This window comes from Myxine glutinosa, chromosome 5 (genome assembly GCF_964187855.1).
Source record: "Myxine glutinosa chromosome 5, kmMyxGlut1.1, whole genome shotgun sequence".
NCBI classification, from domain to species: Eukaryota; Metazoa; Chordata; class Myxini; order Myxiniformes; family Myxinidae; genus Myxine; species Myxine glutinosa.
The window spans coordinates 82045372-82189550 of NC_136265.1; the positions used below are offsets into that span (position 1 = coordinate 82045372).

General features: G+C 44.8%; 2 protein-coding genes across 2 annotated transcripts; both read right to left on the minus strand.

Annotated features, from left to right (window-relative positions):
- Positions 1-10683: 10683 nt before the first annotated feature.
- Positions 10684-76175, minus strand: LOC144892139 (uncharacterized). Its single transcript, XM_078777364.1, has 6 exons — positions 76025-76175; positions 73928-74068; positions 72131-73000; positions 17300-17892; positions 11011-11085; positions 10684-10794 (listed from the first exon to the last, which is right to left on the minus strand). The coding sequence occupies exons 1-6, from the start codon at positions 76173-76175 to the stop codon at positions 10684-10686; spliced, it is 1941 nt and encodes a 646-aa protein (XP_078633490.1).
- Positions 76176-109548: 33373 nt separating this feature from the next.
- Positions 109549-115308, minus strand: LOC144892041 (uncharacterized). Its single transcript, XM_078777191.1, has 4 exons — positions 115076-115308; positions 114186-114326; positions 111128-111190; positions 109549-111029 (listed from the first exon to the last, which is right to left on the minus strand). Exons 1-4 carry the CDS (start codon positions 115224-115226, stop codon positions 110785-110787), a joined length of 600 nt encoding a protein of 199 aa, XP_078633317.1. The 5' UTR covers positions 115227-115308; the 3' UTR covers positions 109549-110784.
- Positions 115309-144179: the final 28871 nt, after the last annotated feature.

Genomic DNA, 144179 nt, shown 5'->3' on the forward strand with positions numbered 1-144179 from the left:
ATAGATGATAGCTGAAGTTTGACTGTCTATTTAAAAATAGACATTGTTATATGTTTATAGCAGTATTATAACATTAGTCCTTGAAAGAAAAAGAAGAATCGAATAAAGAAAGATAAAGGTGGAATCATAGGTGAATAGGAGTATATCAGTAAAGACGCAAAGCGAATTAAGGTGTAGTCTCTTGAAATGTTCTAAGTGTGAAAACTAGTATATTCTCGGGGCCCGCACCGCGGACTGCGGTGGTAATGTGCAACGAGTTAGAGTATGATTATAATTTCTAGCAATTGGGGCTGCGACGCATGGAGCAGCGTCCGGAGCTATGAACTAAACCCTAAAAAAAGAAACCAATAACCTAAAATTATAAGTGGATAGAATTTTGAAAAATAGTATACCTGAACCCCGAAAGGGGTTATAGGGGGGGGCCGAATGGTCTTTTTGGACCTTTATTCTTTAAAAAAAAGTATTAATTAATAATCAGTTGAGAAAAAAGTGGGGGTTAATTTACAGGGGTTGTAAAATGTATAAAGTATAAAAATAAAAAATAATATATAAAAATAAAAAATAATATATAAAAATAAAAAAGAATATATAAAAATAAAAAAGAATATATAGAAATAAAGTATTTTGGGGTGCGGTTAGGAAGCATGGCAGGGTAATTTTTTACCAAATGTTTTAAAACATAAAGTTTGTTTTAAAACAACATATTAGTATGTGGATAGTAGTAGTGTTAATATATATGTCCTAGAAAAAGAAAGAAGTCAAATGAATAATAGGGGGTGAGGAATAACTATATGGATGAGGTGAGTCGAAAGGAGCGCGGAGCTGGAGTATAACCCTAAAAGTAATGTACCTAAGGGGAAGGAAGGAGTAATAGGATCTAAACGCGGAGCGTACGAGGGTGAATACCACTGATATGTAAGGTTAATTGACACAATGTTACCGTGGAATAAGACTTGAAAGAAGAAGAGATGAAGCACGCATAATATGGGAAAGCGGGGCATGAATGTTACCAAGAACAAGGGGATGGGCACTAGGGCTGAGTTAGTGAAAGGGAAAGTATAAATGAATGTTATTACATTTGGGGGGGGTCCCCCACCAGACCCCCCCAAACAAGAAAAAAAGAGCAACAGTGTGTTCACCGAGTTCTTCTATGTTTTCGTTAATTTAAGTAAATCCTTGACCCCGGGGGGGGGGGTTTGGGGGGGGGGGGTTTAAAAGATTTTAGAGTTTTTAAAATCCTTAATATGTTCAAGTGCCGATGATGTGTGAGGCTCAAATCGTAGGTTAATTTACAGGGGCTAATAAGAATTTAGGTAGTTGTTGTGGGAATGTTGAGGTTTAGGGTTATGGGGAGCATTGTGTTTGGTCTTGGGGGAAGTGGGGGTAGTATGGGGGGAGTCTAAACGGGCCCCGTTTAGCCATTTAGTCGACAAAGACAGGTGGAAGCTCATGAATATGGGAGTGATAAGAGGTTATGATGGGATAATATAGTTATGGGTAATGCCCCTCTCTCCCTCAGAAAAGGAGGGGGAGGGGGGTTAGTATAAGGGGAGTCTAAACGGGGGGCCCCGTTCAGCCATTTAGTAGGCAGAGACAGGTGGAAGCTCATAAATATGGGAGTGATAAGGAGTTATGATGGGATAATATAGTTATGGGTAATGCCCCTCCCACCCTCAGAAAGGTGGGAGGGGTAGTATAAGGGGAGTCTAAACGGGAGGCCCCGTTTAGCCATTTAGCGATCAGGAAAGTGTTGAAGTGCATGATATGGGGGTGATAAGGGGTATGATGGGATATTATAGTTATGGGTTAGTATAACATCAACAATGGTGACACCAACAAAGTTGTCAAAAATAAACTTCTTTCAAAATAGCACAAGCTTAATCCAAGAAGTACATATGAGAGTTGGATGGTTTATCCTTTCAGAGAAGTACTGTAAGTGTTTTGGTCTTCCTGGGGTAAAACTCATGCTTCAGGTGTGGGAGCATTTTTGATCTTCTGCAGGTTATCTGTGAGAGATGTAACCACCGTTTTTCATGCAATGGGCTAAAGTGTTTTCTGAGGTACCTGAAATTTTTGGGCTGAGGCTGAGGTACGTGAAATGCTAAGAAAGGTTTCCAGAGAAAATCAAAACAGCAATCAGGAATGGAATCTAGAATGCAGTCAAAGCACAAACTAGTGTCCAATAGGAGAGACAGAAATGGTGAGATGAGATTGAGCATGAATGGTGTGATGCACAACTCAAGCTTAGCTGGGAGAGGCTACCAATGATTCAAAATATGTTCCAGGTTTATCGTTCCGGGAAAAGTTCCAGGTTTATCACATTGTGGTGAAGGAAACATCAGATAGTAGATGTTTTAAGATAGTTATGGAACTGATTTGGAGAACGCACTTCCACAGCAAGTTATCCAAACACGGTGCAGGTGAGTGCAACATTGTGGACCTCGATCAGAGGATTTTGAATTATTTTTGGGCAATTGATACGGAGTGATGCTCCAAGTCCCACATGGAAATACGCCTCTCGTTTCACATGTTTAGATAGTCACAAACTTGTCGTTCAAACCTTTCAAGTCCCAGTCATGTCACTCGATTTATTTCCAATGCTATTTCAAAGATGTACATTAATAAAGCAGAGACTCTTCAAACTTGGCTTAATTTGTCCGATCAATCCTGAGCAAAGGCCAGAAATACAAATTGCATTAAAATTCCTCGGTATTTAACACAACTAATATTCCTGTATAAATCTGGGTATTTTATAAGCAACTGATATCCATGTCCAGTGAATATAAACAAGCTCACTTGGTTGACCACAATTTAATGGATCTGTTATTCTAGAGTTTGGAACAAAAAGGTTTCATCATTGAAAAAGAACAAACAAACAAGTAAAAACCATGTGATGTGTTCATTATGACGTTTGGCTTACCCTCAAGCAGCTGAACAGCTTTGCTGGACTCCATGGGAAGAGAATCACGTGGTTCCTCCTTCACATGTTCATTGCTCAAAGCATCTTGAGAAGTCTCGAAATAACTTTGGAAAGTTTCCATCTCCCCCACAAGCGCTTTATCTGCAAAACATTTGACAATGTATTGCTTTCCCAGGAAGGCATGTGTTAGAACCATCACTGAAGATAATTATTTTTGTTAATATTGTTGTTCTCCACACCTTTGACAAGCGAGGGGTAATCGTCAATGAACTCGGACTCCACCTTTACTTCCACAATAAAATCTGAAAATAAAAACACCTCATTCAAACTCGACTTTAAATAGTACTTCCAAATTCATGAAAATTCCCAATGTAGTTCTGGACAGCAAGTGTTTAGTTTTGGAGAAATGGACAGAATTCAGGAAATAGGTGACTGGAAACGAAAAACCAAATCTGACACAGAAATAAAAATCAGAACGAGGCAACTCACAGAAAAAAGGAAAAAATAAAGTATGCACTAAATTGTCTGATTTATTGATTGTAAACACCATGTCAAATAGAAAAAGTCCCATGTGGAATAGAAAGAATCCCACGTGGCAAAGAGACAAGTCCCACGTGGCAAAGAGGCAAGTCCCACGCGGCAAAGAGGCAAGTCCCACGTGGCAAAGAGGCAAGTCCCACGCGGCAAAGAGGCAAGTCCCACGTGGCAAAGAGAAAAGTCCCACTTGGCAAAGAGAAAAGTCCCACGTGGCAAAGAGAAAAGTCCCACGTGGCAAAGAGACAAGACCCACGTGGCAAAGAGACAAGACCCATGTGGCAAAGAGAAAAGTCCCACATAGCAAAGAGAAACGTCCCACGTGGCAATGAGAAAAGACCCACTTGGCAAAGAGAAAAGTCCCACATGGCAAAGATACAAGTCCCACGTGGCAAAGAGACAAGACCCACGTGGCAAAGAGAAAAGTCCCACGTGGCAAAGAGAAAAGTCCCACTTGGCAAAGAGAAAAGTCCCACATGGCAAAGATACAAGTCCCACGTGGCAAAGAGAAAAGTCCCACTTGGCAAAGAGAAAAGTCCCACTTGGCAAAGAGAAAAGTCCCACGTGGCAAAGATACAAGTCCCACGTGGCAAAGGGACAATTCTTACGTGGCAAAGGGACAATTCTTACGTGGCAAAGGGACAATTCTTACGTGGCAAAGGGACAATTCTTTCGTGGCAAAGAGGCATGTCCCACACAGCAAAGGGACAATTCTTACATGGCAAATAAGCAATTCTCACGTGGCAAAGAGACAAGTGCCACATGGCAAAGAGTCAAATCTCAAGTGGCAAAGAGAAGACGGTGTCCATGACAAGAACTTCACATCCATGAAATGAAATGGGATGTTTTTGTGATTTTATTTTTTCCAAACCTCAGGAATTTTTCAAGATATCAGATTGAAACTTGCACATCATATTTGTACACATGTGTAGTATTTGTGGATGAGATCTTGTCAAAATTAGTCAAAGGTCAGGGTAATTGCCATTCAAAACATGTAAAACACCTATTAGGCATCAATTTGAAAATTTAACAGCCAAATTTGTGATGACATTCTGACATGTAAATACTAACGAACATGTAACATTCTATCATGTAACATGCCAAATTTCCCAAATTACAAAAATTGCCGTTTCCATGGCAACATGCTTATTTGGATTTTGCAAGTATTGTGCTCTGGAAAATATCTTTTTACTTGGCAAAATAAATTAATTTTTTGACAAGTATGTTGATCACTCTGCTTTGTGTGTGTGTGTGTGTGTGTGTGTGTGTGTGTGCGTGTTTGTTTGTGTGTTTGTTTGTGTGTTTGTTTGTTTCTTTATTTGTGTGTTTGTTTATTTGTGTGTTTGTTTGTTTGTGTGTTTGTTTGTGTGTTTGTTTGTGTGTTTGTTTGTTCGCTCACTGATACTTGCCGACATGTCACAATTTTAAACCGATCTTCACGAAACTTCACCAAATGCTAGAGCTGGTGGTTCGACAAAATCATATTTATTTTTGAGGTCAAAAGGTCAACATGGGCCAAAAGGTCAACCACTTTTTTCGAACTTCTAAAATCCTCAATTTTCATCCGTTTGACTTGAGATTTGAATAGGATTTTCATATCAGCTTACTGAAACCAACCACCAACTATTTGTGAGGTGAAAATGATGCTCTCCCGAGTGTCATTCTACTTTATTCTCTTTTGCCAAGTGTCGCTCTTTGAGTGATTTTTCAGTTATTTGTTTGTCGGTCTGTGAACAGGATATCTTCATGTTGTGGACGGATTCGGACAAAATTTGGTGGACAGGTTGGTTGTGTGACAAAGAAGAAGTGATTACATTTTGCTGAATATTTGAATCCGGATCAGGGAATTATTAGTGATTCTTCATCATTGAGTGATAGGGCCAAAATGATATATAGCCTGATGTTTCAAAACGTTGTGGACGACTTATGACAAAACCAGGTGGATGAGTTGATTGGACAACAAGAACAGGCCGATTCATTTTGGTTCAGGTCCAAATCCAGATCTGGCGCATAAGATTTGACAAAAGGTAAAACGTTAGCCTGGCAGAGGTATATGCTCCACCAAGGGCCGTTCTCGTTTCACATGTTTAGATCGTCACAAACTTTTCTTTCAAACCTGTCAAGTCCCAGTAATTTCACTTGATTTGATATTTCCAATGCTATTTCCAAAGTGGATTTTAGTGAAACAAAGACTTTTGAAACGCTGTCTTTATGTGTCTGATCAATCTGGAATAAAGGCCAGAAATATATCTGGGTAAATTATAAGAAACTACTATCCATGTCGAGTGAAGATAAACAAGCCCACTTGGTTGGCCACAATTTCATGGATCTGTTATTCCACAGAGTTTGGAATGAAATTATTTAATCATCAACAAGAACAAAACAAAAAACAGGTTATAAAAAACATTGTGATGTGTTTTCTATGAAGATTGGCTTACCGTGGAGCAGGTAAGCAGCTTTGCTGGACTCCATGGGAGGAAAACCACGTGGTTCCTGCTTTACCTGCTCATTGCTGAAAGTATCACGGGACATCTGAAAATAACTTTGGAATGTTTCCATCGTCCTGGGATGAGCTTCACCTGGAAAGCATTTGACAATTTGTTTCTTAATCAGAGGCATTTGTGTGATTAAAACTATCATTATTATTTTTATAACTATTGTTGTTCTTCGCATCTTTTACAAGTGAGGTGCAATCGTCAATGAACTCGGACTCCACCTCCACCTCCACTTTCACAATAAAATCTGAAAATAAAAACATCCAATTCACACTCAACTTTAAATAGTTTTATAAAGAACAGTAAATGTATTTAAACAGTCCTCACCTGCATCGAAAAACCTCTACCACCCCCATCAGTCTGTCATTACGTGGTGCTGACGTTCACAAGCAACAAAAAATAAATAAATACACTCTCAGCACCAAAACTGAGAAAAGGTGTCGAGGTGCTGATAACAAAGATAAAGGAGGGAGTCGTTTTGTAGAATCTGAGGGAAGAGGAGGAAACAATCGAACGTCTCTCAAAATCATCCATTAACGAATCTGCGCTCAGGAATCGAAATCACCGGCTCAGGAGATCGACACCATCTTGTACGAGTGAACCCTCCCCGTACATGGTGTGATTCCCCATGTGAATGTATTTAAACAGTAAACATCACGTACCGTGTCCGGACTTGTACTCCTCAGGTCGAGCGATCCTGAACCTGCAGTCCGAGTAAGAATCTTCAGGACCGACCAAGTTCCTTCCATCGGAGAAACTCGAGGATCCCGGATGGTTCAACCTGTTCGTGTTATCCTCACCGGAGAGATCTCCATTCATGGCGAACAGTACAGTGAAGTAAAGAGTAGTGTGGTACAATCCCTCACAATACACACAACAATGTGAGTAAAGACAGTGAGTTCACTCAACCGATACCGGAAAATAAATTAATCCATCGATTCAAATCCGCTGATTCGTCAGAAATATTCGGGTGTTGTTTAATTCCAATCCGTAGATTCACCACAGATGGAGGATTTCGTTACAAATATTCGGGTTTTGGTTTGAAAAACTAACAAAAATTCCTGATCGAACCCCAACCGAGGAAACAGCTCGTATTTGAATCTTGAACTTTAAAATTGGACAATAATAGATTTCCGACTGTTCTCCATCAAAATGTTTTCTGCAGCGATTCATTCATTTTAATCTCACCTGGCATGGAGTGCAGGGGTGCTTCTGGGATGACGCGTCTTCCGTCAGTCAGTTACGCCATCATAACGTGCATCAGTCAGTCAGTTACGCCATAATAACGTACATCAGTCACTCCGCGTTCATCACTCCGTCAGTCAGTCGTCAGTCAGTGAGTCACTCCATCAATCAATCTGCATCAGTCAGTCACTCAGTCAGTTGCCCTGTCAATCCCACCGTCCATCAGTCAATGCGTGTCAATCAGTCACAGTCAGTATGTGTCAGGCAGACAGTCACCACGCATCAGTCCGTCTGCGTCAATCACTCAGTCAGTCCGTTGACATTTCCAACTTCTCCAAAACTGCTGACGAGATTGTGATCAAACTTGGCCAAACTGATATTTTGTATCTTGGAACTTCCATTTGTTCACGACATTTTTTTTTCGAGGCTCGTGAAAGAGCTAATATTAATCACAAACAAAAAAATTCGAACAAACACCGAAAACATATAATAAGGGGAGCCATAGACAAGAAGGGGGAGAGAGGGGGAAGCACACAAGCACAACATTTGAGCGCAGGGACATCGGGAGATCTGTGGGAGGGTGGGGGCTTGGGGGGAGGAAGCATGGGAAGGGGGGGAGGAGGTGGGAGGAGGACGCGTGGGCAGGGAGGAGGAGGCATGGGAAGGGGAGGTGGGAGGAGGTGTGGGAAGGGGGAGGGTGGAAGGAGGCGAGGGAAGGGTGGGGGGGGGGGGTGGGAGAAGTATAAAACACGTGGAGACTGCGAGGACTTCCAGGAGAGAAGTTGGTATTTCAAAAAAGTGGCTCCACAGTGAATTGACGGGGGTAGAAAAGATCAATGTTTTGGATGAGGGATTATAAGAGATGGTGGTGAACAGCTGTTTCAAAGACCTGGAGGGATGAGTGGGATTGAAGAGAGTGAGGGAGTTTGTTCCAGAGGTGTGAGAAAAGAGGAATGAAAGAGTGAAAGTGAGCAGAGAGTCCTGATTTTGGCAGTTTAACCATAAAAGGGTTGCTGGCAGATCTTGTGCGACCTGTAGGAATATTTGGGGGACAGAGCCTAGAAAGAGCTGGGGGAGCAAGGCCGGAGAGCAGTCGGTAGAAGACAGAAAGACCACCAACCTGCCTGCAGTGAGTGAGTGAAAGGCCCTCGGAGTTAGCTTCATCGCAGAAGATTCCAATGATTCTGAAAGCTTTGGTTTCAACAGTGTGAAGACGAGCTAGGTGTGAGGCAGGAGCACAGGCCCAGAGGGGAGAACAGTATTCCATTGAGCTGCGGATGAAAGCCTTGTATGTGGTGAGGAGCTCAGGTGTGCTAAGAAAGGACTTCGCACGATGGAGGTTGCCCAGTCGGCGACTGCCTTTTGAGGCCAGCTTGAAAATGTGGTTTTCCCAGGAAAGATCATGGCAGATAGTGAGACCCAAAAGCTTGAGTGACAGAACTTCTTGGAGAGGATTGTTGAGAAAGTAGATGGGAGGGTTGTCCAGTCGGTCTTTTCGGAGAGACATAGTAAGTGTGAGATTTGTCAGGATTGAAAGACATGTTCCACTTGTTTGACCAGTCTGTCATTTTGTCCAGGTCTGCAGAGAGTGAGGAGGCTGCAGACTGCCAATCCGACGGTTGAGATATGGAGCTTGATGAAGACCAGAAAAAGCACAGGGCCCAGAACACTGCCTTTGGGAACTCCATCCTGAACAGGAAAGGGAGATGAGAGAAACCCATTCAGGGCCACACGTTGACTACGACCAGAGAGGAAGTCCGCAAGCCATGCGTGGAGATTTCCATGGATACCATAGGAGTAGAGTTTGGTGAGCAGAGCTGGGTGCCAGACCGTATCGAAGGCACGTGATATGTCAAGGGAGACAGCTCTGATTTCTTGTTTGGCATTGATGACCTCCATCCATTGTTGAGACAGCAGAAGCAGCATGTCCAGAGTAGAATGACCTGGTCTGAATCCAAATTGATGATCAGAGATCAAGCCATTGGAGAAGAGGAAGGATTTGATATCCAAAGCAATGATGGATTCCACGACTTTGCTGATAATTGGGAGCAGGCTGATCGGTCTGTCGTTGCAAGGATCTGTTGTTGCACCTTTTTTCTGCAAAGCGGTAATGTTTGCTGATTTCCAAGATGCTGGCAGTGACCATGAGCAAAAGAGAGGGTGAAGAGAACAGAGAGAGGGTGAGATAGAGCAGCAGAGCAGGACTTTTGGACCCGTGGGCTGATGCTGTCTGGTCCATTTGCAGAATCAGAGTTGAGGTGTGAAAAAACTTCTCCACCTTGTCAGGAGAGAAGGACCCAGAGTCCAGGATCAGCTGGGTATGACTGGGTAAGGTGTATACAGAGAGAAATTGGTTTGGGACACAAGACTTTGAGGCAAACACAGAGTTGAGGCATTCGGCTTTGTCCCGTGTGGTGTCAACTGTGTAGCCATTTGAGGTAAGGGAGGAGATGGAGGGGGAACAAACACCAGAAACAGATTTGACCAGACGCCACCAGGATTTGGAGGAAGGAGACAGGTTTGAGAGTTCATTCTTGAGTGTGGAGAGATAGTGCTTCCTGGCACACCTGAGGACACACACACACTTGTTCCGAGCTTGGTGGAAGGAACTGAGATTGCCTTCAGTTGGATTTGCCTTCCAAGAGGCAAAGGCAAGTTGTTTCAGGGCAAGTGCCTCACCACATGATTCAGTGTACAATGGACGGGAGTAAGGGTATGACAACTGAAGACGAGATGGGATAAATCTGTGCATGAGAGAGAGCAATTTACTTTGGAAGAATTCCCAGGAAGAGTTGATGTCAGAGGCAGTAGAGATGGGAGACCAGGAAGAGATATTAAGGAATCAGAGACATCTTGAAGGAGGAAAGTTTCTGTTAAGCAGATCAAGTCTGGACTGTCAGAAGCAACCTGAATGGAGAGATCAATCAGGTTTGAGCGAAGGCCCCAGATATTTGAGGTCCATACCATTAATGAAGATGGAGGGGGAGCATCGGATGCAGGACAAGGGAGGGGAGGGGTGGGGTCAGATGAAGGATGAGAGGGGGAGGTAGGGAGAGCTGTTGATAGTGTGTCAGAGATTGCAAAAGAGTGACAAGAAAGGGAAGGATGAAGAGGACAAAAGGTTTGATGGTGACGGGATGAGGCACAGTGAGGGGTTGTTAGAGGAGGGGCAGAGGAAAGTAGAAGGATGGAGGAGGTGGAGGTATGAGATAGAAGTGAGACAAAGTGGGGAGAAGACAGCTTTGAGGGGAAGGGGGAAGAATTGGAGAAAGATGGTCGGGTGGGGGGGGGGGCGGAGATTTTAAGGGGAGAGGTTGGGGGAGGAGTTTTTAAGGGGAGGGGCGAGGGGGAGTTTTGTAAAGTAAAGTATGAAACACTGCATTGCTGGGACATGACAAAAAAATGGTAAACCAGAACAGTATTTGTTCATGTGTCTGATGGGAGTAAACTGACAATGCCAGGCTTAACGGAAAGACGACATCACTAGATAGATTCTTCTCAGACGCTTGGGGATTATTCTGGCCCATTGGTTGACACATGTGCAACTGCTCATCCATCAAGAACATAGTCATCCAAGTGTTTGGAGAGTGAACGCAGATGTCCTGATCTCCTGATAGGAGGTGACCTGGTTGCCGTGCTTTCATCACCATGGCGTTGAACCTGGGAATCACAGGGGTGATCAAACATAGAGGGCAGAACAGCTGGAGAGGGACGTGGCGGCAGAACACGTTCAGCTGGAGTTGAGAGAATGGAAGGTCCATGAGTTGGATCGGGGAGAGCGATAGGTCGCCCCTCCGAGTTGCCTTCATCACAGAGAGAATCATCACAGGAACCTTTGTGAGGATGTGTGATGGCAGGTGTGGTCCACGTGGGTACCTTGTAACACTCAGATTTTCGTACATGGTACATTGAGCGTCGAATTCGAGAGCCAGCAAACTTGCGGATATCACACTAGTTCCAATCCACAGATACAACGAGGTAAGGATCCCATGCGCGAGACTTGGATCCATCTGAGTGCAAGTACACCAGGTCTCCAGCATGAACTGTCAGAGTGGCAGAACCGTTTGCTGATGGGAACTAAGACTTCTCCACATAAGTATGGTTCTTGGAACGTTGGGCAGGCTGCTCTCGGATAAGGTTCTGATCCAAGATCAGAATCTGATGGTTGGTGAGCTGGTCACATTGAGTCCACATTTCCCATGCAGACAAATCGCGAGACATGATATGCGAGTTTAATTGGGCAGTAGCCATGGAAATCTGCCAAGGAGAAACTGGACCTCCAAACGGGTCGTGATGGAGTAATTCAGTTTCCAATTCCTGAATGGATTTCTCAGAGACAGGGTTTTTGTTGGGGTTTTTGGCATGCCCAAGCTCAAGGGAGATGCGGTAATCTTGTAGGAGCTTGTCATTAGTGAGAGACCTGAATGCGGAGGCTTGATCAATCCGGGTGATAGCCAGCGGCCCATGGATCGGATGAGGTTAAACAGACGCACTATGTCCGACTGCAATGTCTCCACTTGATGGGATCATCTTGTCATGTGTGAGCACAATGTGTTCATTTTCAAGATGGAATTTGGTTCGTTTCCATGATTGTTCTGGGACCGGAATGTTGAAATGTTTACAGATGTCCCAGTGGATGACTGCAGACAACATCATGTCTTTATGTGTACAACTGTTCCGACATGAGTTTTTTTACATACCGAAAGGAGGTGACTCGTATTTTGTGTTTGTACTCCACAAAACATTCATTTGTCCGATTGGCTCAACCCCGCAATTTTCTTAAAGCCATTAGTATAGTGTCCCGTGCACAAATATCATTCGATAGTCTTTTCAGAGCTTTTCACATACTCCGCTAGTCCAACACACAATGTTCTGTGCACTTGATTCAGTTCCATCAGACCGCCTCCTCCTCGTCTCGGCAAGTAAAACCTCGGAATGCATTGGTTTTTGAGGAATAGTTGATGAATAGTTCAAAGTTTCCTTGTTTTGGTGTCGAAGTTGTTGTTTTCCAATTGTGGCCAGTTGATAATTGCACACCTGTACTGGAATACCAGGTACTGTGAGTTGGTTTACAGCTTTGATTTTGTTTATTGGAGAGCGGTCTGATTTCAGAATTAGTCTTATGCTACGTAGGCACTCTTTGCTGATTACGTTTATGCATTTTTTTGTGTTTCACCTGGGGGGGTCTTCTTTTCTGAGGTATTTGTAGGATGCTTCCTTTTCTAGTTCCTGTATTGTTGTAATATCATTGATGGAGATATTATGTGTTCTCTTTGTTTTACCAGATAGAAATGAGCATTTGGTGCCTTTGTCAAGACCAAATTCCATTGGAATGTCCTACAAGTACAACTTAACTAGTGTGAGTTGTTCTGCTGATTTGTTATCATTCGGTGTAAACAGTTTAGGTCATCCATGCACAGTAGATGCTTCACCTTTGTAAGTTCTTTGGTCATTTTTATTTTGGACGTTAGATTGTATCCGTGTCCTTGTTCATTGATAAGTTTACTCAGTGGGTCCAGAGCCAGACAAAACAGGAGGGGGGAAAGGCTGTCTGTCACCTTGTAAGATATCACGTCGTATCTTCACCCCTGGGATCCCAATTTTTCCTTCCAAGTGAGGTATTATCAGTGTTTTATTCCATGGCGTCATTGCTTTCTCTATCAGGGTGACTATTTGGGGGTTAACTTTGTATACTTGCATGTATTTTTTAATCCATGAATGTGGGAGACTATCAAACGTTTTTTGTAATCTATCCAGGTTGTGGATAAGTTGGTTTGTCGAAGCTTGCAGTTTTCGAGTCTGGTCTTGTTAAATAATCTATCTGTCGTTCCACAAATGGTCTGCCGTTCCATAGCATTCTCTCTTACATCCTTTCTGTTCTGGCTCTAAAGATCCTTGCTGAGTGAGGTGTTCGTACCTTGCTGAGTGAGGTGTTCATAAATTTCATCGGTAATTAATCCCGTTAAAAGTTTGTCTGCTGTTGTTAAGCATGTTATTGGTCTATACTTGTGGGGTAGATGGGCTTCATTACATTTTGGGATGAGAACACTGTTGCCTTCTGTGAACCATTGATCCGTTAGCTGTTCCCCTTTGATGAGTTTGTTAAATACTTGAGTGTAGCGAGGGTGGAGAGCCTACAGTTGTTTTAACCAAAAGTTTGTTATCCCATGTGGCCCAGGGATTTTGAAGTTTGCCATCTTTGCAAATTGTTGTCAAACATTTCTGCATTAATTATTAGTTGGGGCATTTCCTCGAGATGTTGTTTCTTCTCTTCCAGGTTTCGGATCCATCGTGCTTCCTTGCAGTGTTCTCTCTCGTCTTCATATATCCCATTCCAGAAGTTTTCAAGATCCTCTTTTTTAGGGGACTTGCTACGTTTTGTTTCTGTTTCCCTAGTTCTCTGTAGAACTTTTTCCGGTTGTTTTCAAACTGTTCATTTTGCTTTCGTCTGTTGTTGGCCTCATCATAGTTTCCCCCCCCCCCCACCCCCCCCCCCCTGCTATCTGTTGTATTTGGAGCTTATTATGGGCAGCTAATGGTTCTGACACATTGTTTTTGATGTTGTATTTATTTTTTATTTGTCTGATTCGTTTATTGAGCTTTGGACTTCTGTTTCCCTTCTTGAATTGTTCTATTTGTCCCGTTTCATTCCTCAGTCGGTCTCTCTGCTTCTCCAGTTTTTGTTTCCATCGTGGTGTTTTGTTTCTGTTCAGATTATCAGATCTATCCTTTTTGCGTTGTTTGCCAGTTATTTTCTCTTGCACAAACAGTGCTGCTGAATTGGCTGATTTGGGGAGATTACGTGACTACTTTGTGTATTCTCCTCACTTGTATCTTCAATTGCTTGTTGTTTTTTATTCGGTGGAGTTGCCGTGTTTGCCTGGGTGATATTAGTCTGATTTCCTCTATTTTATTACCAACTCCTCTTCAAGCCTGTGCTGTTTGTTGTCAACCTCCTTTTCCTCTTCTTCACTCTGATGTTGTCCATTATTGTCCTCCTCATTGTGACCTATCCTTGTTGCTCTTATTTGTTCCCCTCGCCAGAGGAGAGGGTTTTGCATTCGAGTCGGTTTGTCTATTTGTTTGTTTGTCCGCACAGAATAAATATTATTTCCTCTGCAACCGCTGGTCCGATTGACAGAAAATTTTCACGATAGGTGCACCTCCTCCTGTAGAACTTTCAAAATGTTAATTATGACGTCATAAGTCACGTGGTGCGGGCGCCATCTTGGAAAAAAACGAAAAACTTTGCACCTCGATATCTTTGAAAGTGCTGCATTATTGATACATGGCTCATTGTAAGGAGCTCTCCGTGGGAAATAACATGTTAATGATGATGTCATAGTTTCCTCCATTATGATGTCATAATTCAACAAGTACAAAACTTCATCCGATCAAGATTAAATTTCTTGAGTGTCATCAAGGAATAAATTTGTGGAGAAAAAAAATAATGACATCGTCATAACCTCCACCACCAAAGATGGATGGAGGTTATGTTTTCACCCCTGTCTGTCTGATTGTCTCTCCGTTTGTGAACAAAATATCTCAAAAAGTGGTGGACAGATTTGGACAAAATTTGGCAGAGACGTAGCATATGTGATACCGACGAAATGATTAGATTTTGGTGAAGATCCGGATTCGGATCCGGCTACTAGAATATTTGAAGTGATTCTTCACCATTGGGAGATAGGGCCAAAAACGATCCATCGCGGTATATCTCAAAAAGTTGTGGACAGATTTGGACAAAATTTGGCAGAGATGTAGCGTATGTGACACCGACGAAATGATTAGATTTTGCGTAAGATCTGGATTCGGATCCGGCTACTAGAATATTTGAAGTGATTCTTCACCATTGGGAGATAGGGCCAAAAACGATCCATCGCGGTATATCTCAAAAAGTTATGGATGGATTTTGACGAAACTTGGTGGACAGGTTGTGTGTGTGACAAGGAAGAATCGATTCAATTTTGGTGAAGATCCAGATCCAGCTAGTAGAATGTTTGAAGTGATTCTTCACCATTGAGTGATATGGTCAACCAGGTGAAGGTATGGTCTCCACTGAGTGCCGTTCTACTTGGTCATGTGGTTTGGCCGCTGTATTTGTTTCAACACAAGAGCCTTAAAAACCACTAAAAACACGTCCTGGCAAGGGTCTGCAATCTCTGATTGCTCTTTCTTGTTTTGTTTGCAAAGGTGCTATTTGAGCTGAGGAAGTAACCTAGAGTTATTCTTCCTCTAGGTGTTGCTGCAACATTTGCTATTGTCAATCTTTGATCCTATTGTGGAGATTCCAATTTTGTTTCCTGATTCAATTCGCCAATCTGTTGCCCAATCACTGTCTCTGTTATTATAACCAAATTTGAAATTCCATCTGCTTCAGCTCTCCTCTCTCTCTGTTCTATTTCCTGCTCAACACCAGTATTTTTTATTTTTTATTTTTAAAGTTCTGACGGTTGCTCCCTTTCTTTTGGAGTTCGCACTCTGGAAATCTCATCCCATATGTATGTCCCCTCATTCCATTTTGGTGTTGGTGGTAGTTTGCCATATATAGGTGACCATTTATTTCTTATTGCCTTGTCAGTTTGTTCATCTCTTATCTTGAGTTCCTCCTCTGTCAATATTTTCTGATGAATGAAATTGTTTATCTTGAATTTAGTGTTGCCCGATTATAATTAACTTTATCAGGGTACATTCTTCGAAATAGCTGTTCCTGGGTGTTCACACATTCCTTTCTCACTACTTTTCGTTCTCACGACCTTAGGTAGTAGGTTGTAGGCAGCAACCGCCCAGGGTAGTACTACCGTCCTGACTTAGGAGCGTTAAAATGGTGCCCGGAACCATCTTACACTCTCCGTGTCAGGTTGCTGGTCTTACTTTCTGTCTCACTCAAACTATAGCAACCGGCCTAGCTTCAATCTCTCTTTCTCACAAACAAACATCACACACTTTTTTTTCTCTTTTATTTAATGCCTGGCCTTGATGAGGGCTATCTAGTCCATACATGGAACCTACAACATTAAAAAAAAAATTGGCCAAAATTTTTATTTTTTTTGTATACAAGATCGAGGCTCGTGAAAGAGCGAACATTAATCACACAAAAAGTCAAACCGACACATCAAACACAAAATAAGGGGAGCGGTAGACAAGTTGGGGAGAGAGAGGGGGAAGGACACAAACACAACATTTGAGAGCAGGGACATCGAGAGAACTGTGGGAGGGAGAGGGCTTAGGGGGAGGTGGGAGAGGTATAAAACATATGGACACTGAAGGACTTCCAGGAAAGAAGTTGGAATTTCGAAAAAGTGTATCTGGGGTGAATTAGCGGGGGTAGAAAAGATCAAGGTTTTGGATGGGGGAAGATAAGAGATGGTGGTGAACAGCTGATTTAAAGACCTGGAGGGAGGAGTGCGATTGAAGGGAGTGGGGGAGTTTGTTCCAGAGGTGGGAGAAAAGGGGAATGAAAGATTGAAAGTGAGCAGAGAGCCTAGATATTGGCAGTTTAACCATAAGAGGGTTGCTGGCAGATCTTGTGCGACCTGTAGGAATATTTGGGGGACAGAGCACAGATCTATTTTAAGATCTATTTTCTTCTTTTGTCCAGTTTTTCATCTACATTTAAATTCTCTCTTCTTCGGTCATCCGATTGATGTCTTCAAATGCTTGCAGTCTTGCTTTGTTTGTTATTTCCTTTATTCTTTCCTGAGTGAAATATTTTTTCTTAATTTGTGCTACTGCATTGAATTTCACGATTAGAATCTTTCCACCTTGGCTTCCAGCTTTGTTTGTTTCAACTGGTTCAGGAATCCTTCTCCTTCAGCGTTATTACCCCATGTTTCATGAAAGTCACCCTGGAGGGCGACTCCCTTCTCCTCTGAGCTCCAGCTCTGTTCATTTAATCTTCTTCAATTTGTCTGGAACCTAATAGTTGTTGGTTGTGGAACTGATGACACCTTTTTAGCTTCTCGCTTTGGTGCAGAGTTAATGGCAATGTTTTTGGAATGGCCACTCCCAAGTGTTTGCATTTGCAATTTTATGCCCTTTCCTGTAACTTTATGGCCTTTCCTTCTCAGCTGTGTGAATTTCTCCACCTCTTTTCATTGATGAGGAATTTGCTGAATGTGTTGTGCATAACTTGCAGAACATTTACTTTTGAGGCCCCTCTCACCTCTCCAGCGTGTACTTTTTCATGTTTATATAAATTTGATGAGCAAGCATACGCATGGCCACAAACAGAACACTTGTACGGTTTCTCACCTGTATGAATTCTTTCATGCAATTTCAATGATGAGGAAGTTATAAAATCCTTATTGCACACAGAACACTTGTGAGGTCTCTGTCCCGTGTGTATTTTTTTATGTTTACGTAAATATGATGCACAAGTAAACGCTTTATCACACACAGGACACTTGTATGGCTTCTCGTCCGTGTGAATACTTTCATGTCTTTTCATTGATGAGTACATTCGAAAATCCTTGCAACACACAGAACACTTGTAAGGCTTCTTACCTTTGTGAATTCCTTCATGTCTTTTCATTGATGAGGAAGTTATAAAATCCTTGTTGCAAACAGAGCACCTATGCGGTCTTCTTCCACTGTGTATTTTTTTATGTTCATATAAATGTGCGGATTGACCAAAAACCTTGCCACAAATAAAACACTTGTACGGCTTCTCACCTGTGTGAATTCTTTCATGTACTTTCATTGACGAGTAAACTTGAAAAACCTTGCTGCATCCAGAACACTTGTACGGCTTCTCACCTCTGTGAATTCTTTCATGTATATTCAATGATGAAGATGTTGGAAAATCCTGACTGCAAACAAAGCACTCGTGGAATTTAACACGTTTGTCATTTTCTCCACTTTCTGGTTTCAGGATAAGGGAGGAAGTTCTCCCAGAACTCAAAATCTCCACCTCCTTTTTCGGTGCAACATCATTATTCAGGGGATTTTCACCTGTGTGAATTCTTTGATGAAGATTTAAAGATGACGAAAGAGTAAATGATTCGTCGCACACAAAACACTTGTATGATGTCCCACTTCCTTTGATATTGTTGAATGTCTCTGCACAACTTTTGCAACTGCGGTTGTAAGACACGATGCCAACTTTGTCAGTTTCATCACAAATGGTCCGAGTCATGTGTGGATTGAAAACTTCTGGGTGAAACAACTTGGAACAGTTGGAACAAGAAACCAGTTTCATTTGTTTCTCTGTAAACACAAATCACAAAAAGCATAAAAATTCAAATCATCTTTGAAAATTATGGGATAATTGACAAATATTTCATGCAAATTACACTTGAGGAAACACAAACTACATTATCAAACATTATTCTGGAAAATTTATTCAATCAAAAGTGTGGCTCCATCCAACAAAGGGTTAACACTCGAAACGTCAGCTCCTTGCTTTTCACGGCAGTTACCAAACTTCAATGAACATTCTGTTGAATTCAGAATGCTTCGTTCTACCCGTCTGCGGACAAGGATTGATTGTCTCTCTCAGTAGAGCTCCAGCTTCTCCAATTTCCAGAGAAGAGGGATGAAACAACTTAAACAACCAACTCTCGAGGGAGAATAAGAATTCACAGTGCTCTGGAAAAGGTTTTTTTAACAGCGAGAAGAAGTAAGGGAAGACAAGCCTGATGTAGAATTTATTGTATCGTTGCACTTACCTTTGGAAGCTAACATGGAAAATTAACCCTTTCATGGAGACACCATCGGGAATGGTGATACCTACAAAGTTGTCAAAAATAAACTTCTTTCAAAATACCACAAGCTTAATCCAAGAAGTACATATGAGAGTTGGTTGGTTTATCCTTTCAGAGAAGTACTGTAAGTGTTTTGGACTACCTGGGGTAAAACTCAAGCTTCAGGTGTGGGAGCATTTTTTGATCTTAAGTAGGTTAACTTTTCGAGATGTAATCACCGTTTTTCATGCAATGAGCTGAAGTGTTTTCTGAGGTACCTGAAATTTTTGGGCTGAGGCTGAGGTACGTGAAATGCTAAGAAAGGTTTCCAGAGAAAATCAAAACAGCAATCAGGAATGGAATCTAGAATGTGGTCATAGCGCAAACCAGTGTCCAATAGGAGAGACAGAAATGGTGAGATGAGATTGAACATGAATGGTGTGATGTCCAACTCAAGCTTAGCTGGGAGAGGCTACCAATGATTCAAAATATGTTCCAGGTTTATTGTTCTGGGAAATGTTCCAGGTTTATCACATTGTGGTGAAGGAAACACCAGGTAGTAGATGTTTTAAGATTGTTATGGAACCGATTTGGAGAACGTACTTCCACAGCAAGTTATCCAAACACGGTGCAAGTGAGTGCAACATTGTGGACCTCGATCAGAGGATTTTGAATTATTTTTGAGCAATTGATACGGAGTGATGCTACAAGTCCCAAGTGGCAAGACACCTGTCGTTTCACATGTTTAGATAGTCACAAACTTGTCGTTCAAACCTTGAAAGTCCAAGTCATGTCACTCAATTTGTTATTTCCAATGCTATTTCAAAGATGTACATTAATAAAGCAGAGACTCTTCAAACTTGGCGTAATTTGTCCGATCAATCCTGAGCAAAGGCCAGAAATACAAATTGCATTAAAATTCCTCTGTATTTAACACAACTAATATTCCTGTCTAAATCTGGGTATTTTATAAGCAACTGATATCCATTTCCAGTGAATATAAACAAGCTCACTTGGTTGACCACAATTTAATGGATCTGTTATTCTAGAGTTTGGAACAAAATGGTTTAATCATTGAAAAAGAACAAACAACAAGTAAAAACCATGTGATGTGTTCATCATGAAGTTTGGCTTACCCTCAAGCAGCTGAACAGCTTTGCTGGACTCCATGGGAAGAGATTCACGTGGTTCCTCCTTCACATGTTCGTTGCTCAAAGCATCTTGGGAAGTCTCAAAATAACTTTGGAAAGTTTCCATCTCCCCCAAAAGCGCTTTATCTGCAAAACATTTGACAATTTATTGCTTTCCGAGGAAGGCATGTATTAGAACCATCACTGAAGAAAATTAATTTTTGTTATTATTGTTGTTCTCCACACCTTTGACAAGCGAGGGGTAATCGTCAATGAACTCGGACTCCACCTTTACTTCCACAATAAAATCTGAAAATAAAAACACCCCATTCAAACTCGACTTTAAACAGTACTTCCACATTCACGAAAATTCCCAATGCAGTTCTGGACAGCAAGTGTTTAGTTTTTGAGGAAATGGACAGAATTCAGGAAATCGGTGACTGGAAACGAAAAAGGAAATCTGGCACAGAAATAAAAATCAGAACGAGGCAACTCACAGAAAAAAGGAAAAAAGAAAGTATGCCCTAAATTGTCTGATTTATTGATTGTAAACACCATATCAAATAGAAAAAGTCCCACGTGGAATAGAAAGAATCCCACGTGGCAAAGAGACAAGTCCCATGCGGCAAAAAGGCAAGTCCCACATGGCGAAAATTCCCAATGCAGTTCTAGACAGCAAGTGTTTAGTTTTTGAGGAAATGGACAGAATTCAGGAAATCGGTGACTGGAAACGAAAAAGGAAATCTGGCACAGAAATAAAAATCAGAACGAGGCAACTCGCAGAAAAAAGGAAAAAAGAAAGTATGCACTAAATTGTCTGATTTATTGATTGTAAACACCATATCAAATAGAAAAAGTCCCTCGTGGAATAGAAAGAATCCCACGTGGCAAAGAGACAAGTCCCATGCGGCAAAAAGGCAAGTCCCACGTGGCAAAGAGAAAAGTCCCACGTCGCAAAGAGAAAAGTCCCACGTCGCAAAGAGAAAAGTCCCACGTGGCAAAGAGACAAGTCCCACGTGGCAAAGAGGCAAGTCCCACATGGCAAAGAGGCAAGTCCCACGTGGCAAAGAGGCAAGTCCCACGTGGCAAAGATAAATGTCCCACGTGGAAAAGATACAAGTCCCAAGTGGCAAACAGAAAAGTCCCACGTGGCAAAGAGACAAGTCCCACGTGGCAAAGAGAAAAGTCCCACGTCGCAAAGAGAAAAGTCCCACGTTGCAAAGAGAAAAGTCCCACGTGGCAAAGAGACAAGTCCCACATGGCAAAGAGGCAAGTCCCACATGGCAAAGAGAAATGTCCCACGTGGAAAAGATACAAGTCCCAAGTGGCAAACAGAAAAGTCCCACGTGGCAAAGAGACAATTCTTACGTGGCAAAGGTACAATTCTTACGTGGCAAAGGGACAATTCTTACGTGGCAAAGAGGCAAGTCCCACGTGGCAAAGGGACAATTTTTACATGGCAAATAAACAATTCCCACGTGGCAAAGAGAAAACGGTGTCCATGACAAGAACCATGTAAACACCATATCAAATAGAAAAAGTCCCATGTGGAATAGAAAGAATCCCACGTGGCAAAGAGACAAGTCCCATGCGGCAAAAAGGCAAGATTGGAAGATCTCGGCGAGGTCACGTCTTTTCGAAGCTGTTCCATGCGCTCATGCTTTCGAAGCTGAGTTATCCTTCTCAATTGTGTTTTTGTCGAGACTGTATCTATCTTTCGGTGTATGTACCTATAGCGTATCTTTTGGAAAATTTTCGGTGCTAATTTTTCGTACATGTATACACAATCGTCGGTTAATGCGTATCGAGTATTCTGAGGCCTAGTACTCGTAGGCTTGGCTACCGTACCGTCTCCGACCTTGTGGTTTTGTTTTTCTCTCAGCGATTCGTCGAATGCGCTGCATTTATTTTCGTTCTCTGTTTCGTCCCAGTCGTTCACCCCATACCTCCTTGTTTAATATCTCTACTCAAAAAAAAAACAACCCCAAAAAGATATTTCCTTCCCAGGTCTTATTCGTTTATTTGTTGTTCTTTTTTGTTCATTCGTTCTTCGTTTGCGATCACGTGGTTAGAAATGTATAATCTCTCCCCTGAACAACTATTTTCTCTCATATATTATAACACCCTTTTCTTCTTTTCCTACAAAAGGATGCTTTCGTCTTGCTCACCAAATCTATTCATTCCAAAAAATATATATAATACCATCTCTGACAGTTCCTCCTTTCTACATTCCCTAAACTATCCAGAACTCCACCCCTCCTTCAGTGTCCTCAAACGTATTTTTGACTCGAAGGTCTCAAACTCATTTTGCAAAAAATGTTCGTTTCCCATGAATCGTACACTTTTCAAAATCCAATCTCACCCCTCCCCTCCAAATCCTCCCCATCACCCATCCCTTTCAAATCTCCCCCCTTGCCCCTTCCCTCCCCCTTTTTTTTGTATACAAGATCGAGGCTCGTGAAAGAGCGAACATTAATCACACAGAAAGACAAACAGACACACAAAACAAATAACATCGGGAGCGGTAGACAAGATGGGGAGAGAGGGGGAAGGACACAAACACAACATTTGAGAGCAGGGACCGAGAGACATGGAGACATCGAGAGAACTGTGGGAGGGAGAGGGCTTTGGGGGGAGGGCATGGGAAGGGGGGGGGGGGGTGGGAGAGGTATAAAACACATGGACACTGCCAAGACTTCCAGGAAAGAAGTTGGAATTTCAAACAAGGTGGATCTGGGGTGAATTAGTGGGGGTAGAAAAGATCAAGGTTTTGGATGGGGGAAGATAAGAGATGGTGGTGAACAGCTGTTTTGAAGACCTGGAGGGAGGAGTGTGATTGAAGTGAGTGTGGGAGTTTGTTCCAGAGGCGGGAGAAAAGAGGAATGAAAGAGTGAAGGTGAGCAGAGAGCCGAGATTTCGGCAGTTTAACCATCAGAGGGTGGCTGGCAGATCTTGTGCGACCTGTAGGAATATTTGGGGGACAGAGCACAGAGAGAGCTGGGGGAGCAAGGCCGGAGAGGAGTCGGTAGAAGACAGAAAGACCACCTACCTGCCTGCGGTGAGTGAGTGAAAGGCCCTCAGAGATAGCTTCATCGCGGGAGATTCCAATGATTCTGAAATCTTTGGATTCAACAGCGTGAAGCCGAGCCAGGTGTGAGGCAGGAGCACCAGCCCATAGGGGAGAACAGTATTCCATTGAGCTGCGGATGAAAGCCTTGTATGTGGTGAGGAGCTCAGGTGTGCCGAGGAAGGACTTCGCACGACGGAGGATGCCCAGTCGGCGACTGGCTTTGGAGGCCAGCTTGGAAATGTGGTTTTCCCAAGAAAGATCATGGCAGATGGTGAGACCCAAAAGCTTGAGCGACAGAACTTCTTGGAGAGGATTGTTGAGAAAGTAGATGGGAGGGTTGTCCAGTCGATCTTTTCGGAGAGACATAGTAAGAGTGTGAGATTTGTCAGGATTGAAAGACATGTTCCACATGTTTGACCAGTCTGTGATTTTGTCCAGGTCTTCAGAGAGTGAGGAGGCTGCAGACTGCCGATCTGAGGGAAGAGGAATGGAGCGGCAGAGAGTGGAGTCATCAGCAAAGAGATACAGAGGATTTTCCAGAGAGTCGGAGAGATCATTGATAAAGACCAGAAAAAGCACAGGGCCCAGCACACTGCCTTGGGGAACTCCAGCCTGAACGGGAAGGGGAGATGAGAGAAATCCATTCAGGGCCACACGTTGACTACGACCATTCAGGGCCCTCCCTCCTAAACTCCCCCCACACCCCTCCCCTCCGAGACTCTCCCTCGCTCCTCCCCTCCTAGACTCCCCTCTAACCCCTCCTCCTCAAAGCATCCTCCCTGCTTCTTCCCCCTTCCAACTTTCACCTTCATCTCCCCCAACCTTCTGCCTCGCTCTTCCCCCTCCTCAAATAACACCTCACTGTGCCTCACCCAATCTCCATCAAACCTTTTGTCCACCCCATTCTTTCCTTTCTCCAAGCTATTCTGAAATCTCTGAAATCTCTGACACACCTTCAACAGCTCTCCCTTCCTCTTCCTCCTCTTCCACATCTTACCCTACCCCTCCCCCACCCTGTTCTGGACCCGATGCTCCCCCTTCCTCTTCATTAACGGTATGGACCTCAAACATCCGGGGCCTTCGCTCAAACTTGACTGATCTCTCCATACAGGTTGCTTCTGACAAACCAGATGTGATCTGCTTAACAGAAACTTTCCTCCTTCATGATGTCTCTGATGCCTTGGTATCTCTCCCAGGTTACTCCCTCCTCCGGTATGATAGACCTGAGCCTCGTCCTGGAGGTGGGGTTGCTATCTTTATAAAAAACTCTCTTCCTCACTCGCCCTCCACTGCCCTCTCTCCACCTCACCCCCAGGAATACCTTTGGCTACGGCTTCCCCTTCGCTCCCACCTTTTGTTCATATGTGTGTTGTACCGTCCACCAAACAGCGATGACTCCATCTACATCTCGCTGTCTGATAATATGGACCAACTTCTATCTACCCATCCCAACTCTCTCTTCCTCATATGTGGTGATTTCAATTGTCACCATGCCAGTTGGCTGGGTGTGGGTACCTCTCTCACCAGCCATGGCTCTTCAGCAAAGGACTTCTGCAACTCACTGGGACTGACACAATCTGTCAATTTCCCGACCCGGATCTCAGTCAACGGAGCATCTTCTCTTCTGGATTTGGTTATGACAAACTTCCCTGAAAATGTCTGCTGCTCTTCTTCTGCTCCAATCGGCTCATCTGATCATGTGCCTGTCAAAGTGGACATCTCTCTGACCATTCTCAGAGAGCCTCCTCAGCGTCGACGAGTCTGGCATTTCACTCAGGCCAACTGGCACGGTCTTCAAGCAGCCATCAATCATCTGGACTGGTCTCCCATCTCTACCGCCTCTGACATCAACTCATCCTGGGAATTCTTTCAAAGTAAATTGCTTTCTCTCTCATGCACAGATTTATCCAATCTCGTCTTCAGTTGTCATACCCTTCCTCCCGTCCATGGTACAAGGAATCTTGTGGTGAGGCTGTTGCCCTGAAACAACTTGCTTTCGTCTCCTGGAAAGCAAATCCAACGGAAGGAAATCTCATTTCCTTTCACAAAGCCCGAAACAAGTGTGTGTCCACCCTCAGGAGAGCCAGGAAACAATATCTCACCGTTCTCAAGACCGAACTCTCTTATCTGTCTCCCTCTTCCAAATCCTGGTGGCATCTGGTAAAATCTGTTTCTGGTGTTTGTTCCCCCTCCATTCCCTCCCTCACCTCAAACGGCTTAACGGCTGACTCCGCACGTGAAAAAGCTGAATGCCTCAACTCTGTGTTTGCCTCTAAATCTTGTGTCCCAAACCCATCCCTCCCTGTACCCACCGTACCCAGTCGTACCCAGCTGCTCCTGGACTCTGTGTCCTTTCCTCCTGACAAGGTGGAAAAGTTTCTGTCAACCCTCGACTCTGATTCTGCAACTGGTCCTGACGGCATCAGCCCACGGGTCCTAAAATCATGTGCTTCCGCTCTTTCACTCCCTCTTTTTGTTCTCTTCACCCTCTCTTTTGCTCAAGGTCATCTGCCATCTGCTTGGAAATCAGCCAACATCACCGCTTTGCACAAAAAAGGTGCAAAAACAGATCCCAGCAACTACAGACCAATCAGCCTTCTCCCAATTATCAGCAAAGTCATGGAATCCATCATTGCTTCAGATATGAAATCTTTCCTCTTCTCCAATGGCTTGATCTCTGATCATCAATTTGGTTTCAGACCTGGTCACTCTACTCTGGACATGCTGCTTCTGCTTTCTCAACAATGGGTGGAGGTCCTCAATGCCAAACAGGAAATTAGAGCCGTCTCCCTTGACATTTCACGTGCCTCCGATACGGTCTGGCACCCTGCCCTGCTCACCAAACTCTCCTCCTTTCGTATCCATGGAAATCTCCACGCATGGCTGGCGGACTTCCTCTCTGGTCGTAGTCAACGTGTGGCCCTGAATGGGTTTCTCTCATCTCCTCTACCTGTTCAGGCTGGAGTTCCCCAAGGTAGTGTTCTGGGCCCTGTGCTTTTTCTGGTCTTCATCAATGATCTCTCTGACTCTCTTGAAAATCCTCTCTATCTCTTTGCTGACGACTCTACTCTCTGTCGCTCCATTCCTCATCCCTCAGATCGGCAGTCTGCAGCCTCCTCACTCTCTGCAGACCTGGACAAAATCACAGACTGGGGAAACAAATGGAACATGTCTTTCAATCCTGATAAATCTCACACTCTTACGATGTCTCTCCGAAAAGACCGACTGGAAAACCCTCCCATCCACTTTCTGAATAATCCTCTCCAAGAAGTTCTGTCACTCAAGCTTTTGGGTCTCACTATTTGCCATGATCTTTCCTGGGAAAACTACATTTCAAATCTGGCCTCCAAAGCCAGTCGCCGACTGGGCATCCTCTTTCGTGCGAAGTCCTTCCTTGGCACACCTGAGCTCCTCACCACATACAAGGCTTTCATCCGCAGCTCTATGGAATACTGCTCTCCCCTCTGGTCTGGTGTTCCTGCCTCACACCTAGCCCGTCTTCACGCTGTTGAAACCAAAGCGTTCAGAATCATTGGAATCTCCCGCGATGAAGCTAACTCCAAGGGCCTTTCACTCACTCACCGCAGGCAGGTTGGTGGTCTTTCCGTCTTCTACTGACTCCTCTCTGGCCTTGCCCCCCCCAGCCCTCTCTGGGCTCTGTCCCCCAAATATTCCTACAGGTCACACAAGATCTGCCTGCAACCCTCTTATGGTTAAACTGCCAAAATCAAGACTTTCTGCTCACCTTCACTCCTTCATTCCTCTTTTCTCCCACCTCCGGAACAAACTCCCTCACTCTCTTCAATCCCACTCCACCCTCCAGGTCTTTAAAACAGCTGTTCACCACCATCTCTTATCCTCCCCCATCCAAAACCTTGATCTTTTCTACCCCCGCTAATTTCGGTCCCCTTGTGTTTTATACTTCTCCCACCCCCCCCCTCCCCCCTTCCCACGCCTCCTGCCCCCAAGCCCTCTCCCTCTCACACTTCTCCCTGCTCTCAAATGTTGTGGTTGTGTGCTTCCCCTTCTCTCACCATCTTGTCTTCCGCTCCCTCTTTTTGTATATTTTGTTTGTCTCGTTGATTTGTTTGTGAAGTAAATGTTAGCTCTTTCACGAGCCTCGATTCAGTATACAAAAAAACAAACAAACAAAAAAAAAAAACCTCACATCCATGAAATGAAATGGGATATTTTTCTGATTTTATTTTTTCCAAACCTCAGGAATTTTTCAAGATATCAGATTGAAACTTGCACATCATATTTGTACACATGTGTAGTATTTATGGATGAGATCTTGTCAAAATTAGTCAAAGGTCAGGGTAATTGCCATTCAAAACATGTAAAACAGCTATTCGGCATCAATTTGAAAATTTAACAACCAAATTTGTGATGACATTCTAACATGTAAATACTAACTCACATGTAACATTCTAGCATGTAACATGCCAAATTTCCCAAATTACCAAATTGTTGTTTCCATGGCAACTAATGCTTATTTGGATTTTGCAAGTATTGTGCTCTGGAAAATATCTTTTTACTTGGCAAAATAAAATAATTTTTTGACAAGTATGTTGATCACTCCGGTTTGTGCGTGTGTGTTTGTGTGTCTGTTTGTGTGTGTCTGTTTGTGTGTGTGTGTGTTTATGTGTGTGTGTTTGTGTGTGTGTCTGTTTGTGTGTGTGTGTGTGTGTGTGTGTGTGTGTGTGTGTGTTTGTGTGTGTGTGTCTGTTTGTGTGTGTGTGTCTGTTTGTGTGTGTGTGTCTGTTTGTGTGTGTGTGTGTGTGTGTGTGTCTGTTTGTGTGTGTCTGTTTGTGTGTGTGTGTGTGTGTGTGTCTGTTTGTGTGTGTGTCTGTTTTTGTGTGTGTGTGTCTGTGTTTGTGTGTGTGTCTGTTTGTGTGTGTGTCTGTTTGTGTGTGTGTGTCTGTTTGTGTGTGTGTGTGTGTGTGTATGTTTGTGTGCGTGTGTCTGTTTGTGTGTGTGTCTGTTTATGTGTGTCTGTCTGTTTGTGTGTGTGTGTCTGTTTGTGTGTGTGTGTCTGTTTGTGTGTGTGTGTGTGTGTGTGTCTGTTTGTGTGTGTTTGTCTGTTTGTGTGTGTGTCTGTTTGTGTGTGTGTCTGTTTGTGTGTGTGTCTGTTTGTGTGTGTGTCTGTTTGTGTGTGTGTGTGTGTCTGTTTGTGTGTGTGTCTGTTTGTGTGTGTGTCTCTTTGTGTGTGTGTGTCTGTTAGTGTGTGTGTCTGTTTGTGTGTGTGTGTGTGTGTGTGTCTGTTTGTGTGTGTGTGTGTGTGTCTGTTTGTGTGTGTGTCTGTTTGTGTGTGTGTCTGTTTGTGTGTGTGTCTGTTTGTGTGTGTGTCTGTTTGTGTGTGTGTCTGTTTGTGTGTGTGTCTGTTTGTGTGTGTGTCTGTTTGTGTGTGTGTCTGTTCGTGTGTGTGTCTGCATGTGTTTGTGTTTGCGTGTGTTTGTGTTTGCGTGTGTTTGTTTTTGTGTGTTTGTTTTTGTGTGTTTGTTTTTGTGTGTTTGTTTGTGTTTGTTTGTGTTTGTGTTTGTTTGTTTTTGTGTGTGTTTGTTTTTGTGTGTGTTTGTTTGTGTTTGTTTTTGTGTGTGTTTGTTTTTGTGTGTGTTTGTTTTTGTGGGTGTTTGTTTTTGTGTGTGTTTGTTTTTTGTGTGTGTTTGTTTTTGTGTGTGTGTTTGTTTTTGTGTGTTTGTTTTTGTGTGTGTTTGTTTTTGTGGGTGTGTTTGTTTTTGTGTGCGTGTTTGTTTTTGTGTGTGTGTTTGTTTTTGTGTGTGTTTGTTTTTGTGTGTGTGTTTGTTTTTGTGTGTGTGTTTGTTTTTGTGTGTGTGTTTGTTTTTGTGTGTGTGTTTGTTTTTGTGTGTGTGTTTGTTTTTGTGTGTTTGTTTTGTGTGTGTTTGTTTTTGTGTGGGTGTTTGTGTGTCTGTGTCTGTTTGTGCGTGTGTTTGCCTGTGTGTTTGTGTGTGTTTGTTTTTGTGTGTTTTTGTGTGTGTGTTTGTATGTGTTTGTTTGTGTGTGTTTGTTCGCTCACTTATACTTGCCGACATGTCACAATTTTAAACCGATCTTCACGAAATTTCACCAAATGCTAGAGCTGGTGGTCCGACAAAATCACATTTATTTTTTAGGTCAAAAGGTCAACATAGACCAAAAGGTCAACCACTTTTTTAGAATTTCTAAAATCCTCAATTTTCATCCGATTGACTTGAAATTTGAATAGGATTTTCATATCAGCTTACTGAAACCAACCACCAACTATTTGTGAGGTGAAAATGATGCTCTACTGAGTGTCATTCGACTTTATTCTCTTTTGCCAAGTGTCGTTCTATGAGTGATTTTTCAGTTATTTGTTTGTCGGTCTGAGAACAGGATATCTTAATGTTGTGGACGGATTCGGACAAAATTTGGTGGGCAGGTTGGTTGTGTGACAAGGAAGAAGTGATTACATTTTGCTGAATACTTGAATACGGATCAGGGAATTTTTAGTGAATCTTCATCATTGAGTGAAAGGACCAAAATGATATGTAGCCTGATATTTCAAAAAGTTGTGGATGACTTATGACAAAACCAGGTGGATGAGTTGATTGGACAACAAGAACAGGCCGATTACATTTTGGTTCAGGTCCAAATCCAGATCTGGCACATAAGATTTGACAAAAGGTCAAATGTTAGCCTGGCAGAGGTATGTGCTCCACATAGTGCCGTTCTCGTTTCACATGTTTAGATCGTCACAAACTTTTCTTTCAAACCTGTCAAGTCCCAGTAATTTCACTTGATTTGATATTTCCAATGCTATTTCCAATGTGGATTTTAGTGAAACAAAGACTTTTGAAACGCTGTCTTTATGTGTCTGATCAATCCGGAATAAAGGCCAGAATAAAGGCTGCTTACCGTGGAGCAGGTAAGCAGCTTTGCTGGACTCCATGGGAGGAAAACCACGTGGTTCCTGCTTTACCTGCTCATTGCTGAAAGTATCACGGGACATCTGAAAATAACTTTGGAATGTTTCCATCGTCCTGGGATGAGCTTCACCTGGAAAGCATTCGACAATTTGTTTCTTAATCAGAGGCATTTGTGTTATTAAAACGATCATTATTATTTTTATAACTATTGTTATTCTTCGGATCTTTGACAAGTGAGGTGTAATCATCGATGAATTTGGACTCCACTTTCACAATAAAATCTGAAAATAAAAACATCCAATTCACACTCAACTTAAAATAGTTTTTATAAAGAACAGTATGTAGCGGTTACCGCTGGATGTACATAATCGCCTTGCACCGGCCAGAACACGGCCAGACGCGCCTCTCCCGGGCATGCCCGGACTCACTGTTCCCGGGCACGCCCGAACCTCCCGGGCACGCCCGGTCTCGTCTTTCCCGGGCATGCCCGCTCTCGCCTTTCCAGGGCTCGCCCAGAGCATCTGGGCATGCCCGCTATCGCCTTTCCAGGGCTCGCCCAGAGCGTCCGGGCATGCCCGCTATCGCCTTCCCAGGGCTCGCCCAGAGCGTCCGGGCATGCCCGCTATCACCTTTCCAGTGCTCGCCCAGAGCGCCCGGGCACGCCCAGCCTCGACTTGCCAGGCCGCAGCCAAACACGCCCGGGCAGGTCCAGACTCGCCTTTCCAAGGCTCGCCCTTGATACCCGGGCATGCCCGGTATAGCTTTTGCCGGGCAAACTTCCCGACATAAATGTGTATATATATTGTTGCCCGAAAAACGGGCTTGTTAGAATACCTGAGCTGTTTTGTTTCAATAAAGCAACTCGGACGAATTCCGTCTTTGGTCGCGTCAATTCTTTCGACTCGCGTTGGAGCGCAGTTCCTTCATTGGTGACCTACCGACATGGATACGGCAGTGACGCTTAAACTGCCTACCTTCTGGGAGGCTCACGTGGCTGTTTGGTTCGCCCAGGCGGACTCCCAGTTCGCTCTGCGAGGCATCACCGCGGACGACACCCGCTTCCACCATGTTGTGGCGGCGCTCGGTTCCGCCACCGCAGCCCGCGCCTTGAGCCTCCTCCAGCACCCGCCGGCTGCTGACAAATACGACGCGCTGAAGACGCTCCTCCTCGGCGCCTTCGCCCTCTCACCGGCAGCACGTGCACGGCGCCTGCTTGACCTGCCCGAGCTCGGCGACACGCGCCCGTCCGAGCGCATGGACTATATGCTCTCGTTGCTCGGCGAGCACTCTCCGGCATTCCTGTTCCGGGAGCTGTTCCTCCGTCAGCTACCTAACCCGGTACGCCTCGCCCTGGCTGGCACGTTGATCACGGATTCCCGCGCCCTCGCCAGGGAAGCCGATAAGGTCTCCTCGGCGGGCCAGCACATCGGCGCGGTTACCTGGAGCCCGCCGCCATCCGAGGCGACGCCCACGACGCCCGAGCGCCCTGCGCGGTTGGAGGCCGAACTGCCGGTGCAACTGGCGGCTGCCACACCGCACCGCCCGCTGCCGACACGACGGCCGGGGCCTCCACCTGACCGGGCGTGGTGTTATTACCACGCCAGGTTCGGACACAAGGCTCGGACGTGCCGGCCCCCGTGCACTTTCGGCAGGTCGGGAAACGGCCGGGCCGGCGTTCATTCCCAGCCATGAGCGCCGGCCACTCGGGCAACTTGCTGTTTATTCGGGACAAAGCGTCTGGACGGCGTTTCCTGTGCGACACCGGCGCCCAACTGAGCGTCATACCTGCCTCCGAGCAGGACAGGCTGGACGCAGTTTGCGGCCCCTCTTTGGTCGCTGCTAATGGCTCGGCCATACGCACTTTCGGCCCACGCGTCGTCACCCTCTGCTTCGGCAGCCTGCGCTTTCAATGGACTTTTGTTACCGCCAGCGTCCCCGTGGCTTTGCTGGGCGCCGACTTCCTCTGCGCGCACGGGCTGCTGGTCGACGTCAAACGACGTCACCTTGTCCACGCCGAGACCTTCAGCTCCCTGGCATGCACAATGAGCAGCTCCGCGCCGACCGAACTGGCGTGCGCCCTCCCGGCAACGAACGAGTTCGCTCGCCTGCTCGTGGAATTCCCGGCCCTCACGCGGCCGACGTTTTCGGCCGTCGCGGTGCGGCACGGGATCGAGCACCACATACCCACTACGGGCCCGCCGGTCTACGCCAGGGCCCGCCGCCTCGACCCAGCCAAGCTCGCCGTGGCAAAGGCCGAATTCGACGCGTTGGAGCACCTCGGCATCGTGCGGCGCTCCGATAGCGCGTGGGCCTCGCCACTGCACATCGTGCCAAAGCCGGGGGGTGGATGGCGCCCGTGTGGCGACTACCGCCGTCTCAATGATGCTACCACCCCCGACAGGTACCCGATCCCGCATATTCAGGACTTTTCCGCCCGTTTGGCGGGACGGGTCATCTTTTCGAAAATTGACCTGATACGGGGCTACCACCAGGTACCTGTCCGGGCGGCCGACGTCCCGAAGACGGCCGTCATCACGCCGTTCGGCCTGTTCGAATTTTTGCGGATGCCGTTTGGCCTCAAGAACGCGGCCCAGGCGTTCCAGCGCTTGATGGACGGCGTGCTGCGCGACCTGCCGTTTCTTTTCGTCTATCTGGACGACATCCTCGTCGCCAGCACGTCCCGCGCCGAGCACCTCCTCCACCTCCGAACATTGTTCGGTCGCCTCAGCGAGCACGGCTTAATTGTCAACCCGGTCAAATGCCACTTCGGCGCGACGACCATTGACTTTTTGGGCCACCGCATCACCAAGACCGGGGCCGTGCTGCTGCCGACCAAGGTCGAGGCCATCACCACGTTCCCGCGTCCCCGTTCCATCAAGGCCCTCCAAGAGTTCCTCGGCATGGTGAATTTTTATCACCGGTTCGTGCCCCGCGCTGCTCAGCTCATGCGGCCCCTTTACGAGGCCCTCTGGGGCAAGCCGGCCAAGCATGACATTGTTTGGTCCGCGGCCATGGACGCGGCTTTCGCCAGTGCCAAACGGGCCCTCGCCGACGCAACGCTGCTGGCTCACCCGGTGCTCAACGAGCCCATCGCCCTCACTACGGACGCCTCCAACTACGCGGTGGGCGCCGTCCATGAGCAATGGGTGGACGGGGTTTGGCAGCCACTCGCCTTTTTCAGCCGGCAACTCCGGCCGAACGAGTTAAACTACAGCACATTCGACCGCCAGCTGCTCGGGCTATTCCTGGCCGTTCGCCATTTCCGACACCTCCTGGAGGGCTGCCCGTTCACGACTTTCATCGACCACAAGCCGTTGGTCTACGCAATGGCTAAGGTCATGGAGCCGTGGTCGGCCCGCCAGCAGCGCCACCTCTCCGCCGTGTCGGAGTTCACCACGGACATCCAGCACGTCGCCGGCAAAGACAACGCCGTGGCCGACTGCCTTTCGCGGGCCAGCGCGAACGCGGTCCACCTCGGCGTGGACTTCACGCTCATGGCGGCCGACCAGACCACCGACGCCTCGGTGCAGGCACTCCGCGTGGCGGACACAGGCCTCCGCCTGGCCGACATCCCCTTCGCGGGCACCGTCCTGCTCTGCGACGTCTCCCAGGGCCAGCCTCGCCCCATCGTGCCCGTTTCCTGGCAGCGCCGCATCTTCGCCTCCATCCACGGCCTTTCTCACCCGGGCCGGAAAGCTTCTCAGAAGCTGGTGTCGGCGCGTTTCGTCTGGCACGGCCTTCGACGAAACATCCGCGACTGGGCCAACGCCTGCACGGCCTGCCAGCGAGCCAAGGTCCACCGCCACATCCAGGCCCCGCTGGCACCTTTCGCCGTGCCTGAACGGCGTTTAGACCACGTCCACGTGGACCTGGTGGGTCCCCTGCCCCCCTCGCAGGGGTTCACCCACCTGCTCACCATGGTGGACAGGACCACCAGGTGGCCGGAGGCCATGCCCCTCACCTCCACCACCACCGCCGACGTGGCGCAGGCGTTCATCGCCACCTGGGTCGCGTGCTTCGGCGCACCAGCGGACATCTCGTCCAACCGCGGCCCACAGTTCACGTCTGAGCTTTGGGGCGCGGTCGCCCGTTCGTTGGGGGTCACGCTGCACCGCACCACGGCCTACCACCCCCAAGCCAATGGGTTGTGCGAGCGGTTTCACCGCTCCATGAAGGCCGCACTCATGGCCGGCCTTCAGGACGACGGTTGGGCCGACCGGCTGCCGTGGGTCCTTTTGGGCCTTCACACGGCCCCCAAGGAAGACCTCCAGGCGTCCGCCGCCGAGCTCGTCTACGGCCAGCCACTCCGCGTCCCGGGCGAATTCGTGCCTGACGCTACCAGTGCAGTCCCTGGTCCGCCGCTCGCCAGCGCTCGGACCTCCAGGAGGCCGCCCGACGATTTGCCCCCATGCCGACGTCCCGCCACGGTGGCCCCCAGTCCTACGTCCCCCCGGCGCTTCACACAGCGGAGTACGTCTTTGTGCGTCATGACGCGCACCGGGGGCCACTCCGGCCGCCGTACGATGGGCCCTTCCGGGTCCTGCGACGGGGCGACAAGTCTTTCATCGTCGACTTCGGCGGCCGGCCGGACCGGATTTCTGTGGACCGCCTCAAACCGGCGCACATGGACGTCGACCGACCACCACGGTTGGCCCTTCCTCCGCGGCGAGGCCGCCCCCCGTCCACAGTTCCCCCCGCTCGACCACCCACCACCACGTCAGACCCCTCCCCACGACCCTCCAGGGGTCGCTTCGGCCGGGTCATCCGGACCCCCCTTAAATTGACCCTGCCGGTGCAGGTCGATTCTGGAGGGGCGTGTGTAGCGGTTACCGCTGGATGTACATAATCGCCTTGCACCGGCCAGAACACGGCCAGACGCGCCTCTCCCGGGCATGCCCGGACTCACTGTTCCCGGGCACGCCCGAACCTCCCGGGCACGCCCGGTCTCGTCTTTCCCGGGCATTCCCGCTCTCGCCTTTCCAGGGCTCGCCCAGAGCGTCCGGGCATGCCCGCTATCGCCTTTCCAGGGCTCGCCCAGAGCGTCCGGGCATGCCCGCTATCGCCTTTCCAGGGCTCGCCCAGAGCGTCCGGGCATGCCCGCTATCGCCTTTCCAGTGCTCGCCCAGAGCGCCCGGGCACGCCCAGCCTCGACTTGCCAGGCCGCAGCCAAACACGCCCGGGCAGGTCCAGACTCGCCTTTCCAAGGCTCGCCCTTGATACCCGGGCATGCCCGGTATAGCTTTTGGCTTTGCCGGGCAAACTTCCCGACATAAATGTGTATATATATTGTTGCCCGAAAAATGGGCTTGTTAGAATACCTGAGCTGTTTTGTTTCAATAAAGCAACTCGGACGAATTCCGTCTTTGGTCGCGTCAATTCTTTCGACTCGCGTTGGAGCGCAGTTCCTTCAAGTAAATGTATTTAAACAGTCCTCACCTGCATCGAAAAACCTTTACCACCCCCATCAGTCTGTCATTACGTGGTGCTGACGTTCACAAGCAACAAAAAATAAATAAATACACTCAGCACCAAAACTGAGAAAAGGTGTGGAGGTGATGATAACAAAGATAAAGGAGGGAGTCGTTTTGTAGAATCCGAGGGAAGAGGAGGAAACAAAAGCACGTCTCTTAAAATCATCCATTAACGAATCTGCTCTCAGGAATCGAAATCACCGGCTCAGGAGATCGACACGATCTTGTACGAGTGAACCCTCCCCGTACACGGTGTGATTTCCCATGAAAATGTATTTAAACAGTAAACATCACGCACCGTGTCCGGACCTGTTCTTCTCAGGTCGAGCGATCCTGAACCTGCAGTCCGAGTGAGAATCTTCAGGACCGACCCAGTTCCTTCCATCGGAGAAACTCGAGGATCCCGGAGGGTTCAACCTGTTATCCTCACCGGAGAGATCTCCATTCATGGCGAACAGTACAGTGAAGTAAAGAGTACAGTGTGGTACAATCCCTCACAATACACACAACATTGTGAGTAAAGACAGTGAGTTCACTCAACCGATACCGGAAAATAAATTAATCCATCGATTCAAATCCGCTGATTCGTCAGAAATATTCGCGTGTTGTTTAATTCCAATCCGCAGATTCGCCACAGATGGAGGATTTCGTTACAAATATTCGGGTTTTGGTTTGAAAAAAAACCACCGTTTAGAGGCCATTTTTCCCCGCAAAGCGGGGGTTGGCCTTTTCGGGAACCGTGGTAGTTGTTGTTTTTTTTGGACCCCTTTTTGAAGCAATGTTTTACGGCCGGATGCCCTTCCTGACGCCAACCCTTTTTGCCACCTTCAACGACAAACAGGGAATTACCAGTGAACTGGTACTCAATTAGCCGACCTCGGAAGGATGACAGGCTGAGTCAACCCCCCTGGCATTAATTCGGCGATCGACCGAGATTCGAACCCAGGATCCTAAGCCGGCACCCTAGCCGCTAGCCCAACACCAGGGATTAACAAACAAAAATTCCTGATCGAACCCCAACCGAGGAACCATAGCTCGTATTTGAATCTTCAACTTTAAAATTGGACAATAATAGATTTCCGACTGTTCTCCATCAAAATGTTTTCTGCAGCGATTCATTCATTTTTATCTCACCTGGCATGGAGTGCAGGGGAGCTTCTGGGATGACGCGTCATCCGTCAGTCAATTACGCCATCATAACGTGCATCAGTCACTCCGCTTTAGTCACTCCGTCAGTCAGTCGTCAGTCAGCGAGTCACTCCATCAATCAATCTGCATCAGTCAGTCACTCAGTCAGTGCCCTGTCAATCCCACCGTCCATCAGTCAATGCGTGTCAGTCAGTCACAGTCAGTATGTGTCAGGCAGACAGTCACCACGCATCAGTCCGTCTGCATCAATCACTCAGTCAGTTGCCCTGTCAATCCCACCGCCCATCAGTCAATGCGTGTCAGTCAGTCACAGTCAGTATGTACTAGTCAGACAGTCACCACGCATCAGTCCGTCTGTGTCAATCACTCAGTCAGTCTGTTGACATTTCCAACTTCTCCAAAACTGCTGACGAGATTGTGACCAAACTTGGCCAAACTGATATTTTGTATCTTGGAACTTCCATTTGTTCACGACATTTTTTTTTCGAGGCTCGTGAAAGAGCTAATATTAATCACAAACAAAAAAATTCGAACAAACACCGAAAACATATAATAAGGGGAGCCATAGACAAGAAGGGGGAGAGAGGGGGAAGCACACAAGCACAACATTTGAGCGCAGGGACATCGGGAGATCTGTGGGAGGGTGGGGGCTTGAGGGGAGGAAGCATGGGAAGGGGGGGAGGAGGTGGGAGGAGGAGGCGTGGGCAGGGAGGAGGAGGCATGGGAAGGGGAGGTGGGAGGAGGTGTGGGAAGGGGAGGTGGGAGGAGGTGTGGGAAGGGGGAGGGTGGAAGGAGGCGAGGGAAGGGTGGGGGGGGGGGTGGGAGAAGTATAAAACACGTGGAGACTGCGAGGACTTCCAGGAGAGAAGTTGGTATTTCAAAAAAGTGGATCCACGGTGAATTCACGGGGGTAGAAAAGATCAAGGTTTTGGATGAGGGATTATAAGAGATGGTGGTGAACAGCTGTTTCAAAGACCTGGAGGGATGAGTGGGATTGAAGAGAGTGAGGGAGTTTGTTCAAGAGGTGTGAGAAAAGAGGAATGAAAGAGTGAAGGTGAGCAGAGAGTCCTGATTTTGGCAGTTTAACCATAAGAGGGATGCTGGCAGATCTTGTGCGACCTGTAGGAATATTTGGGGGACAGAGCCCAGAAAGAGCTGGGGGAGCAAGGCCGGAGAGCAGTCGGTAGAAGACAGAAAGACCACCAACCTGCCTGCAGTGAGTGAGTGAAAGGCCCTCGGAGTTAGCTTCATCGCAGAAGATTCCAATGATTCTGAAAGCTTTGGTTTCAACAGCGTGAAGACGAGCTAGGTGTGAGGCAGGAGCACAGGCCCAGAGGGGAGAACAGTATTCCATTGAGCTGCGGATGAAAGCCTTGTATGTGGTGAGGAGCTCAGGTATGCTAAGAAAGGACTTCGCACGATGGAGGTTGCCCAGTCGGCGACTGCCTTTTGAGGCCAGCTTGAAAATGTGGTTTTCCCAGGAAAGATCATGGCAGATAGTGAGACCCAAAAGCTTGAGTGACAGAACTTCTTGGAGAGGAGTGTTGAGAAAGTAGATGGGAGGGTTGTCCAGTCGGTCTTTTCGGAGAGACATAGTAAGTGTGAGATTTGTCAGGATTGAAAGACATGTTCCACTTGTTTGACCAGTCTGTCATTTTGTCCAGGTCTGCAGAGAGTGAGGAGGCTGCAGACTGCCGATCCGACGGTTGAGATATGGAGCTTGATGAAGACCAGAAAAAGCACAGGGCCCAGAACACTGCCTTGGGGAACTCCATCCTGAACAGGAAAGGGAGATGAGAGAAACCCATTCAGGGCCACACGTTGACTACGACCAGAGAGGAAGTCCGCAAGCCATGCGTGGAGCTTTCCATGGATACCATAGGAGTAGAGTTTGGTGAGCAGAGCTGGGTGCCAGACCGTATCGAAGGCACGTGATATGTCAAGGGAGACAGCTCTGATTTCTTGTTTGGCATTGATGACCTCCATCCATTGTTGAGACAGCAGAAGCAGCATGTCCAGAGTAGAATGACCTGGTCTGAATCCAAATTGATGATCAGAGATCAAGCCATTGGAGAAGAGGAAGGATTTGATATCCAAAGCAATGATGGATTCCATGACTTTGCTGATAATTGGGAGCAGGCTGATCGGTCTGTCGTTGCAAGGATCTGTTGTTGCACCTTTTTTCTGCAAAGCGGTAATGTTTGCTGATTTCCAAGATGCTGGCAGTGACCATGAGCAAAAGAGAGGGTGAAGAGAACAGAGAGAGGGTGAGATAGAGCAGCAGAGCAGGACTTTTGGACCCGTGGGCTGATGCTGTCTGGTCCATTTGCAGAATCAGAGTTGAGATGTGACAAAAACTTCTCCACCTTGTCAGGAGAGAAGGACCCAGAGTCCAGGATCAGCTGGGTACGACTGGGTAAGGTGTATACAGAGAGAAATGGGTTTGGGACACAAGACTTTGAGGCAAACACAGAGTTGAGGCATTCGGCTTTGTCCCGTGTGGTGTCAACTGTGTAGCCATTTGAGGTAAGGGAGGAGATGGAGGGGGAACAAACACCAGAAACAGATTTGATCAGACGCCACCAGGATTTGGAGGAAGGAGACAGGTTTGAGAGTTCATTCTTGAGTGTGGAGAGATAGTGCCTCCTGGCACACCTGAGGATACACACGCACTTGTTCCGAGCTTGGTGGAAGGAACTGAGATTGCCTTCAGTTGGATTTGCCTTCCAAGAGGCAAAGGCAAGTTGTTTCAGGGCAAGTGCCTCACCACATGATTCAGTGTACAATGGACGGGAGTAAGGGTATGACAACTGAAGACGAGATGGGATAAATCTGTGCATGAGAGAGAGCAATTTACTTTGGAAGAATTCCCAGGAAGAGTTGATGTCAGAGGCAGTAGAGATGGGAGACCAGGAAGAGATATTAAGGAATCAGAGACATCTTGAAGGAGGAAAGTTTCTGTTAAGCAGATCAAGTCTGGACTGTCAGAAGCAACCTGAATGGAGAGATCAATCAGGTTTGAGCGAAGGCCCCAGATATTTGAGGTCCATACCATTAATGAAGATGGAGGGGGAGCATCGGATGCAGGACAAGGGAGGGGAGGGGTGGGGTCAGATGAAGGATGAGAGGGGGAGGTAGGGAGAGCTGTTGATAGTGTGTCAGAGATTGCAAAAGAGTGACAAGAAAGGGAAGGATGAAGAGGACAAAAGGTTTGATGGTGATGGGATGAGGCACAGTGAGGGGTTGTTAGAGGAGGGGCAGAGGAAAGTAGAAGGATGGAGGAGGTGGAGGTATGAGATAGAAGTGAGACAAAGTGGGGAGAAGACAGCTTTGAGGGGAAGGGGGAAGAATTGGAGAAAGATGGTCGGGGGGGGGGGGCGGAGATTTTAAGGGGAGAGGTTGGGGGAGGAATTTTAAATGGGAGGGGTAGGGGAGGAGTTTGAAGAGGAGGGGTGAGGTGGAGTTTTTAAGGGGAGGGGTGAGGGGGAGTTTTGTAAAGTAAAGTATGAAACACTGCATTGCTGGGACATGACAAAAAAATGGTAAACCAGAACAGTATTTGTTCATGTGTCTGATGGGAGTAAACTGACAATGCCAGGCTTAACGGAAAGACGACATCACTAGATAGATTCTTCTCAGACGCTTGGGGATTATTCTGGCCCATTGGTTGACACATGTGCAACTGCTCATCCATCAAGAACGTAGTCATCCAAGTGTTTGGAGAGTGAACGCAGATGTCCTGATCTCCTGATAGGAGGTGACCTGGTTGCCGTGCTTTCATCACCATGGCGTTGAACCTGGGAATCACAGGGGTGATCAAACATAGAGGGCAGAACAGCTGGAGAGGGACGTGGCGGCAGAACACGTTCAGCTGGAGTTGAGAGAATGGAAGGTCCATGAGTTGGATCGGGGAGAGCGATAGGTCGCCCCTCCGAGTTGCCTTCATCACAGAGAGAATCATCACAGGAACCTTTGTGAGGATGTGTGATGGCAGGTGTGGTCCACGTGGGTACCTTGTAACACTCAGATTTTCGTACATGGTACATTGAGCGTCGAATTCGAGAGCCAGCAAACTTGCGGATATCACACTAGTTCCAATCCACAGATACAACGCGTTAAGGATCCCATGCGCGAGACTTGGATCCATCTGAGTGCAAGTACACCAGGTCTCCAGCATGAACTGTCAGAGTGGCAGAACCGTTTGCTGATGGGAACTAAGACTTCTCCACATAAGTATGGTTCTTGGAACGTTGGGCAGGCTGCTCTCGGATAAGGTTCTGATCCAAGATCAGAATCTGATGGTTGGTGAGCTGGTCACATTGAGTCCACATTTCCCATGCAGACAAATCGCGAGACATGATATGCGAGTTTAATTGGGCAGTAGCCATGGAAACCTGCCAAGGAGAAACTGGACCTCCAAACGGGTCGTGATGGAGTAATTCAGTTTCCAATTCCTGAATGGATTTCTCAGAGACAGGGTTTTTGTTGGGGTTTTTGGCATGCCCAAGCTCAAGGGAGATGCGGTAATCTTGTAGGAGCTTGTCATTAGTAAGAGACCTGAATGCGGAGGCTTGATCAATCCGGGTGATAGCCAGCGGCCCATGGATCGGATGAGGTTAAACAGACGCACTATGTCCGACTGCAATGTCTCCACTTGATGGGATCATCTTGTCATGTGTGAGCACAATGTGTTCATTTTCAAGATGGAATTTGGTTCGTTTCCATGATTGTTCTGGGACCGGAATGTTGAAATGTTTACAGATGTCCCAGTGGATGACTGCAGACAACATCATGCCTTTATGTGTACAACTGTTCCGACATGAGTTTTTTTACATACCGAAAGGAGGTGACTCGTATTTTGTGTTTGTACTCCACAAAACATTCATTTGTCCGATTGGCTCAACCCCGCCATTTTCTTAAAGCCATTAGTATAGTGTCCCGTGCACAAATATCATTCGATAGTCTTTTCAGAGCTTTTCACATACTCCGCTAGTCCAACACACAATGTTCTGTGCACTTGATTCAGCTCCATCAGACTGCCTCCTCCTCGTCTCGGCAAGTAAAACCTCGGAATGCATTGGTTTTTGAGGCATAGTTGATGAATAGTTCAAAGTTTCCTTGTTTTGGTGTCGAAGTGGTTGTTTTCCAATTGTGGCCAGTTGATAATTGCACACCTGTACTGGAATACCAGGTACTGTGAGTTGGTTTACAGCTTTGATTTTGTTTATTGGAGAGCGGTCTGATTTCAGAATTAGTCTTATTCTACGTAGACACTCTTTGCTGATTACATTTATGCATTTTTTTGTGTTTCACCTGGGGGGGGTCTTCTTTTCGGAGGTATTTGTAGGATGCTTCCTTTTCTAGTTCCTGTATTGTTGTAATATCATTGATGGAGATATTATGTGTTCTCTTTGTTTTACCAGATAGAAATGAGCATTTGGTGCCTTTGTCAAGACCAAATTCCATTGGAATGTCCTACAAGTACAACTTAACTAGTGTGAGTTGTTCTGCTGATTTGTTATCATTCGGTGTAAACAGTTTAGGTCATCCATGCACAGTAGATGCTTCACCTTTGTAAGTTCTTTGGTCATTTTTATTTTGGACGTTAGATTGTATCCGTGTCCTTGTTCATTGATAAGTTTACTCAGTGGGTCCAGAGCCAGAGAAAACAGGAGGGGGAAAAGGCTGTCTGTCACCTTGTAAGATACCACGTCGTATCTTCACCCCTGGGATCCCAATTTTTCCTTCCATGTGAGGTATTATCAGTGTTGTATTCCACGGCGTCATTGCTTTCTCTATCAGTGTGACTATTTGGGGGTTAACTTTATATACTTGCATGCATTTTATAATCCATTAATGTGGGACACTATCAAAGGCTTTTTTGTATATCCATCCAGGTTGTGGATAAGTTGGTTTGTCAAAGCTTGCAGTTTTCGAGTCTGGTCTTGTTAAATAACCTATCTGTCGTTCTGTCGTTCCACAAATGGTCTGCTGTTCCATAGCATTCTCTCTTACATCCTTTCTGTTCTGTCTTTAAAGCTCCTTGCTGAGTGAGGTGTTCGTACCTTGCTGAGTGAGGTGTTCGTAAATTTCATCGGTAATTAATCCCGTTAAAAGTTTGTCTGCTGTTGTTAAGCATGTTATCGGTCTATATTTGTGGGGTAGATGGGCTTCATTAAGCCTAGGTCACACATAGGCGGATTTGTTGGCGACTACTGGCGACTGGAAAAATCGCCACCACCCGCCGGCAATCGTAATGAAACCGTAATGGACGGTCTTCTGTAGTCGTGGTTATCCTCCCCAGGTCGGCTGCAGTCGGCAAGAGCCGCAAAGGAGCAAAATATATTTTTAAATGTTTTAAAACGGCGCGCTCAGTCGTCCTCGAAAAAAATCCGCCATGCTGTCGTGATGGAACCGCCATGCTGTCGTCGGTATCCGTAATAAGACCATAAAGCGGCCGCAACCCAGTCGCTCATATTCTTCCGCAATCGCCCCAGCATCGCCCCACCAGCTAGCACGGCAGAGATGCGAATGCCATACGGCTGTGGAAGTGTAACTCAGTGTAACTTATTGAGTAAAGACTGGTAACGATTTCGTAAATGGATGCCAAGAATGTGCACACACATGGTAATCTCTTGTCCACCTGGTCACAGCCCCTGGCTGGAGCACCCCCCTATCGTTTGGTAAACGGAACTCGCAGCAGGAGGGGAGCGAGCTGATGCCAGGACTTGGTGCATGCATGACCTCGGGGCATTAGCGGAGAAAGGATTAACGTTCAGCGGACAGGGGATTAACTCCAGCTTGTCCATATAAACCAGAGCAAACGTTGAGTCAGGGAGACTTGCCACGATAACTCCTGCTCGACGGAGCGAACGAGCGCCCATCATCAGAACCTCTGCCTGACGGGAATGGCGGAGGAACATCGGCCGAACGAGAAGGACCATGCGAAAAGAGTTAACCTGGTCCATTGAATTAAGCGGTATTATTTGGTAATGGAATGAAGTGAATAACCAGTTAATAAACCAGACCTTTTGTAAAACCTGTGTCCGGTCATTGGAGTCTTGAGTCTCCCCCACTACTTCCCCTACAATTTGGAGGCACCGCTGACATCAATTGTACACAAACAAGTCTTTAAAAGGTGAGTGTGTCTTGTTTTTGTCCAATATGATTTACGAACTTGGGAATAGTTTTGTACATACATGGGGGAGGAGGTGGTCCTGGGGGTTCCTTGCGCACCGATGCCGCGATATAGGTGGCGTGACCCATCACGAATGGTACTTCGATAAACGACTGTAGCTATTATTCGTGTTTTTTCTAAATGATTTCTGTAAATACGTATTTTTTGCGCTGTCTAAATAAAATGCACCAGGTCGGCGCTGGTCATTAAGGGCCTTACTGTGACCTGGGAGCAAACGGAGCATGCGTGCACCATGCGACCATTTGCTTCCAAGTCGTGTAAGGCCGGTACAATCGTTTACACACCCGTACACGTGTAAAGTAGTTTTTTTTTTGTTTTTTTTTTGCACTTGCTCAAAGCACGCGACTTGCTCAGCGTGCGACAGGGAGCCGGGAAATGGAATTATATTTATATATATATATTTTTTTACCTCATTCCAATTTATGGTATTGCGACAAAACGGCTTATATCTTTGGAACGACTGGTCGGATTTAGACAAATTAAATGGAATTGTGTAGGACGAAAGCCGTGGGTCCAAAGTAAAAAAAAAAAAAAAAAAAAAAGGGGGTGGGGGAAAAAAAAAGTTTTTTCAGTTTTCCCGCCATGTCTAAAACTCGTTCGATCAACAAATAAATTCATGACAGACAACCCCACCTCATGCCGGTCCAGAATTATTGTGAAAGATGGCGATTGGATGAAAATTGCATACCAACACTCCCTCACTGTCCCTCATTGTCCCTCATGTCCATTCCGGCACCCTGTCTCTTGCTCCCGCTCCTTCTCCCTCCCCTCCCTCTAGTTCCCATTGGCGGACGTTTTGCGAGAAGCAAAGCGTTTTGCAGGAAGCTTCCAGGAAGCTTCCAGGAAGCAAAGCCAGGGCTGTTGCTTTTTGTGTATTTTCTCTGCGCCCCATACTCGCAGATATGGTTGGTACAAATATTTTATTGAAAGGTGAAAGATGCTTTTGTGGAAAGCAATGGCAGACCACCCATTGCCACCACTTTCATGAGCTCAGAGAAATAAAAAAATTCAAAATTCCACTCTGATGGCTCAGTGGAAATCGGCAGCAGAGTGGGAATCGGCAGACAATGGAACAGCTAGCGACGAGTGTTTGTGAGTAACAACCACCCTCTGGTCGAGGCTCATAGGAGGGGTGATGCTTACTGATTCGGCACGCTTACAATAGATATTAATGGCGAAGGTTGTGGTTGGTTCGATTTTGCGAAATGGACGTTCTTTGAACGGGTTAAATGAGAATTTTCAGATTGGATGTTAAAGCAACGAAGAGTTTTGTGGGATTATGGGGTCATATCGCGACATCATGGGAAAGCTGGTGTAAATGGTGGGATGTCAGAGGTAATGGTGTGGTTTAATGTTCACACTGTTTTGGAAAATAATGCTCGATGCAACATGATCCTAAAAAGAACCCATCCCTACATCTAAGGATCAGGAAGGGAAGGAATGGAAAATTTGAAGTATTAAAGTTACGGAACTCAAAATGTCTGGGTTTGGATGTAGTCATTAAAGGATTGAGTCATTCATTGGTTTGATGATGGTCCTAATATTTTGATAAATGTTTGATAATGGTCCTGGTAATTTTAGTCCTAGGAATAATATTGCTAGTGGTTTGTCTGAAGATTTTAATGGGATTTTAATGGGATAAATTGGGAACATTCAAATGTTGGGTTGTGCTAACGTTTCCACAACGTCGCCACAACGTTTCACTTTCGTTGTTGCAACGTTTTGCTCCAACGTTTTGGGAACATTCAAATGTTGGGTAGTGCTAACGTTTCCACAACGTCGCCACAACGTTTCACTTTCGTTGTTGCAACGTTTTGCTCCAACGTTTTGGGAACATTCAAATGTTGGGTTGTGCTAACGTTTCCACAACGTCGCCACAACGTTTCACTTTCGTTGTTGCAACGTTTTGCTCCAACGTTTTGGGAACATTCAAATGTTGGGTTTTGCTGACGTTTCCACAACGTCGCCACAACGTTTCACTTTCGTTGTTGCAACGTTTTGGGAACATTCAAATGTTGGGTTGTGCTAACGTTTCCACAACGTCGCCACAACGTTTCACTTTCGTTGTTGCAACGTTTTGCTCCAACGTTTTGGGAACATTCAAATGTTGGGTTTTGCTGACGTTTCCACAACGTCGCCACAACGTTTCACTTTCGTTGTTGCAACGTTTTGCTCCAACGTTTTGGGAACATTTAAATGTTGGGTTTTGCTGACGTTTCCACAACGTCGCCACAACGTTTCACTTTCGTTGTTGCAACGTTTTGCTCCAACGTTTTGGGAACATTCAAATGTTGGGTTTTGCTGACGTTTCCACAACGTCGCCACAACGTTTCACTTTCGTTGTTGCAACGTTTTGGGAACATTCAAATGTTGGGTTGTGCTAACGTTTCCACAACGTCGCCACAACGTTTCACTTTCGTTGTTGCAACGTTTTGCTCCAACGTTTTGGGAACATTCAAATGTTGGGTTTTGCTGACGTTTCCACAACGTCGCCACAACGTTTCACTTTCGTTGTTGCAACGTTTTGCTCCAACGTTTTGGGAACATTTAAATGTTGGGTTGTGCTAACGTTTCCACAACGTCGCCACAACGTTTCACTTTCGTTGTTGCAACGTTTTACTCCAACGTTTTGGGAACATTCAAATGTTGGGTTTTGCTGACGTTTCCACAACGTCGCCACAACGTTTCACTTTCGTTGTTGCAACGTTTTGCTCCAACGTTTTGGGAACATTTAAATGTTGGGTTTTGCTGACGTTTCCACAACGTCGCCACAACGTTTCACTTTCGTTGTTGCAACGTTTTGCTCCAACGTTTTGGGAACATTCAAATGTTGGGTTTTGCTGACGTTTCCACAACGTCGCCACAACGTTTCACTTTCGTTGTTGCAACGTTTTGCTCCAACGTTTTGGGAACATTTAAATGTTGGGTTTTGCTGACGTTTCCACAACATCGCCACAACGTTTCACTTTCGTTGTTGCAACGTTTTGCTCCAACGTTTTGGGAACATTCAAATGTTGGGTTTTGCTGACGTTTCCACAACGTCGCCACAACGTTTCACTTTCGTTGTTGCAACGTTTTGCTCCAACGTTTTGGGAACATTCAAATGTTGGGTTGTGCTAACGTTTCCACAACGTCGCCACAACGTTTCACTTTCGTTGTTGCAACGTTTTGCTCCAACGTTTTGGGAACATTCAAATGTTGGGTTTTGCTGACGTTTCCACAACGTCGCCACAACGTTTCACTTTCGTTGTTGCAACGTTTTGCTCCAACGTTTTGGGAACATTTAAATGTTGGGTTTTGCTGACGTTTCCAGAACGTCGCCACAACGTTTCACTTTCGTTGTTGCAACGTTTTGCTCCAACGTTTTGGGAACATTCAAATGTTGGGTTTTGCTGACGTTTCCACAACGTCGCCACAACGTTTCACTTTCGTTGTTGCAACGTTTTGCTCCAACGTTTTGGGAACATTTAAATGTTGGGTTTTGCTGACGTTTCCACAACGTCGCCACAACGTTTCACTTTCGTTGTTGCAACGTTTTGCTCCAACGTTTTGGGAAACATTTAAATGTTGGGTTTTGCTGACGTTTCCACAACGTCGCCACAACGTTTCACTTTCGTTGTTGCAACGTTTTGCTCCAACGTTTTGGGAACATTTAAATGTTGGGTTTTGCTGACGTTTCCACAACGTCGCCACAACGTTTCACTTTCGTTGTTGCAACGTTTTGCTCCAACGTTTTGGGAAACATTTAAATGTTGGGTTTTGCTGACATTTCCACAACGTCGCCACAACGTTTCACTTTCGTTGTTGCAACGTTTTGCTCCAACGTTTTGGGAACATTTAAATGTTGGGTTTTGCTGACGTTTCCACAACGTCGCTACAACGTTTCACTTTCGTTGTTGCAACGTTTTGCTCCAACGTTTTGGGGACACTCAAATGTTAAGTAAATCGGATAAGAATTCACGAGTTATTTAATTATTAGCGATTAAGGAAGTACTTATTTAATTAATTACATTTCTTATTAAATTACAGTAATTACATTACAGTAATTACCTGGGGTAATTACAGTAATTACAGTTCCGGTAATTACAGTAATTACAGTAATCATTACAGTAATTGCAGTAATCTTATTACAGTAATTACATTACATTAACTCAGGCACCTTTTGAGTAAGGAAGCTGATATTTGGACATGACACTGACCAAGTGATGTGGCTGTCAAGGAAAATTTTGATTTATTGATTAATCATTTAAAAAATTAACTCGTTGATTTATAAATGACTTATTTAATTAAAAGTCCTCAGAGATACATCTTCGGATGAAATACTTGCAGATTGGTTATGCTATGAGCCAATTGATTAAGGAAAATATTTTGTGATGGCCATATTGGCAATTTCGTGGCCATATTCGTGGCAACTCAGTTAGTGCCACTGCACCTTTAAAATGCATCCCTGCGTTCATTTTTCGATCGATTGAGTTGAAATTTTGAACAATCGGATCTGGACTGTCGTTGTTAACGACTCTAGCATGCACTCGTCCAATCAGGATGGAGCGGTATGGTCCCCGGATCATCACTGCCCGCAGTTTTAATTAGTTTTACTTTTTCTCTTGGTCATATAATTTTGAAGACATGCATGTCATGATAGAGGAAATGTTTGTTCTGTTGAACGGAATAAATGTTGTTTATTTGTGTGGGTGTGTATTTTTTGTGTATTTTGGATATATTTTCACGACTAATTCCAGTTAACATCCTGCAAAATTTGCTCGTTTTCTGGCCGAGTCGAAATTGCGTTGAGTTCCTATGGCATGCGCCATTAAAAGCACTGTGTAATGGTTGAGCTCCCTTTATTTCGTTTTGGTCATGCGGATGAGCAGACAAAGTGACGAATGCTGCGGCTGGAGCAGTAGAAGCGATGTTTTTTTAAGTGAAATGATGTAATTTAATTCAACGTGGTAGGTGGGCAAAACCGCAAAGCATACCTCTTTTAAGGTGTGTTCAAACCCATGAACATTTCAGCAATCAATACGATGCTGAAATGATGTAATTTAATTAAACGTGGTAGGTGGGCAAAACCGCAAAGCATACCTCTTTTAAGGTGTGTTCAAACCCATGAACATTTCAGCAATCAATACGATGCTGAAATGATGTAATTTAATTAAACGTGGTAGGTGGGCAAAACCGCAAAGCATACCTCTTTCAAGGTGTGTTCAAACCCATGAACATTTCAGCATTCAATACGATGCTGAAATGATGTAATTTAATTAAACGTGGTAGGTGGGCAAAACCGCAAAGCATACCTCTTTCAAGGTGTGTTCAAACCCATGAACATTTCAGCAATCAATACGATGCTGAAATGATGTAATTTAATGAGTAATTTAATGAGTAATTTAATGAGTAATTTAATGAATAATTTAAGGTGTAATTTAATTGTGTAATATGGTCGACCTTGGGTTTGTTTGGGTTTTGTTGTTTATTTTTGTGGGTGTGTATTTTTGTGTATTTTGGATATATTTTCACGACTAATTCCAGTTAACATCCTGCAAAATTTGCTCGTTTTCTGGCCGAGTCGAAATTGCGTTGAGTTCCTATGGCATGCGCCATTAAAAGCGCTGTGTAATGGTTGAGCTCCCTTTATTTCGTTTTGGTCATGCGGATGAGCAGACAAAATGACGAATGCTGCGGCTGGAGCAGTGGAAGCGATTTTTTAATTGTTCAATGATTATTCGATATTGTTATGACTTATTGTCAATAGGTATACTAAGTGGCCATGAGGTAGCCTGTTGCTATGTACAGTTTTATTCTATTGTTGATTATACCACATAGCTGTGGTGATAAAGGAAATGTTCGTTTTAAATAGATGATTATGATATGACCATGACTATAAAATCATGATGATTATTATGAATGATATCATAGGGTTCAAATGCAGAATGATTGCATGAACTTGGGAAAGAACTTTCAAGCCCTATGGGATAAATTGGGTGTTACAAGCGATGGAGTTTCAAAATTTAGCATGATTGAAGGAATTTTACAGTCTTATTTCAGGAGTTTTACGAAATTTAATTTGCCAAGAGATTTTGGGTACTATTAAAGGAAAAAATGATGAGATATTTTTCCCAATGAACTTTAATATCTGCCATCCATTTTGGCTGTCTCACGAATGAAGGATGAGTTGCCTTTAGTGGTTGCAAAGAAAATTTGTGGAGACCAGGCAAAATGGGGAAATATGTCAGATATGACCCTAGGACAGGACGGTGATTCATCAATTGACATGAGGTACGAACCAGAGGTGACGACCGATGAAATTCGATCTCAGTCAATGGATGGACCTGTCCTGACATCATTGGGGAAAGGGCTTATGCAAGGAGTCATCCAAAATGATTAATTTGATTTATTGATGAATATTGATGAATTAATTGAAATTGAATAATTGATTGAATTGTTGATTGATTGAATCTAATTGATTGAATTTAATTGAATAAATTTAACTGAATAAATTGAACTGAATAAATTGAATTGAATATATTGATTGTTTGATTGATGAAAATGCGGTCTCAAGAAAGAAGCTTTGATATATTTGCGAGATATTATCAATGTGGAGACAACCTGGGAAAATTGAGCAAGGTGGTGAGTTTATATACAGATATATATGTGCGGTTACCATTGTGTGATTTCCCCGTCAACAGAGCGGACACCTGAGGATTCACCCATTTCATACTGACCCTCCGGCTCATCTGCAAATACTGATCTGTGAGATTGGATTGTGCAAAAGCCACAGCTGAGGGAGATTCTCTGGAAATCACCGTGTGAACAGGTGGAGAGATCCTTCCTGGAGGTACGAGTGAAGCTTTAGAGGAACCTGGAACAAGCTACAACACATCCAACGCTACTTTGATAAAAGGCAGAATGGGAAATGGAGCCTGCAAGAATACACAAGGACAACCAGAGATTCCACAAAAAGGTACTTGTACACATCATATGTACGACCGTTATGGTGCCGAAGCTATAAGGCAGGTCGAGAATTGGTATTTGTGGACAAAGGGACATGATGAGGAGTTTCCAAGAGATGGTACATTTGAGCGAAGTCGATTGGAAAGATTGGAACAAAGATTGAAAGCCAGGAAGAGACAGAATCTAACGGTAGACTGGCTTGCATTCCATCTTTGGGATGGTGAATCCAGACAACGGGAACAGCAAGAACGGATAACGGATCTAGAACTTAAAATAAAAAGGATACAGGATACAGTGGAGAAGACAAATGCACAACTGCCCTCGAAATTAGGAATGAAAGTGACAGTTGTCCCATCTGATTTCCAGTTGTCTCCCCAAAAAGGACGGTACAGAGAATTTTTTCGTGTTTCAGGAGATAACGAGAGATTGCAGTGGCAACTCAGGGATGTAGAGATGCAGCCCAGCAATACAAGTGCACAGGTGCACAGATCAGACAACGACAGAAACCGGTGTTTCAAGTGTGGACGGATGGGACATTGGAAAAGAGGATGTCCGTATACCAAAAGGAAGACAAGTTAATAGGGGAAACCAAGATCAAGGGTACCAGTGCTGACACATACCTCAGACAATGATTAGGCCTTCATTGCGACAAATCCCAAATGACGATTGGCCTCAACAAATTAGATTACTGGACAAACATGAATAACTGTCGATGATTCTTGGGTCTGAAAAGTTTTCGGAGCAAGAATTATTCATTTTTTTCTTTTGCTTGTAAGCAAATTAGTAATTAATTGATCACATGCCGAATTTGGATCTTTTATGTTGGGCACACAATTTTAAATGTACAAAGTTGGAACAATTGCTTTGCAAATTTTTGAAACCAAGTGACAAGGGTCACATGATGGTCAGGTGGGAATTTCGGACTAGTGTTCCGCATGATTGATAAGTCAGTGGTCGACTGACATGTAAATGGTTGTGTAGTCAAATTTGGATAAATTATTGTGGGAACTGAAAGGGTAATTTCAATGTGACATCATAGGGGTTTTCTAAGAATAAACTTTTTGGGCCATTTGTGTATTAGCATTTCTAAAATTGAAGGACAAATTTTATGAAATTGAAATAAAATTGACACCCATCTTGATCTGTAAATAATAGTTCCAACGCAAACAAATACGCATAATGCATGTGTGTGTGTATTTTTGTGTGTCAATGTTAGTGTTTTTTATTGTTTTGTGTATCAATCTTACAAGATTGTTGACACCGACAGTGTGCCTGTCTGGAAATGGATAGTTTTATGTGGATGGGATTGAATATGCAGAGAATCCGTAAAATAAAATAGAAATATAATTTGATTATGAACATTATCTCTTTTGTCAAGGGAGATGGAATATAAAGATTTGATGTGCTGGGTTATGAGCAGCCATTAATTAATAGTAAAATTGTGAGTAATTTGGGGATTCCATTTTGATAGAATTTATATGAGAATAACAGCTATTTATGGATATGAGCTTCATAAAAAGAAATGAGGGAGTACAAAATTAGCCAAATTTGGGAGAGGTCTTACACTGACTTCCCAGAATACTCTGCTCACGGATTTATATATATATATATATATATATATATATATATATATATATATATATATATATATATATATATATATATAAACTTGAATTTTATCAGCATATAAATTGTGCTGTATGTATGGATGTGTATTAGGCATAGATGATATGGGAAAATAGTAAAGAAAATCTTGCTGATTTGAACTATTGTGAGTTTTAAAACGGAATGCATTGTGAATCTTAAACCAAGGGGCAGACATGAACGCGCTGTTACGTTATTTATACTCAGAACGCGATGTCACGTGCACCTGCAACATATTTGTTAAACTCGCACACCTATATTGGCATACTGGTGTCAGTAGTACTCACTGGGTGCATAGAAATGGATGAGCAACAGTTAAGGGGGTTTAAAATAAAAACACTTACTTGGATATTTTCTACAAAAGTATGGGTTTCAATAAGTGGTAGCTGTACACATGGGATTCATCAAATTAAGTTTTGGAGTTCAAACAAAGTCACTGGTTAACAGATGGGAATGGATAGTAAATAAATTCTTCGATGCTGGGTAAATGAAGTGAGATATTACAAAGACTTATGAGAGCTATTGTTCTGCCTTACAGCAGTGGAAAATTATTGGGAAAAAATTAGATCCAACATAATGAATCTATAAAAGAATGTGATAGGGATAATATCCTCAATTTGTACTAATTATTTGATTGTGGGTAAAGGAATTAAGTTATCGTAGTGGATTGTTAACAGCAGCCTGAAAATGTCCTGAGAGTGTGCATCCATGTAATCAGAAATCCCAGATTTGTTTTTACAAACAACATTTTGGTAGAGGTCTTGTGTGGACGAACACTTCCTTGGTAGATAAAAAACGGTACTGCATGCTGGCAGCCACTTTTGCGGCCAGTTAGGCCAAACAAATTGAGAGGAAATTGTAGTTAAATACGTAAGTTACACATGGCTATTTGAAAAAAAAAGGAAATTTGTTGAGATGGGAAACATTTTTCGAAGGTTTGTTAAAGTGTTATAATATGACATGTGGCAAGGCAAACTATTGGATGGGAAAATTAGATCTGGCTATAGAATAAATTTATTGACCCCTTGAAGTTAATTCTTCGAATCATTGTTTCACTGGCATTTTTTGTTCAAATTGGAAATAGTTTGGTAGAGCTTTGGTTAAAACCTTTGGTTGCGGTATCTTGGAACGAAATGATAAACCATAGTAGATTGATTAAAAAAAAAAAAAAAAAATAAAAAAATATGGACCCAAAATAGAAAGTTGGATTCATGCCCCTCATTGCAAACAAGCACATGGGGCTAAGGTGGACGATCCCACAGAAAATAAGGCTGCACCTAGCAGCCCAGCAGAACATTCAGTGGCAGATAAATGATAGTCGTGATTTACAGTCATTTGAATTACATTTTAACACCCCTTGCATTGATAAACATTACATTTTCAACATGTGATATTCCTACTTGGGATAGTGACATTTATTTGCCTACATGACATACAATTACCTGCTGATATTAATACAACATGAGTGAAAAAATGTATCACAACTACACTCATGATCAGGGGATTGAGTTCAACCCCGGGAGATAGGGGGATCAGGGTAAGACAAATAATCTGATTTATGTTACAAATTAAGGGATTTTCTTTATTTACCTTTTAGGAAGCTTGTTAGTTTGGTATATAATGTTGAATGTCATCAACATATAACTATGTCATAGGTATGAATATATACAAGGAGTAGCAGACTTGTTTGTTGGTTTAGTAGTTATATTGGCAATTGTTTTAGTGGTGGCTTGCTTGAAAGCCTTAGTGACGGTGTGTTTGAATAAGGTAACCAACAACACGATGATAACGCATGAAGTGACAAATGAGGAAAGAAATGTGGAACCAGAAAAGGAAGACTTTTATGGCGACATAAACAGTAGAATTAAGATAATGGCATAACGACAATGTTATGAGTTGTGTCAATCACAATATCAGTGAACTCATATCACCACGAGTGACACACTGTTAGAGAAAAAAAAAAGGGGAAAAGAAAAAGTGGAGAGGAATTATGGTAATAATACATTATGCTTAATTTGTTGGTTTGGGAAAATTTTTGTTTGGAATTAGATATTCCTGTTTGTGATTGTAATCATATACAATTTATTTTCTTAGAGTAGTGCTAAAATACCTGCACAAGCTAATTTTTGAACTATATTAACCTGAAAGCAATTGTGGATGCTATTCTTAGTTTAGTAGTGAAATACATACCTGATTGAATATTATTTGTGTGACGCATATAAATGAATATAACTTTTTGAATGTTGTAAGGGAAAACAACAAATTGTTGAATGTGAAACTGTCGGAAGATATACATGATTATGCTGATTTCATGGTAAGATGTACCCTATCTGATTCAGTGTGTGTGGAAAGCAGATTCAGATGTGACTGAGCATAAGGATAAGACGAGATCACATTTTGAAGGGAGTGCTAACGGAATTGGGAAGAAGTTCGAGAAAGAAAATTTGTGGCTAAAAAAATGAAGTTAATCGTGGCATACACCCTCTTTCTCAAAGAATGATGAAGACATTCTCCCGTGTAACTTGGAGATGAATGCTTACCTTCACCAAGGAAATTTATGTGACCATTTGCCTGGATCACACTGCAACATATGAAAGAAAGGCGATCACTTACTCTTGTTCGAAGGCTTCGAACATTCATCACATCAGAAGTTGCAGGACAACGACATTTTACCTGCAACCTCTGTGAAATGCGGGGACATATGTTATTACTTCACCAACTTCCGGGGAGCCAGCATGGAGCTGCAAACCAATGGCTGTGCCTTTTCACAACAGCTGTGCACGATTTTGCGGGCCACTCCTGGTATGGACCATGAATGACCTGAACACCATGGTCCCAACATCATTGTGGATGCATCCGGCATCCCTGTTCCACATCTTGCTGGCCAATCAACGTCACACCAATACTTGCTGCCCACTCATAATGAGGGAGGAGGCAAGTCGACTACAACTGGGCGAAGGCCTTGTTCAAGGAATCATTATGGTTCACAGCAAAAAAAAAGTGGCAAGAATGCTACAAGGAGAGCAGGGTCAGTCTATGACTCCGCAATGTTACCACAACAGCGAAATCCTACACGAAGTAGTGCAGGAGCTATGAAGACATTAGGAGAAAATGTTTCATACCTGGATTCAAACACAAGTGATCAGCCCTTCCTTTCAAACAAAGTCAACATTTGTGTGGAGGCAAACGTTTTTGCCAGATGGTGCAGATGCTTTACAAAACTTGAAAATGAAGTGAAATTGTTGTATCTTGGTGATGGTGAAGTGTTGTTTTGAAAAGATATTTGTGATGCAAATGCAATAGATTGAACAATATGGAAGGAGTCAATGACCAACGAGATGTTTTGTGATTCTTGCAGGATGACGGTGTATGCCTAAGGGAATTTGATTACCAAAGTTATGATTATTTACTTATACTCGTAATGATGTTTACTTGCAGTGATTGATTATTTACTTATACTCGTAATGATGTTTACTTGCAGTGATTGATTATTTACTTATACTTGTAATGATGTTTACTTGTAGTGATTGACTGTTTACTTATATTGATGTTTAGATTAATGGTTAATATAAACAAAAACAAAAAGATGAGGGAATTGTGGAAGTGTAACTCAGTGTAACTTATTGAGTAAAGACTGGTAACGATTTCGTAAATGGATGCCAAGAATGTGCACGCACATGGTAATCTCTTGTCCACCTGGTCACAGCCCCTGGCTGGAGCACCCCCCTATCGTTTGGTAAACGGAACTCGCAGCAGGAGGGGAGCGAGCTGATGCCAGGACTTGGTGCATGCATGACCTCAGGGCATTAGCGGAGAAAGGATTAACGTTCAGCGGACAGGGGATTAACTCCAGCTTGTCCATATAAACCAGAGCAAACGTTGAGTCAGGGAGACTTGCCACGATAACTCCTGCTCGACGGAGCGAACGAGCGCCCATCATCAGAACCTCTGCCCGACGGGAATGGCGGAGGAACATCGGCCGAACGAGAAGGACCATGCGAAAAGAGTTAACCTGGTCCATTGAATTAAGCGGTATTATTTGGTAATGGAATGAAGTGAATAACCAGTTAATAAACCAGACCTTTTGTAAAACCTGTGTCCGGTCATTGGAGTCTTGAGTCTCCCCCACTACTTCCCCTACACGGCCTTCCTGCGGCATCTTCCCGACTACGGGCCGACACTGTTGCGGCTGCATATCGACTACAGAAGAACTGCCACGTCTCTCCTGCGGCTATGGGAGACTGACGACGACAGCAGTAGGACTAGTGGCGGCTGAGTTACGGCCATTGGCGACAGAGATACGACTGCCTGGCGACTGCATTACGACATACCACGATTCCATGGCAAGACAGGATGGTGTGAGGGTCTCCGTGGAGTGAGGTCCTGTGGTGCCAACAAGGATATGGCTTTATTGTTTGGACTTGGGACCTTTGGGAACTTTATATTTGGGACTTTGGTCCTTTGGAAACTTTATTTATGGGACTTGGGACCAGTGGGAATAAGTTGTTGGACTTTATTTCCATTCTCTCTCCCTGCAGAAAAGTTTGATTATTACATTACAATGATACATCTTTATTAACTTTCTTATTGTACATCAAACATCTTTATGCTTCATGTCATACATCATTGAAGTGAATAAAGTGAAATGTAAAATAGAGAAATAAAGATTTAAAAAGTTGTGTGAATCGTCTCCAATCGCCGGCAGTCTTATTGCAGTCTTGCGGACGTCGGAGTAAACCGCCATCCGGCCCCAATGCAGTCGCCGCGATCCGCCATCGGTCGTAATCTAGCCGCCAGACTGTCGCCACGCTGCCGCTGTGCATCCGCAATGCAGTCGTCGTCGATCTTCAACAGTCGCCATCCCACTCGGGGCGTCATCGCAATGCAGTCGCAATGTGGCCGCCTGCAGTCGCCATACTGCCGCCTGACCATATTTGACCGCCCGAAATCGCCAGTAGTCGCCAAAAAATCTTGATCGCCGGCAGTCGCCAAAATATCCGCCTATGTGTGACTTAGGCCTTACATTTTGGGATGAGAACACTGTTGCCTTCTGTGAACCATTGATCCGTTAGCTGTTCCCCTTTGATGAGTTTGTTAAATACTTGAGTGTAGCGAGGGTGGAGAGCATACAGTTGTTAAAACCAAAAGTTTGTTATCCCATGTGGCCCAGGGATTTTGAAGTTTGCCATCTTTGCAAATTGTTGTCTAATCATTTCCGCATCAATTATTACTTGGGGCATTTCCTCGAGATGTTGTTTCTTCTCTTCCAGGTTTCGTATCCATCGTGCTTCCTTGCAGTGTTCTCTCTCGTCTTCATATATCCCTTTCCACAATTTTTCAAGATCCTCTTTTTTAGGGGACTTGCTACATTTTGTTTCTGTTTCCCTCGTTCTCTGTAGAACTTCTTCTGGTTGTTTTCAAACTGTTCATTTTGCTTTCCTCTGTTGTTGGCCTCATAATCGTTTTTTCCCCTGCTATCTGTTGTATTTGGAGCTTATGATGGGCAGCTAATGGTTCCGACACATTGTTTTCTATGTTGTATTTATTTTTTATTTGTCTGATTCGTTTATTGAGCTTTGGACTTCTGTTTCCCTTCTTGAATTGTTCTATTTGTCCCGTTTCATTCCTCAGTCGGTCTCTCTGCTTCTCCAGTTTTTGTTTCCATGGTGGTGTTTTGTTTCTGTTCAGATTATCAGATCTATCTTTTTTGCATTGTTTGCCAGTTATTTTCACTTGCACATACAGTGCTGCTGAATTGGCTGATTTGGGGAGATTACGTGACTATGTAGCGACCCATGGGTCCCCCAAGCAAGACCAGCATCAGAATCTCCTTGCTCCAGGCGGTGACGTCACCGGCGGGGAACCACGGTGCCAGAGTGGCTGGTCACGTGACCACCAAAGCGTGCCGCGCGTGCGGGTATAATCAGCTACACCTGTTGATCACGTGACCACCAAAGCACGCCTCGCCTGAGAGGTGTGGCTTTCGGTTTCGGTTTCTGGTTGTGCTTTATAAGGCAGCCCGATAAACGGGCTTTTGAAGTGTTCCCGAGTTGGTTTTACGAATAAATATCTTCTCGGACGAGTTTGTGCCTTGCCATCCTTTTGTCCGTATCATGCTGGAGCCCGGACTCCTTCACTGGTGACCCCGAATTTGCAACACGGGATGGACACCGCAGTGTCCCTCAAGCTGCCCACCTTCTGGGAAGCACATGCTGATTGTCCTTGGTCAGGGAACCAGAGCTGCCCTCTCCATGTGGAAGCGGTTGGTCGTGGGGAGAACTGGGTTGGGCACCCAAGAGGACAACATTGCCTGATGCCAGCAAACTGTGTAATGAGCTGCTGCACTGTGGATGCAAGGAAAGCTACGGGAAGTCTGGTTCGCGCAGGCGGACTCCCAGTTCGCCCTGCGTGGCATCACGGAGGACGCCACCCGCTACCATAACGTGGTCGCAGTGCTCGGCCCCTCGGCCACCCCCCGTCCACTGCATCCCCCGAGGCCTTGACCAGCCCCGCATCCTCGGCAGGCCCGTGAGGAACCTCGGCAGCCTCCCCCGAGGCCTTGACCAGCCCCTCGGTTGGTTCACCCGCTTTTTGCATGCACCGCTCGAGCCTTCTCGGCACTGCACCCGCGAACTGCAACCTCGGGAGGCCCGCGAGGCACCTCGGCAGCCTCCCCCGAGGACTTGCCCGGGTTCTCGGCCGCCCCCGTCCACTGCATCCCCCGAGGCCTTGACCAGCCCCGCATCCTCGGGAGGCCCGCGAGGAACCTCGGCAGCCTCCCCCGAGGCCTTGACCAGCCCCTCGGTTGGCTCACCCGCTTTTCGCGTGCACCGCTCGAGCCTTCTCGGCACTGCACCCGTGAACTGCAACCTCGGGAGGCCCGCGAGGAACCTCGGCAGCCTCCCCCGAGGACTTGCCTGGCCCCTCGGCCGCCCCCCGTTCACTGCACCCCCCGTCCGACCACCCGCCACCACACCGGACCCCCCCCCCCCCCGCGACTGGCCAGGGGTCGTTTCGGTCGGGTCATCCGGACCCCCCTCAGGTTGACCTTCCTGGATCAAGTCCATTCTGGGGGGGCGTGTGTAGCGACCCATGGGTCCCCCAAGCAAGACCAGCATCAGAATCTCCTTGCTCCAGCCGGTGACGTCACCGGCGGGGAACCACGGCGCCAGAGTGGCTGGTCACGTGACCACCAAAGCGTGCCGCGCGTGCGGATATAATCAGCTACACCTGTTGATCATGTGACCACCAAAGAACGCCTCGCCTGAGAGGCGTGGCTTTCGGTTTCGGTTTCTGGTTGTGCTTTATAAGGCAGCCCGATAAACGGGCGTTTGAAGTGTTCCCGAGTTGGTTTTACGAATAAATATCTTCTCGGACGAGTTTGTGCCTTGCCATCCTTTTGTCCGTATCATGCTGGAGCCCGGACTCCTTCAACTACTTGGTTTATTCTCCTCACTTGTATCTTCAATTGCTTGTTCTTTTTTATTCGGTGGAGTTGCCGTGTTTGCCTGGGTGATATTAGTCCGATTTCCTCTATTTTATTAGCCAACTCCTCTTCAAGCCTGTGCTGTTTAACCTCCTTTTCCTCTTCTTCATTCTGATGTTGTCCATTATTGTCCTCCTCATTGTGACCTATCTTTGTTGCTCTTATTTGTTCCCCTCGCCAGAGGAGAGGGAATTGCATTTGAGTCCGTTTGTCTATTTGTTTGTTTGTCCGCACAGAATAAATATAATTTTCTCTGCAACCGCTGGTCCGATTGACAAGAAATTTTCATGATAGGTGCACCTCCTCCTGTAGAATTTTCAAAATGTTAATTATGACGTCATAGGTCACGTGGTGTCGGCACCATCTTGGAAAAACCGAAAAACTTTGTATCTCTTTATCTTCGAAAGGACTGCATAGAAAAAAATGAGACATGGCTCATTGTAAGGAACTCTCCGTGGGAAATAACATATGTTAATGATGATGTCATAGTTTCCTCCATTATGACGTCATAATTCGACAAGTACAAAACTTCACCCGATCAAGATTAAATTTCTTCAGTATCATCGAGGGATCAAATGGTGAAGAAAAAAATAATAATAACATCATCATTACCTCCACCACCAAAGATGCATTGGAGGTTATGTTTTCACCACTGTCTGTCTGATTGTCTGTCCGTTTGTGAACAAAATATCTCAAAAAGTTGTGGACAGATTTGGACAAAATTTGGCAAAGATGTCGCGTATGTGACACCGACGAAATGATTAGATTTTGGTGAAGATCCGGATTCGGATCCGGCTACAAGAATATTTTAAGTGATTCTTCACCATTGGGAGATAGGGCCAAAAACGATCCATCGCGGTATATCTCAAAAAGTTATGGATGGATTTGGACGAAACTTGTTGGACAGGTTGTGTGTGTGACAAGGAAGAATCGATTCAATTTTGGTGAAGATCCAGATCCAGCTAGGAGAATTTTTAAAGTGATTCTTCACCATTGAGTGATATGGCCAACCAGGTGGAGGTATGCTCTCCACTAAGTGCCGTTCTACTTGGTCATGTGGCTTGGCCGCTGTATTTGTTTCAACACAAAAGCCTTAAAAACCACTAAAAACACGTCCTGGCAAGGGTCTGCAATCTCTGATTGCTCTTTCTTGTTTTGTTTGCAAAGGCGCTATTTGAGCTGAGGAAGTAACCTAGAGTTATTCTTCCTCTAGGTGTTGCTGCAACATTTACTATTGTCAATCTTTGATCTGATTGTGGAGATTCCAATTGTGTTTCCTGATTCAATTCGCCAATCTGTTGCCCAATCACTGTCTCTGTTATTATAACCAAATTTGAAATTCCATCTGCTTCAGCTCTCCTCTCTCTCTGTTCTATTTCCTGCTCAACACCAGTATTTTTTTTTATTTTTTATTTTAAAGTTCTGACGGTTGCTCCCTTTCTTTGGGGAGCTTTGGGGAATTGCCTTGTCAGTTTTTTCATCTCTTATCTTGAGTTCCTCCTCTGTCAATATTTTCTGATGGATGAAATTGTTTATCTTGAATTTAGTGTTGCCCGATTATAATTAACTTTATCAGGGCACATTCTTCGGAATAGCTGTTCCTGGGTGTTCACACATTCCTTTCTCACTACTTTTCGTTCTCACGACTTTAGGTAGTAGGTTGAAGGCAGCAACCGCCCAGGGTAGTACTACCATCCTGACTTAGGAGCGTTAAAATGGTGCCCGGAACCATCTTACACTCTCCGTGTCAGGATTGCTGGTCTTACTTTCTGTCTCACTCAAACTATAGCAACCGACCTAGCTTCAATCTCTCTTTCTCACAAACAAACATCACACATTTTTTTTTCTCTTTTATTTGATGCCTGGCCTCGATGAGGGCTATCTAGTCCGTACCTGGAACCTACAACATTAAAAAAAACTAGAGGTTCCAGGGAACCTGAACTCAACTGGTCTATATCAATATGGTTAGAATATGCATAATAGAACCACAAACTATATAGTTTATATGTGCTAAAAACGTATGACAAAAATTGATTTTTCAACATGGCCGCCCTGCCACGCCCATTTTTGGGCATGCTACGCCCAAATGCAATCCCAAACTAGTTTATGTATTAAAGATGCTGCATAACACGTTTCATCAAATTTAATCAATATTTGTGACTTTTCGAGCGTAGACGTCAAATTGTTTACAGACGACAGACAGAGACAGACGACAGACGACGGACACTGGGTGTCGACAAAAACTCAGCTGGACATAGTCCAGTTGAGTTAAAAATTGCCCATTTTTTTTTTTTTTTTCTTGTATACAAGATCGAGGCTCGTGAAGGAGCTAACATTAATCACACAAAAAGTCAAACCGACACAAACCGACACCTAAAACACTAAATAAGGGGAGCGGTAGACAAGATGGTGTTACGGGGTCCTCCCCTTACCTCTGGTCTCGGTCGACCTCCGAATCCCGAGAGGGTCCCCAGCAGAAAGATGTGTTATCCTTGGTTGAAATCAAGCAAATAATGAAACCCTCAATGGAACCAGCAAAGGAAACAGTCAAATCAATAGTGCAACCACACCAGGTTATGAACAAACAATAATATATTAGAAATCACACAAAAGAGCCATACAACAATGGGGGCAATCACCCCTACTATCAAATCTTACGATGGTAACCTTACCAAGCCCCTTAACCCCAAACTCACGGCACCTCCCCAATGTCTCTGCACCCCTCCAAGGCGAAGTCCCAATGTCTCTGTGCGCTCCCGCGATCGGGGAGTCAAGGCCCGATCAAAGTCAATTGAGGCGTAGGCGATCGAGGCGACTCCGAGGTCACGTTGTTCAGCACCCAGCAATACAGTGGTGGAAAGGAACCTCACAAAGACGTGCTACGACGTACACAATTGCGGTTCAATCCACGAGCCTCCGTATAATTCTCAAGTACCCTTTCTTGCACAGCCGTCACCGGCAAACCACCGGGGAATAATGCCCAGCCGACACGACCAAAACCGGTTAACTGCAGGTTGCTCACGTGGCGAAGATGGCGGACGGCTTTCACTCGAACCCGAGCTTTGAGGCCAGGATCCTCCGGAACCTCAATGAGGATACCCGACGACACAGGCTCCACGCACTACGGTGATATCTCTTATCGCCCGAACTTCCCTTCAAGGACGAAAAGTTCACTCGCACTGTACGTCGATCGCTCGGTCCGGAGCTTCAACAATCACGTCTCTTCACGATCTCCTACCGCCTCTTCTTCCTCGCTCCGCCTCTTCTTCCTCGCTCCACCTCTTCCGGACACGATCCAGATTTCCGGCCACATTTTTACCAGGAGCGCTTTTAAATATTTTAACTATAATAACCCTTTCCCTTCAACCACAATCACAAGAATACTTAGAACCAACAACAATAATCATAACAACAATCATTAGGGCCGAATCCTTAACAATGGGGAGAGAGGAGGAAGGACACAAACACAACATTTGAGAGCAGGGACATCGAGAGAACTGTGAGAGGGAGAGGGCTTGGGGGGGAGGTGGGAGAGGTATAAATCATATGGACACTGCAAGGACTTCCAGGAAAGAAGTTGGAATTTCGAAAAAGTGTATCTGGGGTGAATTAGTGGGGGTAGAAAAGATCAAGGTTTTGGATGGGGGAAGATAAGAGATGGTGGTGAACAGCTGTTGTAAAGACCTGGAGGGGGGGGTGGGATTGAAGGGAGTGGGGGAGTTTGTTCCAGAGGTGGGAGAAAAGGGGAATGAAAGAGTGAAGGTGAGCAGAGAGCCTATATTTCACCAGAAGAGGGTTGCTGGCAGATATTGTGTGACATGTAGGAATATTTGGGTGACAGAGCACAGATCTATTTTAAGATCTATAAGATCTATTTTCTTTTTTTGTCCAGTTTTTCATCTACATTTAAATTCTCTCTTCTTCGGTCATCCGATTCATGTCTTCAAATGCTTGCAGTCTTGATTTGTTTGTTATTTCCTTTATTCTTTCCTGAGTGAATTTTTTTTTCTCTTAATTTGTGCTCCTGCATTGAATTTCCCGATTTGGAATCTTTCCACCTTGGCTTCCAGCTTTGTTTGTTTCAACTGGTTCAGGAATCTTTCTCCTTCAGAGTTAATACCCCATGTTTCATGAAAGTCACCCTGGAGGGCGACTCCTTTCTCCTCTGAGCTCCAGCTCTGTTCGTTTAATCTTCTTCAATTTGTGTGGAACCTAATAGTTGTTGGTTGTGGAACAGATGACACCTTTTTAGCTTCTAGCTTTGGTGTCGAGTTAATGGCAATGTTTTTGGAATGGCCACTCCCAAGTGTTTGCATTTGCAACTTTATGCCCTTTCTTGTAACTTTATGGCCTTTCCTTCTCACCTGTGTGAATTTCTCCACCTCTTTTCATTGATGAGGAATTTGCTAAATCTTTTGTGCATAACTTACAGAACATTTACTTTTGAGGCCCCTCTCACCTCTCCAGCGTGTACTTTTTGATGTTTATATAAATATTGTTGTGGATATGAGAATGTTTTTTTAAATTTTATTGTTGTGGTAAAACGTTGTTGTAAAAGGTTGTTGTAAAAGGTTGTTGTAAAAGGTTGTTGTAAAAGGTTGTTGTAAAATATCACCCCTCCTCCCTCCGTTGTGGTTGTATAAAAGGTCAAAGGGCGTTCCCGTAGTTAGTCCATAAAACATACATGCAGGACACAATATATCTTTTTTTTGACAGTTATATCCTTATTATGTGTATTAGCGTAAGGCTGTGTCTTCCATTAATTGAAATACTCCATTGCACCAGTGAAAGAGAATAGATTCCCTTTCCTTCCCATCCCCAAAACCTCCATTTCCATATTACATCCCCTCTCGTCACTGCTGAGCCCTCGATTCCCAATCACCTCCCCTCCAATAACCGCCATTGACCATGTGCTTTGAGTCGGAGAAGAAAGGCGTGTCTCCACCTCGTCAGAGGGGAGGAGGGGCGTGCCCGCCCGTCGTCATCCAAGGCGGAGCCCGAGGGTCGCGCGACCAACCAGGGCCGAGGTGAGCACCCCGATGGGCGTGTCCAAAACGCCGGGGGCGTAATCGCTGGAGGCGCTATAAAAGGCGCAAAACGGAAGTGGTCACGAGGAGTTGGTCAGGGATGCACAAGGAGTTGGTCACAAGGAGTTGGTCTGAGTTGGTCTGAGTCGGTTGCGTTGGTAAGGAGTCGGTGGACAGTTGGTTGCGGTGCGGAGTCGGTGGTGAGGAGCACCAGAAACAAGAAAGAGTTGAGGGTTTGGACCAGACAAGTCCTGGGAACGCAGCGGACGGAGGCCGCAGCAGCAGGAGCACCCAACAGCCAAAGGGGGCCTGAACGGCGGTTTGGAGCAGGGCCGAAGAGGAACGGCGGCTGCTAAACGCGCCGGTGGTGCTGCGGGACCCCCTTGGACCTCCCTCTCCCTCCAACCATCCACCTCCTGCCTTTCCACCCTTCTTGTATACGTGAGTTTGTTTTGTTTGTTCTGTCCCTGGGTATTTAATTAAGTCTGTAGGTAAGCTAAAATTTGCACTGTGTCACCTGCGTCTTATGTGTTGTAAATAAACTTGATTGTTCCTTTTTGCTTGTGTAAATAGTCAATAAATTCAGTCGTATTTCCAAACCTTTCTTGGCCTTCGTTTTCCTCTTTACATTGCGTCGTTTTTGTCTTTTCCCTCATTGAGCAGCTGTGGTGCGATACGGCCAAAGTCCTGGGTGAATCGGGTGAGCCAGGGATCCTGTTAGGTCGCGGCAATACCAAACCGCTCGGTAACTAACATCTTAATCCGCGATCTGTAACAATTGGTGTCTGGGAGTGGGATTCGAGGCCCGAACCAAATTTTTAAAACGAATAGAAAAAAAAAAAAATTTGGTCAAAATTACGGGCTGCCGAAATTTGTTTTGTTTAAAGCAAAACCCGAATTTTGAAATCGCGCCATGGCTGGGCAAGGCGACGGGATGCCGGTGGGAGAGCTAGAAGAGGGGTTAGGAGTAACCCAGGATCAAATGGAGGGGAGCAATGAGGAGGCGGTTGAGGGAGTATCAGACGCACAAAATGGCGCGCTCGCGCACGTGGTTGAAGAGTCCCAAAATAGCGGCGCCGCGGAGGGCGAGCCCGCGGTGGAGGCTGGGGACGCTGGGCAAACCGGGTTTGACCTCAGATTATTCTTGACCCAACTGAATGCAAAAATGGATAGTATGGGGGGCCAAATGGGAGCAATGAGGGACGAAGCGAGGGGTACCAATGCCCAAATTGGGGAGTTAGACAAGAAATTTGGGAAGTTAGACAATAATTTTGAGGGGTTAGACAACGGGATAAAAGAGGTGAAAAATGGGTTAATGGGGTTAGAAAATAGGATGGAGGACAAATTGCGGGAGATAGGGGAACAATCTGCCAGGGAAATCAAACGAATGGGAAACCAGATAGAGGAGGTGCAAATCGGGTTAGAAAGTAAACTGGATGCTCAGAGGGATGAATTGGGACAGATGAGGGTGGCATCTACAAAAGAGATGGGGGAGATGAAAGAGGAGATACGACGAGGTGTAGGTGAGGAGGTCTCGGGGCTACGCGAGGAGGTAAAGCGAGGCGAAAAGCGTATAGAGAAAGAGGTGAGAAATAATACGGCAAAGTTACAAGGGGGAATAGAAGATCTGACGGAGGAGGTGGAACAGCTGACAGAGGGACAAACGAAGTTAGTGGAGCAGGTGCAAAGGAACACTGCAGTACTCGGAGGGTTAAAGGCGACACAAAAAGAAATTAAAAACGAATTAATAGCGACACAGAGGCAATGTCAGATGGTACGGGAGGAACTGACAATGAGGGTGGACGAGGTGACAGAGATAATGGAGACAAAGGACCGGCAGGTGAGGATGCACATAGAAACGGTCACGGTAGCCTTAGAGGACGAACTTGAGGAGACGCACCGAGAAATAAAAGAGGTTAAACAAAAATTAGAGGAAGTGGAAGAAGAGGTGAGTGAAATTAAGAAGGGACGGACAGAAACTAAAAGAGAAATCCAGGAGGAGGTGATGGAATATGTACAAGGTCTGTGTTCAAATCATGATGAGGTGCTCACTAACCAAATAAAAAGTTTGCAGGTGGCAAAGGAGGTGCGGAGACGAAGTACGGAGGTGAGTGGCAATGTATATGATGTGAGGAAAGCTTCAGTCGGCTTGGGGATTGGTTTGGATCCGGGTGTTCGTGAAAGGCCGTTGGTGAAGTGTGCGACAGGTCTGGTGTGCGAAGAAAGAGGTGTGCGAGAATGTCCGACCATGGGGTGTGTGAGGAAAAAGTGCACGCCGAGGAGTGAGTGTGCCGTCAGGAGTGAGTCGGTCGTAGCGCGTGTGCGAGGGAGCACAGGGAAGCGCGGTGTGATGAGTGTTACAGAGGAAGTAACGAGAGAGTGTACGCCTGTGGTGAGTGCTACAGAGGGTGTGACGGGAGAGTGTGCGCGAGAAAGGTGTGTAACGGACGGGTGCATGAGGAAAGAGTGTGCTGTCGAGAGTAAGGGTGAGTGTGCGGTCAAGAATGGAGGTGAGAGTAGTGAGAGTGAAACGGAGCGTGAGTTGGTTATGACAGGTGAGCGAGGATGTACACCTGGAATGGAAGGATGCACACCTGGAATGGTAGAGTGTGTGTGGGAAGGCACATTTGAGTTGGTAGTGAGGCACGTGGTTGGGTGTGCGAATGAGAGCACACCTGTGATTGTCACAGAGGAAGTGACCGCGGAGGGGGCGCGAAGAGGTGTGTTGGTGAGGTGTGCGACCAACGAATGTGTGCCAAAGTGTTCGGTGGTCGGGTGTGTGACCAAGTCGGCGAGCGGAATGAGTGTACCGAGGTGTGTAAGGAAAGGTACGAGGAGCATGGAGACGGCTGGATGTGTGAGCAAGGAACGGGCTGCGGGGTGTAAGCATCCAGGTGAAGCGTCGACGGTAACCAGGTTAGAGGTTAGAACGACTTATAGCCGACTCGGGCCCTCGGTGCGCGTCGGGCAGCTTCGCGTGCCGCGAGAACCAGCGGGGATCCGAGCCACGGCGGGTTCGAAAGGACCGCCGTGCGCGATCCACGCTGGGCCTCGCGTGGAACGGCCGCGTCCGGGCTCCACTAGACGGAGCGGGCCGCCCGATAGGAAGGGTCGTCATGGCGACCACTTTCTATTGAGACGTGCCGGCAGGTCGAGATCGGGACATTGGATGGCTCCACGCCGAGGTGGTGCGTGGGATCTCGGCCCGGGTAAGCCCCCATCCCTGCCACGAATGCGGGACGCATCCCGCCGCCGGCACAAAAGAATCCGCGTTCATTGCTCGGCTGTACGAAGCCGGGCTGTAGACGTGAATTGGCGCACCGAGAGGATGTAATAAGTAGACGGGTGATGGTGATAGTGGTAGTGATTCGATACGAAATTTGTAATAGTGGGTAGAATTGGCAGTAAATGGAAAATTTTTGAATTGGTTGGAATGTGAAATTGATAGAGAGACCCCCGATGTGGTGGGATGGCAAATCCACCATCCCTCACAGGTGGGGCAAATGCGCAATAGCTTATGGGGTGTATGGCAGTGAAAACTAGCCCGGGTGGGTTAGGTTATATTGATAGGGATCTAGCGAAGATGACATTAGGTAACGTTAAGTTTAGTTAGTGACTGATACCTGTAGTGGGGACGCAGTTAGATTAGTATGGATGATAATGACGTGGGAGCGCAATAGTTTAAAGGGACGACTGGGAAGCGCAAGTTTCAGAAGGGAGTAGTTAGCTGAGATGATGCCGTGTGTGTGAGAATTGAACAGGTGTGATTGCACAGGTGTGCAACTGGACAGGTGTGTGGAGCAGTGTATGAGTAGTGAGTGTGTGGATCAGCGCGAATGCGCTTGGGGAGAGAAGGGTGCAGGTGGCACCAGGTGTGAGAGCACAGGTGTGCAAGTACAGGTGTGTGGAATACATGGAGTATTGGAATGAGTGGTGTGGAGAGAGTTGGAGTAAGTGGTGTGGAGTGGAGTGGATGGTGCGAAGGTGTGAATGGGGGAAGAGTGGACCCCCATCACGGATACCCGGGGCGGGTAGTGCAAGTGTTAGGTAGAGGGTATAGGTAAATTGTGGTTGGATATTGGCATCTGTGGTGCGAGGTGAAAGAATGGTATTTGGATGGGTGCATTAGTGTCGTGGAAATGGCTGGGCGTGTAGCCTGTTAGTGTGTGTAGTTGGTTGGGCGCTCCACCACTGTGAGGATGTCGGCCAGGTGAGGCCGCAGGTGGGCTCTGGGAGCCGGTAGTAGTTGTTGTGGATGGGGCCCGAGGATCCGGAGGACGGACCCGGGTAGCCCAGTGCCAGAGGGCACCGAGTGGGGTGACAGAGCCAGGAGGGGCTTGCCCCAGTTAGATAGGTTAGGGTGAGGAGCTAGGTAAGCTCGGGTGGCCACTACAGTGGTGGAGGTGTGCAGGTGGGTAGACCTGCTGGGAGAGTTACACGTCGCAGCCCAGAAATTGTGCGAGGGCACCGGGAGATGAATCGGGGGAGTGAGACCCCAAATTGAGAAGCACCACAGTTTGGGCAATGGGAATTGGTTATTAGAACCCATAGTGTAAGTTGGCCAATGGATTGGCAGGGAAAGACCCCGGGTAGTGTAAAGTGTGTTAAAGTCATTTAGAAAATAGTTAGGATGAAGGATCTCCTCGCACCATCTGCATCCACTCACCTGAGGTGACAGGTACTCCACACCATGCCATGTTTTGATTATTTTTTATGATGCAAATGTTTGGATTGTGAGACACATCATGACGTGGGTGTGACATTGTGCGTAATTCCATCTCTCCCTCCTTATGAGGATTGATGATGAATTGGTGATGGCAAATTTTGAAGTAGAGGGATTGTGGAGACGAATTTGGTATAGGGGAAATATGGGGAAGACGTGACAGTAGTGACGAATTTGTAAATGGGTAGATTTTTGTACATATGGGGTTAGGGCAAGGGTAGGGTAGGTGACAGGGGGGTGACGTACGGTAGGGACGAGCTTTCTCACTTCGCCCTCCGTACGCATTTCGCCTTGCATTGCCTTATTGACGTGTACCCTTCTGACCTTACCCCTCGCTCAATTGTCTTTCTTTTGTCTCCCACATGACCTGTGCGCCGTTGGGCGCCGAGGGGAGCGTGCGTGGGTCGGCCATTGTGCGCCCGAAATTCCCATAACCAGCTGTCTGCATCGATGCACCACATTATGGACCACATGTCTGTGGCCGAGCACCACTTATGGACCCCATGGGTTGGGGCATGGCCCCTCTGCTGGAACCGGCCATGAGGGCCCGAAATCTTGCTGGCGGACCTTGGCCACAGGGCACCGATGCCCCACAGGTGAACCACACTAGTCGGCCCTGTGGGCCATAAATAAAATCAAATAAAAAAGGGACACATGGGGCACACTTTATTGCAAATAGGCCGCCAGTAAGAAAAGCAAAGAAAATGACAACAACTGGAAGAGATAATAATAACCAGCAGAGGGAGCCGAAGAGCAAGAGACACCTGCAGGGTTAGGGGTTGTTGAATTTATTTTATTGTTAAACATTGTTGAACAGTGATGACTGCACCGATTGGTGCTTGAGGGTGCTTTGGTGCGTTTTTGGGTGCGTTCATGGTGCGTCGATGCAGAGCAGACTGTCTCCCCCCCAGAAAGAACAATTACAGGTCCTGGGTTAGTTTTGTAAATAAAAATAGCGTCAATTGTAAATAATGCTTCCCACCGTCAGTGTGTAGTTTGAAGACCATTCCGCAATTCGGTTAACTGTGGGCGTAAGTCTGTTAGGCAGGGTGCAATGGAGCAGCGGGACACATTTATTATGTTTTAAAACTGTCGCACTCAGGGTCAGGTTAAAGGTAGAGGGAACTACACCTACGTGCCACACTAAGGTAAAAGTTATAGGCCCGGGACGTGCCTAAGGGGAGGAGGGTGCAGTGTTGTGGATATGAGAATGTTTTTTTTAATTTTATTGTTGTGGTAAAAGGTTGTTGTAAAAGGTTGTTGTAAAAGGTTGTTGTAAAAGGTTGTTGTAAAAGGTTGTTGTAAAATATCACCCCTCCTCCCTCCATTGTGGTTGTATAAAAGGTCAAAGGGCGTTCCCGTAGTTAGTCCATAAAACATACATGCAGGACACGATATATCTTTTTTTTGACAGTTATATCCTTATTATGTGTATTAGCGTAAGGCTGTGTCTTCCATTAATTGAAATACTCCATTGCACCAGTGAAAGAGAATAGATTCCCTTTCCTTCCCATCCCCAAAACCTCCATTTCCATATTACATCCCCTCTCGTCACTGCTGAGCCCTCGATTCCCAATCACCTCCCCTCCAATAACCGCCATTGACCATGTGCTTTGAGTCGGAGAAGAAAGGCGTGTCTCCACCTCGTCAGAGGGGAGGAGGGGCGTGCCCGCCCGTCGTCATCCATGGCGGAGCCCGAGGGTCGCGCGACCAACCAGGGCCGAGGTGAGCACCCCGATGGGCGTGTCCAAAACGCCGGGGGCGTAATCGCTGGAGGCGCTATAAAAGGCACAAAACGGAAGTGGTCACGAGGAGTTGGTCAGGGATGCACAAGGAGTTGGTCGCAAGGAGTTGGTCTGAGTTGGTCTGAGTCGGTTGCGTTGGTAAGGAGTCGGTGGACAGTTGGTTGCGGTGCGGAGTCGGTGGTGAGGAGCACCAGAAACAAGAAAGAGTTGAGGGTTTGGACCAGACAAGTCCTGGGAACGCAGCGGACGGAGGCCGCAGCAGCAGGAGCACCCAACAGCCAAAGGGGGCCTGAACGGCGGTTTGGAGCAGGGCCGAAGAGGAACGGCGGCTGCTAAACGCGCCGGTGGTGCTGCGGGACCCCCTTGGACCTCCCTCTCCCTCCAACCATCCACCTCCTGCCTTTCCACCCTTCTTGTATACGTGAGTTTGTTTTGTTTGTTCTGTCCCTGGGTATTTAATTAAGTCTGTAGGTAAGCTAAAATTTGCACTGTGTCACCTGCGTCTTATGTGTTGTAAATAAACTTGATTGTTCCTTTTTGCTTGTGTAAATAGTCAATAAATTCAGTCGTATTTCCAAACCTTTCTTGGCCTTCGTTTTCCTCTTTACATTGCGTCGTTTTTGTCTTTTCCCTCATTGAGCAGCTGTGGTGCGATACGGCCAAAGTCCTGGGTGAATCGGGTGAGCCAGGGATCCTGTTAGGTCGCGGCAATACCAAACCGCTCGGTAACTAACATCTTAATCCGCGATCTGTAACAATATGATGAGCGAGCATACGCATAGCCACACACAGAACACTTGTACGGCTGCTCACCTGTGTGAATTCTTTCATGCAATTTCAATGATGAGGAAGTTATAAAATCCTTATTGCACACAGAACACTTGTGAGGCCTTTCTCCCGTGTGTATTTTTTTATGTTTATGTAAACTTGATGAAGAAGTAAACGCTTTGTCACACACAGGACACTTGTATGGCTTCTCGCCCGTGTGAATTCTTTCATGGTTTTTCATTGATGCGTATATTCGAAAATCCTTGCTACACACAGAACACTTGTAAGGCTTCTCACCTTTGTGAATTCCTTCATGTCTTTTCATTGATAAGGAAGTTATAAAATCCTTATTGCAAACAGAGCACCTGTGCGGTCTTCTTCCACTGTGTATTTTTTCATGTTCATATAAATTTGAGCATTGACCAAAAACCTTGCCACAAATAAAACACTTGTGCGGCTTCTCACCTCTGTGAATTCTTTCATGTATTTTCAATGATGAAGATGTTGGAAAATCCTTACTGCAAACAGAGCACTCGTGGAATTTATCACGTTTGTCATTTTCTCCACTTTCTGGGTTCAGGATAAGGGAGGAAGTTCTCCCAGAACTCAAAATCTCCACCTCCTTTTCCGGTGAAACATCATTATTCAGGGGATTTTCACCTGTGTGAATTCTTTGATGAAGATTTAAAGATGACAAAAGAGTAAATGATTCGTCGCACACAGAACACTTGTATGATCTCCCACTTCCTTTGATATTGTTGAATGTCTCTGGACAACCTTTGCTCCTGCGGTTGTGAGACGCGATGCCAAATTTGTCAGTTTCATCACAAATGGTCCGAGTCATGTGTGGATTGAAAACTTCTGGGTTAAACAACTTGGAACAGTTGGAACAAGAAACCAGTTTCATTTGTTTCTCTGCAAACACAAATCACAAAAAGGAGGCAAAAAACAAATCACAAAATAAAAATTAAAACCATCTTTGAAAAGTATGGGATAATTGACAAATATTTCACACAAATTACACTTGAGGAAACACAAACTACATTATCAAACATTATTCTGGAAAATTTATTCAATCAAAAGTGTGGCTCCATCTAACAAAGGGTTAACACTCGAAACGTCAGCTCCTTGCTTTTCACGGCAGTTACCAACCTTCAATGAACATTCTGTTGAATTCAGAATGATTCGTTCTACCCGTCTGTGGACAAGGAATGATCGTCTCTCTCGGTAGAGGTCCAGCTTCTCCAATTTCCAGAAAAGAGGGATGAAACAACTAAAACAACAACTCTCGAGGGAGAATAAGAATTCACAGTGCTCTGAAAAAGGTTTTTTTTAACAGCGAGAAGAAGTAAGGGAAGACAAGCCTGATGTAGAATTTATTGTCTCGTTGCACTTACCTTTGGAAGCTTACATGGAAAATTAACCCTTTCATGGAGACACCATCGGGAATGGTGATACCAGCAAAGTTGTCAAAAATAAACTTCTTTCAAAATAGCACAAGCTTAATCCAAAAAGTACACATGAGAGTTGGTTGGTTTATCCTTTCAGAGAAGTACTGTAAGTGTTTTGGACAACCTGGAGTAAAACTAATGCTTCAGGTGTGGGAGTATTTTTTGATCTTCTGCAGGTTATCTGTGAGAGATGTAATCACCGTTTTTCATGCAATGGGCTGAAGTATTTTCTGAGGTACCTGAAATTTTTGTGCTGAGGCTGAGGTACGTGAAATGATAAGAAAGGTTTCCAGAGAAAATCAAAACAGCAATCAGGAATGGAATCTAGAATGCGGTCATAGCACAAACCAGTAAAAACCATGTGATGTGTTCATTATGACGTTTGGCTTACCATCAAGCAGCTGAACAGCTTTGCTGGACTCCATGGGAAGAGATTCACGTGGTTCCTCCTTTCCATGTTCATTGCACAAAGCATCTTGGGAAGTCTCAAAATAACTTTGGAAAGTTTCCATCGTCCCCACAAGCACTTCATCTGCAAAACATTTGACAATTTATGGCTTACCCAGGAAGGCATGTGTTGGAACCATCACTGAAGAAAATTATTTTTGTTATTGGTGTTGTTCTCCACACCTTTGACAAGCGAGGGGTAATCGTCAATGAACTCGAACTTCCACAATAAAATCTGAAAATAAAAACACCCCATTCAAACTCGACTTTAAACAGTACTTCCAAATTCACGAAAATTGCCAATGCAGTTCTGGACAGCAAGTGTTTACTTTTGGAGAAATGGACAGAATTCAGGAAATCGGTGACTGGAAACGGAAAAGTAAATCTGGCACAGAAATAAAAATCAGAATGAGGTAACTCACAGAAAAAGGCAAAAATAAAGTAGGCACTAAATTGTCTGATTTATTGATTGTAAACACCATATCAAATAGAAAAAGTCCCATGTGGAATAGAAAGAATCCCATGTGGCAAAGAGACAAGTCCCACGTGGCAAAGAGGCAAGTCCCATGTGGCAAAAAGGCAAGTCCCACGCGGCAAAGAGAAAAGTCCCACGTGGCAAAGAGAAAATTCCCACGTGGCAAAGAGAAAAGTCCCACGTGGCAAAGAGAAAATTCCCACGTGGCAAAGAGAAAATTCCCACGTGGCAAAGCGAAAATTCCCACGTGGCAAAGAGACAAGTCCCACGTGGCAAAGAGACAAGTCCCACGTGGCAAAGGGACAATTCTTACGTGGCAAATGGACAATTCTTACGTGGCAAAGAGAAAAGTCCCACGTGGCAAAGAGAAAATTCCCACGTGGCAAAGAGAAAAGTCCTACGTGGCAAAGAGACAAGTCCCACGTGGCAAATAGACAAGTCCCACGTGGCAAAGAGACAAGTCCCACGTGGCAAAGAGACAAGTCCCACGTGGCAAAGAGAAAAGTCCCACGTGGCAAAGAGACAAGTCCCACGTGGCAAAAAGACAAGTCCCACGTGGCAAAGGGACAATTCTTACGTGGCAAAGGGACAATTCTTACGTGGCAAAGGGACAATTCTTACGTGGCAAAGGGACAATTCTTACGTGGCAAAGGGACAATTCTTTCGTGGCAAAGCAGCAATTCTTACGTGGCAAAGGGACAATTCTTTCGTGGCATATAAGCAATTTCCAGGTGGCAAAGAGACAAGTCCCACATGGCAAAGAGTCAAGCCTCAAGTGGCAAAGAGAAGACGGTGTCCATGACAAGAACTTCACATCCATGAAATGAAATGGGATATTTTTCTGATTTTATTTTTTCCAAACCTCAGGAATTTTTCAAGATATCAGATTGAAACTTGCACATCATATTTGTACACATGTGTAGTATTTGTGGATGAGATCTTGTCAAAATTAGTCAAAGGTCAGGGTAATTGCCATTCAAAACATGTAAAACACCTATTAGGCATAAATTTGAAAATTTAACAACCAATTTTGTGATGATATTCTAACATGTAAATACTAACAAACATATAACATTCTATCATGTAACATGCCAAATTTCCCAAACTACCAAATTGCTGTTTCCATGGCAACTAATGCTTATTTGGATTTTGCAAGTATTGTGCTCTGGAAAATATCTTTTTACTTGGCAAAATAAAATAATTTTTTGACAAGTATGTTGATCACTCCGGTTTGTGTGTGTGTTTGTGTGTGCGTGTACAAAGGAACGATCTTGTACGAAGGAACCTGATCAGGACATCGACACGATCTTGTACGGGTGAACCCCTCAGGAGATCGACACGATCTTGTACGAGGGAACCCGATCAGGACATCGACACGATCTTGTACGAAGGAACCCGCTCAGGAGATCGACACGATCTTGTACGAGGGAACCCGATCAGGACATCGACACGATCTTGTACGAGGGAACCCGATCAGGACATCGACACGATCTTGTACGAGTGAACCCTCCCCGTACATGGTGTGATTCCCCATGTAAATGGATATAAACAGCAAACATCACGTACCGTGTCCGGACTTGTTCTCCTCAGGTCGAGCGATCCTGAACCTGCAGTCCGAGTGAGAATCTTCAGGACCGACCAAGTTCCTTCCATCGGAGAAACTCGATGATCCCGGAGGGTTCAACCTGTTATCCTCACCGGAGAGATCTCCATTCATGGCGAACAGTACAGTGAAGTAAAGAGTACAGTGTGCTACAATCCCCACTCAACCGATACCAGAAAATAATTTATCCATCGATTCCAATCCGCTGATTCGTCAGAAATATTCGGGTGTTGTTTAATTCCAATCCGCAGATTCGCCACAGATGGAGGATTTCGTTACAAACATTCGGGTTTTGGTTTGAAAAACGAACAAAAATTCCTGATCGAACCCCAACCGAGGAACCACAGCTCGTATTTGAATCTTCAACTATAAAATTGGACAATAAGAGATTTCCGAATGTTCTCCATCAAAATGTTTTCTGCAGTGATTCGTTCATTTTTATCTCACCTGGCACGGAGTACAGGGGTGCTTCTGGGATGACGCGTCATCCGTCAGTCAGTTGCGCCATCATAACGTGCATCAGTCACACAGCCTTAGTCACTCCGTCAGTCATTCATCAGTCAGCGAGTCACTCCATCAATCAATCCGCGCCAGTCAGTCACTCAGTCAGTTGCCCCGTGTTACGGATTCGTCACTTCCGTTGTTGTGGTTCTCATCCACTGTAAACATTTTTGGTAACATGTACTATTATTGTTTTCAATAGGTTTATTGTTTATGAACTGTTTTCGATTATTCTTTATTGTTTATGAACTATTGTTGTTTATGAACTGTTTTCAAAAGGTGAAAAAGTTCGTGTTTTAAAAGAAACCAGAAACCGGATCGGGAACCGGATAAAGAAGAAGAGGAAGGAGGCGGAGCAAGTGAGTTCGAGAAGAAGCTGAGCTGCTTTGAGGTCTTGAGCAAAAGCAGGCGAAGGGGGTCATGAGTGAACTTTGGGTTTCCTGGGAAAGGGATTCCTGCGACAGAGTTGTTATCTGTTATCTGTTACGCGTTGGACGTCCATACCCGAAGGTGTGATTTCCCAGTTGCCTCTTTGAGGGTACTTTTGCCCATTTTTGGCAGTGTGACTGTCAACCGAACGGGATTCTGGTCTTGATACGACATCGTTCTGACGAGCACTAGAGTGTGGTCAACTTTGGCTTGAAGCCGGGACAGAGACATTGGGGATGTGCTTTTCGCTCACTTGGAGCACAATGAGTTACATTGTACGACACTGATGGTACCATCATAGGAATGATATATTTGTTGTACAATTGATTACTATTGTTTTTGGGCTGTTGTTCTTGTGTGACCTGAATACAATGCTTACTGGTTGGTAACAATTGGTGTGGTTTCACCATTGATCTTTGACACACAGAATAACACATATTTCTGCCGTGACTCCTCTCGGGGCTCGGAGGTACATCGTGACCGGGGTTTGGGGAGGAGCACGTAACACCCCGTTAATCCCACCGTCCATCAGTCAATGCGTGTCAGTCAGTCACAGTCAGTATGTGTCAGTCAGACAGTCACCACACATCAGTCCATCTGCATCAATCACTCAGTCAGTTGCCCTGTCAATCCCACCGTCCATCAGTCAGTCACAGTCAGTATGTGTCAGTCAAAAAGTCACCACGCATCAGTCTGTCTGCGTCAATCACTCAGTCAGTTCGTTTACATGTACAACTTCTCCAAAACTGCTGACGAGATTGTGACCAAACTTGGCCAAACTGATATTTTCTATCTTGGAACTTCCATTTGTTCACGACATTTTTTTTTTTTTTTGGATACAAGATCGAGGCTCATGAAAGAGCTAACATTAATCACACAAAAAAAAATCAAACAAACAGCGAAAATTTATAATAAGGGGAGCCATAGACAAGAAGGGGAGAGAGGGGGAAGGACACAAACACAACATTTCAGCACAGGGACATCGGGAGATCTGTGGTAGGGTGGGGTTTTGGGGGGAGGAGGCATGGGAATGGGGGGAGGAGGTGGGAGGAGGAGGCGTGGGAAGGGGGGAGGAGGAGGCGTGGGAAGGGGGGAGGAGGAGGCGTGGGAAGAGGAGGTGGGAGGAGGTGTGGGAAGGGGGAGGGTGGGAGGAGGCGTGGGAAGGGGGGGGGGGGTTGGGAGATGTATAAAACACGTGGACACTGCGAGGACTTCCAGGAGAGAAGTTGGTATTTCAAAAAAGTGGATCCAGGGTGAATTGACGGGGGTAGAAAATATCAAGGTTTTGGATGGGGGAAGATAAGAGATGGTGGTGAACAGTTGTTTCAAAGACCTGGAGGGACGAGTGGGATTGAAGAGTGTGAGGGAGTTTGTTCCAGAGGTGTGAGAAAAGAGGAATGAAAGAGTGAAGGTGAGCAGAGAGTCCTGATTTTGGCAGTTTAACCATAAGAGGGTTGCTGGCAGATCTTGTGGGACCTGCAGGAATATTTAGGGGACAGAGCCCAGAAAGAGCTGGGGGAGCAAGGCCGGAGAGCAGTCGGTAGAAGACAGAAAGACCACCAACCTGCCTGCGGTGAGTGAGTGAATGGCCCTCGGAGTTAGCTTCATGGCGGAAGATTCCAATGATTCTGAAAGCTTTGGTTTCAACAGCGTGAAGAAGTATTCCATTGAGCTGCGGATGAAAGCCTTGTATGTGGTGACGAGCTCAGGTGTGCCAAGAAAGGACTTCGCACGACGGAGGATGCCCAGTCGGCGACTGCCTTTTGAGGCCAGCTTGAAAATGTGGTTTTCCCAGGAAAGATCATGGCAGATAGTGAGACCCAAAAGCTTGAGTGACAGAACTTCTTGGAGAGGAGTGTTGAGAAAGTAGATGGGAGGGTTGTCCAGTCGGTCTTTTCGGAGAGACATAGTAACAGTGTGTGATTTGTCAGGATTGAAAGACATGTTCCACTTGTTTGACCAGTCTGTGATTTTGTCCAGGTCTGCAGAGAGTGAGGAGGCTGCAGACTGCCGGTCTGAGGTTTGAGATATGGAGCTTGATGAAGACCAGAAAAAGCACAGGGCCCAGAACACTGCCTTGGGGAACTCCATCCTGAACAGGAAAGGGAGATGAGAGAAACCCATTGAGGGCCACACGTTGCCTACGACAAGAGAGGAAGTCTGCAATCCATGCGTGGAGATTTCCATGGATACCATAGGAGTAGAGTTTGGTGAGCAGAGCAGGGTGCCAGACCGTATCGAAGGCACGTGATATGTCAAGGGAGACAGCTCTGATTTCCTGTTTGGCATTGACGACCTCCATCCATTGTTGAGAGAGCAGCAGCAGCATGTCCAGAGTAGAATGACCTGGTCTGAATCCAAATTGATGATCAGAGATCAAGCCATTGGAGAAGAGGAAGGATTTGATATTCAAAGCAATGATGGAGTCCATGACTTTGCTGATAATTGGGAGCAGGCTGATCGGTCTGTAGTTGCAAGGGTCTGTTGTTGCACCTTTTTTCTGCAAAGCGGTAATGTTTGCTGATTTCCAAGATGCTGGCTGGGGGGGGGGGGGGGGGAGATTTTAAGGGGGCGGGTTGGGGGAGGAGTTTTAAATGGGAGGGGTAGGGGAGGAGTTAGAAGAGGACGGGTAAGGGGGAGTTTTGAAGGGGAGGGGGGAGGGGGGAGTTTTGAAGAGGAGGGTCAAAGTGGGAGATTTGGAGCGGAGGCGTGAGTAGGGAGTTTAGGAGTGGAGGGCCGGGGAGGGGAAATTGAAAGGGAGAAGGGTGGAGGGAGTTTAGGAGGGGAGGTGCAAGGAGGGAGTTTAGGAGGGAAGGTGTGAGGAGGAGTGTTTTGGAGGGGAGGTGTGGGGGGAGTTTAGGAGGAGAGGTGTGAGGGGGGAGTTTAGGAGGGGAGGTGTGAGGTGGGAGTATAGAAAGTGGATGATAAATGAAAAACGAACATTTGTAACAAATTGGGTTTATTGTGATTTTTAAGTCAGAGATCCGTTTCAGAACGATAGAGGAGGGGTGGAATGAAGGTGAGTTTGGAGCATGTAGGGAGGAAGAATTGTAAGAGATTGAATATTTTTTTGAAGTGGAATGAATTTAAGAGGAAATTGAAAAAAGCCTTTAAAATAGGCAGAAAAACAGCGTGTTGTGATATAACACTGAATAAAACATTGCAGGAGAAAGTTTAAACATATTTAAATAATATTTAAACAAAACCATGAAAAACAATGTTATATTCACAAAAAAGTTTTCTTTAACAAAAGACATGAACAAAAAAAAAATCGGGGTATGGGTGATTTTAAGGGGGTCAAAGTGGGTCCAGCACCAGTAGCACATGCTTACCTTGATGTCCGTATAACAAACGAATCACAATACCACAGCAGATGAACAGGTGAGGGGTATTTACTGCAGCATCGACGCTGCAGGTGTTACGGATTCGTCACTTCCGTTGTTGTGGTTTTCATCCACTGTAAACATTTTTGTTTCCATGTACTATTATTGTTATCATTTAAATGAAATAGATATACCTGTTTTCAAAAGGTGAAAAAAGTTAATGTTTGAAATAAACCGGAACCGGACGATGAAGAGGCAGAAGAGGAAAAGAAGGCGGAGCGAGTGAGGTCGGCCAATAAGCCGAGCTGTTTTGAGGTCTTGAGCATACATTGGCGAATGGGCACCTTCGAGTGAACTTTGGGTTTCCCGGGAAAGGGATTCCTGCGACAGAGTTGTTATCGCTGAGACAGATAAACCTGCGTGTCAGGTTTTGCGGTTGATTCCGAAAAGAATCGTTGCTTGAGGGCAGTTATGTCTCGAGAACTGGTCGGTTGGCCATTTTACCTCGCGCAGGATTTTCGGATCGCTCCTGGCCTTTAATCTCGCTCCAACCATTTTCACAGTATCCAGAAGTTAAGCTGGTGTGTGTGTGTAACGTGAAGTTTGAATGGACTTTGCGGTTCGCCGTAAAGGGAGCCGTTGAACGTCCATATCCAAAGGGGTGATTTCCCAGTCGCCTTGAGGGCACCTTTACGCATCTTTGACAGCAACTGTCACTGTCAACCGAACAGGATTCTGGTCTCGATTCGACATCCTTCTGTCGATCACTGGAGTTGATTAGCTTTGGCATGAAGACGGGGACAGATACATTGGCGATGTTCTTTGCGCTCACTTGGAGCACAGTGAGTTTTATTGTACGAAACTGATGGTACAATCATAGGAAGGATATATTTGTTGTTTAATTGATTACTATTGTTTTTTTGTCCTCTTATTCCTGTGTGATCTTAATACAATATTTGTTGTTTGTAACAATTGGTGTGGTTTCACCATTGATCTAAGACATACAGAATAACACATCTTTCTGCCATCACTCCTCTCGGGGCACGGAGGTACACCGTGACCGGGGTTTGGGGAGGAGCATGTAATAGAAATTGGGGGCTCGTCCGGGATGAAATTGGGGGCTCGTACTGTGGAGAAATTGAGGGCTCATCTTTGCTGATTAAATTCCCTAACACTCGTCCAGGATAGAATTCCCTAACATTCCCAAAATTCCCAAATTTGGAATTTTCGAACATTCCCAAATTTTTCCAAAAATTTGAAAATTTTTGTGTGAAGGTTAACAGGTGCTAACTGATAGTCACCATGGTGTTTGACGCAGAAAAGTTTGCGGCGTCCCCTAATGAGGCACAGTTCCAGGCGTTAAAAAGATCGGACCTCACGATATTGGCCAAATATTTTAACTTGGAGGTCCGAGTTAATATGAAGAAAGAAGAGTTGCAGACATTGGTGGTAGAGTCTCTAGTGGGACAAGGAACATGGAAAGAGGTAGCCTTGGATTGGTTACCCGAGGAAAAAGAAAATGTGGAGCTCTGGAAAATGGAGATGCAACTGCAGAGCCAGGAAAGGTTAAAAGCAGAGGAAAGGAAAGCTGAAAAAGAACTCGAGGAGAGAAGAGCAGAGGAAAGAGCAGAGGAAAGGAGAGCTGAAAAGGAACTAGAGGAAAGAAGAGCAGAGGAAAGAGCAGAGGAAAGGAAAGCAGAAAAGGAAAGAGCAGAACAGGAACGAGAACTTGAGGAAAGAAGGGCAGAGGAAAGAGCAGAGGAAAGGAGAGCCGAAAGGGAGTTAAAGGAACCAGAACATGGAGTGTCAGAAGGAACTTAAACTCAAGGAGCTGGAAGTACTGGGGGAACGGAGAGAAGTAGAATCCATGCCGGCTGGTTCGACTCATCAGAACACTTGGGATGTTGGTAGGCATGTGAGGCTGGTTCCACCCTTCAATGAAAAGGAGGTAGCCAAGTTTTTTTTACACTTTGAAAAAGTGGCTCAAATGCTAAAATGGCCTGTGGGGTCCTGGACTATGTTGGTGCAAAGTGTTTTGGTGGGTAAAGCTCAAGATATCTATTCGGCTTTGCCGATTGACCAATGTGCCGATTATGAGATAGTGAAGAAAGCCATTCTCAAAGCCTATGAATTGGTCCCTGAAGCTTACCGGCAAAAATTCAGGAATGCCAGGAAGAGGGAGAGTAAGACCCATGTGGAGTTTGCCAGAATGAAGGAAACCATGTTTGATAGGTGGTGTGACTCGAAGGAGGTTGGGAAAGACTTCAACCTGTTAAGACAATTGATCTTGGTGGAGGAATTCAGTGTGTCCACGCGGACATTAAAGTACATCTGGATGAAAAGAAAGTACCAGAGTTGTATGAGGCAGCAACCGTGGCAGATGATTATGCCTTGACACACAGGATGGGGTTCCACAAACCTAACTTCCCGCCTAGAGTTAGCCAGGGGAGTTATGGTAAATCAGGTTCGGAGACTAAATTTTCATGGAGGCGGCCTGGAGATGACTATGGGGACAAATCTGATACTGCGACTTTTAGGGATCAGAAGACTACAGTTCCAAGACAGACTTATCTTCCGGGGGGCCCGAGGCAGACCACGAGTTTTTCCTCCGGGCCTACTTGCACTTTTTGCAAGAAACCTGGGCATTTGATGTCCCAATGTTACGCCCTGAAAAGGAAAAATCAGGAGCGGAGTCAGACTAGTACAACTCCGAATGCATTGGCCAATGCGAGAAATCGTCCTTGGAGGACAGTGCCTTGTGAAGGTTCCAAAGTTACGGCATCACTGAACGACCTTGTTCAAGAAGGGTACAAACCTTTCATTTCCGAGGGGTTTGTGTCACTGGATTTAACGAACCAGAGACCTGTTAGGGTATTGAGGGACACAGGAGCACATCAATCTTTGATGCTTGAAGGCATTTTGCCATTGTCAGAGAAGACGGCAACTGGTGTTCGTGTTCTTTTACAGGGGGTTGGTGGCTATGTTAAAGCTCCTCTTCATGTCATCCATTTAGAGTCTGATTTGGTGTCAGGACCGGTCACTGTAGGTTTACAAGCCACTCTTCCTGTGGAGGGAATCTCTTTTATTATCGGGAATGATTTGGCCGGTGGTCGAGTTTCTGGTAATCCAATGTTGGTTGAAAAGCCCAGTATGGAAAATAACACCGCACAGTTAGAGCAGGAGATTCCGGGTATCTTTCCATCCTGTGCAGTGACTCGTGCTATGGGTAGGAAGCGCTCTGAAGAGAAGAAGGAAGGCGATGTGGATTTGGGTTCCTTAGAGGTATTGGATGAAAATTCTGAAAGAGGTAATAGGAAAGGGAGTGACATCAAGGAACTTAAGGACAAGGTGGCATCTGGAACCAAAGAGGAAAGGGAGTGTCCGTCGGAGACATCTGGTAACGAGGTTGAGCAAACGGTGCTGGTCCGAAAGAGACTTGTTGAAGAACAACACGGATATTCGGAGATCCGGAGTTTGATTGACAAAGCAGTTACAGAGGAAGAGGCTATGAAGATACCTGTTGGTTACTTCATGAAAGGGGAAATACTCATGAGAAAATGGAGACCACCAGAGGTGCCAGCAAATGATGAGTGGAAAGTTCATTCCCAAATTGTGGTGCCACCGCCGTACCGGAAGGAGATATTGAGTTTGGCGCATGAGACACCTTTGGCCGGGTACCTTGGAGTGAACAAGACCTGTGACAGAATATTGGTACATTTTTTCTGGCCAGGATTGCGATGTGATGTGGCGGAGTTCTGTAAATCTTGACATTCTTGCCAGCTGGTGGGAAAACCTAATCAGAAATTCCCATCCGCACCTTTGAAACCAATTCAAGCTTTTGAAGAGCCATTCAGCCGTGTCATTATTGACTGTGTCGGCCCTTTACCGAAAACTAAGGCTGGACATCAGTATTTGCTGACCATCATGTGCGCTTCTACAAGGTTCCCAGAGGCAGTACCTCTTAGGAAAATTACCGCGGCAGTTATTGCGAAGGCCTTGATTAAATTTTTCACTTTGGTTGGCCTACCTAAGGTCATCCAGTCTGATCAGGGTTCCAATTTCATGTCAACACTTTTTCAGCAAGTGGTACACCTGTTGGGAGTGGAGCAAGTAAGATCAAGCACTTACCATCCCGAGGGCCAAGTGGCCTTGGAAAGGTTTCACCAGACATTGAAGAATATGATCAGAACGTATTGTTTTGAATGTGACAAGGATTGGGATGAAGGAATACCCTTATTGTTGTTTGCTACGAGGGAATCTGTTCAGGAGTCATTGGGATTCAGTCCTTTTGAACTTGTGTTTGGACACGCAGTTTGAGGACCGTTGAAATTTGTGAAAGAACAGTGGCTACAGGAGGAGTCACAGTCAACAGTGGTAGAGTATGTGTCAACGGTTAGGCACAGATTGGCAAAGGCTTGTGAAGTTGCGAGAAGAAACTTGAAAGTGACACAGGATAAAATGAAAGTGAGACATGACAATAAATCTCAGATAAGGAATTTCAGTCCTGAGGAACGAGTGTTAGTGTTGCTTCCTGTTCCAGGTCAGCCACTACAGGCTAGATATTTTGGTCCCTCGGCAATCGAAAGGAGGGTTAATGAAACAGATTACATGGTGACAACTCCCGACCGACGGAAGAAGCGGCGGCTGTGTCATGTCAACCGACTCAAGAAATATTATGAGAGGAAGCCTGTGGAAGAAATGGTTCCTGTCTCACCTGTAGCCGGGGTGCAAGAGAATACAGAGGTTTACGCCGGTGTTAAGTTTGATAACTTTGATGTCCAGGCTTGTCCCAGATTGACGAACACAGAAGTGTTGAGTCATTTAGATGAGAAATTAGGTCATTTGACGAGGGAACAACAACGACAACTATCCAGCCTAATTTTTCAATTTGCACATTTGTTCGCAGATGCACCTGGTCGTACTGACCTGGTATATCATGATATTGAGGTGGGGGAAGCCACTCCTGTGAAGCAACACCCCTATCGGATGAACCCTGTGAAGATGGAGTATCTTCGGAAGGAGGTTCAGTATATGTTGGAGAATGACATCATCGAACCAAGCAGCAGTGAATGGAGCTCACCATGTGTGTTGGTTCCAAAACCCGATGTTACAGACGCGGTTTTGATGTTACGATGGGCCGAGCGGATGGTCCAACCGCGACCGTTACAGGATCCCCAATTGGCCCGATTCCACCCGACGTTGACCAGATCGCACCACAGATATTCAATCGGGAAACCTCTAAAGCGACCGAAAGAGAATGAAAAGAGAAGAAGACAGAGTACGGAGGAAGAACAGATTTATTATACACACACAAGCAAAAAGAAAGAGCGACCAAAATTATTTACAAGCAATGGATGGAAAAAGCAGTCACACAGTGCATCGTTAGCTTATTCTATTCAATTTACTTAACCCCAAGACAATGAGTAGGACAGACGACGTTCACACTTACACGGGGGATATTGCAGGCAGGTAGGGCTTGAGGTGGATTGCTGGAGAGGGAGGCAGGGTCGGAGGCAGCAGCTCTCAATTCCTCGCGTTTTTGGCGGGAAAACCCTCCGTCGCGTATCCGCTGCCGATGCTGTAGACGTCACGCGCTGGCTCGGGCACACCTGCTTCCTCTCCTTCTGGTGGAGCCGTCTCCCTCCTTTCAGCGCGTCTCTCCAAAGCTGGTTTCCTTTCCGAGTACCTCTCCTCTTTGGCTTGGAGCGTTTCGCATCTCACCGCTCACAGCTCAGCTCACAGCTCCTCTCGTATGTCGCCTCTTCGCTCATCTGCTGAAGCAGTCCCTTTCAGTCACTTTTATCACTCCGGGGCGGAATCAAGCCGCCGGCTGCGAGGGCACGCCTACCGGGTCGCTAACCGCGGTGCTGGTTGGCCAAGTGGGGTTGGCTCACTCCTCCCCTCTATGACGAGGTGGAGACACGCCTTTCTTCTCCGAGATTAGCACATGGGCAATGGCGGCTTGCGGGATTGAACACCACTCGCACCGCTTTTGAAAGGAACTTTGGAGAGCGGAGATGATTGGGGAAATTGAAAGGGCCTACGCTTATTTCGTTTGATACAATGCAGAGTCAATCTAGTGGGAAACACATATTTAGCCTACATAGAATAAGGAAATACACTATTTAAAAAGATATATCGTGGCCTGCGTGTAAGTTTCATGGAATTAACTAGGAGGATGGCTGCGACCATTATTTACATTACGAGGGTGTTACACATAGCAAAACCATACTTTTCACATTCGTTACACTTCCTCCAAAATTGTTACACTTCTCAAAAACCGTTACACTTCTCAAATTCGTTACACTTCTCAAAACCATTACACTGCACCCTCCTTTCTTCAGTCCCGTCCTCGGGCCTACAAAACTTTAACTTAGTGTGACAAGTAGGTGTAATTCCCTCTACAATTAACCTGACCCCGAGTGTGACAATCTTAAAACACCAATAAGTATGTCCCCCTATTGCATTGCACCCTGTCTAACAGACTCAAGCCCACAGCTAACCGAATTACGGAATTATTCTCAAACTATACATTTACGGTGGGGAGCATTATTTACAGTAACGTTATTTCTTATTTACAACGCAACCCAGGACCTGTATTTTTTTTTTTCTTTTTAGGGAACAAGAAAAAGAAATTCCTGTTGGGAGGGAGGAGACAGCACGCATTGCATCGATGCACCAGTACCAATACCACCAAAGCACCCAAAAGCACCAAAAGCACCACAAAGCACCACAAAGCACCACAAAGCACCACTCGGTGCACAGTCACCATGGTTCTTAATAAACACAACAAAACAACTGGTGGTGGTCTTCTCTTTCTCTGCTGGGCCGATGTTCTTCCCGACGTCTTCTGGCTTCATGCGGCCTACTTGGAAATATAAAAAGCACAACTTGTGTTCGTTTTTATTTAGGGCCTCAGGGGCCAACTAAGGGTGGTCCACCTGTTTGGCATAGGTGCCACCTTACCGAGGTCCGCAAGCAAGATTCCCTGGCCACTATGGCCGGTCTTCAACAGAGGTGCCCTGCCCCAGAACCTGGGGTCCATCAAGTGGTACTTGGCCGCAGAACAGCGGTCCATAAAGTGGTACATCAACGCAATGCATGCTGGTTCTGGGAATCTCGTGCGCACAATGGCCACCTCACGCACGCTCCCCTCGGCACCCAATGGCGCACAGGTCCTCAAGTGGGAGACAAAAGGGGGGAAGACAATTGAGCGAGGGGTAAGGTCACAAGGGTACACGGCAATAAGGCAATGCAAGGCGAAATGCGTACAGAGGGCGAAGTGAGAAAGCTCGTCCCTACCGTACATCACCCCCCTGTCACCTACACTACCCTTGCCCTTACCCCATATGTACAAAATCTACACATTACCAATTCGTCACTACTGTCACGTCTTCCCCATATTTCCCCTACACCAAATTCGTCTCCACAATCCCTCGACTTCAAAATTTGCCATCACCAATTCATCATCAATTCTCATAAGGAGTGAGAGATGGAATTACGCACAATGTCACACCCACGTCATGATGCGTCTCACAATCCAAACATTTGCATCATAAAAAATAATCAAAACATGGCATGGTGTGGAGTACCTGTCACCTCAGGTGAGTGGCTGCAGATGGTGTGAGGAGACTTCAATCCTAACTATCCTCTAAATGACTTTAACACACTTTACACTACCCGGGGTCTCTCCCTGCCAATCCATTGGCCAACTTACACTATGGGTTCTAAAAACCAATTCCCATTGACCAAACTGTGGTGCTTCTCAATTTGGGGTCTCACTCCCCCGATTCATCTCCCGGTGCCCTCGCACAATTTCTGGGCTGCGACGTGTAGCTCTCCCAGCAGGTCTACCCACCTGCACACCTCCACCACTGCAGTTGCCACCCGAGCTTACCTAGCTCCTCACCCTAACCTAACTAACTGGGGACAGCCCCTCCTGGCTCTGTCACCCCACTCGGTGCCCTCTGGCACTGGGCTACCCGGGTCCGTCCTCCGGATCCTCGGGCCCCATCCACCACAACTACTACCGGCTCCCAGAGCCCACCTGCGGCCTCACCTGGCCGACATCCTCACAGTGGTGGAGCGCCCAACCAACTACACACACTAGCAGGCTACACGCCCAGTGTTACATATTTATGTGAATGTATGTGAATTACCATTCAGGTCTTTGCTTATCCATGTGTAGTAGATTAAGGGTTGTTGTGGTTGGAGGGTCAGGAGCCCTTCTGAAAAAGTGGCCGGAAACGGAAGTGACCGGAAACGGAAGAGGAAAAGACACGAGGAAGAAAAGCGACGAGTATTCTTCTTCCTCGCCCCGCTCCGACGAAAGGTGGGATTGATATTGAGCCGTGTGGAAAAGCGGCGTTCCCGAGCCCGTCTGGCGAGAGGAGTTACCGGGACGGATACCTGCCCGGTGGACGTCAAACTGTCGTGTGGCCGTGCACCGGCCCAGCGTCTGGCGCCGTTCGCGACACCATCTAAAAAGACGCGTACGGGTCGCACGTTGGGGCCTAACACGCGTTGCAAGCGGCGTGGGGCTTTCGGCTTGCTTTACCGTACCCGCTTCGCGTGGCCACGAGGGGCTGCAGCCGGGTGCCTGGTACGATACCTGCCCGGTGGAAACACGTCCACCCGGGGTTCGTTCAACCGCCCGAGTGCGGCGACGCCGACCATCATCTTGGTCAGGAGGGGCCCAGAGACATTGTGCGGGACCGAGACCAAAAGGGGGTCGTGAGTACCAACGGGGACACACATATAAGATGGCCATCTTAATCATATAGGGAATTGATTGTGGATTGGGAATTGTTGCTGGTTGTTTGTTGTTGATTGCTCGGGGAATATATCCGTGATTGTATCCTTGACATTGTATGATATCCTTACCCTGGAAATATATCATTGAACATCAGTTTCTCTTGGGTGGAATTCATAGGGATTGCGTTGCGAAAGCACATATATAATACTACTTTCTGGCGAAGGTCCTCTCAAGGTCCGGGGGTCACCGAGACCAGGTAGTCACCGAGGGGACCACGTAACAGAATTGGGGGCTCGTCCGGGATTACGATTTGCGGATTCGCAATTGGGTCTACGTCCGGGATCTAAAATTGTATAAAATAATAAAATAATATTTTTATTAATTAAAATTTATTAATTAAGTATTAATTGGTAAATTTTTGGGGAAAGTGGGGTAAAGTCTTGGGTGAAGGTTAACAGGTGTTAACGATAGGCACCATGGCGTTTGTGGCACAGAACTTTGCGGTAACCCCGAGTGAGGCACAGTTCCGAGCGTTACTAAAGTCGGACCTCTTGAAATTGGCCAAACATTTTAACTTGGAGGTCCGAACTAATTTGAGGAAGGCAGAGTTGCAGGCCACGGTGATACAATCTATGGTGGGATTAGGAACATGGGACGAGTTAGCCTGGGAGTGGCTACCCGAAGAACCAGAAGATGTTGAGCTCCGGAAACTGGAGTTGCAATTACGGAGCCAGGAACGGATTAAAGAAGAAGAAAGGAAAGCAGAAAAGGAAAGAGCAGAAGAAGAAAGGAAAGCAGAAAAGGAAAGAGCAGAAGAAGAAAGGAAAGCAGAAAAGGAAAGAGCAGAAGAAGAAAGGAAAGCAGAAAAGGAAAGAGCAGAAGAAGAAAGGAAAGCAGAAAAGGAAAGAGCAGAAGAAGAAAGGAAAGCAGAAAAGGAAAGAGCAGAAGAAGAAAGGAAAGCAGAAAAGGAAAGAAAAGAAGAGGAAAGGAAAGCAGAAAAGGAAAGAGCAGAAGAAGAAAGGAAAGCAGAAGAGAGGAGAGAAGAGAAACAAGCAGAGGAGAGGAGAGCTGCAAGGGAACTCGAAGCAGAGGAGAGAAAAGCAGAAAGGGAATTAAAGGAACGTGACATGGAGCTTCGGCAGGAAATTAAATTCAAGGAGCTGGAGTTAATGAGAGAACGGGGAGAGGCACCACCCTTGCTGACGGGGTCGACACCTAACCAGAAAACCTGGGATGTGGGCAGACATGTGAGGCTGGTTCCACCGTTCAGTGAAAAGGAAGTCGCGAAATTTTTTCCACACTTTGAGAAAGTGGCTCGACAATTAAACTGGCCGGAGGAGGCCTGGACCATACTAGTGCAAAGTGTGCTGGTGGGAAAAGCTCAAGAGATTTATTCGGCGCTACCAATGGACCAATGTGCAGATTATGAGGTACTGAAGAAGCACATCCTCAAAGCCTATGAGTTGGTTCCGTAAGCTTACAGGCAAAAATTCAGGAATGCCAGGAAGAGGGAGAGTGAGACCCATGTGGAGTTTGCCAGAGTGAAAGAAAACATGTTTGATCGGTGGTGTGAGTCAAAAGGAGTCGGGAAAGACTTCGAAACATTGCGTGACTTGATCCTGGTGGAGGAATTTCAGCAGTGTGTCCACGAGGACATCAAAGTGTACCTGCAGGAAAAGAAAGTACCAAAGTTGTGGGACGCAGCCACCATGGCAGATGATTATGCTTTAACCCACCGAATAGGGGTCCACGAACCTAACTCCTCGCCTAGATCTCCGCAGGGGAGGTGGGGAACAGCAGGTGCGGAGAACGACAATACATGGCGGCGACCTCGAGAGGATTATGGGGACAACGCGGATACCCCACCTGGTCGAAATCAGAGGGATGCGGGCCCAAGACAAACTTACATTTCGGGGGGCCCAAGGCAGACCACGAGTTTTTCCTCCGGGCCTACTTGCGCTTTTTGCAAGAAACCTGGACACTTGATGTCCAGTTGTTACCGCATGAAAAGGGAAGACCCAGAGCGGAGTCCGACTATTACGACTCCAAATGCAATGGCCATTGTGAGAAATCGCCATCAAAAGGATTACCAGCCATTTATTTCAGAGGGGTTTGTGTCACTGGATGGAGCCTCGACTAACCGGAGACCGGTTAGGATATTGAGAGACACAGGAGCACATCAATCTTTAATGCTTGAAGGCATTTTGCCATGGTCCGAGGAGACGGCAACAGGGGATAGTGTTCGTTTACAGGGGATCGGGGGCGGTGTTAGTGCTCCACTTCATGTCATCCATTTGGAGTCCGATTTGGTGTCAGGACCGGTCACCGTCGGTTTACAAGCCACGCTTCCTGTAGAGGGTGTATCTGTGGTTATCGGGAATGATTTGGCCGGGGGTCAAGTTTATGGTAACCTGAGGGTTGGTAAAGAGCCCAGCAGGGAAAATAACACCACACCAGCTCGGGATGGCGACAAAAGTACCAAGTTATTTGTAGGGGGACTGAACTTCAAAACAGAGGAAGAAGTTCTGACCTCTGTCTTCAACAGATATGGGCCGCTGGTGGAAGTGCGGTTGGTAAGAGACAGGGAAACGCAACAGTCAAGAGGGTTCGGCTTTGTCACGTTTGCAAGCACAAAAGACGCCAGAGAGGCAGAGAAGAATTGGAATGGCAAGGATTTGGAGGGTCGGACCATAACAGTAGGGAAGGCATTTCGTAGGCGTCGAGAGGTCTACAGGAGAGTACAACTGGGCGGTAGTTTTGGTGGTGGCCGCAATCAATATTATTATGGAGGCTCCCTGAGTTACGGCAGCTCCCGAAGGAAGGATTGTCAAAGTAGTGGCCGAGAAGGAGACCGCTATTCATGGGACTACAGGGACAAGCGGTCCCCCCATAATTATTAGAGACGTTGAAGCACTGAATGCGGCGGAGCCGCCGAGCCAAGATTCCTACACGGATTAACCGTGAACGCCGTTCCTGAAGGCGTCCATGTAGTGAACTTTCATGCACGGACTAACCGTGAACTCCACGTTCCTCAAGGCGCCCATGTAGAGAACTTTCCTGCACGGACTAACCGTGAACTCCACGTTCCTAAAGGCATCCATGTAGTGAATACTCGGCTTGGCCTCCCGGAAAAAGTGCTATCGAGTTGCTTAACTTTGGATCTTTGATCAACCCCTTAACCTTCATTCACAAGAAACTGACAGTCAAAGTCAGAGGGTCATGAGATGGAGTTTGGCTTGGCAGGAGTCCACCGGGAAATTGAACATGTAAAGGGCAGGGACAATGTCGTATGTGGTGCTTTGTCCAGAGTGGATTACCTTTGAAAATCTCTGGGGGTTTTGTGAAATTTTGTTGCTTTATTTTTGAGTTGTGATAATTGTTGCCCAGGGGAACTGATGATTTGGGGGTTGAGTTATCTGGTTGGTTTATCCAAGTTGGCCGGCAAAGAAAGTTTTCGCTGGGTTCAAACTTTCTTTCTTGAAGGGGGGGAGTGTTACATATTTATGTGAATGTATGTGAATTACCATTCAGGTCTTTGCTTATCCATGTGTAGTAGATTAAGGGTTGTTGTGGTTGGAGGGTCAGGAGCCCTTCTGAAAAAGTGTCCGGAAACGGAAGTGACCGGAAACGGAAGAGGAAAAGACACGAGGAAGAAAAGCGACGAGTATTCTTCTTCCTCGCCCCGCTCCGACGAAAGGTGGGATTGATATTGAGCCGTGTGGAAAAGCGGCGTTCCCGAGCCCATCTGGCGAGAGGAGTTACCGGGACGGATACCTGCCCGGTGGACGTCAAACTGTCGTGTGGCCGTGCACCGGCCCAGCGTCTGGCGCCGTTCGCGACACCGTCTAAAAAGACGCGTACTGGTCGCACGTTGGGGCCTAACACGCGTTGCGAGCGGCGTGGGGATTTCGGCTTGCTTTACCGTACCCGCTTCGCGTGGCCACGAGGGGCTGCAGCCGGGTGCCTGGTACGATACCTGCCCGGTGGAAACACGTCCACCCGGGGTTCGTTCAACCGCCCGAGTGCGGCGACGCCGACCATCATCTTGGTCAGGAGGGGCCCAGAGACATTGTGCGGGACCGAGACCAAAAGGGGGTCGTGAGTACCAACGGGGACACACATATAAGATGGCCATCTTAATCATATAGGGAATTGATTGTGGATTGGGAATTGTTGCTGGTTGTTTGTTGTTGATTGCTCGGGGAATATATCCGTGATTGTATCCTTGACATTGTATGATATCCTTACCCTGGAAATATATCATTGAACATCAGTTTCTCTTGGGTGGAATTCATAGGGATTGCGTTGCGAAAGCGCATATATAATACTACTTTCTGGCGAAGGTCCTCTCACGGTCCGGGGGTCACCGAGACCAGGTAGTCACCGAGGGGACCACGTAACACCCAGCCATTTCCACAACACTAATGCACCCATCCAAAGACCATTCTTTCACCCGCACCACAGATGCCAATATCCAACCACAATTTACCTGTACCCTCGACCTAACACTTATACTACCCGCCCCGGGTATCCGTGATGGGGGTCCACTCTTCCCCCATTCACACCTTCGCACCATCCACTCCACTCCACAATTTCCACCATACTCACTCCACGACCATCCATTCCAATACTCCATTTATTCCACACTACCATTCTCCATACCTGCTGTTGCACACCTGTGCCCTCACACCTGGTGCCACCTGCACCCTCCTTTCTTCCTGGACCATTTGGTCATCACAATACACATCATCATCACTCACTCATACACTGCTCCATTCACCTGTTCAGTTGCACACCTGTGCAATCACACCTGTTCAATCCTCAAACACACGGCATCATCTCATCTAACTACTCCCCTCTGAAACTTGCGCTTCCCAGTCGTCCCTTTAAACTATTGCGCTCCCACGTCATTATCATCCACCCTAAACTACCTGCGTCCCCACTACAGGTATCAGTCACTAACTAAACTTAACGTTACCTAATGTCATCTTCGCTAGATCCCTACACACGATATATCCTAACCCACCCGGGCTAGTTTTCACTGCCATCAACCCCATAAGCTATAGCGCATTTGCCCCACCCTGTGAGGGATGGTGGATTTGCCATCTCACCACATCGGGGAGGTCCTACTATCAATTTGGCACACCAAATTTCAGCCAATTCTAAAATTTTCCATTTACTGCCAACTCTACCCCTCATCTGCCAATCATTACTGCCAATCATCAAATTTTGCCTTTTTCTAATTTCGGGGCCAAAACACTATCCTCATCACCCGTCTACTTATTAGATCCTCTCGGTGCGCCAATTCCCTTCTAAAGCTCGGCTTCGTACAGCCGAGCAATGAATACGGGTAGTTTTGTGCCAGCGGCTGGATACGTCCCGCATTCGGGGCAGGGACGGGGGCTTACCCGGGCCGAGATCCCACGCACCACCTCGGCGTGGAGCCGTCCAATGTCCCGATCTCGACCTGCCGGCACGTCTCAATAGAAAGTGGTCGCCATGACGACCCTTCCTATCGGGCTGCCCGCTCCGCCTAGTGGAGCCCGGACGCGGCCGTTCCAAGCGAGGCCCAGCGTGGATCGCGTACGGCGGTCCTTTCGAACCCGCCGCGGCTCGGATCCCCGCTGGTTCTCGCGGCACGCGAAGCCCGGCACGCACCGAGGGCCCGATTCGGCTATAAGTCGTTCTAACCTCTAACCCGGTTACCGTCGATGCTTCACCTGCATGCTTACATGCATACGCTACCCCTTTCTTGCTCATACCTCCAGCTGTTCCCATGCTCCTCGTACCTTTCCTTACACACCTCGGTACACTCATTCCGCTCACCGACTTGGTCACACACCTGACCACCGAACACCTTGGCACACATTCGTCGCTCGCACACCTCACCAACACACCTCTTCGCGCCCCTTCCTCGGTCACCTCCTCTGTGACCATCACAGGTGTGTTCTTACTCGCACACCCAACCACGTGCCTCACGACCAACTCAAGTGTGCATTCCCACACACGCTCTACCATTCCAGGTGTGCATCCTTCCATTCCAGGTGTACATCCTCGCTCACCTGTCACAACCAACTCACGCTCCGTGTCACTCTCACTACTCTCACCTCCATTCTTGACAGCGCACTCACCCTTACTCTCGACAGCACACTCTTTCCTCATGCACCTGTCCGTTACACACCTTTCTCGCGCATCCTCTCGTGCACACTCTTTCGTTACATCCTCTGTAACACTTACCACACCGCGCTTCCATGTGCTCCCTCGCACACGCGCTACGACCGACTCACTCTTGACAGCACACTCACTGGTCGGCGCGCACTTTTTCCTCACACACCCCATGGTCGGACATTCTCGCACACCTCGTTTTTCACACACCAGACCTGTCGCACACTTCACCAACGGCCTCTCACGAACACCCGGATCCATAGCAATCCCCAAGCCGACTGAAGCTTTCCTCACATCATATACATTGCCGAATATTTCGCCACTCACCTTGGCACCTCGTCTCCGCACCTCTTTTGCCACCTGCAAACTCTTTATTTGGTTAGTGAGCATCACATTATGAGTTGGGCACCGACCTTGCACATATTCCATCACCTCCTCCTGGATTTCTCTTTTAGTTTCTGTCCGTCTCTTCTTAATTTCACTCACCTCTTCTTCCACTTCCTCTAATTTTTGCTTCACCTCTTTTATTCCCCGGTGCGTCTCCTCAAGTTCGTCCTCTAAGGCTACCGTGACCGTCTCTATGTGCATCCTCACCTCTCGGTCCTTCGACTCCATTATCTCTGTCACCTCGTCCACCCTCATTGTCAGTTCCTCACGTACCATCTGACATTGCCTCTGTGTCGCTATTAATTCGTTTTTAATTTCTTTTTGTGTCGCCTTTAACCCTCCTAGTACCGCAGTGTTCTTTTGAACCTGCTCCACTAGTTCCCTTTGTCCGACTGTCAGCTGTTCTACTCCCTTCGTCAGACCCTCTATTCCCCCCTGTAACCTAGCCGTATTATTTCTCACCTCTTTCTCCATACGCTTCTCACCTCGCTTTACCTCCTCGCGTAGCCCCGAAACCTCCTCACTCACACCTCGTCGTATCTCCTCTTTCATCTCCTCCATCTCCTTTGTAGATGCCACCCTCATCTGTCCCAATTCATCCCTCTGAGCATCCAATTTGGTTTCTACCCCGATTTTTACCTCCTCTATCTGCTCTCCCATTTGTTTAATTTCTCGGGCGGATTGCTCCCCTATCTCCCGCAATTTGCCTTCCATCCTATTTTCTAACCCCATTAACCCATTTTTTACCCCCTCTAACTGATTCTCCTGGGCAGCCATTATATTTTCCACCCCCGTTAACCCATTCTTTACCTCTTTTATCCCGTTGTCTAACCCCTCAAAATTATTGTCTAACTTCCCAAATTTCTTGTCTAACTCCTCACCGGTACCCCTCGCTTCGTCCCTCATTACCCCCATCATTCTGCTTTCCATTTTCTCACTATCAGCCCTCCTTCTGTCTTCCATTGCCCCCATTTGCCCCATAATGGCCCCCATTATTCTGCTTTCCATTTCCCCACTATCGTTTTTTTTCTGCATTTCCACCATGAATTGGGTCATGAAGGCTTGCATTTGGGCCGCGCTCATTGGTTCTGCGGCCGTGGCCCCCTCAACCACATGCGCGAGAGCGCCATTTTGTGCGTCTGAAACCTCCGCAACCACATTGCCATTTTTCTCCTCCTCCCTTTCTTCCCCGAAGTCCTGGGTTACCCCTAACCCGTCTATCTCCCCCACCGACATCCGATCGCCTTGATTGTCCATGGCGCGATCTCAAAATTCGGGTTTTATAAAACAACAAAATTTCGGCAGCTCGTAATTTTTACCAAATTTTTTTCTAGACGTTTTAAAAATTTGGTTCGGGCCTCGAATCCCACTCCCAGACACCAATTGTTACTGATCGCGGTTTTGATGTTATCATGGGCCGAGCGGATGGTCCAACCGCGACCGTTACAGGATCCCCAATTGACCCGATTCCACCCGACGTTGACCAGATCGCACCACAGATATTCAATCGGGAAACCTCTAAAGCGACCGAAAGAGAATGAAAAGAGAAGAAGACAGAGTACGGAGGAAGAACAGATTTATTATACACACACAAGCAAAAAGAAAGAGCGACCAAAATTATTTACAAGCAATGGATGGAAAAAGCAGTCACACAGTGCATCGTTAGCTTATTCTATTCAATTTACTTAAACCCAAGACAATGAGTAGGACAGACGACGTTCACACTTACACGGGGGATATTGCAGGCAGGTAGGGCTTGAGGTGGATTGCTGGAGAGGGAGGCAGGGTCGGAGGCAGCAGCTCTCAATTCCTCGCGTTTTTGGCGGGAAAACCCTCCGTCGCGTATCCGCTGCCGATGCTGTAGACGTCACGCGCTGGCTCGGGCACACCTGCTCCTCTCCTTCTGGTGGAGCCGTCTCCCTCCTTTCAGCGCGTCTCTCCAAAGCTGGTTTCCTTTCCGAGTACCTCTCCTCTTTGGCTTGGAGCGTTTCGCATCTCAACGCTCACAGCTCAGCTCACAGCTCCTCTCGTATGTCGCCTCTTCGCTCATCTGCTGAAGCAGTCCCTTTCAGTCGCTTTTATCACTCCGGGGCGGAATCAAGCTGTCGGCTGCGAGGGCACGCCTACCGGGTCGCTAACCGCGGTGCTGGTTGGCCAAGTGGGGTTGGCTCACTCCTCCCCTCTATGACGAGGTGGAGACACGCCTTTCTTCTCCGAGATTAGCACATGGGCAATGGCGGCTTGCGGGATTGAACACCACTCGCACCGCTTTTGAAAGGAACTTTGGAGAGCGGAGATGATTGGGGAAATTGAAAGGGCCTACGCTTATTTCGTTTGATACAATGCAGAGTCAATCTAGTGGGAAACACATATTTAGCCTACATAGAATAAGGAAATACACTATTTAAAAAGATATATCGTGGCCTGCGTGTAAGTTTCATGGAATTAACTAGGAGGACGGCTGTGACCATTATTTACATTACGAGGGTGTTACACATAACAAAACCATACTTTTCACATTCGTTACACTTCCTCCAAAATTGTTACACTTCTCAAAAACCGTTACACTTCTCAAATTCGTTACACTTCTCAAAACCGTTACAGTATTGTTTTGAATGTGACAAGGATTGGGATGAAGGAATACCCTTATTGTTGTTTGCTACGAGGGAATCTGTTCAGGAGTCATTGGGATTCAGTCCTTTTGAACTTGTGTTTGGACACGCAGTTTGAGGACCGTTGAAATTTGTGAAAGAACAGTGGCTACAGGAGGAGTCACAGTCAACAGTGGTAGAGTCTGTGTCAACGGTTAGGCACAGATTGGCAAAGGCTTGTGAAGTTGCGAGAAGAAACTTGAAAGTGACACAGGATAAAATGAAAGTGAGACATGACAATAAATCTCAGATAAGGAATTTCAGTCCTGAGGAACGAGTGTTAGTGTTGCTTCCTGTTCCAGGTCAGCCACTACAGGCTAGATATTTTGGTCCCTCGGCAATCGAAAGGAGGGTTAATGAAACAGATTACGTGGTGACAACTCCCGACCGACGGAAGAAGCGGCAGCTGTGTCATGTCAACCGACTCAAGAAATATTATGAGAGGAAGCCTGTGGAAGAAATGGTTCCTGTCTCACCTGTAGCCGGGGTGCAAGAGAATACAGAGGTTTACGCCGGTGTTAAATTTGATAACTTTGATGTCCAGGCTTGTCCCAGATTGACGAACACAGAAGTGTTGAGTCATTTAGATGAGAAATTAGGTCATTTGACGAGGGAACAACAACGACAACTATCCAGCCTAATTTTTGAATTTGCACATTTGTTCACAGATGTACCTGGTCGTACTGACCTGGTATATCATGATATTGAGGTGGGGGAAGCCACTCCTGTGAAGCAACACCCCTATCGGATGAACCCTGTGAAGATGGAGTATCTTCGGAAGGAGGTTCAGTATATGTTGGAGAATGACATCATCGAACCAAGCAGCAGTGAATGGAGCTCACCATGTGTGTTGGTTCCAAAACCCGATGGCAGGTTTCACTGTTGTATGGATTTAAAATGGGTTAATGCAGTGACCAAGACCAACTCATATCCCATCCCGAGGATTGATTGATGTATTGATAGAATAGAGCCCGGCTAAATTTGTAACTAAATTTGACTTGCTGAAAGGGTATTGGCAGATTCCTCTTACTGATAGAGCCAAGTAAATCTCGGCTTTAGTCACACCAAATGGGTTGTATCAGTACAAGGTTCTTCCCTTTGGATTGAAAAACGGGCCTGCTACATTTCAACGGCTGATTAATAAGCTTATTGCAGACCTTGAGGGGGGAGGCTTATCTGGATGATATCATCATCCACACTATGACCATGGAAGATCATATTAAACAAATTCAGGCATTTTTCAAGAAACTGACCGAGGCAGGGTTGACCATCAACTTATCTAAGAGCGAGTTTGTAAAAGCACAGGTGGTGTTCCGAGGCCATGTAGTAGGTCAGGGTCAGGTGCAACCGGTGACAGCCAAGATAGAAGTCATTGATCGCTTCCAAGTTCCAAAAGGGAAGAAGGAGCTTATGAGATTCTTGGGTATGGCTGGTTGGTACCGGCGGTTCTGCAGGAATTTTTCTGATGTGGAAGCCCCTTTAACGAATTTGCTGAGGAAAGAGACCAAGTTTGTTTGGGATGACAAATGTCAGGTGGCCTTTGCCCACGTCAAAGCAATATTAATGAGCTCTCCTGTCCTAGCAGCCCCAGATTTTCAAGCACCTTTCAAGTTGGCCATTGATGCAAGTGATGTGGGGGCTGGGGCAGTTCTATTACAGGAAGATGAGGATGGAGTGGATCACCCGGTGTGCTACTACTCCAAAAAGTTCAACAAACATCAGGCAAATTATGCCACTGTGGAAAAAGATACCCTTGCTCTCCTGCTAGCGCTTCAGCATTATGAGGTGTATCTGGGAACTACTACCTTTCCTATAAAAGTCTTCACTGATCACAACACCTTAACCTTCATTCAAAAAATGAAAAATACAAATCAGAGGTTGATGAGATGGAGTTTGGCTTTGCAGGAGTTCAACTTGGAAATTGAGCATGTAAAGGGCAGGGACAATGTCGTTGCTGATGCTTTATCCAGAGTGAACTAACTTTGGAAATTTCTGTAGGTTGTTTGGAAGTTGTGTTGCTTTATTTTGGGGAATATTAATTATTGTTGCTCACGTGAATTGATCATTTGGGTGTGAGTTTTCCTTTCGTTTGTTAAAAGAGTTTTTGCATGCAAAGAAAGTTTTCACTATGTTCAAACTTTCTTTCTTGATGGGGGGGAAGTGTTATGAATTTGTCAGTTCCGTTGTTGTGGTTTTCATCCACTGTAAACATTTTTGTTTCCATGTACTATTATTGTTATCGTTTAAATGAAATAGATATACCTGTTTTCAAAAGGTGAAAAAGTTAATGTTTGAAATAAACCGGAACCGGACGACGACGAAGAGAAAGAAGAGGAAAAGAAGGCGGAGCGAGTGAAGTGGGACAAGAATCCTAGCTGTTTCGAGGTCTTGAGCGAACGTTGGCAAACGGGCACCTTCGAGTGAACTTTGGGTTTCCCGGGAAAGGGATTCCTGCGACAGAGTTGTTATCGCCGAGACAGATTAACCTGCGTGTCAGGTTTTGCGGTTGATTCCGAAAAGAATCGTTGCTTGAGGGCAGTTACGTCTCGAGAACTGGTCGGTTGGCCATTTTACCTCGTGCAGGATTTTCGGATCGCTCCTGGCCTTTAATCTCGCTCCAACCATTTTCACCGCCTCCAGAAGTTAAGCTGGTATGTGTGTAACGTGAAGTTTGAATGGAACTTTGCGGTTCGCCGTAAACGGAGCCGTTGAACGTCCATATCCAAAGGCGTGATTTCCCAAACGCCTTGATGGCACCTTTACGCATCTTTGTCAGCAACTGTCACTGTCAACCGAACGGGATTCTGGTCTCGATTCGACATTGTTCTGTCGATCACTGGAGTTGATTAACTTTGGCTTGAAGACGGGGACAGAGACATTGGGGATGTTCTTTGCGCTCACTTGGAGCACAGTGAGTTTTATTGTACGAAACTGATGGTACCATCATAGGAAGGATATATTTGTTGTATAATTGATAACTATTATTTTTTGGACTGTTATTCCTGTGTGATCTTAATACAATATTTGTTGTTTGTAACAATTGGTGTGGTTTCACCATTGATCTAAGACATACAGAATAACACATCTTTCTGCCGTGACTCCTCTCGGGGCTCGGAGGTACACCGTGACCGGGGTTTGGGGAGGAGCACGTAACACAGGACACAACTCGAGAAGCGCCAAAATCACCGGAACTCCCCCAAACGGGACTCGCACAACCGAAACTCCACCCACTGAGGGTGATGAATATATAATGGCGATGAGGTTTGATCCCTCAAAATAGAACTACACACATTAATTTGATGAAACCTGATCACAACCTTCATCATCCGTGATCTACCAATGTTTGGTCACAGCATTAATAAAAATGGGGGTCTTGATGGGTCTCCGGGTAGGGAGGGGTTCCCCCCTCACTCCCCAAACCGTTTTTTGTTTGTTTGTTTAAAGTCTTATGATCATGTCAATATGATTCTACATGCTGCCCTGACTTCTAGCAACTATTGAAATTGACTTAAAATACCTTTACTCAGTGCAGGGTGCAGTTTATTCTACCAGGTGAGCACCCAGGTGTATTGCCACTATTTTTATTAGCACGAGCAGGTTACCTGTCTCCAACGGTTTCGTGGATGTCTCACCTGAAATGAGCCATTTAGAGTGTGTTGGTCGACACGGGAATTTAACGTAAAGTGATGACGTGGATCGTGACACGTGCATCAGTTCCCTGAGGTAGACCTCTTAGTGTTCTCAATCCATCAGATCACACACCGCTTCTGGGAACAGCTCGAGTTTATTCGGAGCTCACACAAAACACAAAGGATCCATTGTAATCAGAGTGTGAAGAGGAAGAACATGTGAGAGACCAAGGCACAACTGAGCACACGTAGAACAGCATCAGATGACGTCACGTCCTGGACAGTAAAACAACAAAAACCAATACTGGTGTGGCCATTTTCCTTCCTTGAAAAAAATAAAAGCTTCTCTTTGCTAACTAACATTTTTCGCTGACGAGTACACGTCAACATGCACATACGATATATCAAGACGTAGAAGAAATGCAAAATATTGGGAATAAACACCAACAAAATTAAGTGAAAGTATTAAACACTGCATTGCTGGGACATGACAAAAAAAATGAAAACCAGAACAGTATTTGTACATGTGTCTGATGGGAGTAAACTGACAATGCCAGGCTAAACGGAAAGACGACATCACGAGATAGATTCTTCTCAGACGCATGGGGATTATTCTGGCCCATTGGTTGACACATGTGCAACTGCTCATCCATGAAGAACGTAGTCATCCAAGTGTTTGGAGAATGAACGCAGATGTCCTGATCTCCTGATAGGAGGTGACCTGGTTGCCGTGCTTTCATCACCATGGCGTTGGACCTGGGAATCACAGGGGTGATCAAACATAGAGGGCAGAACAGCTGGAGGGGGACGTGGCGGAAGAACACGTTCAGCTGGAGTTGAGAGAATGGGAGGTCCATGAGTTGGATCGGGGAGAGCGATAGGTAGCCCCTCCGAGTTGCCTTCATCACAGAAAGAATCATCACAGGAACATTTGTGAGGATGTGTGATGGCAGATGTGGTCCATGTGGGTACCTTGTAACACTCAGATTTTCGTACATGGTACATTGAGCGTCGGATTTGAGAGCCAGCAAGCTTGCGGATATCACACCAGTTCCAATCCACAGATACAACTAGGTAACGATCCCATGCGCGAGACTTGGATCCATCTGAGTGCAAGTACACCAGGTCTCCAGCATGAACTGTCAGAGTGGCAGAACCGTTTGCTGATGGGAACTAAGACTTCTCCACATAAGTATGGTTCTTGGAACGTTGGGAAGGCTGCTCTCGGATAAGGTTCTGATCCAAGATCAGAATCTGATGCTTGGTGAACTGGTCACATCGAGTCAACATTTCCCGTGCAGACAAATCGCGAGATATGATATGCGAGTTTAATGAGGCAGTAGCCATGGAAACAGTTTAGGTCATCCATGTGCAGTAGATGCTTCACCTTTGAATGTTATTTGGTCATTTTTCTTTTGGACGTTAGATTGTATCCGTGTCCTTGTTCATTGATAAGTTTACCTTGTTCATCAGTGGGTCCAGAGCCAGACAAAACAGGAGGGGGGAAAGGCTGTCTGTCACCTTGTAAGATACCACGTCATATCTTCACCCCTGGGATCCCAATTTTTCCTTCCAAGTGAGGTATTATCAGTGTTTTATTCCACGGCGTCATTGCTTTCTCTATCAGGGTGACTATTTGGGGGTTAACTTTGTATACTTGCATGTATTTTTTAATCCATGAATGTGGGACACTATCAAAGGGTTTTTGTAATCTATTCAGGTTGTGGATAAGTTGGTTTGTCGAAGCTTGCAGTTTTCGAGTCTGGTCTTGTTAAATAATCTATCTGTCGTTCCACAAATGGTCTGCCGTTCCATAGCATTCTCTCTTACATCCTTTCTGTTCTGGCTCTAAAGATCCTTGCTGAGTGAGGTGTTCGTACCTTGCTGAGTGAGGTGTTCGTAAATTTCATCGGTAATTAATCCCGTTAAAAGTTTGTCTGCTGTTGTTAAGCATGTTATTGGTCTTTACTTGTGGGGTAGATGGGCTTCATTACATTTTGGGATGAGAACACTGTTGCCTTCTGTGAACCATTGATCCGTTAGCTGTTCCCCTTTGATGAGTTTGTTAAATACTTGAGTGTAGCGAGGGTGGAGAGCATACAGTTGTTTATACCAAAAGTTTGTTATCCCATGTGGCCCAGGGATTTTGAAGTTTGCCATCTTTGCAAATTGTTGTCTAATCATTTCTGCATCAATTATTACTTGGGGCATTTCCTCGAGATGTGGTTTCTTCTCTTCCAGGTTTCGGATCCATTGTGCTTCCTTGCAGTGTTCTCTCTCGTCTTCATATATCCCTTTCCAGAAGTTTTCAAGATCCTCTTTTTTAGGGGACTTGCTACATTTTGTTTCTGTTTCCCTAGTTCTCTGTGGAACTTTTTCCGGTTGTTTTCAAACTGTTCATTTTGCTTTCCTCTGTTGTTGGCCTCATCATAGTTTCCCCTACCCCCCCCCCCCCCCCCCTGCTATCTGTTGTACTTGGAGCTTATTATGGGCAGCTAATGGTTCTGACACATTGTTTTCGATGTTGTGTTTATTTGTTTATTTGTCTGATTTGTTTATTGAGCTTTGGACTTCTGTTTCTATTGAATTCTTCTATTTGTCCCGTTTCATTCCTCAGTCGGTCTCTCTGCTTCTCCAGTTTTTGTTTCCATGGTGGTGTTTTGTTTCTGTTCAGATTATCACATCTATCTTTTTTGCGTTGTTTGCCAGTTATTTTCTCTTGCACATACAGTGCTGCTGAATTGGCTGATTTGGGGAGATTACGTGACTACTTGGTTTATTCTCCCCATGTGTATCTTCAATTGCTTGTTGTTTTTTATTCGGTGGAGTTGCCGTGTTTGCCTGGGTGATAGTCCGATTTCCTCTATTTTATTAGCCAACTCTTCTTCAAGCCTGTGCTGTTTGTTGTCAACCTCCTTTTCCTCTTCTTCATTCTGATGTTGTCCATTATTGTCCTCCTCATTGTGACCTATCTTTGATGCTCTTATTTGTTCCCCTCGCCGGAGGAGAGGGTATTGCATTTGAGTCCGTTTGTCTGTCTATTTGTTTGTTTATCCGCACAGAATAAATATTATTTCCTCTGCAACAGCTGGTCCGATTGACAGGAAATTTTCACGATAGGTGTACCTCCTCTTGGAGAAGTTTGAAAATGTTAATTATGACGTCATAGGTCACGAGGTGTGGGCGCCATCTTGGAAAAACCGAAAAACTTTGCACCTCGATATCTTCGACAGTGCTGCATTATAAAAAATTGACACATGGCTCATTGTAAGGAGCTCTCCATGGGAAATAACATATGTTAATGGTGATGTCATAGTTTCCTCAATTATGATGTCATAATTCGACAAGTACAAGACTTCATCCGATCAAGATTAAATTTCTTGAGTGTCATCAAGGAATAAATTTGTGGAGAAAAAATAATAATGACATTGTCATTACCTCCACCACCAAAGGTGGATGGAGGTTATGTTTTCACCCCTGTCTGTCTGATTGTCTGTCCGTTTGTGAACAAAATATCTCAAAAAGTTGTGGACAGATTTGGACAAAATTTGGCAGAGATGTAGCGTATGTGATACCGACGAAATGATTAGATTTTGCTGAAGATCCGGATTCGGCTCCTAGAATATTTGAAGTGATTCTTCACCATTGGGAGATAGGGCCAAAAACGATCCATCGTGGTATATCTCAAAAAGTTATGGATGGATTTGGACGAAACTTGTTGGACAGGTTGTGTGTGTGACAAGGAAGAATCCATTCAATTTTGGTGAAGATCCAGATCCAGATAGTAGAATTGTTTAAGTGATTCTTAACCATTGAGTGATATGGCCAACCAGGTGGAGGTATGTATGCTCTCCACTAAGTGCCGTTCTACTTGGTCATGTAGTTTGGCCGCTGTATTTGTTTCAACACAAACGCCTTAAAAACCACTAAAACACGTCCTGGCAAGAGTCTGCAATCTCTGATTGCTCTTTCTTGTTTTGTTTGCAAAGGCGCTATTTGAGCTGAGGAAGTAACCTAGAGTTATTCTTCCTCTAGGTGTTGCTGCAACATTTGCTATTGTCAATCTTTGATCCTATTGTGGAGATTCCAATTTTGTTTCCTGATTCAATTCGCCAATCTGTTGCCCAATCACTGTCTCTGTTATTATAACCAAATTTGAAATTCCATCTGCTTCAGCTCTCCTCTCTCTCTGTTCTATTTCCTGCTCAACACCAGTATTTTTTTTATTTTTTTTAAAGTTCTGACGGTTGCTCCTTTTCTTTGGGAGTTCGCACTCTGGAAATCTCATCCCATATGTCCCCTCATTCCATTTTGGCGTTGTTGGTAGTTTGCCATATATAGGTGACCATTTATTTCTTATTGCCTTGTCAGTTTGTTAATCTCTTATCTTGAGTTCCTCCTCTGTCAATATTTTCTGATGGATGAAATTGTTTTTCTTGAATTTAGTGTCGCCGGATTATAATTAACTTTATCAGGGCACATTTTTCGGAATAGCTGTTCCTGGGGGTTCGCACATTCCTTTCTCACTACTTTTCGTTCTCACGACTTAAGGTAGTAGGTTGTAGGCAGCAACCGCCCTGACTTAGGAGCGTTAAAATGGTGCCCGGAACCATCTTACACTCTCCGGGCCGTGTCAGGATTGCTGGTCTTACTTTCTGTCTCACTCAAACTATAGCAACCGGCCTAGCTTCAATCTCTCTTTCTCAAAATCAAACATCACACACTTTTTTTTCTCTTTTATTTAATGCCTGGCCTCGATGAGGGCTATCTAGTCCGCACCTGGAACCTACAACATTAAAAAAAAAAGAGGTTCCAGGGAACCTGAACTCAACTGGTCTATATCAATATGGTTAGAATATGCATAATTGAACCACAAACTATAGAGTTTATATGTGCTAAAAACGTATGACAAAAATTGATTTTTCAACATGGCCGCCCTGCCATGCCCATTTTTGGGCGTGCAACGCCAAAATGCAATCCCAAACGAGTTTATGTCTTGAAGATGCTGCATAACAAGTTTCATCAATTTTAATTAATATTTGTGACTTTTAGAGCGTAGATGTCAAATTGTTGACAGACGACAGACAGACAGACAGACAGACGACAGACACTGGGTGTCAACAAAAACTCAGCTGGACATGGTCTAGTTGAGTAAAAAATTGCTCACAAATTTTTTTTCTTCTTGTATACAAGATCGAGGCTCATGAAAGAGCGAACATTAATCACACAAAAAGTCAAACCGACACAAACCAACACATAAAACACAAAATAAGGGGAGCGGTAGACAAGATGGAGAGAGAGGAGGAAGGACACAAACACAACATTTGAGAGCAGCGACATCAAGAGAACTGTGAGAGGGAGAGGGCTTGGGGAGAGGTGGGAGAGGTATAAAGCATATGGACACTGCAAGGACTTCCAGGAAAGAAGTTGGAATTTCGAAAAAGTGTATCTGGGGTGAATTAGCGGGGGTAGAAGAGATGAAGGTTTTGGATGGGGGAAGATAAGAGATGGTGGTGAACAGCTGTTTTAAAGACCTGGAGGGGGTTGTGGGATTGAAGGGAGTGGGGGAGTTTGTTCCAGAGGTGGGAGAAAAGGGGAATGAAAGAGTGAAGGTGAGCAGAGAGCCTAGATATTGGCAGTTTAACCATAAGAGGGTTGCTGGCAGATCTTGTGCGACATGCAGGAATATTTGGGGGACAGAGCACAGATCTATTTTAAGATCTATTTTAAGATCAATAAGATCTATTTTCTTCTTTTGTCCAGTTTTTCATCTACATTTAAATTCTCTCTTCTTCGGTCATCCGATTCATGTCTTCAAATGCCCAGGCTTGCTTTGTTTGTTATTTCCTTTATTCTTTCCTGAGTGAAATATTTTTTTCTTAATTTGTGCTACTGCATTGAATTTCCCGATTGGACTCTTTCCACCTTGGCTTCCAGCTTTGTTCGTTTCAACTGGTTCAGGAATCTTTCTCCTTCAGCGTTATTTCCCCATGTTTCATGAAAGTCACCCTGGAGGGCGACTCCCTTCTCCTCTGAGCTCCAGCTCTGTTCATTTAATCTTCTTCAATTTGTTTGGAACCTAATAGTTATTGGTTGTGGAACTGATGACACCTTTTTAGCTTCTCGCTTTGGTGTGGAGTTAATGGCAATGTTTTTGGAATGGCCACTCCCAAGTGTTTGCATTTGCAGCTTCCTGCACTTTCCTGTAACTTTATGGGCTTTCCTTCTCACCTGTGTGAATTTCTCCACCTCTTTTCATTGATGAGGAATTTGCTAAATCTTTTGTGCATAACTTACAGAACATTTACTTGTGAGGCCCCTCTCACCTCTCCAGCGTGTACTTTGCGATGGTGATATAAATTTGATGAGCAAACATACGCATGGCCACAAACAGAATACTTGTACGACTTCTCACCTGTGTGAATTCTATGATGGGTTTTCAATGATGAGGAAGTTATAAAATCCTCATTGCACACAAAACACTTGTGAGGCCTCTCTCTCGTGTGTATTTTTTTTATGTTTATGTAAACTTGATGCACAAGTAAATGCTTTGTCACACACAGGACACTTGTATGGCTTCTCGCCCGTGTGAATACTTTCATGGTTTTTCATTGATGCGTACATTCGAAAATCCTTGCTACACACAGAACACTTGTAAGGCTTCTCATCTGAGTGAGTTCCTTCATGTCTTTTCATTGATGAGGAAGTTCTAAAATCCTTGTTGCAAACAGAGCACCTGTGCGGTCTTCTTCCACTGTGTATTTTTTCATGTACATATAAATTTGAGCATTGACCAAAAACCTTGCCACAAATAAAACACTTGTACGGCTTCTCACCTGTGTGAATTCTTTCATGTACTTTCATTGACGAGTAAACTTGAAAAACCTTGCTGCACACAGAACACTTGTACGGTTTCTCACCTCTGTGAATTCTTTCATGTATTTTCAATGATGAAGATGTTGGAAAATCCTTACTGCAAACAGAGCACTCGTGGAATTCATCACGTTTGTCATTTTCTCCACTTTCTGTTTTTAGGATAAGGGAGGAAGTTCTCCCAGAACTTAAAATCTCCACCTCCTTTTTTGGTTGAGGATCATTGTTCAGGGGATTTTCACCTGTGTGATTTCTTTGATGGAGATTTAAAGATGACGAAAGAGTAAATGATTTGTCGCACACAGAAAACTTGTATAATCTCCCACTTCCTTGGATGTTGTTGAATGTCTCTGCACAACTTTTGCAACTGCGGTTGTAAGACGCAATGCCAAACTTGTCATTTTCATCACAAATGGTCAGAGTCATGTGTGGATTGAAAACTTCTGGGTGAAACAACTTGGAACAGTTGGAACAAGAAATCAGTTTCATTTGTTTCTCTGTGAAGACAAATCACAAAAAGCATAAAAATTCAAATCATCTTTGAAAAGTATGGGATAATTGGCAAATATTTCACACAAATTACACTTGAGAAAACACAAACTACATTATCAAACATTATTCTGGAAAATTTATTCAATCAAAAGTGTGGCTCCATCCAACAAAGGGTTAACACTCGAAACGTCAGCTCCTTGCTTTTCACGGCAGTTACCAAACTTCAATGAACATTGTGTTGAATTCAGAATGCTTCGGTCTACCCGTCTGCCGACAAGGAATGATCGTCTCTCTCGGTAGAGCTCTAGCTTCTCCAATTTCCAGAAAAGAGGGGTGAAACAACTGAAACAACCAACTGTCGAGGGGGAATAAGAATTCAGTGCTCTGAAAAAGGTTTTTTTTAACAGCGAGAAGAAGTAAGGGGAAGACAAGCCTGATGTAGAATTTATTGTCTCGTTGCACTTACCTTTGGAAGCTTACATGGAAAATTAACCCTTTCATGGAGACACCATCGGGAATGGTGACACCAACAAAGTTGTCAAAAATAAACTTCTTTCAAAATAGCACAAGCTTAATCCAAGAAGTACATATGAGAGTTGGATGGTTTATCCTTTCAGAGAAGTACTGTAAGTGTTTTGGTCTTCCTGGGGTAAAACTCATGCTTCAGGTGTGGGAGCATTTTTTGATCTTCTGCAGGTTATCTGTGAGAGATGTAACCACCGTTTTTCATGCAATGGGCTAAAGTGTTTTCTGAGGTACCTGAAATTTTTGGGCTGAGGCTGAGGTACGTGAAATGCTAAGAAAGGTTTCCAGAGAAAATCAAAACAGCAATCAGGAATGGAATCTAGAATGCAGTCAAAGCACAAACTAGTGTCCAATAGGAGAGACAGAAATGGTGAGATGAGATTGAGCATGAATGGTGTGATGCACAACTCAAGCTTAGCTGGGAGAGGCTACCAATGATTCAAAATATGTTCCAGGTTTATCGTTCCGGGAAAAGTTCCAGGTTTATCACATTGTGGTGAAGGAAACATCAGATAGTAGATGTTTTAAGATAGTTATGGAACTGATTTGGAGAACGCACTTCCACAGCAAGTTATCCAAACACGGTGCAGGTGAGTGCAACATTGTGGACCTCGATCAGAGGATTTTGAATTATTTTTGGGCAATTGATACGGAGTGATGCTCCAAGTCCCACGTGGCAACACGCCTCTCGTTTCACATGTTTAGATAGTCACAAACTTGTCGTTCAAACCTTTCAAGTCCCAGTCATGTCACTCGATTTATTTCCAATGCTATTTCAAAGGTGTACATTAATAAAGCAGAGACTCTTCAAACTTGGCTTAATTTGTCCAATCAATCCTGAGCAAAGGCCAGAAATACAAATTGCATTAAAATTCCTCTGTATTTAACACAACTAATATTCCTGTATAAATCTGGGTATTTTATAAGCAACTGATATCCATGTCCAGTGAATATAAACAAGCTCACTTGGTTGACCACAATTTAATGGATCTGTTATTCTAGAGTTTGGAACAAAAAGGTTTCATCATTGAAAAAGAACAAACAAACAAGTAAAAACCATGTGATATGTTCAATGTTCATCATGAAGTTTGGCTTACCCTCAAGCAGCTGAACAGCTTTGCTGGACTCCATGGGAAGAGAATCACGTGGTTCCTCCTTCACATGTTCATTGCTCAAAGCATCTTGAGAAGTCTCGAAATAACTTTGGAAAGTTTCCATCTCCCCCACAAGCACTTCATCTGCAAAACATTTGACAATGTATTGCTTTCCCAGGAAGGCATGTGTTAGAACCATCACTGAAGATAATTATTTTTGTTAATATTGTTGTTCTCCACACCTTTGAAAAGCGAGGGGTAATCGTCAATGAACTCGGACTCCACCTTTACTTCCACAATAAAATCTGAAAATAACAACACCCCATTCAAACTCAACTTCAAATAGTACTTCCAAATTCACGAAAATTCCCAATTCAGTTCTGGACAGCAAGTGTTTAGTTTTGGAGAAATGGACAGAATTCAGGAAATCGGTGACAGGAAACGAAAAACCAAATCTGACACAGAAATAAAAATCAGAACGAGGCAACTCACAGAAAAAAGGCAAAAATAAAGTATGCACTAAATTGTCTGATTTATTGATTGTAAACACCATGTCAAATAGAAAAAGTCCCACGTGGAATAGAAAGAATCCCACGTGGCAAAGAGACAAGTCCCACATGGCAAAGAGGCAAGTCCCACGTGGCAAAGAGGCAAGTCCCACGCGGCAAAGAGACAAGTCCCACGTGGCAAAGAGAAAAGTCCCACGTGGCAAAGAGAAAAGTCCCACGTGGCAAAGAGAAAAGTCCCACGTGGCAAAGAGAAAAGTCCCACGTGGCAAAGAGAAAAGTCCCACATGGCAAAGAGAAAATTCCCACGTGGCAAAGAGAAAAGTCCCACGTGGCAAAGAGAAAAGTCCCACGTGGCAAAGAGACAAGTCCCACGTGGCAAAGAGACAAGACCCACGTGGCAAAGAGAAAAGTCCCACATAGCAAAGAGAAAAGTCCCACTTGGCAAAGAGAAAAGTCCCACATGGCAAAGATACAAGTCCCACGTTGCAAAGAGACAAGTCCGGCGTGGCAAAGAGACAAGTCCCACGTGGCAACGAGACAAGTCCCACGTGGCAAAGAGACAAGTCCCACGTGGCAAAGAGACAAGTCCCACGTGGCAAAGAGACAAGGCCCACGTGGCAAAGAGAAAAGTCCCACGTGGCAAAGAGAAAAGTCCCACGTGGCAAAGAGAAAAGTCCCACGTGGCAAAGAGAAAAGTCCCACTTGGCAAAGAGAAAGGTCCCACGTGGCAAAGAGAAAAGTCCCACTTGGCAAAGAGAAAAGTCCCACATGGCAAAGATACAAGTCCCACGTGGCAAAGAGAGAAGTCCCACGTGGCAAAGAGAAAAGTCCCACGTAGCAAAGAGAAAAGTCCCACGTGGCAAAGAGAAAAGTCCCACGTAGCAAAGAGAAAAGTCCCACGTGGCAAAGAGAAAAGTCCCACGTGGCAAAGAGAAAAGTCCCACTTGGCAAAGAGAAAAGTCCCACATGGCAAAGATACAAGTCCCACGTGGCAAAGGGACAATTCTTACGTGGCAAAGGGACAATTCTTACGTGGCAAAGGGACAATTCTTACGTGGCAAAGGGACAATTCTTAAGTGGCAAAGGGACAATTCTTACGTGGCAAAGGGACAATTCTTACGTGGCAAAGGGACAATTCTTACGAGGCAAAGGGACAATTCTTTCGTGGCAAAGAGGCATGTCCCACACAGGAAAGGGACAATTCTTACATGGCAAATAAGCAATTCTCACGTGGCAAAGAGACAAGTGCCACATGGCAAAGAGTCAAATCTCAAGTGGCAAAGAGAAGACGGTGTCCATGACAAGAACTTCACATCCATGAAATGAAATGGGATATTTTTCTGATTTTATTTTTTCCAAACCTCAGGAATTTTTCAAGATATCAGATTGAAACTTGCACATCATATTTGTACACATGTGTAGTATTTATGGATGAGATCTTGTCAAAATTAGTCAAAGTTCAGGTTAATTGCCATTCAAAACATGTAAAACACCTATTAGGCATCAATTTGAAAATTTAACAGCCAAATTTGTGATGACATTCTGACATGTAAATACTAACGAACATGTAACATTCTATCATGTAACATGCCAAATTTCCCAAATTACAAAAATTGCCGTTTCCATGGCAACATGCTTATTTGGATTTTGCAAGTATTGTGCTCTGGAAAATATATTTTTTACTTGGCAAAATAAAATAATTTTTTGACAAGTATGTTGATCACTCTGCTTTGTGTGTGTGTGTGTGTGTGTGTGTGTGTGTGTGTGTGTGTGTGTGTGTGTGTGTGTGTCTGTCTGTTTGTGTATGTTTGCGTGTGCGTGTTTGTGCGAGTGTTTGTGTGTTTGTTTGTGTGTTTGTTTGTGTGTTTGTTTATTTGTGTGTTTGTTTGTTTGTGTGTTTGTTTGTTTGTGTGTTTGTTTGTTCGCTCACTGATACTTGCCGACATGTCACAATTTTAAACCGATCTTCACGAAACTTCACCAAATGCTAGAGCTGGTGGTTCGACAAAATCATATTTATTTTTGAGGTCAAAAGGTCAACATAGGCCAAAAGGTCAATCACTTTTTTCGAACTTCTAAAATCCTCAATTTTCATCCGATTGACTTGAAATTTGAATTGGATTTTCATATCAGCTTACTGAAACCAACCACCAACTATTTGTGAGGTGAAAATGATGCTCTCCCGAGTGTCATTCTACTTTGTTCTCTTTTGCCAAGTGTCGCTCTTTGAGTGATTTTTCAATTATTTGTTTGTCGGTCTGTGAACAGGATATCTTCATGTTGTGGACGGATTCGGACAAAATTTGGTGGACAGGTTGGTTGTGTGACAAAGAAGAAGTGATTACATTTTGCTGAATATTTGAATCCGGATCAGGGAATTTTTAGTGAATCTTCATCATTGAGTGATAGGGCCAAAATGATATATAGCCTGATGTTTCAAAAAGTTGTGGATGACTTATGACAAAACCAGGTGGATGAGTTGATTGGACAACAAGAACAGGCCGATTACATTTTGGTTCAGGTCCAAATCCAGATCTGGCGCATAAGATTTGACAAAAGGTAAAACGTTAGCCTGGCAGAGGTATATGCTCCACCAAGGGCCGTTCTCGTTTCACATGTTTAGATCGTCACAAACTTTTCTTTCAAACCTGTCAAGTCCCAGTAATTTCACTTGATTTGATATTTCCAATGCTATTTCCAAAGTGGATTTTAGTGAAACAAAGACTTTTGAAACGCTGTCTTTATGTGTCTGATCAATCTGGAATAAAGGCCAGAAATAAAGGCTGCTTACCGTGGAGCAGGTAAGCAGCTTTGCTGGACTCCATGGGAGGAACACCACGTGGTTCCTGCTTTACCTGCTCATTGCTAAAAGTATCACGGGACATCTGAAAATAACTTTGGAATGTTTCCATCGTCCTGAGATGAGCTTCACCTGGAAAGCATTCGACAATTTGTTTCTTAATCAGAGGCATTTGTGTGATTAAAACTATCATTATTATTTTTATAACTATTGTTCTTCGGATCTTTGACAAGTGAGGTGTAATCATCGATGAATTTAGACTCCACTTTCACAATAAAATCTGAAAATAAAAACATCCAATTCACAATCAACTTTAAATAGTTTTTATAAAGAACAGTAAATGTATTTAAACAGTCCTCACCTGCATCGAAAAACCTTTACCACCCCCATCAGTCTGTCATTACGTGGTGCTGACGTTCACAAGCAACAAAAAATAAATAAATACACTCTCAGCACCAAAACTGAGAAAAGGTGTCGAGGTGATGATAACAAAGATAAAGGAGGGAGTAGTTTTGTAGAATCTGAGGGAAGAGGAGGAAACAAAAGCACGTCTCTTAAAATCATCCATTAACGAATCTGCGCTCAGGAATCGAAATCACCGGCTCAGGAGATCGACAATATCTTGTACGAGGGAACCCGATCAGGACATCGACACGATCTTGTACGAGTGAACCCTATTCGTACATCGACACGATCTTGTACGAGGGAACCCGATCAGGACATCGACACGATCTTGTACGAGGGAACCCGATCAGGACATCGACACGATCTTGTACGAGTGAACCCGATCAGGACATCGACACCATCTTGTACGAGTGAACCCTCCCCGTACATGGTGTGATTCCCCATGTAAATGTATTTAAACAGTAAACATCACGCACCGTGTCCGGACTTGTTCTCCTCAGGTCGAGCGATCCTGAACCTGCAGTCCGAGTGAGAATCTTCAGGACCGACCAAGTTCCTTCCATCGGAGAAACTCGAGGATCCCGGAGGGTTCAACCTGTTATCCTCACCGGAGAGATCTCCATTCATGGCGAACAGTACAGTGAAGTAAAGAGTACAGTGTGGTACAATCCCTCACAATACACACAACAATGTGAGTGAAGACAGTGAGTTCACTTCACCGTTCCGGAAAATAATTAATCCATCGATTCAAATCCGCTGATTCGTCAGAAATATTCGGGTGTTGTTTAATTCCAATCCGCAGATTCGCCACATTTCGTCACAAATATTCGGGTTTTGGTTTGAAAAACGAACAGAAATTCCTGATCGAACCCCAACCGAGGAAACACAGCTCGTATTTGAATCTTGAACTTTAAAATTGGACAATAAGAGATTTCCGACTGTTCTCCATCAAAATGTTTTCTGCAGTGATTCATTCATTTTTATCTCACCTGGCATGGAGTGCAGGGGAGATTCTGGGATGACGCGTCATCCGTCAGTCAGTTACGCCATCATAACGTGCATCAGTCACTCCGCTTTACTCACTCCTTCAGTCAGTCGTCAGTCACCGAGTCACTCCATCAATCAATCTGCATCAGTCAGTCACTCAGTCAGTTGCCCCGTCAATCCCACCGTCCATCAGTCAATACGTGTCAGTCAGTCACAGTCAGTATGTGTCAGGCAGACAGTCACCACACAGCAGTCTGTCTGCATCAATCACTCAGTCAGTTGCCCTGTCAATCCCACCGTCCATCAGTCAATGCGTGTCAGTCAGTCACAGTCAGTATGTGTCAGGCAGACAGTCACCACGCATCAGTCCGTCTGCGTCAATCACTCAGTCAGTCCGTTTACATTTACAACTTCTCCAAAACTGCTGACAAGATTGTGACCAAACTTGGCCAAACTGATATTTTGTATCTTGGAACTTCCATTTGTTCACGACATTTTTTTTTCGAGGCTCGTGAAAGAGCTAATATTAATCACAAACAAAAAAAATCAAACACACACCGAAAACATATAATAAGGGGAGCCATAGACAAGAAGGGGAGAGAGGGGGAAGCACACAAACACAACATTTGAACGCAGGGACATCGGGAGATCTGTGGGAGGGTGGGGGCTTGGGGGTGAGGAGGCATGGGAAAGGGGGGAGGAGGTGGGACGAGGAGGCGTGGGAAGGGGGGAGGAGGAGGGGTGGGAAGGGGAGGTGGGAGGAGGTGTGGGAAGGGGGAGGGTGGGAGGAGGCGTGGGAAGGGCGGGGAGAAGTGTACAGCACGTGGACACTGCGAGGACTTCCAGGAGAGAAGTTGGAATTTAAAAAAAGTGGATCCACGGTGAATTGACGGGGGCAGAAAAGATCAAGGTTTTGGATGAGGGATTATAAGAGATGGTGGTGAACAGCTGTTTCAAAGACCTGGAGGGACGAGTGGGATTGAAGAGAGTGAGGGAGTTTGTTCCAGAGGTGTGAGAAAAGAGGAATGAAAGAGTGAAGGTGAGCAGAGAGTCCTGATTTTGGCAGTTTAACCATAAGAGGGTTGCTGGCAGATCTTGTGCGACCTGCAGGAATATTTGGGGGACAGAGCACAGAAAGAGCTGGGGGAGCAAGGCCGTAGAGCAGTCGGTAGAAGACAGAAAGACCACCAACCTGCCTGCGGTGAGTGAGTGAAAGGCCCTCGGAGTTAGCTTCATCGCGGAAGATTCCAATGATTCTGAAAGCTTTGGTTTCAACAACGTGAAGACGAGCTAGGTGTGAGGCAGGAGCACCGGCCCAAAGGGGAGAACAGTATTCCATTGAGCTGCGGATGAAAGCCTTGTATGTGGTGAGGAGCTCAGGTGTACGAAGAAAGGACTTCGCACGATGGAGGATGCCCAGTCGGCGCCTGCCTTTTGAGGCCAGCTTGAAAATGTGGTTTTCCCAGGAAATATCATGGCAGATAGTGAGACCCAAAAGCTTGAGTGACAGAACTTCTTGGACAGGAGAGTTGAGAAAGTAGATGGGAGCGTTGTCCAGTCGGTCTTTTCGGAGAGACATAGTAATAGTGTGAGATTTGTCAGGATTGAAAGACATGTTCCACTTGTTTGACCAGTCTGTGATTTTGTCCAGGTCTGCAGAGTGTGAGGAGGCTGCAGACTGCCGATCTGACGGTTGAGATATGGAGCTTGATGAAGACCAGAAAAAGCACAGGGGCCAGAACACTGCCTTGGGGAACTCCATCCTGAACAGGAAAGGGAGATGAGAGAAACCCATTCAGGGCCACACGTTGACTACGACCAGAGAGGAAGTCCGCAAGCCATGCGTGGAGATTTCCATGGATACCATAGGAGTAGAGTTTGGTGAGCAGAGCAGGGTGCCATACCGTATCGAAGGCACGTGATATGTCAAGGGAGACAGCTCTGATTTCCTGTTTGGCATTGAGGACCTCCATCCATTGTTGAGACAGCAGAAGCAGCATGTCCAGAGTAGAATGACCTGGTCTGAATCCAAATTGATGATCAGAGATCAAGCCATTGGAGAAGAGGAAGGATTTGATATCCAAAGCAATGATGGATTCCATGACTTTGCTGATAATTGGGAGCTGGCTGATCGGTCTGTCGTTGCAAGGATCTGTTGTTGCACCTTTTTTCTGCAAAGCGGCAATGTTTGCTGATTTCCAAGATGCTGGCAGTGACCTTGAGCAAAGAGAAGGTGAAGAGAACAGAGAGAGGGTGAGATAGAGCGGCAGAGCAGGATTTTTGGACCCGTGGGCTGATGCCGTCAGGTCCAGTTGCAGAATCAGAGTCGAGGTGTGACAAAAACTTCTCCACCTTGTCAGGAGAGAACGACCCAGAGTCCAGGATCAGCTGGGTATGACTGGGTAAGGTGGGTACAGAGAGAGATGGGTTTGGGACACAAGACTTTGAGGCAAACACAGAGTTGAGGCATTCGGCTTTGTCCCGTGTGGTGTCAACTGTGTAGCCATTTGAGGTAAGGGAGGGGATGGAGGGGGAACAAACACCAGAAACAGATTTGACCAGACGCCACCAGGATTTGGAGGAAGGAGACAGGTTTGAGAGATCATTCTTGAGTGTGGAGAGATAGTGCTTCCTGGCACTCCTGAGGATACACACGCACTTGTTCCGAGCTTGGTGGAAGGAACTGAGATTGCCTTCAGTTGGATTTGCATTCCAAGAGGCAAAGGCAAGTTGTTTCAGAGCAAGTGCCTCACCACATGATTCAGTGTACCATGGACAGGAGTAAGGGTATGACAACTGAAGACGAGATGGGATAAATCTGTGCATGAGAGAGAGCAATTTACTTTGGAAGAATTCCCAGGAAGAGTTGATGTCAGAGGCAGGAGAGATGGGAGACCAGGAAGAGATATTAAGGAATCAGAGACATCTTGAAGGAGGAAACTTTCTGTTAAGCAGATCAAGTCTGGACTGTCAGAAGCAACCTGAATGGAGAGATCAATCAGGTTTGAGCGAAGGCCCCAGATATTTGAGGTCCATACCATTAATGAAGATGGAGGGGAGCATCGGGTGCAGGACAAGGGAGGGGAGGGGTGGGGTCAGATGAAGAATGAGAGGGGGAGGTAGGGAGAGCTGTTGATAGTGTGTCAGAGATTGCAAAAGAGTTACAAGAAAGGGAAGGATGAGGAGGACAAAAGGTTTGATGGTGATGGGATGAGGCACAGTGAGGGGTTGTTTGAGGAGGGGCAGAGGAAAGTAGAAGGATGGAGGAGGTGGAGGTATGAGACAGAAGTGAGACAAAGTGGGGAGAATGCAGCTTTGAGGGGAAGGGGGAAGAATTGGAGAAAGATGATCGGGGGGGGGGGGGGGGGTTTAGTGGGGAGGGAGATTTTAAGGGGAAGGGTTGGGGGACGAGTTTTAAATGGGAGGGGTAGGGGAGGAGTTTGAAGAGGAGGAGTGAGGTGGAGTTTTTAAGGGGAGGGGCGAGGGGGAGTTTTGAAGTGGAGGGGGGAGGCGGGAGTTTTGAAGAGGAGGGGAAAAGTGGGAGATTTGGAGGGGAGGCATGAGTGGGGTGTTTAGGAGGGGAGGTCCGGGGAGGGGAAATTGAAAGGGAGGAGGGAGTTTAGGAGAGGAGGTGCGAGGAGGGAGTTTAGGACGGGAGGTGTGAGGAGGAAGTTTAGGAGGGGAGATGTGAGGAGGAAGTTTAGGAGGGGAGGTGTGAGGGGGGAGTTTTGGAGGGGAGGTGTGTGGGGGGAGTTTAGAAAGTGGATGATTAATGAAAAACGAACATTTATAACAAATTGGGTTTATTGTGATTTACAAGTCAGAGATCCGTTTAAAAACGATAGAGGAGGGGTGGAATGAAGGTGAGTTTGGAGCATGTAGGGAGGAAGAATTGTAAGAGATTGAATATTTTTTTGAAGTGGAATGAATTTAAGAGAAAATTGAACAAAAAGACTTTAAAATAGGAAGAAAAACAGCGTGTTGTGATATACCACTGAATAAAACATTGCAGGGGAAAGTTTAAACATATTTAAATAATATTTAAACAAAACCGTGAAAAACAATGTTATATTCACAAAAAGGTTTTCTTCAACAAAAGACATGAACAAAAAAAAAAATCGGGGTATGGGTGATTTAAGGGGGTCAAAGTAGGTCCAGCACCAGTAGTACATGCTTAACTTGATGTCAGTATAACAAACGAATCACAATACCACAGCAGATGAACAGGTTAGGAGTAATTACTGCAGCATTGACGCTGCAGGACACAACTCGAGAAGCGCCACAACCACCGGAACTCCCCAAACGGGACTCGCACAACCAGAACTCCCCCACTGAGGGTGATGAATATATAATGGGGATGAGGTTTGATCTCTCAAAATAGAACTACACACATAAATTTGATGAAACATGATCACAACCTTCATCACCCATGATATACCAATGTTTGGTCACAGCATTTATAAAAATGGGGGTTCTTGATGGGTCTCCGGGTAGGGAGGGCCCCCCCCAACCCCCCACCCCCTCCAAAATCGTTTTTTTGTTTGTTTGTTTGTTTGTTAAAAGTCTTATGATCATGTTAATATGATTCTACATGCTGCCCTGACTTCTAGCAACTATTGAAATTGGCTTAAAATACCTTTACTCAGTGCAGTGTACTATTTATTCGACCAGGTGAGCACCCAGGTGTATTGCCACTATTTTTATTAGCACGAGCAGGTAACCTGTCTCCAACGGTTTCGTGGATGTCTCACCTGAAATGAGCAATTTTGAGTGCGTTGGTCGAAACGGGAATTTAACGTAAAGTGATGACGTGGATCGTGACACGTGCATCAGTTCCCTGAGGTAGACCTCATAGTGTTCTCAATCCATCGGATCACACACCGCTTCTGGGAACAGCTCGAGTTTATTCGGAGCTCACACAAAACACAAAGGATCCATTGTAATCAGAGTGTGAAGAGGAAGAACATGTGAGAGACCAAGGCACAACTGAGCATACGTGGAACAGCGTCAGATGACGTCACGTCCTGAACAGAAAAACAACAACAACCAATACTGGTGTGGCCATTTTCCTTCCTTGAAAAAAAACAGCTTCTCTTTGCCAACTTACATTTTTCGCTGACGAGTAAAAGTGAAAATCCACATACGATATATCAAGATGTAGAAGAAATGCAAAATATTGGGAATAAACAACAACAAAATTAAGTGAAAGTATTAAACACTGTATTGCTGGGTAGTGTAGCAGCATAGCAAACCTGTTGTGCATTTTGTGATACAAGCACCAAATTTGGCACAAATGTACATTAATATGTTGCGAACATTTTCAGATATTGGGCCACTTGAAATTCTCTCTTTATGTCCGCCATATTGGATTTCAAAATGGCCGCCACTTGAAATCTACATTTGCTATTATCTCTGGACGTAATGCAGCTATTGACTTGATTCTGGTATCTAAATGTATGTTTTTGGGGGCAAGGAATCCAATGGTACCAATTTCAACTTAATATTATCTATCACAGTCTGTTATATAATTTTATTTGGAAATTATCTAGGCAAATATTGGATTCAACACAATACTTTGAAAATAATGTCTTAGTTCTGTAAATGTCTTAGGTATAATACTGACATGCTACATGGTCTAGTATTTGAGGCTAGGTGTACTGGTATCTGAGGCTAGGTATATACCGGTACTGAAGATACGTGTACATAAACAGTGTCATGTTAACAAGTTCAGCATTGCCACAAGTACATGTATGTTGTTGACTCATCGTCATGTGCAGTCCCCTTCACACACACAGAGGGCTGTGCACTGAAGGGCAGCCTTTTTGCACTTGCAGCGCCTCACACACCCTTTCTTGCACTTGCAAGAAACCAGCTCAATGCAGCTGTGAGCTGCCTCAGTTAGCCTGGTCCAGTAAGGTGTGTACTGTCCTTCTCCAGTCCTTGACCAACCCCAGTTGGTTGGTGGAGGGAGCTCTGGTGCTGGCAGCAGTATCTGACCCCACACATGTCCACCTTGATACACTGCCCTCTTGACATGTTCCTCCAGAGCTGCCTTCGTTGGAGGGATGAGCTGCACATTGTTCTTCCTTGCGAAGAGTTTCCTCCTGGCCTTGTCAATGTCTGTGCATTTGCTGGTTCGATCATACAACAGGATCACGAACCTCTCGATGATGCGCATTGCATCGTCTGGTATGTCACAAGGTGCAGAGGACAGCAGCAGCAGCGCCTCAGTGAGTTCTGGCAGTACCGTCCAGACTGCCCACACAGTGTTCTTGCCATGTCTATGAAAACTAGACACAGTGTCGCATCCAGTTAGAGCGTGGAACATTGGCAGTGCACGAGCCTTCTCTCGTCCCAATCCAGCTGCTATTTCGTGTGCTGCTAGGTATCGGAAACTCTGGCCTGTTCCGAATGCCAGCCACAGTTTGTCTTCTGGTTGCAACTCCTGTGCCAGGGACACTGCCAGCACCACAACATCGGTGTCTACAGTCCGGATGAGTATTGCATGGTGTCCATGCTGGACTGCGTGAGATGCATGCAGCAACATCCGACTGTCAGCCTCTTCATGGTTACATGGGGCGAGTGAGGTCAGATCTGGCAGTAGTGGCTTGCTGAGCACTGCCTCTCCATCAGTAATGACGAGTTGCTTGTCCTCCTGGTCAAACCATTCCATGAGAGCTGCTGAGAGGAACCTGAACAGCTCGGTCTTGTTGCTGTCCACTCGTAGGAAGTTCTGCCAGTTTCCTGGTATGGCTGCGGCAGCCACCACACGTCTCCGCACACCTTGTCCCCGCTTTGCACGTGTACTACCTTTCAGTGAATCAGCAAGGTAAGTATCCCAGACCAGATCCAGGCGTGACACTGTTTGCAGCTTCGTGGACATATATGGGATGAAGATCTGTTGTGCATACTCTTCAAAGGTCTTTGATGCAGCCGGCTTCAGCATCTGGACGATGGCTGCTCCATCAAGCACAATACAGGTCGTGACAGGAGTCTCTGTCTTTGCGTCGGAGACTTCTTCCAAGCATGTGAGGAGATCACTCTTGGTACCAGTGCAGAGGCTTCCACCATCAGACAATGCAGGAGGACATGCCTGATTCTCGTGACAAAAGAACTCCTCAAGCTTTCCATCCCTCGTCTGGCAGCCAATGTACAGGCGTGCGAAGAGTTCACGGTCATTCTTGATGGAGGGGAGCTGTTGCTGACCTTTGCTCTGGCTTCTTGGAGTGGAAGTGCTGAACACCTTCAGCTTGTTACGAGGAATGGGTGCGTCCACTGCCTTTGTTCTGTCCAACAGACACTCTCTGGTGAAAGCCTCGAACTGCTCTTGGCCAATCCTCTTGGCATTCATCACGTTCTCCACAGCAGCAGGATCTGCGATCTCCTTTGTGTCCAGTTTGACTACATCCTGACTCTCCTCCTCGAATGGGTTGCCCATCTCCTCTATGACACCGACGAGAGAGCGAACATCTTTCACAAATGAGGCCTGTACACTTGGCGTCTGATCATGATGACGTGTGTCTGCTGTTTGCCGTCTCCAGTGTTGGTTCCCATCCTGGAATTCTTCGATCACCCTGGCAACTTCTGGTCCCGCAACCATCCAGCGACGTAGGGCACTAGGGTTGTCAGTGAGCCCAACTGCTCCACCGTCTCCTTTGATGCAGGCATTATTCTGCTCATGTGCCTGGTCAATCGGGATTGAAGAGAACACCCTCTGTGTTTTCTGAACGGTGAAGTGGCTTTCCCTGAATTTCCTGGCTACATCTGGGTGTTTGATGGTGAGTTCGGCCATGTCCTTCAGGTGCACTGGTATCCACCTAGCATAGTGGGTGTGATCCAGTGCATGGAACCAGGGGACCAGCTCTGTCAGAGCATCGAGGTACATCATTAACGATCCCTGCCTGAGAGAACGCACATACACTAGAACCAACAGTTCTAGTTCCAGCACGGTTGCCCAGTAGTGAAACTGGGGGATGTCTTCTCCTCTCTGGCAACACCAGTCTTCAAACTCCGGAAGGTCCTCTGCATCCCTGGTTTCTCCCAGACAGTAGTGGTTGTAGGCACGGTGTTGCAGGATGTACAGTGCTGCTGCAGTGATTTGATGAGCTCTTCTTGTGCGGGTGACGTGGGCAGCTCGTAGGAAGGAGTCGGCCGTCCCTGGCGTTGCAATCTCAGCTTGCAAAATCTGCAAATCTTGCAAAAATCAAATCTCTGAATCTGAGATGGCCCAATATCCAGATCTTTTCATAATATGATAGTCTACTAGTGTGCCAAATTTGGTGCTTGTATCACAAAATGCACAATTCTTTTGAATATTTGGGCTAAGCCGCCCCACTAGGGCCATGACAAAAAAATGGAAAACCAGAACAGTATTTGTACATGTGTCTGATGGGAGTAAACTGACAATGCCAGACTTTACGGAAAGAGGACATCACGAGATAGATTCTTCTCAGACGCATGGGGATTATTCTGGCCCATTGGTTGACACATGTGCAACTGCTCATCCATCAAGAACGTAGTCATCCAAGTGTTTGGAGAGTGAACGCAGATGTCCTGATCTCCTGATAGGAGGTGACCAGGTTGCCGTGCTTTCATCACCATGGCGTTGAACCTGGGATTCACAGGGGTGATCAAACATAGAGGGCAGAACAGCTGGAGAGGGACGTGGTGGCAGAACACGTTCAGCTGGAGTTGAGAGAATGGGAGGTCCATGAGTTGGATCGGGGAGAGCGATAGGTCGCCCCTCCGAGTTGCCTTCATCACAGAGAGAATCATCACAGGAACTTTTGTGAGGATGCGTGATGGCAGGTGTGGTCCACATGGGTACCTTGTAACACTCAGATTTTCGTACATGGTACATTGAGCGTCGGATTTGAGAGCCAGCAAGCTTGCGGATATCACACCAGTTCCAATCCACAGATACAACGAGGTAAGGATCCCATGCGCGAGACTTGGATCCATCTGAGTGCAAGTACACCAGGTCTCCAGCATGAACTGTCAGAGTGGCAGAACCGTTTGCTGATGGGAACTAAGACATCTCCATATAAGTATGGTTCTTGGAACGTTGGGCAGGCTGCTCTCGGATAAGGTTCTGATCCAAGATCAGAATCTGATGGTTGGTGAGCTGGTCACATTGAGTCCACATTTCCCATGCAGACAAATCGCGAGACATGATATGCGAGTTTAATTGGGCAGTAGCCATGGAAATCTGCCAAGGAGAAACTGGACCTCCAAACGGATCTTGATGGAGTAATTCAGTTTCCAATTCCTGAATGGATTTCTCAGAGACAGGGTTTTTGTTGGGGTTTTTGGCATGCCCAAGCTCAAGGGAGATGCGGTAATCTTGTAGGAGCTTGTCATTAGTGAGAGACCTGAATGCGGAGGCTTGATCAATCCGAGTGAAAGCCAGCAGCCCATGGATCGGATGAGGTTAAACAGACGCACTATGTCCGACTGCAATGTCTCCACTTGATGGGATCATCTTGTCATGTGTGAGCACAATGTGTTCATTTTCAAAATGGAATTTGGTTCGTTTCCATGATTGTTCTGGGACCGGAATGTTGAAATGTTTACAGATGTCCCAGTGGATGACTGCAGACAACATCATGTCTTTATGTGTACATCTGTTCCGACATGAGTTTTTTTACATACCGAAAGGAGGTGACTCGTATTTTGTGTTTGTACTCCACAAAACATTCATTTGTCCGATTGGCTCAACCCAGCCATTTTCTTAAAGCCATTAGTATAGTGTCCCATGCACAAATATCATTCGATAGTCTTTTCAGAGCTTTTCACATACTCCGCTAGTCCAACACACAATGTTCTGTGCACTTGATTCAGCTACATCAGACCGCCGCCTCCTCCTCTTCTCGGCAAGTAAAACCTCGGAATGCATTGGTTTTTGAGGAATAGTTGATGAATAGTTCAAAGTTTCCTTGTTTTGGTGTCGAAGTTGTTGTTTTCCCATTGTGGCCAGTTGATAATTGCACACCTGTACTGGAATACCAGGTACTGCGAGTTGGTTTACAGCTTTGATTTTGTTTATTGGAGAGCGGTCTGATTTCAGAATTAGTCTTACGCTACGTAGGCACTCTTTGCTGATTACGTTTATGCATTTTTTTGTGTTTCACCTGGGGGGGGGTCTTCTTTTCTGAGGTATTTGTAGGATGCTTCCTTTTCTCGTTCCTGTATTGTTGTAATTTCATTGAGTATTATGTGTTCTCTTTGTTTTACCAGATAGAAATGAGCATTTGGTGCCTTTGTCAAGACCAAATTCCATTAGAATGTCCTCCAAGTACAACTTAACTAGTGTGAGTTGTTCTGCTGATTTGTTATCATTCGGTGTAAACAGTTTAGGTCATCCATGCACAGTAGATGCTTCACCTTTGTAAGTTCTTTGGTCATTTTTATTTTGGACGTTAGATTGTATCCGTGTCCTTGTTCATTGATAAGTTTACTCAGTGGGTCCAGAGCCAGAGAAAACAGGAGGGGGAAAAGGCTGTCTGTCACCTTGTAAGATACCACGTCATATCTTCACTCCTGGGATCCCAATTTTTCCTTCCAAGTGAGGTATTATCAGTGTTGTATTCCAGGGCCTCATTGCTTTCTCTATCAGTGTGACTATTTGGGGGTTAACTTTATATACTTGAATGCATTTTATAATCCATGAATGTGGGACACTATCAAAGGGTTTTTGTAATCTATCCAGGTTGTGGATAAGTTGGTTTGTCGAAGCTTGCAGTTTTCGCGTCTGGTCTTGTTAAATAATCTATCTGTCGTTCTGTCGTTCCACAAATTTTCTGCCGTTCCATAGCATTCTCTCTTACATCCTTTCTGTTCTGTCTTTAAAGCTCCTTGCTGAGTGAGGTGTTCGTACCTTGCTGAGTGAGGTGTTCGTAAATTTCATCGGTAATTAATCCCGTTAAAACTTTGTCTGCTGTTGTTAAGCATATTATTGGTCTATACTTGTGGGGTAGATGGGCTTCATTACATTTTGGGATGAGAACACTGTTGCCTTCTGTGAACCATTGATCCGTTAGCTGTTCCCCTTTGATGAGTTTGTTAAATACTTGATTGTAGCGAGGGTGGAGAGCATACAGTTGTTTATACCAAAAGTTTGTTATCCCATGTGGCCCAGGGATTTTGAAGTTTGCCATCTTTGCAAATTGTTGTCTTATCATTTCTGCATCAATTATTACTTGGGGCATTTCCTCGAGATGTTGTTTCTTCTCTTCCAGGTTTCGGATCCATTGTGCTTCCTTGCAGTGTTCTCTCTCGTCTTCATATATCCCTTTCCAGAATTTTTCAAGGTCCTCTTTTTTAGGGGACTTGCTACATTTTGTTTCTGTTTCCTTAGTTCTCTGTGGAACTTCTTCTGGTTGTTTTCAAACTGTTCATTTTGCTTTCCTCTGTCGTTGGCCTCATCATAGTTTTTTCCCCTGCTATCTGTTGTATTTGGAGCTTATTATGGGCAGCTAATGGTTCTGACACATTGTTTTCGATGTTGTATTTATTTTTTATTTGTCTGATTCGTTTATTGAGCTTTGGACTTGTTTACCTTCTTGAATTGTTCTGTTTGTCCCGTTTCCTTCCTCAGTCGGTCTCTCTGCTTCTCCAGTCATTGTTTCCATGGTGGTGTTTTGTTTCTATTCAGATTATCAGATCTATCTTTTTTGCGTTGTTTGCCAGTTATTTTCTCTTGCACATACATTGCTGCTGAATTGGCTGATTTGGGGAGATTACGTGACTACTTGGTTTATTCTCCTCACTTGTATCTTCAATCGCTTGTTGTTTTTTATTCGGTGGAGTTGCCGTGTTTGCCTGGGTGATATTAGTCTGATTTCCTCTATTTTATTAGCTAACTCCTCTTCAAGCCTGTGCTGTTTGTTGTCAACTTCCTTTTCCTCTTCTTCATTCTGATGTTGTCCATTATTGTCCTCCTCATTGTGACCTATCTTTGATGCTCTTATTTGTTCCCCTCGCCGGAGGAGAGTGTTTTGCATTTGAGTCCGTTTGTCTGTTTATTTGTTTGTTTATCCGCACAGAATAAATATTATTTCCTCTGCAACCACTGGTCCGATTGACAGGAAATTTTCACGATAGGTGCAGCTCCTCCTGTAGAAGTTTCAAAATGTTAATTATGACGTCATAGGTCAGGAGGTGTGGGCGCCATCTTGGAAAAACCGAAAAACTTTGCACCTCGATATCTTCGACAGTCCTGCATTAGAAAAAATTGACACATGGCTCATTGTAAGGAGCTCTCCGTGGGAAATAACATATGTTAATGATGATGTCATAGTTTCCTCCATTATGATGTCATAATTCGACAAGTACAAAACTTCATCCGATCAAGATTAAATTTCTTGAGTGTCATCAAGGAATAAATTTGTGGAGAAAAAAAAAAAATGACATTGCCATTACCTCCACCACCAAAGGTGGATGGAGGTTATGTTTTCACCCCTGTCTGTCTGATTGTCTGTCCGTTTGTGAACAAAATATCTCCAAAAGTTGTGGACAGATTTGGACAAAATTTGGCAGAGATGTAGCGTATGTGATACTGACGAAATGATGAGATTTTGCGGAAGATCTGGATTCGGATCCGGCTACTAGAATATTTGAAGTGATTCTTCACCATTGGGAGATCGGGCCAAAAACGATACATCGTGGTATATCTCAAAAAAGTTATGGATGGATTTGGACGAAACCTGTTGGACAGGTTGTGCGTGTGACAAGGAAGAATCGATTCAGTTTTGGTGAAGATCCAGATCCAGCTAGTAGAATTGTTTAAGTGATTCTTAACCATTGAGTGATATGGCCAACCAGGTGGAGGTATGCTCTCCACTAAGTGCCATTCTACTTGGTCATGTAGTTTGGTCGCTGTATTTGTTTCAACACAAAAGCCTTAAAAACCACTAAAACACGTCCTGGCAAGAGTCTGCAATCTCTGATTGCTCTTTCTTGTTTTGTTTGCAAAGGCGCTATTTGAGCTGTGGAAGTAACCTAGAGTTATTCTTCCTCTAGGTGTTGCTGCAACATTTGCTATTGTCAATCTTTGATCCTATTGTGGAGATTCCAATTTTGTTTCCTGATTCAATTCTCCAATCTGTTGCCCAATCACTGTCTCTGTTATTATAACCAAATTTGAAATTCCATCTGCTTCAGCTCTCCTCTCTCTCTGTTCTATTTCCTGCTCAACACCAGTATTTTTTTTTTTTTTTTTTTAGTTCTGACGGTTGCTCCTTTTCTTTGGGAGTTCGCACTCTGGAAATCTCATCCCATATGTCCCCTCATTCCATTTTGGCGTTGTTGGTAGTTTGCCATATATAGATGACCATTTATTTCTTATTGCCTTGTCAGTTTGTTCATCTCTTATCTTGAGTTCCTCCTCTGTCAATATTTTCTGATGGATGAAATTGTTTTCCTTGAATTTAGTGTCGCCCGATTATAATTAACTTTATCAGGGCACATTCTTCGGAATAGCTGTTCCTGGGGGTTCACACATTCCTTTCTCACTACTTTTCGTTCTCACGACTTTAGGTAGTAGGTTGTCGGCAGCAACCGCCCTGACTTAGGAGCGTTAAAATGGTGCCCGGAACCATCTTACACTCTCCGTGTCAGGATTGCTGGTCTTACTTTCTGTCTCACTCAAACTATAGCAACCGGCCTAGCTTCAATCTCTCTTTCTCACAAACAAACATCACACACTTTTTTTTTCTCTTTTATTTAATGCCTAGCCTCGATGAGGGCTATCTAGTCCGTACCTGGAACCTACAACATTTAAAAAAAAGAGGTTCCAGGGAACCTGAACTCAACTGGTCTATATCAATATGGTTAGAATATGCATAATTGAACCACAAACTATATAGTTTATATGTGCTAAAAACGTATGACAAAAATTGATTTTTCAACACGGCCACCCTGCCACGCCCATTTTTGGGCGTGCAACGCCAAAATGCAATCCCAAACGAGTTTATGTCTTGAAGATGTTGCATAACAAGTTTCATCAAATTTAATCAATATTTGTGACTTTTAGAGCGTAGAAGTCAAATTGTTGACAGACGACAGACAGACGACAGACACTGGGTGTCAACAAAAACTCAGCTGGACATGGTCCAGTTGAGTAAAAAATTGCCCACAATTTTTTTTCTTTCTTGTATACAAGATCGAGGCTCGTGAAAGAGCGAACATTAATCACACAAAAAGTCAAACCGACACAAACCAACACATAAAACACAAAATAAGGGGAGCGGTAGACAAGATGGGGAGAGAGGAGGAAGGACACAAACACAACATTTGAGAGCAGGGACATCGAGAGAACTGTGAGAGGGAGAGGGCTTGGGGGGGAGGTGGGAGAGGTATAAAGCATATGGACACTGCAAGGACTTCCAGGAAATAAGTTGGAATTTCGAAAAAGTGTATCTGGGGTGAATTAGCGGGGGTATAAGAGATGAAGGTTTTGGATGGGGGAAGATAAGAGATGGTGGTGAACAGCTGTTTTAAAGACCTGGAGGGACGAGTGGGATTGAAGAGAGTGAGGGAGTTTGTTCCAGAGGTGTGAGAAAAGAGGAATGAAAGAGTGAAGGTGAGCAGAGAGCCTAGATATTGGCAGTTTAACCATAAGAGGGTTGCTGGCAGATGTTGTGCGACACGCAGGAATATTTGGGGGACAGAGCACAGATCTATTTTAAGATCTATTTTAAGATCAATAAGATCTATTTTCTTCTTTTGTCCAGTTTTTCATCTACATTTAAATTCTCTCTTCTTCGGTCATCCGATTCATGTCTTCAAATGCTTGCAGTCTTTCTTTGTTTGTTATTTCCTTTATTCTTTCCTGAGTGAAATATTTTTTTCTTAATTTGTGCTACTGCATTGAATTTCCCGATTGGACTCTTTCCACCTTGGCTTCCAGCTTTGTTTGTTTCAACTGGTTCAGGAATCTTTCTCCTTCAGCGTTATTACCCCATGTTTCATGAAAGTCACCCTGGAGGGCGACTCCCTTCTCCTCTGAGCTCCAGCTCTGTTCATTTAATCTTCTTCAATTTGTTTGGAACCTAATAGTTATTGGTTGTGGAACTGATGACACCTTTTTAGCTTCTCGCTTTGGTGTGGAGTTAATGGCAATGTTTTTGGAATGGCCACTCCCAAGTGTTTGCATTTGCAGCTTTATGCACTTTCCTGTAACTTTATGGGCTTTCCTTCTCACCTGTGTGAATTTCTCCACCTCTTTTCATTGATGAGGAATTTGCTAAATCTTTTGTGCATAACTTACAGAACATTTACTTGTGAGGCCCCTCTCACCTCTCCAGCGTGTACTTTGCGATGGTGATATACATTTGATGAGCAAACATACGCATGGCCACAAACAGAACACTTGTACGGCTTCTCACCTGTGTGAATTCTATGATGGGTTTTCAATGATGAGGAAGTTATAAAATCCTCATTGCACACAAAACACTTGTGAGGCCTCTCTCTCGTGTGTATTTTTTTTATGTTTATGTAAACTTGATGCACAAGTAAACGCTTTGTCACACACAGGACACTTGTATGGCTTCTCGCCCGTGTGAATACTTTCATGGTTTTTCATTGATGCGTACATTCGAAAATCCTTGCTACACACAGAACACTTGTAAGGCTTCTCATCTGAATGAGTTCCTTCGTGTCTTTTCATTGACTAGGGCATGCCCGTACTATATCTATATCTAAAATTATATCCCCCCCCCTCTATTTACATGAAATGGTTTGGTCCAAAGCGAACGGCTTGCGAGTGGTGACAATCCCCCCCCCTCTATTTACATGCAATGGTTTGGTCCAAAGCGAACGGCTTCCGGAGTTTGGTAAAGAAATCGCCATCGCGTGAACAAACGCGCAGGAAAGCGAATGAATCGCAAATTCGTTTTTATTAGTTGTAAAACATAGTTTAACGCCAACATAGTTTGCAAACGTGAAATAAATGAATACGCTCTCAAATGTGCCATCCGAGGCAGAGTGTGCCCGCCACGTTCGGCACACGCGATCGTTCGCTGCTCTCTGATTGGTTGAATCGTTTTTTGGACATAGCTCGGTAAGTAATTGTCCGATTAATATGAAACCTTGAAAAGGCACATCCTCGGGTCCCCAGCAATATACCTGGCAAGTTAAAAGTATATCGGACCCGTGGTTGTCGAGAAACAGCGGTCACAGACAAACGTACAAACGTACAAACGTACAAACGTACAAACGTACAGACAGAGATTACTGGAATTATAGATAGATGAGGAAGTTCTAAAATCCTTGTTGCAAACAGAGCACCTGTGCGGTCTTCTTCCACTGTGTATTTTTTCATGTACATATAAATTTGAGCATTGACCAAAAACCTTGCCACAAATAAAACACTTGTACGGCTTCTCACCTGTGTGAATTCTTTCATGTACTTTCATTGACGAGTAAACTTGAAAAACCTTGCTGCACACAGAACACTTGTACGGCTTCTCACCTCTGTGAATTCTTTCATGTATATTCAATGATGAAGATGTTGGAAAATCCTTACTGCAAACAGAGCACTCGTGGAATTTATCACGTTTGTCATTTTCTCCACTTTCTGTTTTTAGTATAAGGGAGGAAGTTCTCCCAGAACTCAAAATCTCCACCTCCTTTTTTGGTTGAGGATCATTGTTCAGGGGATTTTCACCTGTGTGAATTCTTTGATGGAGATTTAAAGATGACGAAAGAGTAAATGATTTGTCGCACACAGAAAACTTGTATGATCTCCCACTTCCTTGGATGCTGTTGAATGTCTCTGCACAACTTTTGCAACTGCGGTTGTAAGACGCAATGCCAAACTTGTCATTTTCATCACAAATGGTCCGAGTCATGTGTGGATTGAAAACTTCTGGGTGAAACAACTTGGAACAGTTGGAACAAGAAATCAGTTTCATTTGTTTCTCTGTGAAGACAAATCACAAAAAGCATAAAAATTCAAATCATCTTTGAAAAGTATGGGATAATTGACAAATATTTCACACAAATTACACTTGAGAAAACACAAACTACATTATCAAACATTATTCTGGAAAATTTATTCAATCAAAAGTGTGGCTCCATCCAACAAAGGGTTAACACTCGAAACGTCAGCTCCTTGCTTTTCACGGCAGTTACCAAACTTCAATGAACATTGTGTTGAATTCAGAATGCTTCGTTCTACCCGTCTGCCGACAAGGAATGATCGTCTCTCTCGGTAGAGCTCTAGCTTCTCCAATTTCCAGAAAAGAGGGGTGAAACAACTGAAACAACCAACTGTCGAGGGGTAATAAGAATTCACAGTGCTCTGAAAAAGGTTTTTTTTAACAGCGAGAAGAAGTAAGGGGAAGACAAGCCTGATGTAGAATTTATTGTCTCATTGCACTTACCTTTGGAAGCTCACATGGAAAATTAACCCTTTCATGGAGACACCATCGGATATCTAAAATCTTTTAAACCACCCACCAGACCCCCCCAAACAAGAAAAAAAGAGCAACAGTGTGTTCACCGAGTTCTTCTATGTTTTCGTTAATTTAAGTGAATCCTTGACCCCGGGCGGGGTTATAGGGGGGGGGTTTAAAAGATTTTAGAGTTTTTAAAATCCTTAATATGTTCAAGTGCCGATGATGTGTGAGGCTCAAATCGTAGGTTAATTTACAGGGGCTAATAAGAATTTAGGTAGTTGTTGTGGGAATGTTGAGGTTTAGGGTTATGGGGAGCATTGTGTTTGGTCTTGGGGGAAGTGGGGGTAGTATGGGGGGAGTCTAAACGGGCCCCGTTTAGCCATTTAGTCGACAAAGACAGGTGGAAGCTCATGAATATGGGAGTGATAAGGGGTTATGATGGGATAATATAGTTATGGGTAATGCCCCTCTCTCCCTCAGAAAAGGAGGGGGGAGGGGGTTAGTATAAGGGGAGTCTAAACGGGGGGCCCCGTTTAGCCATTTAGTAGGCAGAGACAGGTGGAAGCTCATAAATATGGGAGCGATAAGGAGTTATGATGGGATAATATAGTTATGGGTAATGCCCCTCCCACCCTCAGAAAGGTGGGAGGGGTAGTATAAGGGGAGTCTAAACGGGGGGCCCCGTTTAGCCATTTAGCGATCAGGAAAGTGTTGAAGTGCATGATATGGGGGTGATAAGGGGTATGATGGGATATTATAGTTATGGGTAATGCCCCGCCCACCTTCAAAAGGTGGGGGGGGGGGGGTAGTATAGGCAGAATCTAAACGGGTGAGCCCATTTAGGTCATTTAAGCAGGCTAGATAAAATTGGGAGCATAAAATGTAAAATGGTAAGAGGTAATGGTGAGATTTTTACAGATTAGGGTAGGACCCGACCCTGTGGAAGGGGCGGGGTAGTATAGGAAGGGTCTAAACGGGAGTCCGTTTAGCCATTTAGGGATCAGGATAGGTCAAGGTGTATAATATGGGGGCGATAAAGGGTTATGATGGGATATTACGGTTATGGGTAATGCCCCGCCCACCTTCAAAAGGTGGGGGGGGGGGGGTAGTATAGGCAGAATCTAAACGGGTGAGCCCGTTTAGGTCATTTAAGCAGGCTAGATAAAATTGGGAGCATAAAATGTAAAATGGTAAGAGGTAATGGTGAGATTTTTACAGATTAGGGTAGGACCCGACCCTGTGGAAGGGGCGGGGTAGTATAGGAAGGGTCTAAACGGGAGTCCGTTTAGCCATTTAGCGATCAGGATAGGTCAAGGTGTATAATATGGGGGCGATAAAGGGTTATGATGGGATATTACGGTTATGGGTAAAAACCCCACCCACCCTCAAAAAGGTGGGTGGGGCAATATAGGTAGTGAAGCAGAGAATAGTTTATAAGAATTTTAATTTTGGGAATTAAAGGTAAGGAAGTATTCCGTTTCTCTGAGTTTCCTTTTAGAGATGGGATCTCATTGTTGATTTACAAAATCAATGTTTTGTTTGAAACTATAAAAGGTGAATGTTCTAAATGAAAGGTTAGAAAGGGGATAACGTGAGTTTAGGTACTTGTTTTCTTTGTAGCTGACTAAGGGGAACAGGAAAAGGAAAATGAAAAAGTAAAGGAATGAAGTTACTTGAGATATGGTGGTGTAGGGGGGTTCTAGGGGTATGGCTCCTAGTCAGGAAAGTAGGATAAAATTAGAAATTATTAGTCAGAAAGTGAATTGTATGAAAGGCTGGAATGTTAATGATCGTAAGTTGGATTTGATCAAAAATGGCATAAAAAGAAGAACAGATAGTGATATGATAAGAGCAAAAACTCCTATTAGTTTGTTAGGAATTGCTCGAAGGATAGCATAAGCAAATAGGAAGTATCATTCTGGTTTGATATGGGGGGGAGTAACTAATGAGTTGGCTTGGGTGAAGTTATCCAGATCTGTGGTAAGATAGGGGAATAGGGTGGAGCCTAAGAAGATTAAGGAGAGGGTAATTAGAAATCCTAGGATATCTTTAAAAGAGAAGTACGGATGGAAGGGTACTTTATCAAGATTAGGGTTTATTCCTATAGGGTTGCTTGAACCTGTTTCGTGCAAGAAAAGTAAATGGGTTAGTGATACTGCAATTATTAGAAAGGGGACAAGAAAATGGAGGACTAGAAATCGTTTAAGTGTTGGGTCTCCTACAGAGAAGCCCCCTCAAACTGTCTCTACTATGCGGGTTCCCATTATAGGGACTGCAGAAAGAAGATTGGTGATTACTGTGGCAGCTCAGAACGATATTTGACCTCAGGGAAGAACGTAACCGAAGAATGCGGTTACTATGGCACAGATGAATAAGATAACTCCTGAGTATCAGGTTTTGATATTTTTGTAAGAGCCGTAGTAGATTCCTCGTCCAATGGGAATAAATATACAAGAAAAGAATAATGATGCTCCAGTGATGTGAAAGTTTCGGATAAATCACCCGTGATTTACGTCACGGACAATGTGGACGACTGAGGAAAAGGCTATGTGGATGGAGGGCGAAAAGTGTATAGTAAGAATAAGTCCAGTAACGATTTGAAAAAATAGGCAAAGTCCTAAAATGGAGCCAAAGTTTCATAAATAGGAGATGTTAGAGGGGGAAGGCAGGTCAACTAAGGCAGAGTTGACGATTTTAATAAAAGGATCTGATTTTCGGAAAATTTTGGTCATGTTCTTGTAGTTCAAAGTACAATAGCGGTTTTTCATATCGTTGGTCTCAAGTTGTTGAGTGAGAATAATGAAAATTATAATAATTTTAGAAATATTATTTCTTATTGGAATAGTTATTTTAGTTGTGGATATTTCCCCCTATTTTGGGGCGCTTGGGTTAATTATTGTTTCTTTGGTTGGTTGTTTAATTATTTTGGCGAAAGGAAATTCATTTTTGTCGCTTTCACTTTTATTAATTTATCTGGGGGGTATGATAGTTGTTTTTAGTTATTGTACTGCATTAGTTTTAGATTTGTACCCTACTGTTATTGTGAAGGAGGTACTTATAAAGATAGTTTTAGGCGTTTTGGTTGTTGTATTTTTGGGGTATGGTGGTTATTTGAAAGCAGATAATGGAGTTCTGAACATGTTGGGGGAGGGAGGCGTGGATAATGGTTTTCTTGGGGCAGGCGTTTTGTACGGGGAAAGTTGGTTGCTGATTGTTTTTGGGGGCCTTGGGTTGTTTTTAGCTTTATTAGTGATTTTAGAGATTACTAAGAGTGCGGAGCGCGGAGCTTATCGGGTCATTAGAAGTATAGGGTGGAGGTTAAGAGGGAAGAGAAAATAGTAATAACAAAGATTGTGATATAATTATTAATTGTTCCTTGGGATAGTTTATTGAAAAGGGATGATGAGGAAGAGAGGTTATGTGAAATAGATTTTGGGCCTAGGGTTTCGTACCATAGAATATCCAAGAGGGATGAAGAAACCTTTTTAGGGAAAAGAAGGAAATAGTATGAGAATAGGCGGTGAAAGATGGTAGGGAAATAGCCTGACATAGAGGGGAAAAATAAGGGAGGTATGTGTGAAAATTTATGATTGTTCATGAAATAAAGTGTTAATGAAGAAACAAGGATTAGTATAATTGTTGGTAAAATTTTGCTATTAAAGGGGATCGAAAAGTTAGGTTGTTTTTCTGGCAAGAAGAATGTGGAGATGATAAAGCCAAAAATAATACTTCCTAAAGTAAGGCGAATTAGAGGGCTGAATAAGTTTTTATCTTTCTTGAGAAAGATAAGGGTGTTAATGTTGGGGGTTATAGTTATAGAAAGGAGAATTAAACGAGTGCTGTAAATTGAGGTTAGAGCAGTTGCTAATATTGTTGATAAGAGGGCTCAGGCATTGACATAGGATATGTTCAGGGTTTCTAAAATAATATCTTTTGAATAGAAGCCGGACAGGTAAGGTATGCCTATTAGGGCTAAGGAAGAAATTAGGGTGCAAGATGATGTGAATGGCAGAATTAGGTGCAGTGAACCTATTTTTCGAATATCTTGCTCGTTATTGATTGTGTGGATGATGGATGCTGAGCATAAGAACAAGAGAGCTTTAAAAAAGGCGTGTGTGGATATGTGGAGGAATGCTAGTTGGGGCTGATTAATGCCAATAGTAACTGTTATTAGTCCTAGTTGGCTGGTGGTTGAAAATGCGATGATTTTTTAAATATCTGTTTGTGAGGAAGCACATAATGCGGCAAAAAGGGTTGTTATGGCTCCTAAGCATAAAATAATTGAGATAATTATTTGTGAATTTTTGATTATTGGGTAGAATCGGATCAGTAGAAATACTCCGCTCACTACTATAGTACTAGAGTGGAGTAGTGCTGAGACAGGAGGTGGGCCTTCTATTGCAGATAGAAGTCACGGGTGAAGTATGAATTGGGCTGATTTTCCTGTTGCGGCTAGTACAATCCCCAATAGGGGTAATCACAGGTCTATTGAATTATTTTGTAGAATGAAAATTTGTTTTATGTTTCATGAGTTGGTAAATAGAGCTGATCAGATTATAAAAATGATCAGTCCGGTATCACCGATGCGGTTATAAATAATGGCTTGTATAGCGGCTGAGTTAGCTTCAAGGCGGTTGTGTCATCAGTTAATAAGTAAAAATGATATGATTCCTATACCCTCTCAGCCTAGGATGAGTTGAAGGAGATTATTGGCTGAAAGGAAGAAAAGTATGGAGATTAAAAATATAGTGAGGTATTTAAAGAATAAGATGTTATTGTGTTCGTGTATGTATCAAAGGGAGAATTGTATGATTGATCAGGTGATATAAAGTGCGATTGAGAAGAATGTTAAGCAATACATATCTGCCTCAAATCCTAAGAGGAGGTTGAAGGAGATTATATTAAAGGTTGATGTGAAGGAAGAGCTTGAGTCTATTTGTTGATCAATATAGATGATTAGTGGGAGAAGACTGATAATGAATGCATTACGCATGTATTTGGTGATTTGGTTATTATCAGAATTTTGTTTAAATGAGAGTGTCAATGACAGAATAGTAGTGATTAAACAAAAATTGGTTATTAAGGAGGTGATATTATAAGCTATAGTTTCTATCTGGATTTGCGCCAGAAAATGTTGACACCTAAAATCATTGGATAGCTATTTCCTTTAGAAACATAAAGATGCTGAGGGTTTAGTCACAGAGACAAGAATTAGCAATTCCTGAGGTATCATCTCTGGTTAATGAAGTTAGTACTTATTTTCAGGATCACATTCTGATATTCTTGTTGAATTACATTAACAGAAGATATTAATAATTATATTGGGATAAGTTATAATTGCAATTATAGGAAAAAGGTGAAGGAAGAGGGTTAAGTGTTCACGGGTTGAAAAGGGGGAGAGGATTTTTGTTATTTTTGAAAGTTTTCCTTGTGCTAGTATAAATATTGATATGGAGTATGTTGTTGTAATTACTATTGTTAGTGCTAAGAAGGCGAAAGTTAGAGGGGATCATAAAAAAAGGGAGGACATAATAGTGATTTCAGAGATAAAGTTAATAGAGGGGGGAATAGCTAAGTTGGTTAAAATAATAAATAGTCATCATAGACTAGTAAGAGGGAGGAGTATTTGTGTATGGCATAAAAGAATAATAGTTCGTGTGTTAGTTTTTTCGTAATTTGAGTTTGCTAAAAAAAATAAGGCTGAAGATGATAATCCGTGAGCAATCATTATAATAAAAGCACCAGATATCCCTCATAGGGATAGGGTTATAATGCTGGCTGTTATCAGTCCCATGTGGCTGACGGATGAGTAAGCAATTAAAGCTTTTAGGTCTGTTTGGCGAAGGCAAATGAAACTGGTTATGACCGCTCCCCAAAGAGCGATAGAAATTAAAATTAGTGATAGTTTAGGTGAGTGGAGGAAAGGTATGAGAGATAGTCGGATTATTCCGTAACCCCCCAATTTAAGTATCAAGGCTGCTAGTGTTATTGAGCCTGCAATTGTAGCCTCTACATGAGCTTTAGGCAGTCATAGATGGAAGCCGTAAAGAGGGGTTTTAATAAGTAGGGCAGAAAAGCAACCTAGTCATAAAAGGGGACTATGGTATATTTCTGAAGATTCTATTATAAGGATAGGGATATACAGGGTGGATAAAGTATTTGAGAGGAATAATAGTGATGCTAGAAGAGGTAATGAGCCAATAAGAGTGTAGAATAAGAGGTAAATGCCCGCGCTAATACGTTCTTTTTGGTTTCCTCACCGGAAAATAATTAGTAGGATAGGAATGTGATGATTCAAAGAGGATATAGAAGTTTATTAGGTTTGTGGACAGAAATGTCAGAATTAATAATGTTTGTATGATAATTAGAATAGCGATATATAGAAGTTGGTATGAAAGAGGGCTTTTTTTTATGTGATGTTGGCTGGCTAGGGCTATGAGGGGGAGTATTCAAAGGGATAGAAATACTAAAGGAGCTGAAATTATATCATAGCCGAATAGTTTGTTTTGTAAGTGCATGAGGAAGGATGAATTAAAAGATAATGGAGTAAAAAAAATAAATAGGAATGGCATTAAAAATGATGAAGAGATAAATGCTGTTCAGAAGAATTGTTTCTTAAAACTCAAGGTTATTGGAATGATGGCAATTAGTGAAAAAATTGTTTTTAGCATTTTAGGAGTGTTAATGATGATATTAAATCATTTTGGTGTGTTCGAGTTATAGTCACTAAAAGTACTAGAGATAGGCCTGCCTCACAGACTGAAAAAGTTAATATAATTAATGGCAATGGGATGGTGGAGAGGGAGAGAGTGTAGGATGAAGAGATTGCTATGAGACAAAAGACTGATAAGGCCATACCTTCAAGGCAGAGAAATAAAGAGAGAAGGTGGGTTTGATAGAAGGCTAATCCAGAAAGTGCAATTATAAAAGAAATAATGAATGTTGCGGGGTTGATTAGGGTAGTTGCAATTTATTGCAATCTTTTAAGTCGAAATTAAATGTTTTAATAAACTAATTACCAGATTATTCAGTTCATTCTAACCCCCCTTTAAGTCATTCGTAAATTAAGCCTAAGGTTAAAATAATAACAAAGACAGAGGCTAGAATAATAGAGTTGGAATGAGATTGAGAATTTAATGCTCATGCTAATGGGAAAAGAAGGATGATTTCTAAGTCAAATAGAATAAATAGAATAGCTACAAGAAAGAATTTTATTGAAAAAGGGAGTCGGGCAGATCCTGAGGGATCAAATCCGCACTCGTAGGGGGAGAGCTTTTCTTTATCTGGGATGTTTATTAGTAGAAATTTAATGATGAGAAGTAAAAAGAGTGTGATTAGGAAAGGTAGTACAACTATATGGAGTGTAATTATAGGTCTGAGGTTTAGTAAGACTACTTTCCCCCGTGGGAAACAGGATTGAGTGATTGGAAGTCATAAGTATTAATTATACTAGGAAAGTAAGACCCTCATCAGTAAATGGAGATGAAGAGGAATAGTCATACAACATCTACAAAGTGTCAATATCAGGCAGCAGCCTCAAACCCGAAATGATGGGAAGAAGTGAAGTGAAATATAAGTTGACGTAAGAGGCAGACAGTAAGGAATAGAGTTCCAATAATTACATGTCCCCCGTGAAATCCCGTTGCTACAAAGAAGGTGGAACCATATGCATTGTCTGAGATATTAAATGTTGAGTTAAAGTATTCTATTCCTTGGAGTAAAGTAAAGTAAATTCCCAAAATGATAGTAATAGAAAGGCTAATGATTATGTCTTTATGAGCCTTTTCTATAAGGCTGTGATGAGCCCATGTAACTGAGACTCCTGAGCCAAGAAGGATGGCGGTGTTTAACAGAGGGATTTCGAATGGGTCTAGAGGGATGACCCCTTTAGGAGGTCATATCATTCCTAGGTCGGGGGAGGGCGAGAGGCTAGAGTGATAAAAAGTTCAGAAAAAGCCAAAAAAGAAGCATACTTCTGATACGATGAAAAGGATTATTCCGTACCGTAAGCTTTTTTGGACTAATGAGGTATGATGACCTTGGAAAGTCCCTTCTCGGGTAATGTCCCGTCATCATTGATATATGGTTAGGAGTATAAGAATTATACTAAGGAAGATTAAGGTGTTGGAGTGTTTGTGAAATCATATCGCTAACCCTGAAGTTAACATGAAAGCAGAAGCTGCCCCAGTGAGAGGTCATGGGCTAGGGTTAACTATATGGAAGGCGTGTATTTGTTTGGTCATAGTTAAATTAAGTTTTCTTCTAGGTAAAGACTGACGAGTATCACGAATACATAGGCTTGAATAAAGGATACTGCTAGTTCTAGAATTAAGAGTAAAATGAATACTGAAAAGGTCAGAAAAAGTAAAGGTAAGGCTTTGGTAAGATTAATAAGGGCCAGAGAAACTAAGTGAATAAGTAAATGGCCCGCCGTGATGTTGGCTGTTAGTCGGACTCCTAGGGCTAAGGGGCGAATAATAATACTAATTGATTCAATAACAATTAGGAAGGGGGCTAGGGTTATTGGAGTTCCTTCTGGGAGTAAGTGGGCTAGGGAGTGGGAAGGTTGAGAGGTAGCTCCTATAATAATTGTCCCTAGTCATAGAGGAATAGCCATGGCTATGTTTAAGAATAATTGGGAGGTTACAGTGAATGTGTAGGGGAGAAGTCCGGTAATGTTATTTAAGAAGATAAATATTAATGTGGTTATAAGAAGAAGTGCCCAAGAATGACCAGACTTTTTGATAGGACCAAAAATTTCTTTAGTTATGGTTTTTAAGAATGTTGAAGCTAGTATTGAGGATTGGTTTTTAATCAGTAAATTGTTATCGGAGATAAATATAGTTAAACCAATTAGGATTGCGATAAAAATTATTAAAGGGAAGCCGAGAAAATATGGACTTTCGAAGGTATTAAATAGAGATATTATCATGGTAAGATTAATGGGTTAGGAGAAGATTTAAGTGTGGAGGGTAAGCTGGTTTTAAGCGTTAGGGGCAAAAAGGGGGACAGGGATAGTATTATAAGGGGGAAGCATACCCATAGAGAGAGGGCCATTAATAGTCAAGGTGAGGGATTAAGTTGAGGCATATCATTAAGGGTTAATATCACCGATATTAGTTTAAAAGACTCACGCTTTGTCTTAGCTTCTTAATGATAACTTGATGATTCATGATTCAAAGGTTTTTAGGGGAATCACTTCGATAGCGATGGGTATAAAACTATGATTCGCCCCGCAAATTTCTGAACATTGTCCAAAAAATAGTCCTGGTAATGAAGAAGAGAAAGTTACTTGATTTAGTCGACCTGGGACAGTGTCTACTTTAATGCCCATTGAGGGTAAAGTTCATGCATGGAGAACATCTTCTGATGTGATAAGTATTCGAATTTTGGAGTCTATGGGGACAGAAATTCGATTATCTACCTCTAAGAGTCGAAAGTCCCCGTTTTGTAGATCAGTCGTTGGTAATATGTAGGATTCGATTTCTGATTCTTTGGAGAGGTCAGAAAATTCATAAGTTCAATATCATTGATGTCCAACAGTTTTGATTGTAATATCTGGAGAAGCAATTTCATCCATAAGGTAGAGGATTTGGATAGAGGGGAGAGCTAATATAATAAGAATAAATGCAGGAATAACAGTTCATACTATTTCAATTTCTTGAGAGTCTAAAATGTTTTTGTTAGTGAGCTTAGATAATGAAGTTATCATCAGGATATATAAGATTAGGGCACTAATAAAAAATAGAATAGTTAATGAGTGGTCATGGAATTTTACTAGTTCTTGCATAAGTGGAGATGTTGCATCTTGGAAATTAAATTGGAGATGATTAGCCATTATTAATAGCACAATAATTTTTGTAAAATTGTTTTGACAAAGCAATATGATTTTTTCATCAACTATTAAGTAAAAAAGTGACAGAGTGGTTATGTGGCTAGCTTGAAACTAGTAGATGAAGGTTCAATTCCTTTCTTTTTTAATAATTTTGAGGTATGACGGGTTTTCAAATGTATGGAAAGTTGGAGGGGCTCCGTAAATTCATTCAGGGTTATACAGAGGTAGGCTTAAGGGGTTTGGTTCCCGTTTTGAAGAAAAAACTTCCCAGATAATAAATATTAGAATGATTGTTCCCACAAATGAGATTATGGAGCCAATAGAAGATAAAACATTTCATGTTGAGTAGGCATCCGGGTAGTCAGAGTATCGACGGGGTATTCCTGCTAATCCTAAGAAGTGTTGTGGAAAGAAAGTTAAATTTACTCCTGTAAACATAATTCAGAAGTGAATTTTAGCTCAGGTTTTGTTGATTGAATACCCGGAGAAGAGAGGAAATCAGTGTATTAGCCCCGCTATAATAGCGAAAACTGCTCCTATAGAAAGGACATAATGGAAGTGAGCAACCACATAGTATGTGTCATGAAGGACTACGTCAAGAGATGAGTTAGAGAGAACAATTCCTGTCAATCCCCCCACAGTAAAGAGAAAGATAAAGCCTAAGGCTCATAATATTGGGGGCTCTCATTTAATATCTCATCCGTGAATGGTAGCTAGTCAGCTAAAGACTTTTACACCTGTGGGAATAGCAATAATTATTGTGGCTGAGGTGAAATAAGCTCGAGTATCTACGTCTATCCCCACCGTAAATATGTGGTGTGCTCATACGATGAACCCTAGAAACCCGATGGCTATTATAGCTCATGCTATGCCCATATACCCGAAAGGTTCTTTTTTCCCGGAGTAAAAGGTTACTACGTGAGAGATGATACCAAATCCTGGTAAAATTAGGATATAGACTTCAGGATGGCCAAAGAATCAAAATAAATGTTGATAGAGGATGGGGTCCCCTCCGCCAGAGGGATCAAAGAAGGTGGTGTTGAGATTACGGTCTGTGAGGAGTATAGTGATAGCTGCGGCTAGAACAGGCAAGGATAAAAGAAGTAGGATTGCGGTAATTAGAATTGATCATACAAATAATGGGATATGGTATATTTCTATAGACTGTGTTTTTATGTTAATAATTGTTGTGATAAAGTTGATTGCCCCTAAGATTGAGGAGACTCCTGCCAGATGAAGGGAGAAAATAGCCAGGTCTACTGAAGGGCCTATGTGAGAAATGTGATTAGAGAGAGGGGGATAAACTGTTCATCCAGTTCCTGCCCCAGAGCTTACTAGCGAGGAAGAGAGTAATAGTAT

Excerpts from the sequence above, each read along its gene's own strand:
- LOC144892041 (XM_078777191.1), bottom strand. The coding sequence starts at position 115,226 with ATGAATGGAGATCTCTCCGGTGAGGATAACAGGTTGAACCCTCCGGGA. Across the intron at positions 111,191-114,185 it reads AGCTGCTTACCTGCTCCACG|ATTTTATTGTGGAAGTAAAG; the intron begins GTAAGCAGCCTT and ends TGTTATTTTCAG. Across the intron at positions 111,030-111,127 it reads TTACCCCTCGCTTTTCAAAG|ATGAAGTGCTTGTGGGGGAG; the intron begins GTGTGGAGAACA and ends AATGTTTTGCAG.
- LOC144892139 (XM_078777364.1), bottom strand. The coding sequence starts at position 76,175 with ATGAATGGAGATCTCTCCGGTGAGGATAACAGGTTGAACCCTCCGGGA. Across the intron at positions 73,001-73,927 it reads AGCTGTTCAGCTGCTTGATG|AGAAACAAATGAAACTGGTT; the intron begins GTAAGCCAAACG and ends TTGTGTTTGCAG. Across the intron at positions 11,086-17,299 it reads AAAAAGTACACGCTGGAGAG|TGTGATATCCGCAAGTTTGC; the intron begins GTGAGAGGGGCC and ends GATTGGAACTAG.